Here is a 144,179-nt window from a genome sequence, read left to right as displayed (position 1 = left end):
TCACTCTAGGAAGCCTGCTTTTTAATGTCTATCATGCTTAGCTTGGTGCTTTAAAAGAAGTATCTCTCTTTATTTTTTCATTCTTTGGAGGCCTGAGGTAAATTAAGCAGCGTTTATTAAACACCTTCCCGCTCTGCAACTCTCTGTTGTGACTGCATCCATTACAATTTTGTATGCTTTTACTCAAAGCAGGTTTAATAACGGGAAAACGTCCAAATTCTTCTGTTCTCTCTGCTAAGGTAGGTTTTTACTATTGGTGAAATCTGAACTATGTAGTCTTTTTATGACTCTGTCCCTATTGGCATGAGCCATCTCCAGGTGGAAATCAGGGTAACAATTCACCCTGTGCAGCGGGATGCCTCCATATCGGAATACTTTAGTTCTGCTGGCCACGGTAGAATTATAAAGACAGGACATGCTTGGGCTCCAGGACTAACCCACGGCTCTCACGCCTCAAGGGAAAGAGAGGAAGGACTCAAATCCCGGAAGCTGAGTGGCTTGAAAATTCATTGGACGCCAGGCGTGTCAATCCTCACCTTTCAGCAAATGAGCTTAGAGCTCACAATGGGGAAGAGGACCTTTGTTGACCCTTCTAAGCCCCGCCTCCCGTCACACACCAACACAGACTGTTCCCACTCCCCACCCCCGCCGCCATCTTCTCTGCTGCCGCCACCATTTCCCAGCAGGCCTTGCTGCCAACAGGTTTCCGCAGCCATAGTTAGCCTGGTGGCCGCCATCTTTGTTACCGTTATGAAACCGCCAGATCAGTTTTCCCAAGTTGAGGCAGAGTGCTGCGTCTCTCCCACCATGTCTGACATAGAGAAGGGAAGCCCAGACCTTGGTGGCCAGAACAGAGCCCGTGGTGGGGTGGGCCAGGACCCCAGATCCACCGAGTCTGCGGAGTTGGGGGCAGAAGTCGCAAGGGCCGCATACCCTGGGGACTTCCAGGCAATAGTGCAAGCTCATGTGGAAGAAGAGGTTTGGCTGGACATCCCCGAAGTCATCATCGAGAACTGGGATGTACAGCAGGTAGAAGAGGAGTGGGTGCCAGGAGAGGAGGAGGCAGTTGGGGAGGAGGAGGACGAGCAGGAGGAGGGAGAGGCAGAGGAAGTGGGTGAGGAGGACGAAGAAGAGGAGCAGGAAGAAAGCGACGAGCAAGAGCGTGAGAATCATGTGGACAAAGAGGAAGAGGAGGATGGTAAGGAGGCCGCAGAAGTTGTCTTGGGCTTCTGTGAGCTCCCCATGGCGCGCTCGTGGTCCCTGTTCTGGGCTCTGGTCCATTCCCTTCTACACCGCATCCATGAGAAGGACCACATCCTGGTCCCGCCCCACGCTGACTCCGTGGTGGTCAGGCCGCAATCTCAGGAGCCCGAGGACCAGGGAGAGGGTGGCACATCCCGGGAGCCCAGGTCTGGGACGGCAAGTACCTGGCAGAGGGTGCATCCGCCTGGGAGCTGGAGGAACCCGCAGACAGGGCTGCATCCCAGAAGGCAGAGGAACCGGTGGAGGTCAAGGCCTGGGAGGGTGAAGTGCTGGCTGACACTGCCATGTCCTGGGGGAGGCTGGGGCTGTGCACCCTAGGAAACTGAGGTGGTGGATGGAGGCCACATCTTCAGGCTCTCGGAGCCTCCGTGGGCGCAGCTGGCTCACTTGCAGGCCACTCTTAGCGCTTGCCTCAGGTGATTAAGCTACAGGTCCATTTTTTTCGAAACGCTTCTGGCTGAAGCATTCCCAATTCTGTAGAGACCTGTACAGTCTTGAGAAAAAGTACGATTTTTACGAAGCCCTGTTCAATAAGAGATCTGAGATCATCAGTGCAATTCATGAGCCCACAGAAGGTGAATGTCACTGGGAAGCAGGTGCTCAGGAGGGAGCTGGGAGGAAGTGGACAGTGAGCCTGAAGGAAAAGGGCAAACAAATGGTATACCTCGCTTTTGCTTGATGGCTTTTAAAAAGGTGAAGATTCTTGGTAAGATGATCCAAGAAAAGGATGAAATGGCCCTGGCGCCCTTTGCAGGGGTTGAGGAGCTAATGAGCTTCACCACAGAATTTGTCTTTAAATCAAACAAATCTTTCCCAGTGAAGTTCTGACAAAAACACACCAGATGCTGTCAGAACCAGATGAGCCTGCTCCCTCCTTCTCCCAAGGGCCAGAATCAGCAGCAGGGGGTGTGAGATGTACTGGAAGAGGGGAAAAACGTCACCGTAAAAACTCTCAAGCAGCAGAAATGGGAGGGCCACGGAAGTGTTGTTTCAACCAGGAGGAAGATGCCCAGCTGTTCTTGTTATTTTATTTTACTGTTTAAATTTATATTTTGTGGAGGTAACTGGTTGATACCATTGTGTGTGCATCATGCTATTTCGACTTCTGCATAGACTACTTCATGCCAAAGATGTGGAGGGGGACATTTGTATGGTGGCAGATGGAAGCTAGACTTGTTTTTAACGTATTTCTATTCTCCAGATTCTCCTGAGGCGGGAGTTCTGGATGTCCATACTGATTTTAAATTGGAATATTTTTTCCACCCGCTTGTGATCCCAGAGTCCGTATCATTCTTCGCTAAAGAAGTGGCTGAATATAAGTATGGCAACTCTGAGGAGGAGGCCCAGGAAGCGGGAGGTGAGGAAGAGGATGAACGTGAAGAACCAGAAGAAGGACTCGAAATGGACATGGACTGCGCAGAGGGCAGCCCCGGAGAATCCAGGTATTAACGTGTAGCCTGGAACAGTAACTAATCGTTCCTGACGTATGCCTGTTACTGACAACTTTATGTTTGGAAGTTTTTCTGCAAAGTAAATAGGAAAAACGTTTTGAAATTCAGTTTTGAAGGAACAGTTTTATGTTAATCATATCCTTGTATACTAGGAAATCTAGAGGCAGTATGTCCTGAAATGTACTTCATTCTTAGCCACCAGTCCTTTGTCCTGTAGCTATAAGACTACTAGAGCCGTAAATTTATCAGACCTGGGACATTTAGAGACCAGTGTTTTTTGAGAGGATGGTCTCCAGAAGCAGCAGCTAAGGTGGCCAGGCCACGCACTGGCTGTGCCTTCATCCCCTGGCCACAGAAATGTAGTCCCTTGTAATAACGATGCCTTTGAGAAGGTGACACCTTTCCAAGTAGTAAGACCGCATTTCAAGATTAATTCACAAATAGTAGTTCAATTTAGATTTTTGTGTTTCATGTGACATTCACAAGAAAAGAAAATTAGTCATAGTAAACTATTGTTTATCAATGAATTGATAATTAAGTCTTATATTTCCTCTGTCCATCCTTCTCTCTCTCCTCTCCCTCTGCTCCCTCTCTCTTCCTGAATGTTCACAGCTGTGGATATCTAATAACAGCCTCGCCACATTTTATAGATATGGAAACGGAAGGTCTGGGAGTATAAGGGATTTATGATTTGTGTAAAGAGCCCAGACTTTTGAAGTGGAAAGACTTATTTAAATCACAGAGTGGCCTCTCAAGAAAAAAATCACACATTTATAGTGGTGGGCAAGAGGGAGACGAGGTTGATGTGGTCAAATGATTGAGGCATGTGGGCCATGATATCCAAGGGTCTGGGTTACAAGAAAAAAACATTTTGTTTTCTGCTTGTTGAGACAACAGATGTACATAGGGTTGACTCATATTTAAAAAGTCACTGTTGCGTGTTAATGGTGTACAAATTGTTAATTGCCTCTTATTCCATCCTACAGTCCGAAGGCGTAGAAAGAAACGGATGGTGAAAGAAAAAAATGAATTTGTTCCTCATGGATATTCTAGTTTGCAGCAGCCCAAAGCATGAGTTTTGTTTCATACTTCATCACCCAACAATGATGTTAACTGACATCTCATTGATATAGATGGATGGCAACGTTCGTTCACGTTAAAAATAAAAGTTTGTTTGAAATGAATAAGCTGCGGGTTTCTTTTTTACATAAATAACACGGAGTCAAATCTATCTTTGTGTCTTTTCTGTTTGTTTTGGCCCACCTTAGTGTGATTGAAAGGAATCTCTTTAAGTTATTGCGTAAGCCTGTTTTAATTCTTTTATTGCAGCCTCAATAAATGAAAATATAAAGTTATAATCACTTCCTGTAACGATATAGATGGTGGGCTGGCCTCTGGTGCGTTTTATTGAATGCAGACGATGGATGACCTAGCTTGCCAGGAGACCAGATGGTGCTGTTGGGCTGCTTTAGACCAGCAGCATCACTAACACCTGGGAACTTGTTAGCAAGGCAAGTTCTCGGACCCCACTCCCGACCTACTGAATTGGAAATGCTGAAGGTCGGCCGCTAGCCATCAGGGTTTTGCAGGGACTCCAGTTCTTCTGAAACACGCTAAAGTTTGAGCACCACTGGTTTAGGTCAATGGGGGAAAACGTTGAACTTCACTACAGTGGGACCAGCCTTAATTCACTGACTTGATACTGTTGCAGGTAAACTAAACAGGATGGTAAGATGTGGACTGAGGAAGAGACTAGAATTCTCGGGGGCCTGACACACAAAGACGTCCTCGAGGGATGTGTTCGTTTCCTGGGGCTGCCATGACAAATTACCACAAACCAGGTGGCTTAAAACAACAGAAATTTATTCTCTCACAGTTCTGGAGGCCAGAAGTCTGAAATCACGGTGACAGCAGGGGTGATTCTTTCTGGAGACCCTGCGGGACAGTCTATTCCAGGGCCTCTCTCCTAGTTTCTGGTGGTTTCTCTCAATCCTTGGCTGTAAACAAGCAAGGGCTCGCTGCCTGATGAACCCCGTAAGCCAAACACGAGACATCGGTCTTTGTAGAAGGGAAAAAGCTTTATTGTGAGGTTGACCAGCAAGGAGACAGGAGTCCAAGCTCAAATCTGTCTCCCTAACTGGCTGTTGGTTAGGGGTTTTCTAGAACAAAGGAGCAGGAGAGGGAAGGTTGGGGGCAGTCCTAGGCATTTTGTGCAAGCACAGAAGATTTTCACGTTTTGTCATACATCCCACGTTCAAAAGATTGTGTCCTTGAGATGATGTGTGGGGGAATGCTCAGTCCCCCAGGTCATCCTCCTGTCACTTGTGCAGTCTCAATTTGAGTCTTGGTGGCCATCTTGTGGTCTCACTGGCTCAAACACGTTGGAACTTGCTCAAGGATGAAGAACAGATCTTCTTAAAAACAACTCATGGCCCAAGATTAGATCCGCAGTAAATATCATATGGGAAGTAGGTTATGAAAGCAGTCTCCAGGGGACCACTGTCAAAAATCTAGCTGAGACCCCATTTTATTTTTGGCTCAGTTTTGGACCTGGTTACAAGGCAAGTGAGGTTAGGAAAGTTGTCCAAGGCTATTCAGCTAGTGCAGGTAAGAGCCAGACTGCAAAGCCAGGATGTCTGGCCCTAAAGTCCATCCACTTGTGTGCTACAGAGAGCTGCTCCTCCTAATGGGACTTCAATTTTAAAAGACTCACTTTGATTGCTGTGATTGAGTTGGGTATTCAGGCATCACTGAAGTCCATTGCCATCACCTTCCCCCCCAGTGCTTCAACAGATCACTGTCAGGTCAAGCACCAGATGAAGTCTGTGGCTTGTGTTCAGGGGCCATAGTCATAATGTTTGCTCAGCAACAACTGGAGACTAGGGAGCTCCAAGGGCCTGTCTTCCACAGAAACACCAAGGAAATGAGCAAAAACTGTCAGAATCAACTATGTCAGAACTCTGGAATACATTCAAAGGATTACAGTAACCGAGTGAATGCTGAATGCAGAAAATGGGGAAAAATACAGTTGGAGAGCTTTGTGGCATCTTAATTTAGCCTTGCCCCACTCCCCTCCCTGGTGTGATGGCAGTGGTAAAGGCAGCAGCCTGTATTCGCCACATGGGTACCTGGTTCTACAAGGAGTAGACTCGAACTTGTTTCCCAGGAATTGTGTTTTGATCTGTCTGGGGGTTCCCTGAAGGACAGATGCAAGGTACTAGCCTTTGTTTTGCATAACTCAAAATTCTCTCAGAGCAGAAAAATGGCTCAGTAGGGGGTGCTCCTGGAAAAAGGGCAAATGAACAAGTTATGGGTAGCTGGAGCAAAGGATTACAGCTTGAGTAAATAATAAACACATCAGAAGCCTGGGAAGAAAAGCTGGGGAGAGTTACTTGGGGGAACAAGGGCTTTGAAAAGCTCTCACATGTAATGGGGAATCTAAACAGCCACATGCATGCCCAGGGCACGAGGGGTGTTCAGACAAGTCTTGAGAAGGCCCTCAGCTTTCACTTCTGGCTGATTTTAGGCTCAGTGCAAGCAGAAAGTGAAGGCCAAGGTACAGTTATAAATGCATTGGCTAAGCACTGAGAAAGTGCTCCAACACAGAACCAATCTGCAAAGACCAGAAGGGTATTTTTTTCTGATTATTTTTTATGGACTCCAGGAATTTAAGGTAATTTTGGCTAAATCGCTAGCTGACCACAAGCTAAAGTAACAGAGACTTTAGAGACTACACATGACAAAGTCTTTAAAAAATTAGTTTCGAAAGGTCGTGAAACAAGCAAGCACTACAACATACAGCAAGCAACAATGAGAAATCCTAAGAAGGAGAAACATCTAATTTCCCGAGTTACTACATTATTATATTCGAAATGTCCAGTTTTCATTAAAAAAGAAATAGGAGGCATGCAAAGAAATAAGAAAGTATGGCTCATCCACAGGAATAAATGATATTTACAGTGACTGTCCCTCAGACATAAACACATGAAAAGATGCTCAACATCATTAGTCACTGGGGAAATGCAATCAAAAGCACAATGAGATACCACTTCACACACTATCGATTGGCTATAATAAAAAAGACAGCTTAGAACGTGTATTGCCAGGGGTACGGAGATACTGAAAGTCTCAGACATTGCTGGTGGGAATGTACATAAGTACAGCCACCGTGGAAAAAAAGTTTCACTAAAAGTTAAACATCTAGATTCCATATGACTCAGTAATTACACTGCTAGTTACATACTCAAAAGAACTAAAAACAGGTATTCAATCAAATAATTATAACTGAATCTTCTTGGCAGCACTATTCACAACAGGTAGAAACAACCTAAACATTCAACAATGGATGAATGAATACACAAAATTTAGTATATCCAGACAGTGGAATATTGTCAGCCAAAAAAAGGATTGAGTACTGATACATGCACCAATGTGGATGGACCTAGAAAACATGATGATAAGCAAAAGAAGGTAGACACAAAAGGCTGCGTATTGTATGTGTCCACTGATGTGAAATATCCAGAATAGGCAATTCCATAGAGACAGAAAGTAGATTAGTGGCTGCTAAGGACTGGGAGAAGGGGGTCACTGCTTAACGGCTGTGAGATCACCTTTGGGAGTGATGAAAATGTTTTGGAACTAGACAGAGGGGATGATTTCACAGCATTGTGAATGTACAAAATGCCACTGAATTATACACTTTAGAGTGGTTATCTTCAGAATACATGAATTTCCCCTCAATAGTTTTCTTTAAATGCTCACCATTAACAACTGGAATCACACTCTGATAGAGTTCTCACAAGATATGGATTCTCAGGCATGAGACTAAATGAAGTAACTGGATGATGAAGTCTGGCTCGTGTCTCCACCTCACACTCACCCTTGGCCATAAATTCACTGACAGCAGCACCAACTCCCCTCCCCTACTTCACACCCTTTGCCAGGGGGAGTATTTGAATGTGTGCAGGTTACATTCGTAGATTTAACTCGTCTATCTAACCCTTGCTGACTTACCTGCTCCTCCCTCCCTTTCCTCTCTTGCTAGATAAGACTGTCTGCTGACCAAGGCTCATCACAATTGACTGCTTCTTTCCCCCGTTATCTCTATTACAGACCTTGCAAACCCCTTTGCTCTCAGAAACTTGCTTGCCCCTTCTGTTATTAGTTTATACCTGGCCTTGACCGGCTGCACACCAAAAACTGGACTTTTCCAGGTGCTTCCTATTTCCTTAATCTCCTAAACTTGGTCCTTCCTGTTTGTACCCATTCCTTAGTGTGTCACTCTCTCCTTGGAATCCTCTCCCCAATACACAGTTGTGAAAATAAGATGCAATATGCAAAGGACCATTGCGAGACACGTTCATGGTTTACAGAGGATTACTTTCATAGTGAACATCCACAGAACCACTCAGTGGGAACCTGAGCTTTCTCTTTTGATGATTAGTTCCATTGTTAGGATGCAATAGATTCTTAGGGATAAGGTTAGGACTGAATCAGCAGGTGCTCAGTGAATGCTTGTGCATCGAAGTGAGTCAATAAAATGGTGTTTAATTCTGTATGTTACCTCTGTTTCCAAGCATTTTGGACCTTGGCTACGTAAGTGCAGGTGGGTGGGTGCCTGGAGGAGGGGATGATAGTAACCTGCTCTGCTGCATTAAGCCCAAGCTAGTACTATAAGAAGGAACACTTAGTTAACAGCCTAGGTGAATCTCAGGGCAGAGATGGCTTCTTCCTGTCAGCATTTTTCCCAGTCCCGAGCACAGTGTTTGGCACATTGTAAATGTGTGTTGCTTTTTTTTAAATGAAAGAATAATGTATAGCCAGAAAAATAAGGCTTTATTCCTGGCAATATGGTTAACAAAGAGGTGCTGTGGAAATAGCATTGAACATGAAATCAGAGTCCCTAGGTTCTAATCCTGATCTGCAGCCTCCATGAGCGACTTTGTGCAAGTCCTTTCCCCCTTCTGATCCTCACATGTATCTGGAAAACAATGGTGTGGTGGTGGAGAGGACGATGGACAAGGTGATTTCTAAGGGCATTCTTAGTGCCCTGACATTTCAGGACAAGTGACCACGTCTTGATAAATGGTGAATTGATCAAGCATAGGGAGTTAGGATATGGCTGTGCAGCATGCCATCATGGGATCCAAGTTTCAGCCTCTGTCAGAGAATGTGAAAGAGACAAGAGGCCTCAGAACCTGCAGACTCAGAAGGAAAGGCAGTGGCCCTCGTCATTGTTAAAACCTTGTCTTTGCCATGCTGGGCAGTGGCACCGATGAAGCTAGAAGTCAATATAACATTACTCTGATGCAGAGCTTGGGCTGAAAAGAGAGAATTGCCAGACCTGAAGAAATGGAGGTAAAATCAAGTGAAGTCAAGAGTTGCCTCAGTGCATAGAACCCTAGGAAGTTGGAATTGGAAGGGCCCTAAGCATCCATCTAATTCAACCTCTTCATTGAAGTGACAGTGAAACAGGCCCCAAAGGGGAAGGAAACAGGACAGATGTCATACACACAATACATGGCAGTGTCAGAACTAGAGCCAGGGCTGCTAATTTCAAGTCCAGTGCCATGGTTTGTCTTCACATTAGAAGCTCATATCTCGCTGTCTCTGGCTTCCTCTTTATCTCTGTCTCCATCTCTCTCTCTCTCCATTCCTCCCTCCTCATTTTCCTATAGCATGTGAAAGCAAAGTCCGTGAATGACTTAGAATTGGAAGAGAAGTTATGACCTGGACAGCTCTTACAAAGGAAAGGAGCACATAATTTTGCCTGCATTTTCACAGAATGATCAGACTCCAGGTTAAGAACCTGTGTCACGCAAGATGTCACAGAATTTTAAAAACTCAGGACAGGGGGCCGGCCCGGTGGCGCAGCGGTTAAGTGCGTATGTTCTGCTTCGGCAGCCCGGGTTCACCAGTTTGGACCCTGGGTGCGGACATCGCACCGCTTGGCAAGCCATGCTGTGGTAGGCGTCCCACATATAAAGTAGGGGAAGATGGGCACAGATGTTAGCTCAGGGCCAGTCTTCCGCAGCAAAAAGAGAAAGATTGGCAGTGGGTGTTAGCTCAGGGCTGATCTTCCTTAAAAAAAAATTTAAAAAAATATAAAACTAAAAACTCAGGATAGGAAAGAACTCTGTCATTGAGTCCACTGTTACTGAGCATCTGACAAGTCTGCTATTTGATTATTTTCCTTATTAGAAGGTTTTTCTGATATTCCAATCACATGGGGATTGTATTGCTTTTGGCCAAAAGCCATTGTAATACTCAGAGTGGAGTAGATATGATGTCAGCTTTAAAATAAATTGGGAATATTAAAATAGATCAAATGAGAGGACATTACTAAGAGGAAGTGTGAGTCATATTTTAAGATTGTGTTCATAAAAGGCGTCATCCAATTCACGCGTCTCTGGTCTTTTTACACGCAACCTTTAAACCACTTTTCACTTGGATTTCTGATTCCGTCATTACAAAATAAAAGACTCTGCAGATTATGCTTGCATCCAATCTGAGTGGTAATTAATTCTTTTTCTGGTCTTCTACTCCCAGAAACTTCTATAATAATTCTAGATTCTTGGGGACTGAGGAAAATTTCTTAAATTTGGAAGGACCTCCCCCAGAGGCAGAACTGCTGGGTTGGGAGCATCCATCTGTGAAGCTTGGCAGTGGATTCATGGACGTTAACCTGAGGTGGGAAAGGTAAGAGAGAGTGAAGGTGGATACAAATTCGTAAGTTTGTGTTCCAAGTAGCCCAGCCTGTTGAATCCTATTTTTTAAATATGCATATTTTTTAAAAACCAACTGTTTTTTAAAAATAGTTTCATCGAGATATAATTGACATACTATTAACTGCACATATTGGTGTGCAATTTCATTCAAGTTTTGACATATGCACACATCTGCAAAACCTTCACCACATTTAAAACGGTCAACATATCTATCACCCCCCCAAAGGTTCCTCATTCCCTTTTGTAATCCTCTCTTCCTACCCCTCCCAACACCCCAAATTCCCAGAAAACTATTCATCTGCTTTCTGTCACTGTAGATTAGCTTGCATTTTATAGAATTTTGTATAAATGGAAACATGTAGCATGTATTCTTGTCGGTCTGGCTTCCTTCACTCAGCATAATTATTTTGAGACTCATCCATGCTGTACATGTCTTAATAATTCATTTTTATTGCTGAGTAGTAATCCCTTGTATTGATGTGTCACAACTTGTTTATTTGTTCACCTGTTGAAGGACATTTAGTTTGTTTCCGGTTTGGGGCTATTACAAATAAAGTTACTATGAACATTTGTTACAAGTCTTTGAATGGCCATATGCTTTCGTTACTCGAGTAAATACTTAGGGGTGGGATGACTGGCTCACATGGTAGATGTATGTTAAACTTTTAAAGAAACAGTCTAAGTAGTTTACAAAGTGGTCATCGTACTGGTTTAAATTCCCAACAGCAGTGTATGACTGTTCCAGTCGCTCCATCCTTGTCAATACTTGCTATAGTCGGTCTTTTGAATTTTAGTCATTCCAGTAAGTGGGGTAGTGGCATCTCATTGTGGTTCTAATTTGCATTTCCATAACAACTAACAATGTTCGGCATCTTTTCACATGCCTATTTGTCACTGACGTATCTTCTTTGGTGAAGTGTCTATTCAAATCTTTTCTTTTGTTTTTGGCTTTGTTTTTTTTTTTTTTTTCAGATATACATGGTAATTTATCTAGAATTCTGTGTAGATTGCATCATGTTCACCACCCAAAGACTAACTACAATCCATCACTGCACACGTGCCTAATCATGCCATTTGCTCTCCTCCCTCTCCATTTCCCCTCTGGTAACCACCAATCCAATCTCTGTTGCTGTTTGTTTGTTCGTCATTGTTTTTATCTTCTACTTATGATCCATGTTGTCACAAATGGCCGGGTAGTATTCCATTTCTTATGGCTGGGTAGTATTCCATTGTGTATACATACCACATCTTCTTTATCCATTCATCCCTTAATGGGCACCTAGGTTGCTTGCAAGTCTTGGCTATTGTGAATAATAGTGAGATGAAAATAGGGGTGCATGTATTTTTATGCATTTATGTTTTCAACTTCTTTGGATAAATATCCAGCAGTGGAATAGCTGGATCATATGGTAGTTCTATTCTTAATTTTCTGAGGAAACCCCATACTGTTTTCCATAGTGGCTACACCAGTTTGCGCTCCCACCAGCAGTGTACGAGGGTTCCCTTCTCTCCATGTCCTCTCCAACACTTGTTTCCTGTCTTGTTAATGAGAGCCTTTCTGATGGGAGTGAGGTAATATCTCACTGTAGTTTGGATTTGAATTTCCCTGATAGTTAGTGATGTTGAACATGGTTTCATGTGCCAGTTGGCCATCTGTATCTCTTCTTTGGAGAAATCTCTGTTCAGATCTTTTGCCAATTTTTTGACTGGGTTGCTGGGTTTTTGTTGTTGAAACGTATGAGTTCTTTCTATATTTTGGATATTAACCCCTCAGCTGATATATGGTTTGCAAATATCTTCTCCCAGTTGTTAGGTTGTCATTTCGTTTTGTTGATAGTTTCCTTTGATGTGCCAAAGCTTTTTAGTTTGACATAGTCCCATTTGTTTATTTTTAATATTGTTTCCGTTGCCTGGTCAGACATAGTATTTGAAAAAATGCTGCTAAGACTGATGTCAAAGAGCATACTGCCCATGTTTTCTTCCAGAAGTTTCAGGTCTTACATTCAAACTTTAATCCATGTTGAGTTGATTTTTGTGCATGATGTAAGATAATGGTCTATTTTCATCCTTTTGCATGTGGCTGTCCAGTTTTCCCAACACCATTTATTGAAAAGACTCTCCTTTCTACATTGTACACTGTTGGCTCCCTTGCCGAAAATTAGCTGTCCGTAGATGTGTGGGTTTATTTCTGGGCTCTCAAGTCTGTTGCATTGATCTGTGTGTCTGTTTTTGTGCCAGTATCATGCTGTTTCGTTTACTATAGGTTTGTAGTATGTTTTGAAATCAGGGAGTGTGATACCTCCAGCTTTGTTCTTTTTCCTCAGGATTCCTTTGGCTATTCAGAGGTTTTTATTGTTCCATATAAATTTTAAGATTCTTTGTTCTATTTCTGTAAAAAATGTTGTTGGAACTTTGATGGGGATTGCATTGAATCTACAGATTGCTTTAGGAAGTATGGACATTCTAACTATGTTAATTCTTCCAATCCAAGAGCACAGAATATCTTTCCATTTCTTTGTGTCTTCTTTAATTTCTTTCAACAACGTTTTATAGCTTTTGGTGTACAGATCTTTCACCTCTTTAGTTAAGTTTATTCCTAGGTATTTTATTCCTTTTGTTGCAATGGTAAAAAGGATTGCATTCTTAGTTTCTCTTTCTACTACTCTGTTGTTAGTGTATAGAAACGTAACAGATTTATGTATGTTGATTTTGTATCCTGCAACTTTGCCATATTCATTTATTCTTTCTAAAAGTTTTTTGGTGGATTCTTCAGGGTTTTCAATATGTAAAGTCATGTCATCTGCAAATAGTGGCAGTTTGACCTCTTTGTTTCCAATTTGGATCCCTTTTATTTCTTTTTCTTGCCTGATTGCTCTGGCTAGGACTTCCAATACTATGATAAATAAGAGTGGTGAAAGTGGGAACCCTTGTCTGGTCCTTGTTCTTGGAGGGATAGCTTTCAGGTTTTCTCCATTGAGAATGATGTTGGCAGTGAGTTTGTCATATATGGCGTTAATTATGTTGAGGTACTTTCCTTCTATACCCATTTTATTCATTTTTTATCATAAATGGGTGCTGTATCTTGTCAAATGCTTTCGCTGCATCTATTGAGAAGATCATGTGATTTTTATTCTCCATTTTGTTAATGTGGTGTATCACGTTGATTGATTTGTGGATGTTGAACCATCCCTGCATCCCTGGTATAAATCCCAGGTGATCATGGCGTAGGATCTTTTCAATGTATTGTTGTATTCGATTTGCTAGTATTTTGTTGAGGATTTTTGCATCGATGTTCATCAGTGATATTGGCCTGTAATTTTCTTTTTTTGTGTTGTCCTTGTCTGGTTTTGGTATCAGGATAACATTGGCTTCGTAGAATGAGTTAGGAAGCCTCCCCTCCTCTTCAATTTTTTGGAAGAGTTTGAAAAAGTGATGTGGATTAAGGCTGCCCCAGGTAGAGAAGCCCAAGGTGACCTGGCCTACATGCCGAACTATATGACCTGCTGGCTTTTTATGGTATGAATTAGGGCTGACCCAGGGAGAGAAGCCCAGGGCATCCTCATCTACATGCCGATCTATATGACCAGATTCGTATCTAAAGTTATATGACCGCACAATAACCAGACCCCATCTGCAGTGAAATCATTTAATGACTTTTTACATCATCTTCTCTTTTTCCAGTAAAAATAAGTCACGTACCCATGCCTTATAAATGCAGCCCTAACCCTCCACTCAGGGCAGCAGCAGGAGCTCTGACTGCCCATGGGTCCTGTCCCCATGCAGCAGCTCTTTACTGCCCATGGGTCCCGTCCCCATGCTATTCTGTACTATTCTCTAAATAAAAGAGCACCACTGCCAGACCTTGAGAGTCCAAGAAATCTTTCTTTTGACTCCTCCGCTGACCGACCCTGCATCAAAAAGGATATGGATTAAGTCCTCTTTGAATGTTTGGTAGAATTCACCAGGGAAGTCATCTGGTCCTGGACTTTTATTTTTTGGGAGGTTTTTGATTGCTGTTTTGATCTCCTTACGGGTGATAGGTCTATTCAAATTTTCTACTTCTTCTTCGTCCAGTTTTGGAAGGTTGTATGTTTCTAAGAATTTATCCATTTCTTCTAGATTATCCAATTTGTTGGAGTATAGCTTTTCATAGTATTCTCTTATCTTTTGTATTTCTGAGGTGTCCATTGTAATCTCTCCTCTTTCATTTCTGATTTTATTTATTTGAGCCTTCTCTCTTTTTTTCTTGGTGAGTCCAGCTAAGGGTTTCTCAATTTTGTTTATCTTTTCAAAGAACCAGCTCTTGGTTTCATTAATTTTTTCTATTGTTATTTTAGTCTCTATTTCATTTATTTCTGCTCTGATTTTTATTATTTCCTTCCTTCTGCTGATTTTGGGCTTTGTTGTTCTACTTTTTCCAGCACCTTTAGATTTGCTTTTAGCTTGTCTATTTGGGATTTTTCTTCTTTGCTGAGGTAAGCCTGAATTGATATAAACTTCCCTCTTAGAGCTGATTTTGCTGCATCCCACAGGTTTTGGCATATCGTATTCTCATTTTCATTTGTCTCCAGGAATTTTTTGATTTCTTCATTGACCCAACCATTGTTCAGTAGCATTTTGTTTAATCTCCACATTTTTGTGCCTTTTCTGGATTTCTTCCTGTAGTTGATTTGTATTTTCATACCTTTGCGGTCAGAAAAGATGCATGGTATAATTTTGATGTTCTTAAATTTATTGAGACTTGTTTTGTGTCCTAATATGTGCTCAATCCTGGAGAATGTTCCAGGGGCATTTGAAAAGAATGTGTATTCTGTGGTTTTGGGATGGAATGTTCTGTATATATCTACTAAGTCCATCTGGTCTAATGTGTCCTTTAAGGCCAGTGTTTCTTTATTGATCTTCTGTTTGGATGATCTATCCATTGGTGTAAGTGGAGTGTTCAAGTCCCCTACTATTATTGTGTTACTGTCTATTTCTCCTCTTATGTCTGTTAATAATTGCTTTATATATTTAGGTGCTCCTATGTTGGGTGCCTAGATATTTACAAGTGTTATATTTTCTTGTTGGATTGTTCCCTTTATCATTATGTAGTGCTCGTCTTGTGTCTTGTTACAGTTTTTGTTTTAAAGTCTATTTTGTCTGATATAAATATTGCTACCCCCACTTTCTTTTCTTTGCCATTTGCATGGAATATCTTTTTCCATCCTTTCACTTTCAGTTTGTGAGTGTCTTTAGGTCTAAAGTGTGTCTCTTGTATGCAGCATATACATGGGTCTGGTTTTTTTTATCCAATTGGCCACCCTTTGGCATTTGATTGGAGCACTTAGTCCATTGATGTTTAAAGTAGCTATTGATAAATATGTATTTATTGCCACCTTGCTACTTTTTTTTCTGGGTGTTTTAGTAGTTCTTCTCTGTTCCTGTCTTTTTCTCTTGCTCTCTTCCCTTGTGGTTTGATGGCTATCTTTAGTAATATATTTGATTTCTTTTGTCTTAGTTTTTTTGCTTGCTTGTTATATGTTTATGACTTGTGATTACCATGAGGATCCTATCTAATATTCTGTGTATATAACAGTCTATATCGAGTTGATAGACTCTTTAGCTTGACCTCTTTCTAAAAGCTCTACTTTTTCACTCCCCTCCTCCCACATTTGATATTTTTAAAATCCTATATAGTCTCTTGTTTAGTGTATGTCCATCCATTATCCTCTGATCATTGAAATAGGTGACTTTAGTACTTTTGTCTTTTAACCTTCATATCATCTTCACAGGTAGTTAATCTGCTAGCTTTACTATATCTTACCTCTACAAATGATTTTATTGCCTGTTTTTTTGTCGTTGTTGTTTTGTTTTTTTGATAACAATTTTTTTTAATCTCTATTTGTGGTCATTCCTTTCCCACTTAAATAAGTCCCTTCAGCATTTCTTGTAGAACTGGTTTCTTGGTGATAAACTCCTTTAATTTTTGCTTGTCTGGGAAGCTCTTTATCTCTCCTTCCAATCTGAATGACAGCCTTGATGGATAGAGTATTCTTGCCTGTAGGTTTTTCCCTTTTAGTACTTTAAATATGTCATGCCATTCTCTTTGCACCTGTAGGGTCTCGGCTGAGAAGACCACTGATGGCGTGATGGGCTTCCCTTTATATGTCACTTGTGGCCTTTCTCTTTCTGCTCTTGTGATTCCCTCTTTATCCTTAATTTTGGACATTTTAATTATAATATATCTTGGTGTGGGCCTCTTTGCACTTATCTCGTTTGGAGCTCTCTGTGCTTCCTGAACTTGGATGTCTGTTTCCTTCCTCAGGTGAGGAAATATTTCCATTATTTCTTCAAGTAAATTTTCTGCCCCTTTGTCTCTCTCTTCTCCTTCTGGGACACCTATAATCCGAATGTTAGCATGCTTGATATTGTCCCAGAGTTCCCTTAGATTCTTCGCATTCTGTCTAATTCTTTTTTCTTTTTTCTGTTCTGCTTGGGTGATTTCCTCTAGTTTTTCATCTACCTCGCTGATCTGTTCTTCTGTATCCACTACTCTGCTATTGAGTCCCTCTAGTGAGTTTTTCATTTCCAGTATTATATTCTTCATTTCTGATTGATTTTTTAAATATCTTCCAGTTCTTTGCTGATGTGCTCACTGTGTTCATCCAGTCTTCTCCACATATCTGTGAGCATCCTCATGATATTTTGTTTGAACTCTTTGTCGAGTAGGTCGCTTGTTTCTGTTTCATTTAGTGCTTTTTCTGGGGTTTTGTCCTGTTCCCTTGCTTGGAAAGTATTCCTTTGTCTCCTCGTTATGCCTCTTTCTCTGTGCTTATTTCTGTGTATTAGGTGAGTCGGCTATGTCTCCTGAACTTGGAGAAGTGGCCTTATGTATGAGATGCCTTATGAAGCCCAGCAGTGTGTTTCCCTCTCGTCACCAGTCCAGAAGAACCAGGAGTGACCACTTTGTGGGCTACTTGTGTCCTTCTGCTGTGTCAGGGTTGCTCCCACTGCAGTTACCCAGGGAATCTGATCTTTCCTTCCCTGGTCAGCTGTTTGTAAATCCAGTTTGGGGAGCCTCAGCACCCTTGGCTACAAAGTCTATCAGCACAGTCCTATTGCAGTTTTCCTCTTAATTGGGTTGGTACCCAGTGTAGCTGGTTGCTAGGTTCAGGGGCTTACAGTTGCTATAGGCCTCAGGCCTACAAGGCTGTTGTCAGTTCTCTGAGGAGTGCAGTTGAGTAGGACTGGCCCTAGGCACCAAGCACTCAATTGTTTCAGGCTTTGGAAGGTGGTGCTGATCCTTTATATGGCAATTGGTGAAGCATGGGTCTTCTGCTGCTGATAAGCCTCACCCCTCACTGGACCACACACACCGTTAACACAGTCCCGGTCCGTGCACACTTCTCAACCCCCTGGAGCGCACCCTCACGCCCGCACTGCAGAGGCGCCCACCCCTCCACCAATGCCTCCCACAGTTCACCTGGCCCTCACACAGACCCCGCCCCACAGAGGCAGACACCCTTGCCTGCCTGTAGAGGATCAAGGCAACCAGTCAATGCAGGCTGAAAAGTAGCCTGAGGGCTTGCTGCTAGGTGGGGCCAGTCCCTAGGGCGGGTTGCCTGCCCTGGCTGAACTGGATTAAATCTGTGCTCTAGTGGGCGTGGCAGACCCCTGGGCTAACAGGCTAAGAGATGAACCTCAATGGCACCCACAGGGGTCTGTGTCAGCACATCTGGACCAGTTCAGAACAGTGGCCCCCACCAATGTCTCAGACTCCGGAGAGGTCCCTCCTCTTACCAAGATGCCCCCAGAACCCACCAGGTGAGTCTCGTTTCACCAAAAGACAGTCAGCCTTCTCTCTGGTGATTTTAGGTTGCTGCAATGAGTGGGTTTGCACATGGGCCCTTCAAGACCCGAGACCTTTCGGCTTTTGCCAATAGTTTTTCTGGGGGTATCCTCGCTGCAGTTAATAGCCAGCAAAGCCAGACAGTATGACCCCCGTCTCAGTTGGGCTGCGTCTGAAGGATGCTTATAGCAGTATCAGCCTCTGCTCCAGACCTCACTCCTCCAGGGAGGGCTGCGTACCTTAGGGTGGCTCCCGCTTGGCCAGCTGGGAAGCTCCGCTGCTCCCAAAGGTGGCCTTTTCCTCTCCAGCAGGAATTTCTGCCTCTTCCACCTTAGTCAAGACTGTCCCTTGTTGTGGGGGTTCTTTTTATCCAGTTTTCAGTTTTCTCTCCAGGGTAATTTATCCAAAAATAGTTGTAACCTGGTTGTGGTTACGGGAGGAGATGAGTTCAGAGTCTGCTTATGCCGCCATCTTGACGAGATCTCGTATAATAGTTTTCTTATTGCTATTCGTGGTCTTCTCTTTCCCACTTAAATAAGTCCCTTCAGCATTTCTGGTAGAACTAGTTTCTTGGTGATGAACTCCTTTAATTTTTGCTTGTCTGGGAAACTCTTTATCTGTCCTTCCTTTCTGAATGATAACCTTGCTGGGTAGAGCATCCTTGGTAGTAGGTTTTTTCCTTTCAGCACTTTAAATATATCACGCCACTCTCTTCTAGCCTGTGAGGTTTCTGCTGAGAAGTCAGCTGTCACCAGTTCCAAATGTTCCAGGAGTGACCCCTGTGTGGGCTACATGTGTCCTTCTGTTGAAACAGGGTTGTTTTTTCTGTAGGTTCCCAGAGAAGCTAGGCTCTCCCCCTGGCTGGCTGATTGTAATTCTCAGCTGTGTGTGGCTGCTGTGGACCCTTCAGTCACTTTATCAGGTGTGGGGAGACCCAGAACAGTAGGCTGCAAGGTCTAATAGCACTTTCCTGTTGCAGTTTTTCTGTTAAGTGAGTAGGCCCCCAGCATGACTGGTTGCTCAACTCCAGGGCTTACAATTGCTGTAGGCCTCTGGCCTGCAAGGCTGTTATCAGCTCTCTCAGGATTGCAACTGAGTGTAGCTGGCCCCAGGCACAGGAGCGCTCAATTGTTTCAGGCTTTGGAAGGTGGGGCAGATCCCCTATGTGGCTGCTGGAGAAGAGCAAGTCTTCTTCAGCTGACATGTCCCACCACCCACAGAGCCACACCCATTGTCAATACAGTCCTGCCCCATGCACATGTCCCAGTCTCCTGAAGTGGCCCAGTCGCCCCACTGCAGAGGCCCCACACACTCCAACAATACCCCACACACTCCACCTACTCCCCTCGTGCATGCCCTGCCCCGCAGAGGTGAACCCACTTGCCCAGTTGCAGAGGATCCAGGCACCCAGCCTATGCAGACCCACACGTTGTCCAAGGACTTGCTGTTGGGGAGGGGCCAGTCCCTAGGGTGGGCTGCCTGCCCTGACTGAGTTGGATTAAATTGATTCTCTAGTGGGTGAAGCAGAGCCTGCGTTAACAGGCCAGGGGAAGAACTCCAATGAAGCCTGCGAACGTCTGTGTCAGCACACATGCACTAGGTCACAATAATGACTACCACCAACGTTTCAGTCCCTGTAGAGGTCTGATCTCTCACTGAGATGCACGCAGAGCCTATCAAGTGAGTCTCTTTTCACCATAGGCCTGTGCTCCTTTCTTTCTGGAGATTTTATGTTGCTTTTGAAAATGGGTAAATTTGTGCATGGGGCATTTAAGAGCTGGCCTTTTCCCCCTTATGTCTGATAGCTTTTCTGGGGATATTCTCCATCGTTGTTAGTAGCCAGAAAAGCTAGATATTATGAGACTCGTCTCGGTTGTGCTGAGTCCAATGGATGTTTATATTGGTAACACTCCCCTGCTCAGGTCCCCCACTACTCCAGGGAAGGCTGCTTACCTCAGGATTGCTCCCAGTTAGCTATGAAGTGCTGCAGCTTGGCAATGTGGCTATTTTTCTCTCCAGAACGGAATTTCTGCCTCTTCCACCTCAGTCAGGACTGTCACTTGTTGCAGGAATTCTTTTTATCCAATTTTCAGTTCTCTCTCAGGGGTAATTGTTCCCAGAGTAGTTGTAAATTGGTTATGTCCATGGGAGGAGGTGAGTGCAGAGTCTGCCTACACCACTACCTTGACACCTCTCACCACCTCCAGTTTTTATGGCTTCCCAAATATCTTTCTGCCCTTCTACAGTCAGAATTGAGCTTCTAAATCTGACGACTGCCATCTAAATTATTTACTCTTTATTTTCCTACGTCTTCTGAAAGGGAGATGCACTCTATATGAATGGGAGGACCTACAAACACTGCCTCAGAGGAAGCAGCTTATATTACAGTGTAGTTAGTAAGAGCATGAGTTCTGGAGCCAGATCTCCTGGGTTTGAACCCCAGCTCAACTTCAGATGGTATGAATTAAGGGGAGTTATTTAATCTCTGCTTCTTTGGTTTCTCATGTGTAAAATGTGGATAATAATTGTGTGTCCTATGTATGGTAGGTGAAGGATTAAATGAGAAAAATTATGTAAGGATCTTAACACAGTACCTGGAAAACAACAAGTGCTCAATAATTATTAGGTATCATTAGTATTATTAGCCCAGTATACAGAGAGTTCATCCCAACTTTTTATACATTCAATCGAAAGAGCTGACCAAATTCTTCTATGCTAGGCTAAGAGTCAGTCAGGTTATGAAGAAAGTCCATGCAAACTACCATACCCCGAATTAGAAGAGCTTAGCACTAGCATCAGTTGTGTTAAGCAGGGAAAGTTGGCTTAGGAATTGTTTCCCCGAAAGTGCTTTTGCTCCAAATGTGTACCACAGAGGCTGGTAACTCTGAAACCAAGTAAGTAGAAGCAAAGCCTCTCAGAGGCCTCACAAATTGCCTTCCAAGGAACCACATCATTATGAAGATTTGGCTCCAAGCAGTCCTAGAGCCCAAAGGCTCTGGCATGGGATAGATGGTTAGCATGAAAGCCATACTTTCACAGGGATGGAAATTCTATGTCAATGTGGGTTTGAACACTTGACCTGAGAGGAGAGAATCTATATCGGCCTTGAGTGTTCCTGAGTGTCCGGCCCATTCAGTAGATGTCAAGTTGATAAAACAGACATCGTTTTGTGGCCCAGGTGTTTCTTTGTGGCTATGGGAGAGCTTGTTTGGAGGTCTTCACCTCTGGATCTGCCATCCTCCCAATATTTGGAGAACTTCTTCCAGATATTTTCTAAACCTTGCATTTTCCATGGTTCTTAAGACGCTTGGATACTGTCACTATTTGGAGCAGAGTCTTACTCAGCATGCATTACTCCCACTACCAAATGACTCATCTAGGTCTTCATCTCAAAGATTTCATAAGGAGCATGCCACTCACCTGACAGCTCGGGGTCTTATATATGTTGTTCATGTCACTCAGTGACTAAGGGTCAAGTGTTTGTGAAATAAGGTGAATGACAGGAATAGGTTCAGCATAAAAGAGCCAAGACATTTCTGCCACTAAGCTCACTGGATCATTGTGACAGCCAGAGAGATGTATTGTGTGGATCTCCCCTCAAGCAAAAACTTGCCATTTAGCTGCAAAGAGTGAAGTGAATTGACAGCCTCCAGCAATTAGCACTTTCAGGATCCACCTCAGCTTTTGAGCCCAAACCACATTCTTCCTGGCCAGTCCACAGACAGTGACTACCAAAGGCCTGGCCGTTTCAGCCCAACACAGAGTTTATCTAAATGGAGATGTTTGCTTCATAGCTCCCCTTTGGATTGGCTGCGACTCTGTCAGATGTGCATCGAGATCTAAAGCTTTCCCTGCCCAGTTCTGCTTCCCTCCTTTTATTTTTCACAGATGCCCCCTTAGAAACTTCTTGTATTCCTACATCTCTAGCCCAGTGTCTGCTTCCTGGAGGAACCAAATGACACAATTACTAGTTGTTAGGTAAGTACGTTTCAGAGGAATTTGATACATTTGTTGCCTTTACCCTCAGGCTCATCACGGCCCTCCCAGCAAAAAAAAATATATATGCATACATCACCAGCCAAAGTGCTTGTACAAAGAAAAACAATGAAAAATTGTGGTCTTCCATACTGATCACAGCACTCAGCCAATTTGCTGCTACAAATGGGTAAGTACTTCCACTCATTCCAGAATTATTCAAACATTTTTGATAGGCCAGGAGGGTCACAAAGTAAAAATCTCCAGAAAGCCTATAATCAAGTCTTGGGAAATAAAGGCAACATGGAAGATAGCAATTTCTTGAGAGAGGGACTGTTTGCACACAATGCCATGCTGTTTGTGCCACGTAATCCCCCAACCTCTTCCCAAAAGAATCCCAAAGGATTTCACAAACTAGCTCATCATTGTCTGTCAGGACACCTACTTGGTCTTTTCCATTGCATTAGGTGAATGTGACTAGCTAGCAGCTGAAAACCCGACTACGAAATCTCTAGAATGGCCAGTTGGATACAAAACCAAAAGAATTAAAATTGAAATTGTCTCAGAAAAGTAGAAACTTTGAGTCAGATTATCTTGTCTAATGAGTTGCAGAATAATGTCCTCAATTACAAATGGGACTCTCCCACACATATGAAGAATCCAGAAATTCTTGCCCTCTTTTTTTTTTCCATAATGTTCTTTGTAAATAAATCCTTCCTTGTCTTATTCAAAAAAATTCCCAGTTCAGAAAATAAAGGCGAGGGACTTCTAATTCTAAGGGACCCCATCTCTGGCCAGTAAAAGGTGGTCTTCACCTCATTCCAGAAATTCTTGTTACAAGAAAAGATGTTGAGACCTTAATCTATGCATTTTCCTCTTCTGTGCTTCATTGAATTTTACCCAAGACCCTCTCCAACCCCAGCCCAAATGCTAAACATGAGTTACCCATGGCTTCAGGGCAAGTTGTCAGAAGGTAACTAGAGAACAAAAGGGCCAAAATCTTGGCTCTTGAATTTTTCAAAGGCTATAAGCTCAGGGGTAAGACAGAGAAAATTTGGAAGCATTTGTAACCCAGTTCTCTTTTCTTCTCCTATCCAGATTCCACTCTCTGGGGAGGAAAGTGGTGGAGTCAGACGGGAGAAAACATCAAGTTTCACTGAAGAAAACCAAATCAGTGGCCTGAGCCACAAAGACATGTTTCAAGGAGCCTATTGCTCACTGATTAAGTGTCCGGCAGGAACAATACCTGCCTACATCCATTCAGCAACCCAGGCACCTCCCAAACTCCTGGACACCTGGGCAAGGTCAGATGATAAAAACTGTCTTGAGATCTCCTGTGGAATCGAGACTCTGGTGAAATACCCAATGGTACAAGATTCACTCTTGATCTCAAGTAGTCATGGCTGTAGAGACAAATACCATCGGTTGATCCATTGGAATTGTTATGTCAGGGTTAGGAACCCTGAAATAGTCGTGCTCTATCCATTCCTAGCAAAGAATCCTAGTGGAACAGCATGAAATCATCTGATACAGACTGCTCTGGCCATTAAAGCTGGGTTTTAAAAATGGCTACACCTGCTCAAATGCTTGCTATTTGTGGATAACTTCCAAATACCTAGCCTCCATTTGCTAATTTTACGTGACTCCATTTATTAGTCAGGGTTCAAGCAGGAAGCATATGGCTCTCTCAAACTGATAATTGAGGAGGGTTTAATAAGTGGACTCTTTACTGCGGTATGGGCAGGGCTGGAGGAAACAGACAAGGTTGCCTGGGACTATTAACTGCTGGAGCCCTTACTTTCCCTAGGCCTGAAGGAATAAGAGGGGGGTGCACTTACCAGAACCTAAAGGGAGGTGGTAGCCATATGGAGAGGGCTGCCTGACAGGAGTTGTGACCTTCAATACAGGGGCACAACAAATCCCTGGCAAGCTAGCAGGAAAGGAGCCAGGGAAACAAGTGCTCTGTCCTCACTCTCCTCCAGCCTCTCCTTCTGATCTCCTGGAGGTGCCTCCCATGGGCTAAAACCAGCTTGGAACCTTAAGGTAAGGGAGCCCATTGAAGCAGTCCATGCAGGTCAGATCAGGGTGGAGAAGTGGGAAGGGTGGGCATGTGGGTGGGAGGCAATGGAAAACATTCAGCACAGACAACTTGATAGGAGTGAAATCCACGTAAGAACTTCCTGGAAAGCCTTGTTCCCTTTGAGAATTTGATAAAACCCTTGAACAATCAAAAGAACAACAAAAAGCACAAATAAATACAAATATTTGACATTTGCATGACTTTTCAGGGGGGTTTAAGCCCCTGCGGATTCTCCATAGTGAACCCAGAAGTTCCGTGGATCTCAAGGCAAGAACCCTCTGCTCTGGAGAGAGGTATGTAGGAATGCATGCCCTCCTGTGAGTGTTTTTATTTCCTGAGCTGTTTTCCCCTACTATATTTCCAGCAACTTAGACACCCAGGAGTAAAGCTGACACCTTTGGCCAACTGTAAGTGAGTCAACCAGACTCATTCTTGTCTCAGATCTGCTGAATCTGAGCTATAGTGTGAAATCTGAGTGGCAGAGCTCTGCAGGAGAAGCAGACAGAAAACGGGAGGTTGGTCATGTGATCCTGGGTTGCCCAGCAGCACTGGCTGGAAAGCTCTCCTACCTGAGCCTCTCAGCCGAGAGAATTGGTTTCAAAAGTGAGTGAAAGAGATGGGGGTGCGGAAGCAGAGAAAGAGAGAGGGATAGAGAGAGACAGAGTGAAATGCAGAGCCAGGCAGACACAGGCAGGCAAAGGAGAGAGCTTAGTAAACAAAGACATAAAAGAAATGAGAGAGAATGAGAGCAAGTTTAGGGGAAAAGGGAAATGGAGTGAGGTTCAGGGAGTGGACTGTGCGGTCAACGCAGCTGAAGGAGAGAGAAAAGTGAGAGGAGCAAAGGCCGAAAAGAGAAATGTCCAAAAGAAGTGGTGAGGGGTTGATGGAGCAGGAGCAATTCCTCTTGCCCACGTCCCCTCACTGACGGCAGCTGCGTTACCTTTTCTTGACAATAAAAGTTACCCAGTCTCTTCTTCTGATTAATTTTTTCTCTCATAAGTCAAATGCTCAGTTGCAGCAGCAGCACCAGGAATTATTTGCTAAGCACTACTGGGACCACAGCATTACTCGGGCCGGTAAAGATCCTTTTATAGTAACCACAATGAGGACTCGTCCCCTGGGCACAGCTCTTTACAGCTTACCAAGTGCTTTCACCACTGTCATCTCATGGGGCCCTTCCTACAGCTCTGTCAGGCCATGCAGGGATTGTCATTACTTCAACTGGGCACATGGAGAAACCGAGGCCCTGAGAGGAGGAAGAGTTGCCCAGTGTCCTGCATTTGGTGAGGCTGGAGCCAGGACTCAGGACTTGTGTCCTGACTCCAAGTTCCAGGGCTGGGGCTGGGATGTGGCTCCGCTTGGACTTTCCAGGTAGGCACTAAGTGTGGTGGACCTGACAGGGCGCCATTTGCTCTCTACCACGTGCTACGAAGGAAACTGAAGAGCCATTGTACAGTCTCAAGCCTGTAGAGGGCTGATTCTTTCATCTTCTTTCCCTCTAATGTGCAAACGTGTCGCTCTGTGCCCCCAAGAACAGAGCTTAACTGGCCTGAATGCGCAGCCGCCAGCCTCCTCCAACCCCTTGAGAATTCCCTGGGCACCCATCCTCTCAGGAAAACTTGCCTCTCTCATTTTCAGAACGACCACTAACGGTTGCGAAAGACCTCTTGGGCTCGGGGAGGGCTGTTTAGGAGACAGGAGTAGTTTGTGACTAGAGCCAGAGTGGCTGAAAGATCACGCAGATCAGAAGAGTTGGTAATTGTGTGCCGTGGAGCAGCTGAGTAGTTCTCATCCTCTCCCGTGACTCTCCAGTGTGTGAGGACTGGGATGGGACACAAACAAGCTTGAGTCCTCTGGTTAGCTTCTCTCCTGCAAGTCTCCCTCTTGTCTGATCTACCCTGTACCTGCTGACAGATTAAATTTCCAAAAATGTCACTCACCTGCTCAGCAACCTTCCATCCTTTCTCCATTCATTATGGCATTAGTTTCATTACCTGGCATTCAAAAGTCGCTTTAGAGAGCCCCAGACTTCCTTTTCAGTTTGCTGTCTGCCCATCCCTACAGCCCAAGTGCCTGAAAAGCTAGGTGACTTGTTGATTCTCAAGCATAGCGCATGGCTCACATCCACGCCCTTGCTCAGCCCATGCCATGTGCCTGGAATCTCTTCCCCTTTCCAGTCAGACAGTATTGTGTCTCCACAGAGCGCTTGGCTTTGTATTGTGGCAAATTGGCTAAACTAAGCCATGTTTCACAGAATTCCCTTTTCTATGGTTTAGGGTGGGCCAAAAGAGAGATTCTTGTGGGAGATTTGCAGGGCAGAAGGGAAGCAGCGGCCATGTTTTTAGCTCACAAACGTTGTCACTTAGCTGCTGTCTCATCTTGTCGGTGTAAGGCAGTAGTTAGGCTTGCAACTGTTCTATCTTCTCTTGGATGCTATTTCAGCGTCTTTGACTTCTGGACTTGGTTGTGTGTTTAGTTCAATAACCGAGGGCCCCCAACTTCTCCAGGATACCCATAGCATCAAAGTCAGAGGCAACGAGAACAGACATGGTTTCAGTTCCTCCTTGTGGGCTCAAGCACGTGTCTGTGGGTTCCATCTTGTTCTGGCTCTCCCAGACCTTGCATTCACCTTCTCTTCCCTGCTGCCCACTTGTGGGCTTTAAGATACAAGATCAGCTGCAAAAATAACAGCCCTTCAGAGACTGTTTAGCTAGTCTCTGACTAACGCAATTGTCTAATTGCATTATTTGCAATTGACTAATTTGCAATTGTCAAATCCCTGTGACAATCCATGTACAAAAAATCTTTTTGTGGTCCTTCTTCTCTGATTGAGTTTGAATATGAGCTGTTGGAGGGCAGATACAATGCCTCTGACAAATTTTGAAAAACTTTACAGCCTACAACAAGCTTTCACATTCATCATTTCATCAAATTCTCACAACCGGGGCCACCCTATATACAGTGATGCATTGACCAGCATGTTTCACTATCCTGGCATTCAAGTTTTGATGGGACTGCCATCCCCCCAAGAGTTGAGCAATACGGCAGTCATAGTCACTGCAGCCATTTGCAGTGGACTACACAAAGATTGTTATCGTCATTGTTTTGGTGAGATATTATGAGGGGAGGGGAGAGGATAGATTACTTCAACTGAATGATGAAGTATCCTGCCTGGTGTCATGCAATGACTAGGAGGCAGAACCTGACTGCACATCTAATGCAGTGTACCCCGTTATTTTTCAAACAAAGGATCCAACCCTTTATTCTCTAGCTATCAGGATGAAGCATGGGTGATGCCCCTTCTTCTCCTATTTTCTCATCTATGATTTCCTTTTGCCTTCAAAGTCAGCTCTGAGTGGGTGACAATAATGTCTGCCTTCCTTTGGGAACAAAGGGAACACCCATTCCACAATGAACTGGCATTTGTCCCTTCCATGGCAAGAACATGCTGAGAATGACATGGTGAAAGCCACCATAACCAAGGAAATGTCTAGACGATGGGACATGATTCAGTCAAGGGTTTATCAGAGCCCTTTTCTGAAAGAGATCTAAGGTCCTTGAGAGAGAGTTATTGCTCCACTGCAGTTGCTAAAATTGTTCCATGTAAGTCTTGTCTATAGAGAGTGACCTCATCCATAGCAGGAGAAAATAAGGCCTAAGAGCCAAGCAGCACTGAAAAATGGAAGAAGAGAGAGGAAAAGTGAGGTAATGTCCTTTGAACCACTGGATATTTCCCTGTACATTACTGTACATTACCCTTTCAGTTTAAGTCAGCTTGGGAGGTGTTTCTGTCACTTCTCACTAAAAATCCCTGACCATTAGACAGATGGGTACTAAAAACTAAGAAGTTTGAGTTAAAAGCCCCAAAATATTGCTAAGTGAAGTGTTTGAAGTCTGCAGACCAAGTTCTACCTTCGGTTCGGTGAGTTTTGCCGGTCACTACTCTTCTCTGGGTCTAAGTTTTCCCATCAGTATAAAGCAAACAGTTTACCAAATGATTTCTAAGGGTCCTTTCAGCTCTAACATTCAGAGCAACCAAATTCGTGGTTCTTTCTGGAATTCTTAACCTCTGGAACAACAAAGAGCTTTGAGTTGGGGGTAGGAGATAAGGACTCTTGCCTCACCTCTGCCTTTGTTTACCTGGGGGATCTTGGCCAAGAAGGGTCCTCCCCCTGGGTCCCGCTTCCCCTCCTGTGTCCCTGTGCGGGAGTTAGACTTGCTGCTCTGAAGGTTTATTGTGGCTCTAACACATCAGGCTTCTCTGAGCCTCGGAGACCTCATCTCTGAATCAGGTCAGGGACATGTCTTGCTTTTATTGGATGTTTGCGGGTTTTTTTTTTCTATTTTCATATGTGTGAAATATGTTCTCAGTGAGTCCTTCAACCTTGAAAACTTTGTGCTTCTTCTGCGGGAAGGACTGTCTTCCCCCTTCTGCCTCGGCCAGGAAAGGTTAAAATGTTTCAATATTTTCCTTGGTTATGGCTCAGTCTTTTGAAAGGATTTGATCAATAAAATTCTTTGATTCCACTCCCTGGAGGAGACCACTGGGAAAACAAAAGGCGGGGGGAGAGTGGGTGCCGGAGTTGGAAACAGCTTTCTGTACCAGTTAGGGATAATCTAATGATACCAAATTTAGAGAGGAAGCATCACTTTTACTCTAAGCCCCCTATTTTTAGATGCTTATGACTTCAAAGAGCACAAACAAGCACAAGTTGTGGAAGTCTAACGGGACCGGATTCTCAGTCAGTGGAGTTTCGCCAAATGTGCCGTTAGCAAGTCCTGTGAGTCGCATCACGTGGTGGGATCAGTTTTGAGGTCCGAAACATATTTCTAAAAAGTCTAAGAAGTGGATTATGCATGTTTATTCAGGAGATAAGGAATCATTCATTTCCTTACCAAATCTCTGAAGAAAAGGAGCTTAGAACTATTCTAGGAGCTGCACCCATGGCCAAGCGGTCAAGTTCATTTGCTCCGCCTCGGGGACCCAGGGATTTGCCGGCTCGGATTCCCGGTGGTGTTATGGCGCCACTCATCAGGCCACACAGCACAACCAGAGGGACCTACAACCAGAATATGCAACTATGTAGTGGGGGGTTTTGGGGAGAAGAAGAAGAAGGGAAAAGAATATTGGCAACAGATGTTAGCTCAAGTGCCAATCTTTAAAAAAAAAAAAAGTGTTCTAAGAGGCATCTAAAAATGGGCTCTTTGCTCTCACTCATCCAATTTGTTACTTACTCTGGTGCCCCCCTCCCCATTATTCCTGCCCTGTTTTAGATCCCACCACTTCCTTAAAAATTACCAACTATTTCACGTATACAGAAGATAACACAGCAAATATGTAAGGTATATGTCATAATCACATCAAAACCTGTATTCCCATCACCAAGCTTGAGATGGAGAACATGGTCAATGCCTTTGAAGCCCACCCTGATTTCTCCCCTTGTTCCTTCCCAGAGGTAACCCCTATCCTGAATTTTGTTAATAATTTACTTGTTTTCTTTATATGTTCACTGCACAGGTATGTTCTGTTACATAATGTTATTTTTTCACCCAGTTTTAGACTTTATATGAATGTAACTGTACTATGTATATTACTCGTTTGCTTTCCTTCGTCCCCAATTTTGTGTTTGTGAGATTTATCCATGTTGATGTGTGCAGCTGTGGTAATCAGTTTTCATTGCTGTATAGTTATCCATCACATGAAAATCCCACAATGTATCTCTTTTCTTGTTGATGGACGCGTGGGTTGTCTCCAGTTTTATGCTTTTGCAAATTGTGGTGCTATGAACCTGCTCATGCATAGCCCCTGATGCTCGTGAACAAGAATTTCTCTAAGGCAGTGGTTCTCAACAGAGGGTGATCCCCCTACCCCCAGGGACATTTGGGAATGTCTGGAAACATTTTTGGTTTGCATAACTGGGGGTGTGCTACTGTCATCTAGTAGGTGGAGGCCAGGGATGCTGCTAAACATCCTACAATGCGCAGGACAGCCTAGAATTATCGGTTCCAAAGCGTCAACAGTGCTGAGGTTGAGAAGCCCTGATCCAGAGCATATGCCTAGACGTGACATTTCTGGGCCATAGGGCCTGCCCGAGTTCAACTTGACTAGGTAATGTCAACTATCTTCCAAAGTGGTTGCACCAGTTTATACTCCCAGGAGCAGGGGATCAGATTTCTACTTGTTCTACATTCTCACCAACTCTCAGTATTACTACTTTCATTACTTCTTGCCTGAATTTTGCCCTAGTCTCCTAACTTTCTCCAACCTCCATCTCTTTCCCCACAGATTCCTTCCTCATATTATTGCCAAGTTAACCTTCTGGAAACCCAAGTCTGATCGTGCCAAATTTGAGGAAGGAAACTTTTGACAACTCCACTGCACGCAAAATAAACCTGGCATTCAAGACCCACACAGAAAGGTCCACTAGCTGTGCATACCTAGGAATACCAACCTATTAGGTGGTCTTCAAATAAGCCCTGCCCTTTCTCTGCTCTCTGTGCCCTCTGCATTGTTGAAGACTTACCCTTTCTTATAGTCGTTTTCTCACACCTTTATTCGTCCATTAATTCAGTCAGTCATTAATTATTTACTTTACTGAGCACCTACTATGTGCCAGGCACCACTTTAAATGTCAGAGATATGGCTGTAAGAGGGACATCTGCGACCACTCTCTGACTGCTCCTCTCACAACCTCTCTCACCATGAAATCCTCTGAGCTTACAAGCCACCTTCCATACCTGGTTCCAGGAATCTAGCTCCTGAAACCTAATGTTTTCCAGCCCCCAACCCTGGTCCTCGTCCATCAGGTCTTGTGCTTCCATCCAGGCCCATGCTATGGGTATCCAAAGGGGCTGGAGGAGAAAAGGGCCCTGGGAACAAGAGAGATGGGCTCTTTCCTGCCTGTCCTGTCAGGGTTGGCCTTGGCTGGCTGGTGTCCAGGCAGGCTCCCCATTGGGTCTTCTCTGAGTGCTCTGCCTTCCTCCTGTTCTTGTCCTGCCCTGCCTGTCCTTGATGGCAGTCAGGCAGACGTGAAGGAGGCTATTGTGAGAGAGCAGGACAGGAGCGATCTACTCCACATGCCATGGCCTTAGTCTTAGCTGCCCAGTGGGACATAGGGCTCTAGCAAGGAGCAACAAGCCCGAGATGGGTCCAAATGAGAGCAGAAGGCAGGAAGAGGTTTCCCATTGCTCTGTCTCTTTGAGATGCTCCCTTGCACCTTAGCAGCAAAGGAACTGCTGCCTTTAACTTTCTGTTTTGGGGGAGAGCGTGAAAAGCCATTTGGAAAGTAGGCCCTCTGGAACGGTTGTCAACTTCTGCCATATTCTTTCCCTACTGTGTGTCCTGGGTCCGTGTACAAGAAGAGGACGAGAAGGGGTGACCACATTTCTTTAAAACCCCTTTTCCTGACACTCGAGCTATCTATACTGTCTTACGAGTCTCCTTGCAGGGACACTAGGGCTAACAACGTTGCCTTTCAGTGAGGCTGGGCTTTGGGACGCTTTCGTGTGAGGCTGAGGAAAGTCAATGACATCGATGCTACTCTGTCTATGCATTATTCAGTGCTGTAGCCCAAGTCACAGGGGAGTTGACTTGCTTAGGTACCGAACTGGACAGGTCTCCTTAAAATCGGTCATGTCAAAATATCTCAATGGGCCATATTTCCAAGAGTTATTTTTATGTTAAATTCAAGTCTTTTTCTTGATCTCTGAAGACTCATTGATGATTCCGGGCTTCATCTGGCGTGTTGTCTTGCCAAGCTACGTCTACATGGCAGGTCTCTAGGCAGTGTTTGCAGCAAACTAGGTGACTCACGGCTAATCTGAGGTACAAATAAGAGGCTTTTACACTGCATTGAGGTCGGTCTTGTGCTAGACAAATTCTCTAAATCCTGGAAAACAATTTTATTATTTTTCCTGAGGCATCATTAGGGCCAGATTGAAGTCCAAGAGAGTTAAGGAACCTGTTTATTTCTTCACTGAACCAATAAAAATTTATTAAGAAGACTCTGACTGTATACCTGGCACTGGTCTTGTAACTAGGGATGCAAAGAGAACGACATGGTCTCTGACCTCAAAGTTGCTCAAAGTCTAGTGCCAGCAAAAATGTCTAGTGGCTAGCTCAAAGTCTGTTGCCTAGCAGAGCAATGACCAAAATTCAGTTGAATAAGTGCCATGACAGTGCACAGTAAGCACACAGGAGGATGAGGTCAGCTGAGTTTTGAAAGAATGGGAGTTACTTAGGGAGTGAAACAATGGCGTGGAAGAGGGACCTCCAGGCAGAAGGAACAGCATGTCAGAGAAAGTCATAGAGGTGTGAAAGAGTAGTTTGGGCTATGCCAACGTTTCAGTGTGACTGCAGCAAAGGATTTTGTGAGATGGAGTGGTGGGAGGCGAGTGCAAAGAGGCAGGCAGGGGCCTCAGTTGCCAGAGAGAGTAGTTTAGACTTCATCCTCGAGACTAGAAGAAGCCTTCAAAGGGCTCTAATATGGAAAATGATTTGTGTTTAGAAATGTCCCTCTGGAAGCACTGTGAAGACGGGGTTGGGGTGGGGGAGGAATGGAGTGCCGACTGTAGCAGTGATTTACGTGAGAGATGCTGAAGGCCTAAACTAAGGTACTGGTAGAAAGCACATTGAGAAGTGCGTAGAATTGAAAGTCTACAATTCCTTGGATATGGGCCATGACAGGATGTGGGGATGCAGGAGGTGTTGAAAGCCTAGGGGAGTAAGTGGTAGTGGATGTAGGGACAACTTAGTAAGCCTGAGTGTGCACAGGAAAAGAAGGAAAAGAGGAGAATGTCCCCAAGCCAAATCAATGGTGAGAGAAGGGAGAGAGCGAAGAGGGAGAGGACAGATGGTTAGAAAACAGAGAGGCCAAGGGATAGTAAGTCTCAAGGAGATAAAAGAACACGTGTAGAGGGAGTAGACGAATGAGACAGCAGCGTGGCTAGGAGGTTGTGGCCCAAGACTGGGAGATTTTAATTTTAGATGTCAGAGGTAGAGTAGTTCAGGGTGAAGAATAAGTTGAGAGCGTATCTGTGGGACAGTGTGGCTAATATGGTGTAGAGAAATTCACTGGAAATGAGAGTGTCAAATTGTTGAGTGGTTGATATGCATGTTGGAGTCATTTGGAGGATGGTAGGATGGGGCAGAGGGCAGTGGATGGCTATGGTCAGTGGATGATAAAATGAAGGAGTTATAGAAGGTGACATAGCAGAATGGCATAAACCTCCAAAGCACAGAGATTGTTTACAGGGATAACGAGGAATGGTCTAGAAGCAACATAAGAGTGAGGAAGATCCGTATGTCTTGCGGCCCTAAGATACACGGTGTATAAGAGAACAGAATCTCCACTGGAAGGGACTTCAGGGTAAGCTCCATCCTCAGTGAATACCCAGGTTGCAGTTAAGGCCTGAAGAGGAAGGGAACAATCAGAGTAGATGTTGGAATGGAGATGTTTCTGGGTTCCCTATTCCGTCCCATTGATGCATTTGTCTATCTGTGTGCTAGAACTTCACTGTCATAATTACCTTAGCCTTAGAATGAGGCTTAGCATTTGGTAGTGTAAATCCTCCACCACCTTCTTCCTTAGGAGTATCTTGACTATTTTTGGTCCTTTGATTTTCCATACACATTTCAGCACGAGATTGACAAATCCCACAAAGAAGAACCTGTTGGAATCTGATTGCAACTGCACTGAGTTATCATTAAACTGGAGGAGTGTGACATTTACAATTTTGAGTCCTTCAGTCTATGAATATAGCGTGTCCTGATTTATTTCAGTCCTGTTTCATGACTCCCAATACAGTTCTATCATTTTCTTTGTGGAGGTCTTGCATGTGTTATATTGGATTTACGTTTAGCTACTTCACGTTTTTAATACCACATTCAACTTTAGTTTTAATTTCATTTTCTAATTATTTTCTTTTCTTCCCTGCTTGATTGAGGGATAGTTGACAAATAAAAATGGTATACATTTCAGGTGTACAGCATGATATTTGGATGTACATATACACGGTGAAATGATTACCACAAATCAAGCAAATTAACATAGCCGTCACCTCACATAATTACCATTTTTTAATGATGAGGACACTTAAGATCTATTCCTCTTAGCAAATTCCAGTACATAATACAGGATTATTATTAAGTATAGTCACCATGCTCTACATCAGATCTCCAGAACTTATTCGTCCTTCCTAACTTCTTGAGTCAATGTTGCTGTCCTTTTTCCAACTTCTTGGGAAGAATACTTAGTTCATTAATTTTCAGGGTTTCTACTTTTTCCTCTGATTCCTACTTTAACTGCCTCCCACAAATTGTGTTATTTGGTATTTTCGTTGATTTTCGGTTCAGATGGTTTTCAAATTTGGATACGATTGCTTCTTTTATCTATGAGCTCTTTTAAGTTGACTATTTTCAAATATGTAGGAACTTTTCTAGTTGGCATTTTATTATTGATATCTGGCTTAATTCCACTGTGGTCCAAGAACATGATACATGTGGTTTTAATCCTTCGCAATTTCTTGAGATTTTCTTTCTGGACATGATACAGTCAATGTTTATACACATATGTGCTTGGAAAAAACTGTAGCTTCCCGTTGCTTGGTAGCTAGAGATGTAGACGTAGATATGGATATGAAAACACCGAGGTCTATGTCTGTATTAGATCGTTTGTTAATCATTATATCAAATCTCCCATCTACTTACTGACTGTTTTTCTGTTTGTTCTATCAGTTCCTGAGAGATGTATATTATCCAACTGATTGTTTATTTCTCCTCCTCGTTATGTCAATTCTTGGTCTTGTGATTTTAGACTATGTTTTTAGTTGACAACAAGTTTTAAGACTGTAGAAAGTGATAGATACACCAACAATTATAGCTGGAGATTTTAACCAACCTCTCTCAGAAACTGAAGGTTCAATCCAACAAAAATAAGCAGCAATTTCAAAGGCCTGAGCATGATAATAAATTTGAGTTGTCAGATAACATAAAACTCTATGCCCAACAAACAGAGAATATAAATTCTTTTGAGCACATGGACTATTTACAGAAATAGACTATTACTTAGGAAAATGCAAGCCTCAATAAACTCCAAAAGATCAGTATCATAGAAACAAGGCTCTCTGATCTTAGTAATGCTTATGCAGAAATTAATAGCACAAAGATAGCTTTAAAACATCCAAATGTTTAGAAACAGAATAGCGTATTACTCACTAAGCCTTGGGTTGAAGGACACCAAGACATATTTAAAATTGAATAAAGGGCATATTCAGCATCCCTCAGAGTTTAAAAATATACTTACTCGATACCCTACAATGCCACCACTCGGCCCTTAGCCTAGAGAACCCCACGCACGTGAACACGAGCAGACATGGCCAAGAAGGCGCAGAGCTGCATTGCTTGTAAGAGTCCCAAACTGGACACAACCCAAATTCCAAAACTACTTGAATGGATATGTGAAGTGATATATCCGTAAATGGGATATCATACAGAAAGAAAATGAACAAATGTGGCTACACACAAGTTGGGTGAATCTTATGAGCATAACATCAAGCCAAAAAGAAAAATGAACAGACACACTAGAATATATATTATAAGAGGCCATTTTTATAAAGTTCAAAGACAGGCATGCATAAATAGACGATAAAAGTATACAAAATAACTGGAGGTGTAAGGCAAAAGCATGAGGGCCTTTTACGGGGCTGGTCGTGTTTTATTTGTCTCAGGTAGTGGTTACGTGAATACCCACATTGTAATTATTCCTTCTGCAGTATAGCTATGTTTTATGCAATTTCTGTAGGTGTGCGCTATTTCACAAAAATAGCTTAAATATTACTCAGTACTGTCACAATCCCACAGTTGAACCCCTTTATCATGTTGATTTTGGGGACAAATATGTGCCTCGAGTCATTAGAGGCAGCTCTGGGTATGTATGTGTATTTTGGTAGAGATGGGAGTATTTGAGTGGGGTAAAGCATGTCACATACCATATTAAAATTTGTTTGATGAGAAGATGGTCTAATGGGGTTTCCTTCATTTGCAATTGACCCTACCTTTCTAAAAACCACACACAATGTAAGAAAGTCTGCTTTCATTCGTGACAGCAGATCCATTCTGGAATTTTTTCACTTGCCAAGTTATCTGTGGCTGATATTAGTGGCTCTCAACTCTTAGCATACATAAAATGTATGTCAAAGGAAGACTGTTAAATGGCAGAATCTTTGGAGCCACCTCTAGTACAAGATGCGATAGGTGGAAAAAGTCTTCATGGTGAACAAGTGCCCCTAGACACTCTAAGCAGGTGATCCAGGGACGCAGGAAACCAACATTGCAGTGCCTAGTACTTCCTTCGCTTCCGCCTCATGAATAAAAATGTCTGGTCAATTCGGTCACGAGCGAGGGTTGACTTCTGCCCCAGTTCCAAAGCGCTTCATGGTCTCCTATTCACTGATGCCATGGTTTCTGATTCTCTGTCCTTCTGGTCTTTTCCCTCTCCAGAGCGTCCACTCTATCTGATGCCTACAGGTTGGACTTCTCCTAGTCAGCTCCTTGACCCTCACTGTAGAGTATTTCGTCTCTCTTCCCTCTTTGTAGGTAGGGTTTGTGTCTTTCCCTTTCTTACTCCCATCCCAGAATGCGTAGTGCTGGGCTGAAAACATAGCAGAGGCTTACAAAGCGCAGTTTTGCTCCCTCAAAGGAGCTGAACTTCAACACCCTCTTTTATTAGTCGCCAGATCCCCAGACCGGACCGAGCACATGCTTTTATAGAAGGAAATCTCAAATAGCCTGCAGAGCCAGTCATGAGCCAGCCTTCTAACTGGGTGCCAACGATGTCATGACACCCACTGCAGACACACTTCTGGCTGTTCTTCACATGCCTTGCATATTTCTTTCTCACAGTTGCAAGAATATTCTTCAGAAATTACCACCGTTCTTCGGTAATTCAATGTTTCAGTCTTTGCTTTCTAAAACTCCATAAACATCTCAGCAGTACTCAAAAATGCCCAGTCTCTTCTATTTCTTCACCCTCCTCCTGAGTTCCTAGGTATTTTTTTCAACTGGGATGGGTCACTGCTCTTCCCATGGGTCCACTGAAAAAAGTAAGACACGGTCTTTATCCTTGTGGAACTTATATTCTAGTGAAGAGAGACAGATGATGGACAAAAACATTAAAAATTAAAGAGGATGATCTCAGAGAGCGATGTGTGCTCTGCCGAAAGGAAGCATAGAAAGCAAACAGAAAGAGTGAAGTTGGGCAACTTTAGCTTAGAGAGGGATGCCTGGAATGAAGTAAAAAGTTGAGGCTTCCACCTATCCGGAGGAAGAATATTCCAGATAGAGGGAACAGGAAACACGGAGCCCTGAGGCAGGAGTGTTCTTGGTGTGTTTGAGGAACAGCAAGAAGCAAGGAGAGCTTCAGCCAAGTGGTCCAGGGTAGAGTGGAAGGAAATTACGAGATTGGTCTTTTTTTATAAGTAGAATGGGAAGCCACTGGAGGGTTTCAAGCAAGGAGGTTACAGGATCTTGCTTTCATTTTTAAACTATTTCCTTTGCCTTCTGTGTAGAGAGTAGAACGCAGAGCTCTGTTACAGGTAGCCAAAAGCACTTTCATGCATTTAAGCAGAAGGGGGAATTTGGTGATTACAAAGGTGTTAAAAGAGCCTGAAGAAGAGACTGTAGGTTGTGTTTCCAGAACTACTTTCCTGAGTAATACCACAGAACTCGTACAATCAGGAGCGTGGAGAGCGAGGAAGCTGTTGCCCTAACAGCTGGCCCAGGACTACTCAGCCTCTGCTCAGATCATCACAAGCTTCAGCTTCAAGACCACACTGCCTCACTCTCCATCTACATAAGCAAAGTAGGTGTCCCATGCTTTGCCTTTCAATACCCACAAAACTAGGAACTGTCCCCTGGGGCCTCTATTATTGCTGACGCAGAAGAAGCAAACGCTTCCAAGACCGTGCTCACTAGCAGAAATCAGAAACCACAGAAGCAGCAGCAGCACAGGCTACACCTCACCTCCCCTTCCAAATCTCAGGCAGGTTTACCTGCTTGGCGGAGGCTAAGTCATCTGTGTAATCCAGGCCAGAAGGGCAGAGTTCTGGAAATGTAGACGAGCTTTCCAACCTCTCCCAAGCCTTACTTGCTGTGATTGGGGTTGGAAGGGAGTCAAGTGAGCTAATCAATGTTACTTGCTGTAGGATACGGAACTGGAAGAGAGTAAGCCAGTTAGGAGGTTATTGAGTAGTCCACCTGAGAGATGATGGTGGCTTGGACAGAATGAAAAAAGCAAAGGTGTTGAAACGTGGTTGGATTTACATTTTACATTTAAATTTATGTTTTACTCAATAAAATATATATATATATATATATGAAGATTAATACTTCCTTTCACCCCTGCCCCAGACAGTGAAGCTTGGTTTAGGAGCTCCTCTTACGTGTGTCAGAGTATCACACTGTATTGGAATCTCTTGTTTCATTATCTATACTTCTACTGAACGATCATTTCCTCAGGGGCAGGATGTGTGTCTGGCTGTGCATGGCACAGTATCTGGCACGTGGTGCTCTGTCAAGAAATATGGTTATCGCGACGAATGAAGGAATAGTGGATCACTTGAGTTCGCCAGCTCAGTGGCCTGGTGAATTTCTCTTGCTGAGACGCTCTTATGACTCCTCGCTTATTGCCAGTGTTGCCGGCTGGGGCCACATCTCCCAGCACGCATTGTGAAACCCTTTGGGCAGTCAGAGACTGGACTCCAATGCCAAGTGAAGGGCATGGGATTGGATTGAGCCTTAGTCAGGCCCACACACATTATGTTCAACTAAATTTCCCCCTTACCCTCCGTGGGAATGATTGCCCTAAGCACACATCCCTTATTACAGCAAATCAGAAACAGGCAGAAATCCTACATTTTGTCCTGTGCTCCCTTGTGAACCAGCCTGTGTCCACATGAATAGCAGCTACGAACCTGTGCACAGAAAGGTGGAAATGCTGAAGTGGCTGCTGTAGACACCACCTGAGAGTGCGGCTGAAAAGTAAGTGGGGAAAACTGGGTAGTTCACTGTGGACTGAGCACTTTGAACAAAATTATATTTGAAACATTTAAGTTCTGTGATGACAATAAAACGCCAAGTCCAATCATTAGAAAGTGTAAGGTAAGAGGACAAGATGGTTCCATGTAACTCGGGTGTTTGACACCCCTGCCAGCTAAGCCAGAAATTGTGCTTCAGGTCTCCCCAAGAAAAATTACGATGAGCAGTCAGCTGCTTTGCAAATTCCCACTTCTAAATTAAGAGGGTAAAGTAGTAGTTCAGAAATGAATTTAGTGTGATTTATGGAGCTTCGCACTTTGTATATTCCTTGGAGTTTTCAACTCTTCTTGGAGCCTGCGTAGGACAGGGCTCTTTCTCATCTCCTGGATTCCAGGAGCTTCAGGCTGTGGCAGACACATTTGGGACACATCCCAGGCACTACTAGCTCCCCCTGGACTGCATTCTCCAGCTCTTCTGTGTGCCTGCCCCTGCCCCCAGCCAGAGTCACACAGCTCATCTCAGGAACGATGGAAAAGGCCAGCCTGCTCCAGTGACCCACATTTTTCCTTCCAGCCTGCTCCAGTGACCCACAGTTTTCCTTCTGGCTTGTCCTATTGACTGACCAGAAAATGGCCACCTAACTCCAGAAGAAGGTCTTCCATTTTTTTTAGCACTGACCGTGTGCTCAGCAATAGTTTTAGGTGCTTTCCATGAATTAACTCATGTTACCCTATCTGGAAGTTCTATTGTCATCTCACTCTAGAGATGAGGAAACTGAGATACAGAGAATTTAGGCAACTTGCTTAAGAACACACAGATAGTGAGTGGCAGAGCTGGGGTTCAAACCCGTGCAGTCTAGCTTCAGAGTCTGAGCTCTGACTTGTACTCGATCATCTCCCCTCCTGCTGGAAACTGGGAAGAATAATACCTACCTACCAGGGCTGTAGTGAGGATTAAACTATTATCATTAGTCCTCTGCAGGAGGGTGGTCATTTTCTGACCAGTGGGCTGGGGTAGAGAGTACTTTTTGCAAATTAAGTTCCAGACACAATCCTCATGCTGAAACAGGCACTTCCGCTTATTTCTTACTAAGTCCAAAGTGAAGCTCTGCATAAGCAGACTGCCATAATAAAGCATTTCGGTGGAAAGAAGCTCTCGTAGCAAGTTGGCCTACAATAAAACACAAGGAGGGTCAATCTGACTTCATTTCCATAGCTGACTCCTAAACAGGATCTGCAGGTCCACAGCGAAGCTTTTCCACACCTAACAGCTTTTGGAACAGGTTTGCGCACTTGCATATGTGTGCATCCTGTTCCGAATGCCCTTTGCTCTACATGAGTCATGTCGGCATTAACAAACATAGCCTTGGTGGCTGTTTATCTACTAAGGCACATTGACCCTTCATGCCCCGCCAGCTCAATATACTCCCTGCAGGAGAAAGAAAGTCTGGGGGAACCAATCCGCCGTTAAATGAGGAATGTTCTCATAAACAACATCAGGAACATGGAAGCTGTGAGAAGAGCTGTGGTGGGTTCTTCTCATCTTGTTTTAGGGAAATTGATGCTTCCCAAGTAAATGTTGCACTCACCTCTGTTGTCTATGTTAGCCCACTGTGTACATTCAAGGGATTAAATGGCAATATGCCCACATCCTGAAGAACAAACTAGAGAATGGCTCATGTCTTTAAAATTCCATGATGCCCAAGAACAAAACAGTGGCTTAAGTTAGTCAGGTTCACAAGCTAAGAAATAAATCAAATAAATCGTTCAAGCAACCTTCCCCTTTGGGCTTGACATTTCTAAAAAGGGAAAAGGTGCACCAGAAGAGCAATTGGGGCTCCTTCCTGATTAGGAGCACCCAGGCAACATTTGGTGGAACTGATCAATTGTAGCCTGGTTTTTTTCCCCACTCAGACTTCTACAAGGTCAATAGGTACCTAAAATGACTACTGTAATATGTCTTTTAAGATGTCAGGTGTTGAAATTACTTTTCAGTATAACCCGCACAACCCTTGATTAGGTTTATTTGTTTATTTGTTAAATGTAGTAGGGACTCAGGGGAGAAATCATGGTGGGTAAAAAGAGCTTGTTTTGAAAATGAGAAGGAATGTGGAGAGAACACAGCTACGGATGCCAGAAGTGAAGCTTACAGACTTTCAAGGGAAATAAGACCGGCACACACAGGACTCTAAATAGAAGGTACTGTGTGATCAGGGCACAAAGAGAGCCACACAGTGCACACACAGTTAGAGTCCTTACAGCTGGCTTTGGGGAGAAGGGTATATGGTATGGGCTTTACAAAAAAGGGTGGGATTTTGGCAGAAGAAGGAAAACTGGATAGCTGCAAGAGAGAGTTGCGCAGGGAAAGGCCAGATGCCCCATTAGGCTGGAGCCAAGTGTGCATGAGTGGGAGGGCAGAGAGGAGCAAGCTACAAGGGTAGGTTGGAGTCAGTAAATGGCTTGGAGGCTGAAAGGATTAAAGAGGGGTGAACACCAGGGGTGGAAAACCAATGAAAAGGCTATTGCAAAAGCCTAAGTGAGGGATGAAGGCGTGCACTGGGGCCAGCAGCAGCGGCATGAAGAGGGTGCAGTGGGGAGAAGCATCGTGGCCATAGCTTTGGAGGACAAAGCTGACAAAGATATTGTGAGCCACACACAAAGGCCTAGATAATCAGGAAACACTCTTTCTCACTTTACCAACACCTACAGACTTCTCCCCAAATGGGAGTCAGTTATGATAAAACCACAAAAAAGTAAATGAGAGATTAGTATGGGATGCCCCAGTTGACTGAGTCAAGGGGTAAAATGAACACACAATCACTTCGGGGGCTTATTTGATTATTGGAATGGCATGCAGTCCTGAGGCAAAATGCCAGATGGCAGCAGCAGACAGCGCAGCTGGCAGTGCGGTCTCAAATCCGAGACAGTACTGCGCTACCCCTCACCCCACACATAGACACACAGTCCCTTGGATGGTATTCACCCTCACCCTAAGAGCCCAATTGTCTCAGAAAGACCTCATTTGGGCGTGAAGCCTCCACTATTAGCAGGGTGGTCTCAGTAACATCTTTTGTGTCTGCATTTCTATTGCTTGGGATTCTCAGAAGTCTAAAATAAAAGATTGGAACGACTTCATCATACAGCTGGCAAAACCATTAGACGCCTCTGCATAAAGTTCCCACTAAGTAGTCAGGTAGTCTGTCCCTGAACATCTCCGATGACAGGGACCTCATTCCATTTGGGGCCTGTGCTGAATATTGTTTCTCACTATCCATCCTTCCCTAACAATTATTGTGTCACCACTCTGTTCTGCTGTGTACCCACTCGGTATCTTTGCTTACTTGATCTCATTTAACCCTCACAACACCTAATTGACAGAGGAAAATGAGGATCCAAGAAAGTGACTTATCCAGGGTCACACAGCTGCTGAGTGGTGCAGCTGGGATTTGAACTCTTAAGTCTATCTGGCTCTGATGTTCCGTCCATTAGAACTTAGTCTAAGCCAAAATCTGTCTGTCTGTAAATCCCGCCCACCACCAGAGTTATAACATCCCTTCCCGGAAAGAGGGCGGCCTCTTTAAGGTACCGTTGGAGACACAAACCATCTGGATCTCTTTCACCATGAAAACACTTGAGAAATGCTGACAAGGCAATCAAAGTAAAAGGCGAAGAAGGCCACATCGCCAAGCCTTTGGAAAAAGTGCCTGCCCTTACCCTCTCTTGGCTTACATGGTGCTCAGCCTTCTGCTCTCTCAGTGCTCACCAATGAGCCTTCTAATCAACAAATCTGATGGCCTCCTCCATGTCTTTGACTTCTATGACCTCCAACCTCTGGAAGTTCTCTCTTAGTGTCCGGAAGACTTCATAACAGCTGGGCTGGGTCTTAAAGGAAAAGTAGCAATGTGCTGTACAGAGAAGGGGGATACTGTATATTCAAATTCCCGTTCAACATAATCATTGATGTGCCTAATAGGCAATGCAAACGTCAAACGTTAGAAACCAAATTTTTCTTATGTTACATCATATACAAAGTTAACTCAAAATGGATCAGAGACCCACCCTAAGAGCTCAAACTATAAACCTCTTAGAGTAAATCATAAGGAAAAGCTTCATGACATTGGATTTGGCAATGAATTCTTGGACGTGACACCAAAGGAGCTGACAACAAAAGCAAAAATGCTTGGATTAGACTACATGAAAATTAAAAACCCTTGGGCGTTAAAGGACGCTATCAAGAGACTGAAAAGGCAACACACAGCGGAGGAACCTCAATGGCGCCCACCGGGGTCTGTGTCAGCACGCCTGGACCAGGTCAGAGCAATGTCTCAGTCTCCAGGGAGGTCCCCCCTCTCCCCGGGATGCCACCAGAGCCCACCAGATCAGGCCCGTGCATCTTCTGTATGTAGGAGATGGAATGAAGTTTTTCATATCCCTGACCTTTGGAGAAAGTTTGAATTTGAACTGAACCAATCAACAACTTTGTCTTTTCAAGCCACTCCTCGTGATCTCATTCAGCAGATCTTTAAAAGGCATGTTGCCTGTCTCCAGTATGTCAGCTTTAAGGTTGATAGCAGTACTGAATCAGCAGAGGCTGCCTGTGATATACTTTCTCAGCTGGGAAATGGTTCTCCACACCTTGGGCTTGATTTCTAGGGCCAATCCAAGTTTTATGAACGTGTCAAAGTCTCATTTTGTGTCAGCACTTACACTTGCTTGTGTCAACTCAAAATCATTATCATCAATCAAACTTGAAGACCCACCCATGGATGACCCTTCACTGAAGGTTCTGGTGGCCAATAATAGTGATACTCTAACACTCCTAAAAATGAGCAGCTGTCCTTATGTTTCATCTGATGGAATCCTTTGAAATCTAACTTGTCTGATATTAGTATAGCGACACCTGCTTTCTTTTGTTCATTATTAGCTTGGAGTATTGTTCTCCATCCCTTCACTCTGAGTCTGTGTTTGTTCATCTGATGGAATCCTTTGTGTAGCTGATCATTGTCAAGGCCTTAGAGAACTGGCATTGAATTATTACATTCCAAGTGATGAACTTCTCCTGGCCCTTTCAAGTGAGACTCATGTTAACCTTGAACATCTTCGAATTGATGTTGTGAGTGAAAATCCTGGACAAATTAAATTTCATTCCATTAAAAAACAAAGTTGAGATGCACTTATTAAACACTCCCCTGGAGTTAATGTTGTCATATACTTCTTTTTAAACGAAGAGGAATTTGAGACATTCTTCACAGAAGAATCCCCTGTCACTCATCTTTATTTCGGTCGGTCAGTAAGCAAAGCGGTCCTAGGACGGATAGGTCCTAACTGCCCACGCCTAGTTGAGTTAGTGGTGTGTGCAAACGGTCTTCAGACTCTTGACAATGAGCTGATCTGTATTGCTCAACACTAAAAACTGAACAGCCTTGGGCCTCAGTGCATGTGAAGTTCGCTGCAGTGCCGTGGTTGAGTTTGTAAGGCTGGGTGGGAGGAGGCTCGCGCAGCTCTCTGTGATGGAGCAGGTTCTGACCCGGATGGGGATTACGGCCTGGATAAAATTCACGCTGAAGCCTCCAAATACCTGGGAAGAACGTGGTTCCCGGATGTCATGCCTAGCTGGTAATTGTCTACCAAAGATTCTCAACTTTTTTTTTTAAGTCAGTAAGATTAGGTTCTTTCTGTCTATGCAGACATAAATTGTAAGATGTATTGCTGAAATGTTTTCAGTAAAATATTTTATCATTTGCAAATTGTCTTAATGTACTGCAGCAGAAACATTTGAAAAAATAGGAGAAATTTGAAAAGCCAGAAATTTCCATAAATCGGGTGCAGACGCTATATTGTGAATTAGTTCATATGCTAAAGGCTACAGATGGTTTCTAGATAAGCTCCTCAGCCTTCCTTGAAGGCATGTTTTAGCTGGCTAAATAAATTTATAATATTAAGCTTTCTATCCTTTAAATTATGCATTGACAACTTTACATTGTTTTAATTGTTTTTGTTTCATTTTGATATTAATATACTTTACAAAATATTTAGTATTAAAAACAGAGTAAAATCAAAATATAGATATAAGGTTGGCTAATTTTACTTCCTTTTTAGCACTATATAAGATGATATTGTGATTCAATAAACAACTTGTAATTTCCAAAAAAGAAAAAGGCAACACACAGAATGGAAGAAAATATATGCAAATCATCAGTGTAGCACACCCAGGTGGTGTCGCAGAATTGCTCGCATGTGGGGATCCCCTCCCCCTGCACACACATACACAAATCTGGTGTCAGAAGTGTTGTGAGTGTGAAAGTAGAGTTCTGCATGAGAGTAAAGGATACACGGGAGGAAAACTGGGATAATTCGAATACAGGTGGTGTCAGGGAATTGGGACTTGCCACATCAGCCTTGACTCATAAAATCACATGGTTTGGGAAGAGAAAGGATGAAAAGGTGGGACATGAACCTTTGATTCCGGCATGGCAACGTGGTCACCCATGATGTGGACCAGCAGCTGTGCCACACTCAGTTACTAAAGGTAAACGTCACCAATGGAATTTGGAGGCGGATCCAAATCACAGGCAGTTGGTTCACTGGATGCATAGGGAAATGCAAATTAAGAAGAGAAAGGCAAAATATTCAGTCTCTTTGTTATTGTTATCTGTCATAGCTAACATAAAATTAAAAGAAAGTACTAGGTATGATTTCGATGCTAGACTAAGCTCAGAATCCAGTCACTGGCCTCAAAGCCACCCCGCAAAACAAAAATTATGCCGGGACAATGGAAAGTACCTCTAAGACCTCTGGTCACCAAGAAGGTAGTCAACATGGGTGGAGCACAAAACCAAAAAACTATTGAAACCAGAAGGTACAGTGGGAAGGAACTGTTTCATTTTATAGATGGATATTGTCAGGTTCCTGAGGAACCTTTACTAAAATGGAATACGAGAGTGGCTTCACATGCAAGCCATGTGGGACTGGCCTTATGATGACCCGGATATTCACCCGCTGAATATGCCCATTACTCAGGTCATGGTAAATATTATGGTTAAGGGGACCACTTTCATGTGGGCACCCCATATAACCATGCAGCTGCAAAAGTGAGGGACAGTTCAGGAAGCCTTATTGAATTTGCTGTCTCAGTTTCCCTTCATGGGCTTTACAACTGCCAAGAAAAATATTAGGTTGATTAACAACAGAATGGGGAAAGGCAGAGGAGACAATCAAGAGACTGGTTTTAGCTGGGTGAAAATCTCTAAACGGTTATTAAAGGCTAGTGTGAATCAAGCAAATATTGATAGGAGTGAAACAGAGAGGAAACAGAAAGGCAAGAGTCACAGGACTTGTCCCAGGAGAGTGGAAATCTTTAGATGAATTTGAAGAACTGGGAGGAATAAAATGGACATCAATGAGGTCAGAACCAAGGTATTCATACAGCACTACCAAAGGTTGGAAAGGCAAAAGGGTCCCCCTGCTGGTCCACCAAGATTAAAGGGCTCCAGACAAGTCAACTAGGTGTATCCCAATTTGGAAAAAGTTTGAAAGCCTGAAGGCAGAGATTACAAGGAGAAACCTGACCAACAATCGCTTGTGCTTGTGGCAATGGTTAGGCAGATTAAACAAGTTGAAGACTGACAAAAGGGCCAGAGTCCCTTGGCTTGCCTCCTCACTGGGGACCCAAAGCCTTTTGCACAAGGGTGAGTAAGATGGTCAGTGGGTGGAAAAGAGAAGTCTCCAGGAGTCCTTGATGATCAGGATTATTTTAGGCTGGTTACTGTTAAAAACTGCAGATGAGAAGGAGGCTCTGAGGAGTGGAATTTGCTTGCCCTTTGATTAGAGACATTTGCATTTGTGAAGGAAGTCTCCATCTGCGGGGGCTGTCTCCCTCTCTGCACCAGGAGGAAGGGGGGATGAGCTTATCTCTAGAAACTCTTAATGGAGACGGCAAGGACTTAAGTCTTGTTTCTTGTGCTTGTCTGGTGACCTCATGTAGCTGACTCCCCCCACCACCAACATCCTCCTTTGTCTTTAGCTGAAGATAATATTTAAGGTGGTGGCTTCTGCCATGTACTGAATCCGGTTTGATTCTTATCTAAAAGTTTTGGACCACCCAATAACCAGACCCTACCGGCACTGCTACCATTTTAACAACTCTTTTTACATATTCTTTCCTTTGTCTTGTAAAGAGATAACTCACATACCTATGCCTTAAATTTAGCCCTACCCTCAAATCATGTTTTCTGCAACTGATCCTCCTGCCAGTGGGTCCTGTCCCCACGCAGCAACTATTACTGCCCATGGGTCCTGTCCCCATGCAGCAGCTCCTCCTGCCTATGGGTCCTGTCCCCATTCCAGCAGCAGCAGCAGCAGCAGTGGCAGCTCCTCTTGCCCATGGGTCCTGGCCCCGTGCAGCAGCAGCTCTGACTGCCCATGGGTCCTGGCCCCGTGCAGCAGCAGCTCTGACTGCCCATGGGTCCTGGCCCCGTGCAGCAGCAGCTCTGACTGCCCATGGGTCCTGGCCCCGTGCAGCAGCAGCTCTGACTGCCCATGGGTCCTGGCCCCATGCTATTCTCTAAATAAAGGAGCACTACTGCCAGACGGTGAGAGTCCAAGAAATCTTTCTTTCGACTCCTTGGCTCACCAACCCTGCATCACTTGATATAGTTGCCTCACGCACTGTGGTACCAAAACCCATTGGCGAAGCCCTGACATGGGCTCCAATTAGACTGAGAGAACATAAAAATGTAAGAGTCAACCAGGCTATGAAAGTTGAAATGTTTAAAGAGGCTTTATATACAGAAACCGTGTCTTGTTTGCTTGGATGTCTTATAGGAATGGATATTATGTCTGGCTGGGGAACACTTCCCCTACCTAGTATTGTGAAACCAAAACCTGTTGATGACGGCCTAAAGGAGGCTACAGTCGGGAATGTAAGGATTAATGGAAGTCAGGTAAAAGTTTGTAAGAGAAATGGTATGTTTGAAGAGGCTTTATGTGAAGTGGCTGCATCTCTTTTACCTGACCTTATTGTGAGGCTGGACATTGTATCTGACTGGGGAACGTTTCTCCCACCTAGTATTGTAAAACAGAAGGCATATGAAGCTGCCCTGCAAGCAATGCTCATTGGACAGAATGCAACGGGACTCAGTGAGATTGTCAGAGCCCACAGAGTGTGGAGGAGAGGCTGGAGTGCCGGTAAGGAAAAAATCTCTCTAACATATGGCACCACAGGCCGTGCCCTGCCCAACTCCAGGGGCTGCCATTGACCGTTTGTACAAGACCCCAGATTCTCATCGCCTGGGAACCAGAGCAGGGGCAGGGGGTGACTAGAGGCCTGCCACCAGCAGCCCCACTGAAGGGCAGAGCAGCTCGTGGCAGCTAGGACTCCAGTGTAGAAGTCGAGGTCTATTCATTGGTGCCCTAAAACCTCCTCCCTCAGTAGAGTCTCTGCTCCCTGTGTTGGTCCGCCTCTGTCACACTGAGCTTCTGAAGAATGTTCCGTTGATAAATGTCAGCCTGGCTTGCCTGAATTCAGGGAAACAATTACCTAAAGAGAAAGGCGCATTCCACAACTAGACCATGAAAGCTGAGGCCCCCTGGTGGCTTGAAGTGGTAGTGACAACAGCCCTTCCAGATGGGAGTTAGAGAAACCTGATCAAGGCCCAATGAGGAAGGTGAAGTCCCAGAGCCAGGAAGCTGGGACAGACAAGGATTCTTTTCTCTCAGGGTTGTTCTATTAAAAATAGGCCTTATGAACACCTCCATATTATTCCTATTCATCTCAAGGAAACTGAGATTCAGAGGCTGTGACACTAGACCTTCAGATTTGTAGTTCAATGCCCTTTTTAGTACACTATGCTACAGGTCACTGGGAGAAAAACCTCAGAGTAGTGGCGTGACATCAGCATCATGGTGAACTGAGCCGTTACCTCTGTCTCTCCCTTCTAAGTAAGGACCAGTCAGACACCCGGTGACCAAAAAAGGACTCCCCCCACAGCTCATCAGAATGCCTCAGTAATCCATGCATCTATACATCTGAACGTGGGTAGACTGGACCTCCAGGAGGCATTGGGATAGGGGAGCAGCCTCCTCCCTCTCCCCCAGTGGTGGTGATCCAAAATGTGGATCCTCACACTGTTGGGCATGCCAGTGACCACAGGCTACAAGGGCAAACATCGAACACCTGGCTTATCCCCTGCATCTCCTCAGCACTGGTGGGTGGCACACACATCCTGAGGCTCCAGGACACAGAGCCGAGCTGGCAACCTGACATCCTCCACTCCCCTGGCAGTGGCGCTGGTCTCTTCAGCAGTAGAGACAGCAAACAAGATGCAGATTTCACTGTCAGGACCAGGGTGCCCTGACCTGAGGTCTCCAAAAAGCACAGCAGCAGGCACCAGTGACCAGAGATAGCAGGGCCAGCAACAACACTTGAAGTTTAGCCCCTACTCCTCCCCCAGGAGTGGCAGGTGGCTCCTGTGGCCTGAGGCTGCAGGAACCACGGCAGGACCTGACACACCACCCACAGTGGTGGCAACACCAACAATGGCTCTGTCAGAAGCAGGAGCTGCATACTAGAACCCGAGCCACCAACAGCAACAGTGACACCTGTGAACCCAGCTATCCTAGGAGCGGTGCTGCCGGGACTCCTGGATAATCCAGGCACAGCAGCAGAGCTGGCACATGGGGTTGTGGCACTTGAGGCCGTGAAGAGGCCGTGGAGGGCAAGTGGGGGAACACGACACCCAGGCAACGCTAGAAGCAGCAGAAGTACTCAAAGCCTGGTGACCTTGGTGGCAACACCTAAGACTGCAGTGACATCAAGAGCAACAAGACACCAGCAACCTCAGAGGCGCAAGGGGCACAAGGAGGGTACCGATGATGCCTCTAGCAGAGACAGTGGAGGTTGGAAACTTCAGGCCCCCAAATACAACCAGAAGCAGCTCAGAACCAAAGTAACCAAGGTTGTACCCAAATAAGAACGGTGCTTACTACCACCAATGTGCAAGCAGAGGATCAATTCCTCAGACACCATGAAGAGTTACAGTAACACAGCAGAACAGAAGGAGAATGATAGCTTTCCAGAAACCCACCTCAAAGTCACAGAAGATAACAATCTGACTGACAGAGAATTCAAAAGAGCTGTGATAAAAAACTCAATGAGATACAAGAAAACTCACAAAGACAGTTCCAAGAGCATAGGAATAAAATTAGCGGACACAGGGAATACTTCACCAAAGAGATTGAAGCTCTAGAGAAAAAACAAACAAAAGTTCTGGATATGAAGAACACAAGGAATGAGATAAAAATGATGTCGAATGCATAAAAATAGAGAGGTCCTTATGACGGAGAGGATCAGTGAACTCAAAACTAGAAACGTAGAAATGGTCCAGGTGGAAGCAGAGAGAGAACTAAGATTTTGAAAAAATGAAACAATTCTTCAAGAAATATCTCACTCAATTAGGAAAAGTAACATAAGGATTATAGGTTTGGCTGAAGGAGAAGAGAGGGAGAAAGGAGCAGAGAGTTTACTCAAAGAAATAGTAGCTGAGAATTTCCCAAACCTGGGGAAGTAACTGGATATACAAGGACATGAAGCTAACACAACTCCGAAGTACATCAAGGCAAAAAGAGCTTTTCCAAGGCACATAATATTAAAACTGTCAAAAGTCAATGACAAAGAAAAAATTTGAGAGGCAGCAAGTGAGAAGAAAATAACCTCCAGAGGAACCCTCATCAGGCTTTCAGTGGATTTCTCAGCAGAAACCTTACAGGCTAGGAGGGAGTGGAATGACTGATTCAAAATACTGAAAGACAAAAACTATTGCCCAAGAATACTCTATACAGCAAGATTATCCTTCAGGTATGCCAGAGAAATAAAAGCTTCCACAGACAAACATAACCTGAGGGAGCTCACTGCCACTAGACCCGCCTTACAAGAAATGATGAAGTGATCCTTCCTACCTGAGACGAAAAGGCAAAGCTTAACAAATCTTTGAGCAAGGAGTTAAATAGACAGACAAAATCAGAAGACTGCAGCTCTGTATCAGAATAAGGTAGCAAACAAGTCTAAAACAAAGGATAAAGGGAAAGAAAGCATGAAAAATAACCATAACCACTTCAATTTGGTCACAAAATCACAACACAAAAAAGAAAAATTTGTGACCATGACAACATAGAAGGAGAAGAGGTAAGGGATGGAACCTGCATAGGCTAATGGACGTAAGAGGCTATCCGAAATTGGACTATCTCATCTATGAGATCTTTGCTATAAGCTTCATTGTAACTACAAAACGAAAAATCAGAGTAGAGTCCCAAATCATAAATAAAGTGAAAACCGGGAAAACCACCCAAGGGAAATGAAAGAAATACAAAGGAAAGAAACAATGGAAATATAAAGTAACTGGAAAACAAAAGATAAAATGGCAACATTCAGCTCTCATATTTCAATAATCCTTCTAAATGTAAATGGATTGAATTCACCAATCAAAAGAAACAGAGGGGCTGTCTGGATTAAAAACAAGACCCAACAATATGATGCCTTCGGGAAACATAGCTCTAAAGACAAACATAAGCTCAGAGTGAAGGGATGGAATAAGATACTCCAAGCAAATGGCAAACGAAAGAAAGCTGGTGTAGCCATACTCACCTCAGACAAAGCAGACTTCAAGCAAAGAAAGATCCTGAGAGACAAAGATGGCTATTATATAAGGAAAAAAGGGAAATTCCACCAAGAAGACGTAACACTTATGAATATATATGCACCTAACACAGGAGCACCAAAATATATAAATCAAACCTTAACAGACCTAAAAGGAGAAATTGACAGCAACACAATAGTAGGAGGGAATCTGAACACCACACTTATGTCAACAGAAAGAGAATTCAGACAGAAAGTCAACAAGGAAACATTGGCCTTAAATAAAACACTAGACGAGATGGGCTTCCCAGATGTTTATAGAACATTCCATCTAAGAACAGCAGAATACATCTTCTTCTCAAGTGCATATGGAACCTTCTCAAACTTAGACAATATGTTGGCAAACAAAGAAGCAAGCCTCAATAAATTTAAAAACGTTGAAATATTATCAAGCATCTTTTCAACCTACAGTGCTATGAAACTAGAAATCAACTACCATAAAAGCTGGGAAAGTATCAAATATGTGGAGAGTAAACAACGTGCCACTGAATAACTGTTGGATCGGCGGAGAAATCAAAAGATACCTAGAGACAAATGTAATCAAAAACACAACATACCAAAACATATGGGATCCAGCAAAAGCAGTACTAAGAGGGAAATTTATAGCAATAGAGGCCTACCTCAACAAACAAGAGAAATCGCAAATAAATAAGCCTACCCTATACCTAAAAGAACTATAAAAAGAAGAACAAACAAAGCCTGGATTCAGAAGAAGGAAGGAAATAATAAAAAGCAGAGTAGAAATAAATGAAACAGAGACTAGAAAAACAATAGAAAGGATCCATGAAACTAAGAACTGGTTCTTTGAGAAGATAAACAAAATTGACAAACCCCTGCCCAGACTCACAAAAAAGAAAAGAGAGAAGTCTCAACTAAATAAAAATAGAAATTAAGGAGGAGAAATTACAACAGATACCACAGAAATTCAAAGGATTATAAGAGAATACTATGAACAGCTATATGCCAAGAAACTGGATAACCTGGAGGAAATAGATAAAGTCTTAGAATGATACAACCTCCCAATACATAAGCAAGAAGAAAAAGAGAATCTGAATAGACGAATCACAAGCAAAGAGATTGAAATAGTAGTCAAAAACCTCCCCAAAAAGCAAAAGTCCAGAAGCAGATGACTTCTCTTGTGATTTCTACCAAACATTCAAAGAAGATTATTTCCTATCCCTCTCAAACTCTTCTGAGAAATTCAAGAGGACAGGATGCTTCCTAAATCATTTTATGAGGCCAACATTACCCTGATACCAAAACCAGACAAGGACAACAGAAAAACGGAAAATTATAGGCCAATATTGCTGATGAACATAGATGCAAAAGTCCTCAACCAAATGTTAGCAAATCAAATACAACAATACTTTAAAGGATCATACACCACCTTCAAGTGGGATTTATTCCAGGATGTCGGGGACGGTTCAACATTCACAAATCAATCAGTGTGATATACATCATGAACAAAGCGAATAATAAAAATGACATGATCATCTCAATAGATGTAGAGGAAGCATTTGACAATATCCAACATGCATTGATGATAAAATTTCTAAACAAAATGGGTATAGAAGGAAAGTACCTCAACATAACGAAGGCCATACGTGAAAAACCCACAGCGAACATCACACTCAACAGAGAAAATCTGAAAGCCATTTTCCGAGAACAGAAACAAGACAAGGATGACCACTCTTGCCACTCATATTCAACATAGTACTGGAAGTTTTGACAGAGCAATTAGGGAAGAAAAAGAAATAAAAGGAAACCAAATTGGAAAAGAAAAAGGGAGACTCTCACTATTTGCAGATGACATGATTCCGTATATAGAAAACCCTAAAGAATTCACAAAAAAAGTCTTAGAAATAATCAACAACTATGGCAAAGTTGTAGGCTACAAAACCAACTTACCAAAATCAGTTGCATTTCTACACTCTGATCACGAACTAACAGAAAGAGCACTCAAGAATACAATCCCGTTTCCAACAAAAACAAATAGAATAAAATCTCTAGGAATAAATTTAACCAAGGAGGTAAAAGACTGATATAATGAAAACAATAAGACATTATTGAAAGAAATCAATGATGACATAAAGAACTGGAAAGATAGTCCATGCACATGGGTTGGAAGAAAAAACACGGTTAAAGTGTCCATACTATCTAAAGTAATCGACAGGGTCTGTGCAATCCCAAGAAGAATCCCAATGACATGCTCCATGGAAATAGAACAAAGAATCCTAAAATTTATATGAGGCAAGAAAATTCCCAGAAAGAAATCCCAAGAGAGCAAAGCTGGAGGCATCACCATTCCTGACCTCAAAATATACTACAAAGCTACAGGAATCAAAACATCATGGTACTGGTACAAACACAGAGGCACACATCAGTGGAGCAGAATGGAAAGTCCAAAAATAGAACCACCCATCTGCGAATAGCTAATCTTTGATAATGGAGCTAAGTACATACAATGCAGAAAGGAAAGTCTCTCGAATAAATGGGGTTGGGACAACTGGACAGCAACAGGCAAAACAATGAGACTAGACCATTCTCTTTTGCCATACACAAAAATTAACTCAAAATGGATTAATGACTTGAAGGTAAGATGTGAAGCCATAAAACTCCAGGAAGGAAACATAGGCAGTCCACTCTTGGACGTTCGTCTTAGAAGGATCATTTGGAATACCATGTCCACTCGGGCAAGGGAAACAAAAGAAAAAATAAACTAAGGGGACTTCATCAAACTAAAGAGCTTCTGCAAGGCCAAGGAAACCATGAACAAAACAAAAAGACTACCCACCAACTGGGAGAACATATTTGCACCTCATCTACCCGACAAGGAGTTAATTTCCAAAATATTTAAAGAACTCACACAACTCAACAACCAAAAAACAACCCGCTCAATAAATGGGCAGAGGATCTGAGCAAACATTTTTCCAAAGAAGATATACAGATGGCCAACAGGCACATGAAAAGATGTTCAGCTTCACTAATCATTAGGGAAATGCAAATCAAAACTACACTGAGATATCACCTCACGCCCACCAGAATGGCTATAATTCCCAAGACAAGAAACAAGTGTTGGAGATGGTGTGGCGAAAAGGGAACCTTCATACGCTGCTGGTGGGAACTCAAACAGGTGCAGCCACTATGCAAAACAGCATGGAGATTCTCTTAAATAAATTAAAAATAGAAATTCCATATGATCCAGCTATTCCACGACTGGCTATTTATCCAAAGAATATGAAATCAACAATTCAAAAAGATTTATGCGCCCACATGTTCATTGCAGCATTATACACAATAGCCTAGATGTGGAAGCAACCCAAGTGCCCATCAATAGTGGAATGGATAAAGAAAATGTGGTGCATATATACAGTGGAATACTACTCAGCCATAAACAAGAGGAAATCTTGCCGTTTGTGACAAGGTGGATGGGTCTTGAGGGTTTATGCTAACCGAAATAAGTCAGACAGAGAAAGACAAATAGCTATGATTTCTCTCATAGGTGGATGATAAACAAACAAGCACATAGATAAGGAGAACAGATTAGTGGTTACCAGAAGAAAAGGGGTTGGGGGAGGGCAAAAGGGGGAAAGGGGCACCTATGTATGGTGATGGACAATATGTAGACGATCAGTGGTGAACACGATGTAATCTATACAGAAACTGAAATAGAACAACGTACACCTGAAAAATAAACAAAGTTAAAAGCCAATATGACCTCCAAAATAAAATAACCTTTAAAAAGTCCTAGAGTTCATGGAGCATTTTCCCTGCTCCTGCCCTTCCCTGGTAAGAGAGGAAGATATTGCTAGAAGATGCTACGGGTGTTAAAAGACAGGTTTCAGCAGGCTTTGGGGAGAGAGCCGTGACCTACACAAATTGTGAGAGTCCAGCAAAAGCGAAGAGAAGCCCTGTAAAACCAGAATGAAAAATGCAGAAATCTCTCCCTTTGTGACACTTGGTTAGAATTGTTGGTGACAGACTGCAGAGCACAAATGCTTTCTGATTGGCTTGGGGTTGGCAAGATAAGAAGGCTTTCCTGCTCTCCCAAGAACTTTTCTTGAGAAATAGTTTTCTGTGGGGGGTTGGACAGGTCCTTATGGCTACATAAGAATGTTTGATCCTCAACCTATCAATGAATGCAGGATTTTGAGCAAAACACTTGAAATTCTTCTTAGAAGACTTTATAGACAGTTGTTTTCAGGTCAGATTGGTGTCAGGAAGTGTCAGAGGTTGAGGGGACCACGGAATCTCTGCTACAACTTTCTACCTGGAGCAGGGTTTCCCCTAGTACGTTTCTGACAAGGAGCGGAATGAACAGCTCTAGCAACAAGTCAAGAGCTCACTCCCTCAAAAGATAGCCCATTGCGTGTTTAGTTCTATGACATATAAACCCGTGCGGGAATTGTATGCCAGCCAAGCATAGACAGCCCGGTGAGTAAATGTACATGGTCGAGCCTGAAGCTTGTAATAAGGCACTCTGGGAACCAAACATTGTTCACTGTATGTCTGTTTCCTTAGACACAGAGTGAAAGTTGAGCGGGGGAGATGAGTAGAAAGGAGAATTTCTACGAAGATTCACTTTTATTCTGCTTTCCTTTAGAAAGTCAGATAAAAGCACATTTCTCTATTCTTAGAGCTCAGCTGCCTTTCATTCGTGTATTAGTCAGGGATCTTCAGAGAAACAGAATCAATAGAAGATCAATCTATCATCTATCTATCTATCTATCTATCTATCTATCTATCTATCTATCATCTGTCTATCTATCTATCATCTGTCTATCTATCTATCATCTGTCTATCTGTCATAGGGATTGGCTCTCATGATTTTGGGTGCTGAGAAGTCCCATGATCTGCTGTCTAAAACCTGGAGGACTGGGAAAGCCAGTGGTGTAATTCAATCGGAGACAAAAGACCTGAGAATCAGGGGGCTGATGGTGTGAGTCTGAGTCTCAGGCTGAAAGCTGGAGAACCAGGAACACCAGTGTCTGAAGGTGGGAGAAGGTGGATGATTCAGCTGAAGCAGAGAGAGAGAGAATTCACCCTTCCTCCACATTTTGTTCTGTTCAGGCTCTCAATGGATTGGATGGATGATGCCCCCCTGCATTGGTGAGGGCGATCTTCTTTACCCAGTCTGTTGATTCAAATGCTAATATTTTCCAGAGACACCCTCACAGACACACCCAGAAATAATGTCCTACCAGCTACCTGGGTACCCCTTAGCCCAGTCGTGTTGACACATAAAATTAACCATCGCACTTCCTGTGGAGAATATTCACCCCTTTCATAGCCCATGAGGTGAGGGACACATACTTACAGGATGATGGTCTTCCATGTGTGACAAGGACAATTTGGAACAGCTCCTAGGTGTTGGGTTGCCCTAACAAATAGATTTGTTAACAACTGTATTCTATTGCTTAGGAATGAGACGAACAACCTCCTTATAAAATAGTCTTTCATGGTAAGTTGGAGAAAACGGCATTCTACAAGCCAGAGTCTAGAGGCCCATCCACTTGTCTCAATCTACTCTGCTCCCACCCAAAGTCAACACTTCCCTTCTCGAACCTGGACTGTTAACATAGCCTTCTTTCTCTCTGGTTTTCTGCACTTTCACCACGATATGTGTAAGAGTGGGTTTCTTTTTATTTATCCTGCCTAGAATTCACTGGGCTTTCAGAATCTGGGGATTACAACTTTCATCTGTTCTGGAAAATTTGGGGCTGTCATCTTCTTCCCCATTTCTCCCCTGTCCTTCTGGGATTTAAATTAAACATAAATGAGACCGTCTCACTCTGCTCATTGTGTCTCTTATCCTATCTTTTCCTTTTTTTCATATAATTAGCTTCTCCAGGCAGAATTCTAAATGATTTCCTCTGATCTATCTTCCAACTCAGTAACTCTCTCCTAAATTTATTTTTCCTCATTGCACTTATGATCATCTAATGGTTGTGTTTAGCCTTCTGTCAAACACATCCAGTAAACTCTCAGTTGTTACATTTTTAGTCCTAGATGTCCTATTTGATTAGTTTTCAAACTGGCTATGTCACTTTTTATGATTTTCTGTTCCCTGAAAGTATTTTTAAGCTTATCTTTTATTTTTTGAACTGTAGTAAACCATAGTGATTACAGTCTGTGTCTCAATTCTGATATCTGAAATCTTTGTGGATTTGTTTTCATTGTCTCTTTTTCCTCTGGTTGTCCCTTTCCATGTATTCTTTCCCTGTGTGCCTACTTGTCTTTGACGATGTGCTGATATATACTTGAAAAAGTATTTGCAACACTAATTTCAGGCCCAGGAAGACAGAACCTGCCTGCGGAGAGTATTTTCACTTGCTTCTGACAAATGCCTGGGGACACTACCTGTCCAAGGCCACTTTAATCCAAGGTCAGGGCTTGAAGGTCCTTACATCATCCCGGTGATGGCTATCTAGTCTGCCAGTGCGGGCAAGGGCTTGCTGCTTCTGCTTCACCATTATCCGGAAGAGGGAGCCACTTAGTTTCAGCTTAGAGTGGCTGGGGAGCTTGTCAGATCTACCCATTTCGGACGTGGGCTCCAACTTTTTTCCCCTTTGCCCATGAGGCCACCCAAACCACAGCTCAGTTTCACCACTCTTTCTTCTGGATTCAGCAAACGCCCTCAGGCCAAAGTGGCTTTAAGTGCAAGGCTTTCCCATCTGGGTTCTTGTCTTCTGGATTTTAGTCTCATCGTTCCTTAGCTCTTAGTGAAGATCATTCCTTTCTATATTTCATCCAGTATGTCTTAGTTTTCCTCACTGGGATGCTTTGTCTAAATGACTTAGCCTGTCGTTGCCAGAAGCAGAGGTGTGCAGCACTCTCCGACCTGCTCTCCTTGGCCCCCGTCTCTCTTCCTTGCAGTCCTTCCTTCACAAAGTAACTGAAAGTTCCTTCCTGATTGCGTCATTCCTCGGCACAAATCCTCCAAAAGCATGCTGTTGAACGGAAGATAGAAATGAAACTCCCTCGTTAGGACCATCCGACCTAAATCTCTCCATCTTGCTTCACTCATTCACCGGTCAGGTATTCACTGTGGGCTGAGTGTGTGGCCCTCACTAGGCCAGGTGCCACCTATTCTTTGGCCTCTTCCCTCTTCACCTCCTTGTTACCTCCCAATTCACCTTACACTCCAGCCAAACTGGAATCCTCACTGTCATGTGGCAGAGCTGGGTCGGAACACAGATGGGCTAACTCCCAGGTCAGTGCACTTTCCTCTATACCATGACCCCGTATTCAGGTTGAAGTCCATTCCCTCTGGATAGTGATGCATTTTCTAGTAAATTAACTAGACAAAAGCTCAACAAGTACAGATTAGACTGACTTTTTCATATTTCTTGTTGCCCCTTGGCTATTTGTCCCGTGAGTCTAGGATGTAAGCTCTGGAGGCGAATTCATTACGGCAGTCAAGGTTTTAGCAATCTCCATAGTCACAAGGATGGCTAGGAAAAAGACTTCAGACTTGCTTTCCCTGACCAACGTGGGACCCACGGTCTGTGGAACTTGATTCCAGGTGCTGGGAATGACCTGCTGCCAAGCAAATCTACTGCCACCTGCTGGTGGTTGCCTGAAATACCAGTCAAAGCCGACTTGAGGGGAAAAAACACAGGATTCTGGAAGTAGGCCAACCTGGAAAGAGGATTCTAGTTTTGGCCTCTGCCACTATGTAACCTTGGACCAATCCATCTTCCTTCTCTAGGCTTCGGTCTCCCCACTCGTACGATTCGGATGCTTGCACAAAATGATCTGAAATGGCCTTTTCAGTTTTGACAAGCAAGGGTTGTCTCTACAAGGATGCCTGCGTGACCAGGGACAAGGAGAGACCTCTACTAAGAGCAGTAGGGGTGGGCTCCACTCACCCACTCGTGTAGGTGTTGGTTAGCAATGTATGGACCCTCCCACGTTTTTTCCTTTCTAATCTTGCACCCATGTCGGAAGAAAGCATTTACTGCAAAAGTAGGAAAACAGAGGGGGGAAACGAGAGGAGAAAAAAGCTGTGAGGGTGCTCTGACGGTTAAGAGAAGGCAGGGGAGTATGGGACACGTTTTTCAGAAGTGTCACTCTAAAATGGTAAAAAAAAAAAAAAAAAAAGTTGGGGGCAGATTAAGGTGGAGTAAAGAGTTAAACCTTGAGCTGTGCAAAACAGCCACTCAGGGAGTTCCACGCATCTGAAGCTTTGCAATATGCTGGGCCCCCGCATTCCACCAAATGCTGGAGAAAACGGGAGGGGGAGGACGTTTCTCCTTGAATATTCTAGTTAACCAAGAGGGAACTGGAAATCCAGTTTGAGTCCACCACCGTTAAATGGCTTGCTCTGGCAGGTCCAGTGCTGGTGAACACGACCGAGTTCTGTTTGTTGATTGCCCATCTGGCTTATGTGCTCTGAAGAGGCCGCTTTCTGAACCCGCTTCATCACAGACCTGAGATGGGAAGGACGGAGGGTAGGGAGGGGAGGCGGGGAGGCATTTCCTCATTCTCTGAGCTCCTTCTGTCCCACGGGGCGATGTTGAGGGTAGTGAGAATAGACGCCCTCTAGTCAAAGTGCCAGGCTTTTCCACATGATTGGGCCCGAATGATGGAGCATTAAAGTGGCCTGTTCTCCAGGGGCCGAGTCCCTTGAAGATGCGATACTTTGAACTTTGCCATCTTTCCCCCTTCTATGGTGTCAGCCAAGAACCCTCACTTCAACTTGGCATCCCCTAGCTCTTGGGCGCCGGGACTCCTGGAGCCTAATTTCTGTCCTGATGAAGGGTCACTCCTGCTGCGGCCAGAGCCCCGAGAACAATTGGCTATTGGCTGTCCGACTCCACCCCACGGAGAGGCGAGGCACTCGGGTTCATCGAAGGCTCAAGGCTCTGGGAATGACCAGCAGCCGAGTATCTCCTGATGCCACAAAGGTGTGCAGCCCTTTCAGAGCGGAGATTCGGCCCGGGCGCTCAAATCACTGCACTCCCGTCCACAGGGAGCAAACTCTTGGGCATGCGCTGTTCCAAGAGAAAAATCGCATTTTGCCTTTTTGCAGACGGGAGGCGCAGGGTGGGGTACCCCAAGCCGCCGACCCCCGGCCCAGCCCTCCAGCAGCCAGGGAGCCGGAGCTGGCCTGGGAATGACTAGAGACCCGACAGACCAGAGGGCTGGGTGGTGCGCAGTCTGCGGGACGAGGCAGGACCGCGCGTCTTTTTGTGCGTCTCCTGCCACCGGCCGGATTGGCTAGGCTCCCGCCGCCACCGGGTTGGGCGGAGCCAGTCGCGCGCCCGGCTCAGCGCCCATCCAGGGGCGGCCGGAAGCGCCTGCGGACCAAGCGTGCTTGGAAGCGGCTGGGTTCCTCCTGCGGGCGCTGCGTGGAGTGGAGCTGCTGGGCCGCTTGCTCTTCTCGCCGCTCCCGGGCTCCGGGCTCCTGACCGATCCCCGCCCTCTCCGCTCCCCTTGTCGTCGATGCCCTCCCCTTAGAGGCGACTCTTTGCCAAAGAGCTGGCGCCCCCTCCCTAGCTCCCTCTGGACTCTCGCTACCTGGCTCACTCCTTCCTCCGCCTTCTCCCTGGTCCGCGGCCACCTCCCCTGTTCTCCGTCCGTCGGAACTACGGTATCAGGCCATGCTGTGAGCCGCTGTGTGCCTGCTACTCGTCAGGACCTGGCTCTTGGAGCTCAGCGACCCCAATCCCGCCTCGAAATTCCACTTCAACCTCCAAGGGCACCTGTTCCGATGTTCCTGACGTCGTTCTGGATCTCTTTATTGGTAAGCGGGGTGGCCAGACTGCCATGAGCGGCGGGGAGGGTGGGGGCGAGTGGGCGACGTCTTGGAAGTAGTCAGCTGGAGGAGACGTGGACCTGGGCTTCTAAGCCCCTGCCCACGTGCCCTGCCTACCGGCTGGCTCCTACAAAGATTGGTGGTGGGAATGGGGGCGACCAGTTGAGATGGAGCCCATATGTTACTGTGGTGCCTGATAGCGTCCCGTGTGTGCTCAAATTGCTGGGGTTGGGGATGCCACCACCCCAGGGTCCACGCAGCCATCCCCAGGGACTAAGGTCCCAAGCAGTTCTCAGCCACGAGCCCTGGCCCCTGTGTTTGTGTGTGTTGGTGGAGGGGGTGTCATAGGGTGAGGGCTGAAATTAATATTTTGTCCTGCCTTGACATCTGGTAAAATCGGGAGGGCCTTGAGCGGCCTAATGGCAAGTTCCTGGCCCAGTCTGCTGCCGCAGATAGAGTCCCCTAGGCAAACAAGCCTCCCTATCACGTTGACCAGATGTATTCCTGCTTGTAATCCCTGAGTAGTGGTTCTCCATCAGCCAGCAGAGGTATTCAGACAAACCAATCGCATCCTCCCTCAGGAACCAGGAGAACCTCACCCTCTTAATACTACAAAGCCTGCCTCCCACAGACCCTTCTGGTTCCCTCTGTTCCACAATGCAACCCCCACGTGTCCTGTGTGGCATGCGACGTCCTCCTCTCCTGGGCTGTGAGCGTATGTGACTAGTAAACTGCTGCTCATCTTCTCCGTCCAGTGTTGGGTTGCTGTGCTCAGCCATCCCTATAACTCTAGGGCGGGACTCCCTCCCTCACGAGCGGGGTGAAGAGCAGGTGATTAAAACAATCGCCGTCACACACGGTGGCCCAACTGCTCCTTGGCTAACTGGTTCCCCGATACAGTGGAGGCTGCCTGGGACAGGGCCGCCAATTGCTAGTGGGCTTGTGCTTTGGCCTGGCTGACACTGTGTTGTCTCTGTAGGGTGTTGTCATCTCTTCCTACCCTAAAACGCTCTGGTCCCCAAGACAAGAGTTGTGGTTAATTGATGGCTTCCCAGTGTGATGTGCCGCCGAGTGTGGCCCGTGTGTGGCAGGTAGTCTCAGAAGTTCCTGCTGGTTAAAGTGGTGAAACACAGCACCCTAACCAGTCAGCGCTTGAGTCGTTCTTTCTGGGGGTTGGGCTAGTGACTTGTCATGCAGTGACCAGTGCCTCTCACCTGGTAACCACGACTGGTTTCTTGGGGCAGCCATATGGAGATTCTGGTTGTGCACCCCTGGGATGGCCCAGAGATGACCCTTTATTCGGTTTACTGAAAGGAAGGAGACTACTCCCACAGGCAGAATTAAGCATGGCACCCTGGTTGCCTTAATAGTCAGTGTTGTTTGGGTCAGGGTGGTGACTTTGCACCTCTCCTGTGCTGCTGCTACCCTTGCTGCTGTCCTGCACATTCTGCTGACACCCAAAGTTATTGAAGTGCACATCCATGGTGGCCTGTGGCCCAGGAGCTGATAGGAAAAGGGGATGAAGCGTTTGGTATTGAACTGCTCTCCCAATGTGAAACCCCTTTCCGGTGCGCCTTGGCTTTGGTTATCACTGCTTCTTACCAGCACGCCAAAGGGCTAATCTTGTGATCATGAGGCTTAATGCCCCTACCCAGACCATAGACAAAATGACCCTACTGGATATGAATGCCCACCGTAGAGGAGGAGGCAGCTGCCCAAGAGATGTTCAGAGGCCCAGTGGCCCCTTTCCCCATAACCACGTAGGAGGGCTGGACCACTCATGATGGGGTGGAGACAAAGCCCAAAGCTGTGAGTTTGCACAGCTAGAAATCTAAAATATTCTGAAGGAACGTGTACAGACAGAAAAGACCAAAAAAAAAAAAGAAAAAGAAATCCTATGTGGTGGTGGACATGGCAGGGCCGTAGCAGAAGATGGTTTCAGTCCGTTGGCTTCTGGGCTGGGGGCCCAGCGATCTTCTGCGAAGCTACTTTGCTGCTTATGTCTCTGTTACAACCAAAATCTGATCATCGTAGTTACAGGGCAAAACACCCATGGCACCCCTGTGACAATGATGACATTAATCCAAACCCAACTTAAGCCCAGAGTCTTTAAACCCTCTAAAGCAGCCATCGCCATAGGGGAGGCCCCTAACCCTAATGATATTGATTTGAGGCTCTCTGGAGGAGGAAATGTATAAATATGAACAGAGCTAGAGAGGACCCTCCTACCCGACAAAGTATATCCAGTGACAAACAAGCAAAGTGAATCCAAGAGAGAGAAAGAAAGCCACAAGCTTGAATATAAGGGGAGGAAACAATTTAAATTGAAGCAAAAGGCCACAGTTTAATCCAATTGGAAATCCAGAATGTACTAAAAGAATTTATACCCTGATGAGAACTCTGTGCTCGGCAGAGGGGTATTTTCTCACTGTGTCCTGACCTGGTCTTTCCTTTGTACAGCTGTGGAGAGAGAGAGCTCTCTGGTGTCTCTTCCTCTCCTAATAAGGACACCAGTCCTATTGGATTAGGGCCCTACCCTTATGACCTCATTTAACCTTGATTACCTCCTTCAAGGCCGTATTTCCACTACAGTCACACAGAGGGCTAGGGCCTCAACATATGAATTTTGGCGGGACACAATTCAGTCCATTACGCCTTGGTTTATATTTTGAGTCTCTGTGAGGCAATTGACTGGCAGGGTTCTTTACCTCAAAGGAAGCAACACTTAGGCAGTGGCCCCAGAGTTTATAGACATATACAGCTGGGGCCATTTGTGGGCCAGGGCGTTCAGTGCTAAGATGACTGCCTGAAGTTTGGCCAATTTGCTGACCCTTTGGTCCAGCCCTTTATCCTGGACATCCTGGTTAAGGGGTGGAACGCAGTAATATGTGTGATGGTGACAATACAGTCTGTAGTGTACAGACTCCCGGCGTTGTTCACTCAAGTGGATTCCAAGGCGCTCCCCAGGTGGCCAAGAGGTCCGGGAGAGGGGTGGCCTCTTCCTCCACCATGGCATCTGGCAGGGGACTAAGGACAAGTGAGGCCATGCCCCCCTGCGAGGGAGATAAGCTAGAGGGCTCATATTGGGCTCCATCCTGTCTCAAGGAGGCCCCAGTCACCATGCTGTGGTTGTGGGGTGCTGGTTCCATGACCCAAGGCATACTGGGCATCTGGGTACAGACGTCACAGGCTCAGGGGCTGTGAGAGCCTCTCTCTTTGAGGATAGCCCAGTATGTGGCCGGCACTTGGCACTCTAGTGGTGTGTAGGACATGGCCGAGGAGGGCAGTTTCTTGCATCAGAAGCCCATGGGCAACTTCCAGCCATCCTGGGTGGTCCAAAGACTCTAGGGGACATGAGAGGAGGTTACTAAAGCCTCTAAGACAAAGGACATTCTGGAGACACTAAGGAGAGTGGCCACTGATGTAGATTTGGACAGATTCGAGAGTCTTCTGGGAGAGGGTTTTATCCTTTTGTTGTGTAAATTCCTTTAGTAACTTCTGGATTTCCAATTGGATTAAATTGTAAATTGAAACAGAAACACACATAAAACAAGTTTATGTGTTGATGGGTTGATGAAAATGTTGTTGTGACCAGAGGCTCCCAGGAACCTAGCCCTGTATTTCCCCTAGGAGCAGTGGTTTAGCAGTCGCTAATTCAGTGCTCGTGGTGACTTTATAGAACATGAGTACCACAAATCACAAGGATCGACTGTATATGTGTTTAGTCTGCTAGGGCTGCCATCACAAAATACCACAGACTGGGTGGCTTCAATGACAGACATTTATTTTCTCAAAGTTCTAAAGGCAAGAAGTTCAAGATGAAGAGGCCAGCAGATGCTGTGAGTGAATGTGACTAATATCCGGCTGTCACCTCATCTGTGCAGTGTGAGGTGGTTTGTGTTTGGCCATCCTCATAACCCTCGGGCAAGAATCCCTTCCTCACCAACAGGTGAATAGGAGGTGATCAGAACAGGCGTCCAGGGTGATGGGCAAGACACAAAGCACAGACATGAGAGACAGCTGTTTGAAGCCAGGTGTTAGGCCATTCCCAGTGTGTGTGTGTGGAGGTGTTGGGGGACCCTTTTTGATGCCACCAATAGAAATTGTCGACTCAGCTTCATTGGACCCCAGACAGTACAATGTATGGCTGTGTATTCCTGTGGCCTGGGGCGGGTGTACTTTTGTTCTCACTCATGCAAAACATTTGAAGATACAGGTTTTATTTCTATGTTTGATTTTAAATTTGTTTGCACCTGTAAATATCTGAAGAGATGTTAAGCAGTCAGCCACATGCCTGCAGATCACACAGCAGTATGTATGTGCAGTGGCCACAGATCCCGAGCACCGGACCCTGGGTAACGTGTGGTTGGAAACAGGTGGGAATGCGTTGCTTTAGTTGAGGGATCATTCATGCATACACTGTGGCATACTGCAAAATGAAATTTTTCTGATAAAGGTTATCTGGAGTAAGTTTTTAAATGGCCAACCAGAAATGAACATGGACGCGTCCAGGGGCAAAAAAAGGGTGGTTGGACCAGGTTCCAGGCAGACAGCTCTGCAGTGTCCACAGCCCCATGTATCAGACTGTGCTAGTGAACACACACACACCACATACACACACGCGCACACATGCAGGGACCGAGGCTCCTTGGTCAGTGTGTGTCAGATCCTAAGGGTCACAGTGATGCCCAGGGCCTGTTCTCATTCGCAAGCCGCTTTTAGGGGAAACGGCCCTGCTGGAGGTCTCAGGTGTCTTGGGTGAGAGCATCAGAGGCCTTTAGAAAGGCCAGCCTTCTACTATGCTGGGCACTTACATGTACTCACCCAAGGTTCCTCCAGGCTGGAAGCACATGATTAGTGAGAGAAATGCCAGCTCCCAGAAGGAGTGCCTTTGAGAAGACAGCCCTGAGGCCCAAGAATCTGAAATGGCTTTGTGGGGTGAGCGTCCAAAGGTTCTCCCTGTGTGTCATATGCCATCTGCCCGGCGTTAAAAACGGAGGTGTACAAGAGCAAGGTTGACATGGATGTGACAACAAAATGCCCATTCCCAGCCCAGGTGGGGGAAATGTGACTTTGAGTTGGAGGACGGAGCATGGTTAGCTCAGCTCAGGAGGGCACTGAGGGTGGGAAATTCCTTTTCCTGGGGCACTCAGGGACCCCTGGAAGGACCCCCACTGACGTGGAGAGCTGTGTCCATGCTGATTGCGAAGTGGGGCTCTTTAGGGGTTGAAGTAATGCCTTTTTCTGAGGGCTGTCACCTGCCTGCTGCTTCCCCCGTCCACTGCCCAGAATGCCTGCCTCCACCCCCTCATCCTGCCTGGTACCACCGACCGACCCAGTCTTTGTGCCTCTTGATCGAAGCTGGGGAGGGGGAAGGAGGAGTCTGCCCGTCTGCTGTGCTTCTGGCTGACACGCTGTGGGGCAAGAGGGGGCGGGGGAGACAGTGTGTCCACATATGACTATACATGTCTGCACGTGTGCAGGGGAAGAGAAGGCCCTGAAAACTTGACAGGTGGGGTAGTCTCTGCTGTTTGTTCTCGGAGAAACCATGTGGCATGTACCGACGACCAGTGCCTTCTCTGTTTTAGCAAAAACTGTGCGAATGAAACTGTGGTGCGGAAGGTCTTGGACAGGGTGCTCATGGGCTGTGATGTCCACCTGAGTCCAATATTTGGCAGTAAGCCGCTTCCAGACATTTGCTGTCTTTGCTGAGTAGAACTGAGACACGGCAAGCCAGCCCCACCAAGGAAGCTTACGAGAGGTGCACCCCCAGGCTCGACACCTGCCTGTCCAGCTCCCACCTTCCTGGCCTGCAGAGACCTGCACCGGGGCACTCCAGGGCTCCCGAGCCCCGGCCTTTCGCTCTGACCCTAGAATTTCTGCCGCCACCCTGGCTTCATACGCAAGAGGCCTTCTGCTCTCTCCACGCTCCCTTGTGAAGGTACCACACCTGAAGCGCGCTCCCTGGTGTGGCTGGAGGAGCACTACGCACAGAACTGGGAGTGCAGGCCCAGGGCACGGTGCTTCTCAAGGTAGCATTTTCTGCTCCGTCTGTCGTGCTGTCTGGGGAGGGCCCTTGAGCACACGTTCTTGGCACCCTGGGCGCTCTCCGGATTCAGTTGGTTCAAAACTGAGCACGTGCTTGCCCCTCATCCCCCAAGCCTTCGCCTCCAGCCACGTTTTATTGGCTCCGCCTCCAGAAACATCCCCACTCTGTTCCTATCTCTCCATTGCTCATCAGCACCCAGATCTGGCCTTGGGCATCTTGCTACTGAATTCCTGCAACAGCTTCCCAACCTCTGGTCTCCCCGATGCCACCGTTGGTCCCTCCAGCCCATTCAACACACTGCAGTCAGCGTGATCTTTATAAATCAAGGCTGATTACCTCAGCAACTTTGGTGGCTTTATTTAACTGTCAAACAAAATCCAAACTCTTTGGTCTAACGCTCAAATCTGTAGAGATGAGAAATAGAAAGGAAACTGGAGTAAGAACGACCAGGGAGCCAATGAGTCCGTTGCTTTCTCTATTTCCTCGTTGCCTTCCCCTCGGAAAGGGCAACTAGCCTGGGCCACGCAGCTTTCAGGGACCTGACAGCTACTGCTATGCCGCAGAATAGGAATGGTGTTCTCTGGCCCAGGAGACACCCAGGAAACCTCAACCAATGACAGACAAAAGAAAGGGTACATTGTAATAGAGGTTCTACAGGAGGTTGAACTAGATACCAACTCTCAAGGGCCAATGAGTGCTAATAGTTCACATTTGTGCAAGTGAATGCAGGTCTTCTGAATAGCCAGTGCCTCCACCCTAAAGACCACACAGCTGTGAGGATTTGGCCCTTGGGGTAGACCAGGTGGGGGCACTATGTTTGGCCTGGGAGCCACCTTGAAAACCAAGGCCATTGCCCTCGGCCCTGAGCTTTGGAGGTGGGCCACTTGACTGTTGCTTTCACTTGGCTCCCTTGCTCCCTCCAGAGTGTGAGGGGATAAGGTGTAGGGCACAGGTTCCAAGGTGAGTGTGTACCCGGGGACTGGGAAGCGGGGGTGGAGAGGGCAGAAGGCAAGCTCTTTCGATAACCTTACCCTCCAGGGACATCAGTGCCTCTTCCATCTGGGTCCCCTGGGCAGGAGACCAAGACTCATGAGGGAGAGAGGGCTGGTGTCTGGGAACTCAGGTGTTCAAGCACAGCCAGCTCCCCCTTGCAGGATACCAACATTTGGATCAATTGGGCCAAACACCAGTAGGTATCGAGGGAGTAGCTACCTCATTTCCTCCTTTCCTTTTTCTCGTGGATCTCAGCCAAGGCTAACCAACACTCATTTAAGCACACAAAGCACATTCTCTCACCGTTTTAAGCAAGATAGCCATCTCAGCAGGTATCCGGGGCCAGGGGGAGGGGGCAGGGGCAAAGGCCAAGCTCTGGGGGCTGTGAGGTGTGGATAGTCCACATTATCTCAGAGGCACTTTGCCCCGTCTCTCAAGCAGACTCTGATCTCTTTACACCTGATGCCTAAGGTGCAAGGGGGTGGGTTACATTAAGCTTTTTGGGCGTGCAGACCTGGGGCATACGAGAGAAGGTGGGTCCCTGGATTGATTTGGCCAAACAGTAGATGGAGGGAGCAGTGCAAGAACAACTCCGGACCTTCTTCAGACAGAAGACGGCCCAGCAGTCAGGGGCTCTCAGTCTGGGGCTGTCCAGTGTGGATGTGGGGAGGGGGGCGCCAGTAGATGGGCAGCAGGGATGGGGGAAGCAGAGAACAAAGCCGAACACTGCGGCACGCGGTGACTGTCCTAGGAGGCAGCCTCCCTGCCTGGTCAGCAAGTGTGGCCCGCTCTAGAGAGGAAGCTCAGCCCAGGAGAGCAGGAGAAGAGGAAGGTGAGCACCTGCCAGTGGCCTGTAACACACTGAGGCAAGGTTGAAGGTGCTGGGGGTTGTTCTGCTCAGAGAAAAGAGGACCTGGGTAGAGGTTTACAACGTGCTTCTGGAAGAGGGTGAGACTCCAGGAATCAGGAGCGAGCGTACTAGATTACATTTTTGAGTTGCATTTAACCAAAGGAGGAAAGATGTAGCAGGAGAATGAGACCTGACACTGGAGAGAGACGAGGAGAGAAGCCGGGACAGAGAGGAACAGGGACGAGGGCAACAAAGAACAGTGAAGACAGGAAGGAAAGCGCTGCCCAGAGATAAGTCGTAGCTGACGTATCAGCAGAACTTCAAATGTGTTCGAACCATCGCCTGCTCCACAGGCAGGTTGAGCCCAAAGCCATCCCCAGGTCTGTCAGGTCACCCACGGCAAGCAGGATCCAGGCAGTGGCACCTACCCCATGAGAGTCACCTGCCCCCACACCTATTCCTCTTTGCGAGCAGGGCCTCGGGGAGATGGGCCAAGGGCTTCAGAGTTCAGGGACCCCGTGGATCTCCCTGAGAGGCCTCCCACCAGACTCAGAATCAAGTCTCTCTGTGTCTGAGCCGGAGTAGAGTTTCAGGGCTTTACTCGTCCTTCCTCCTCCCCCACAAGTGCACAAGCAGAGGCCTAGTGACTTGTGTCCTGTTCAGGTTCAAAGGGGAGCTTTATTATTTCTGTGGGAAGGAAGGGGCAGTGAGAAGAGGAGGAGAGGGAGGAGGCAGCGACACCTAGCAAAGCTGCTGCCCCCTGGGTAAGAGAACCGGGAGCCACAGTGTTGCGAAAAGCAGCTCCCTGAGGCTTCACCCAGCCCAGCACCTGGCATGCCATAGGTACCCCATATCGTGGAGTGAAGGAATGGATGAGACATTTTTATCATTCTTTCTTTCAGCACTGGACCTGTGATAGATACTAGGGAGGGAGAGATGTTGGAGCAGTGAGGTTTCAAAGAGGGCGGGAGGGAAGTGGTTACCCCGACCACTTTTCTGGCCTTCCTGAGCTCATCAGGGAGGACGCTGATGGGAACTGGGGCTGCGGCCATCCCTCCAAAGAGGGGATCTAGGCACCTTATCTGGAGGCTTCTTGTCTTGGTTCTGGCTATGGTAACAAACACCGTAGACTGGGTGGCAACGACAGACATTTATTTCCTATATTTCTGGTGGCTGGGAAGTCCACAGTCAAGGCGCCGGCCAATTCATTTCCTGGTAAGAGCTCTCTTCCTGACTTGCAGACAGCTGCCTTCTTGCTGTGTGCTCCAATGCTGAAGAGAGAGTTCTGGCTTCTCTTCCCCTTCCTATAAGGGCTCTATTCCCCTCATCGGCAGCCCACCCTCATGACCTCATCCAAGCCTAATTACCTCCCAAAGGCCCCACCTCCAATACCACCACATTGGAGGTTAGGCCTTCAGCATATGGATTTGGGGGACACAATCATGCAGTCTGTAAGACTTCTCTTTCAATTACCCCTTTAGAAAGGTGGGGATATTTTAGCTAGGTTTTCATACTGATCACCGCTAGCACGTAAGGTGGCTCCTCTGGGCAGGTAGAGTAGGAAAAGTTTCCCTTCCTCCAGGCTGCAGCTCTGTGCAAGGGCACATGGCTTGGTGAGGGGAATGAGGACTGCATCTCAGTTCCCACTTGCTCTGTCAGCTGGGGGCCCTTGGACAGGGCTCTGTGCTGGCCCTTTGGGGTCCCGGGATTCCACCAAAAGGGATGGGATTGCCTGAGTGGCACTGAATGGCCTAGAGTGAGAGTATGACCCTGGGATTAGTGGGAGGTCCTGGCTGCCAGGCCCCCCTGGGGTTTGTTAACTGCCTAACACAGCTTCCATTCTCTAAATGCTTGTGAGGGGCCTGAGAGGCTGTAATAAAGAACTGTTTACAGAAACCCCTGTCAGTACATAGCACTTGGCTGGGACTTGTTCACAATAGCCCCAGATGCTGGAGTCTTGGCTGTGCCCTAACACAGAGGCCCATTTACTTCCCAGTTGTCATTCAGTCACTTACGCCCAATGGCACTTTGCTGTCAGAAGCAGTGGGCTTGGAGTAACACATTTCCCTCACTGCAGCTCAGCTTCTGGGCAGTCAGCCTGCAGTGAAGCCAGCGGGCTGAATCACGAGGGTCGCGCCTGTTTCCATAGCAGCGGTGTGATGTAATACACAGAGGATAATGTGGCCTTGCTGTAGAGCTGGTTATCGGCTGCTCTGAGCCAATGAGGAATAAAAATTGATTTCTGCCCAGTGCCGCACAGTTTACTGTCTACTTTTAAATCCGTGATCATATTTGAATCCTGCCAGTGGAAATGGGGGCCTGGACGAAAGCCCCAGGAAGAAGAAACCCACTCCAGCACTTGCTTATGCATTCAGTTGCACTTGCACATTAAAGTGATAACACACACAAGCATTCTCCTACATTCACTCACACAAACACACTCACATGCTGACACATTCACTCGTGAACACACTTGCATGTCGTCTTACATTCTCACATTAGCATACTCACACACGTACATCCTCACACATTTCTCACCCACAACCATGCTGGTCCATTCACACACAGACTCATACACTCACATTCACTCACACATGGACAGACTCGTATATTCACTGAAACAGTTGTGCTCACACACGTATACACTCAGAAATCACAGATGAATAAGCCCACACGTGAAAAAGTTCACGTATTCACACAAGTGAACATACTCACGTGTGCATGCACAGTAACTTGGTCACACACAAGCACATGCTGCCACGCTCACACAATGGCGTACACTCACAAACACAGTCACTTGCACACAAACGTGCTCACATACAGTCGTATGCTCACACATTCACTCACACACAAGAACATGTTGATCCATTTTCTCACACACAAAGACACTCACATAAAAGCACATATGTATTCTGACTTGCACATGAACATAATCGCACAAACAGACTCATAATCACTCTCACACATACTCATACATCTGATCACACATGTGAGCACATTCCCACATTCACTCACACACGAGCATGCTCACATTGATGTGCTCATATGTACAGACATGCTCACACGTTTACTCACACACATAGATACACTCACATACAGTCACAGTATACTCTCCCCGATTTGTTCCAACCAAGACACCGTTTTCACTGACAAGAACATGTTCATATATTAATGCATACACTAATCTGGTCACATATTCACTCACATACCTCAGCATGCACATTAACACACATTTTAATACACTGGCATATATAGTTACATGTTCACTCACCTCTGCACCCACGTTGACACATTTGCTTAGTGAAGACATCCACGTTATAACACGATCATACACTCAAAAACCTCACAGATTTGTTCACACAAAGGGAAATGTTTACATACATTCACACACATTCACCCCCACACACAAACCCGCTCAGACATTCATGGACACACTCAGACATTAACATGCTCACACAAACATATTAATACCTTTCTCTCAGATGAACTTGCTCAAAAATTCACTTGCACATGAGCTCACCTTTATGCAAAAACAGGAGCATGCTCACATGCACTCACATAATCACTCATACATGAAGAGGTTCACACACATGAACAGGTTTACACTTTCACAGAGATATGCTCATAAACACACACACACACGAACCCATGCCCACACCCCAATGCACATATGAACGTGATCACGCATTCCTGTGCATACAGGATCATATTCCCTCGCACAATCACACACAAACTCACATGCACTCACACATTCACTTCCATGAACACACCTGGACACACCCACCCTATCACTGCCACACAAATGAACACACATTGAGTCACTCACAAACATGCTTACATTCACTCACACAAATTCCCATGCCCCCCACACAAACATTTCTATATTCGATAATTCACTCACACACATGCTCCTATCGTCCCTCAAAGTTGCATTTTAATAATATGCCCACATATCAACATCCTCATGGATTTACTCAGACGTAAACATCTTTGCACATGCACTCAAACACAGATACGCAAAAACACAAATAGAAAGCCCACATTCACTCACACCCACATATCCACACACACAGATGTGATATACATTCATTCAAACACATGAACGTGCTCACATGTATACACTCACACAAATACTTGCACACAGACATGAACATGTTCACTTATACACACAATGAACCTGCTCACAAACTCACATGCACACTCATTAGCACATGGACAGATCAAAATCCACACACAGGCGTTGTCATGTACACATACACTCATGCATTCCCTCCCTGAGATATGTCCACACATTAACAGGCCCACACAAATGAACATGGTTACAAGTTCACTCACAGATGAACATGCTAACATTTATGCACATACTTACAAAGTCACTCATAAACACAGGCACACAGAAAGACAAACTCACTGTAACACTCTCACACATAAGCAGGGTCAGTTCACTCTACACAGGCGTGCTTACACACATATGTGGATGCACAGACATCTACACAGTTCCACCATCACTCACATGAACATGCTCACAGATTTACTCTCCTCCATAGACACACTCGCACTGACACATACCCATACTCATTCGTTCATTCACACACAGTTATGTACTCCAGGTAACATGCTTAGGCATTCAGTCACACACCCAGTTACGCTTCATGCACAGTATGTCGCTCACACGTTTACTCGCATGCATGGGAATACTCACCCTGAAGATGCTCACACACTCACATGCACACACATTCAATCACACACACAAACATGGTCACAAATTCCTTCACACACAATCATTTGGACACACACATTAACATGCTCACATATACAAAAATGGTCACTCTTCACTCACATTCACAAGCATATTCATCACATGAACATACACAGATTCACTGAAACACAAGAAATGCTCATATACACACACACATACTCAAAACTTCACTAACATTAAAATGTATTTACTGGCTCACACGAATGTGCTCACAAATTTCCTGACATTCATAGCCACACTCATAAACAATCACACTCACAGCTTCACTTACAGAAAAATTCTTCCACCGTTGACTCACACATGGACCTGCTTACAGATTCACTCACATATGGACACTCATATATGCTCACAGGCATACACCTACATTCACTTACTCGTGCTTATTAACCTGCTCTCAAACAGCAGCATGCTCACACACTCACTTGAAGACAAATTTGCTGCGACTCATCACAAAGCTCACACGTTGACTCACACACTTACACTCACAGAAACTCACACACACATTCTCAAATATTCCTCCCCAAAATACACTCACAAATTAACAAGCTCACATGAGTGAATGCAGTTACACATTCACTCTCTCGTGCAAACATATACATGCATTCAATCTTGCTCACACATTCGCTCACACACACACTCATATCTGCTTACAGTTATATACTCATACATTTCCTCACTTTCACATGTTAACACACTCACAAACAGCATCATACTGACATATTCTCGCAAATGATTATGCACACACTCACCATGAAGCTCACACATTTACTCACACACATAAACATGTTCACATGTACTCACAGGCTCATGCTTGCCCATTAACTCACAGAAATATACTCACACTTTAACCTGCTCAAATAAACAAACACACTTACGCATTCACTCACACATCGATTTGCTCACATTCATGCACATGCTCACAGATTCACTCATAGTTGCGAATAGTCACATTCGCTTAAAACACACAAACTTATACTTGAATGGGCTCCCATGTTCACTCTCCCACTTATACGTGCACATGGTCACATTCACTTGCACATAAATGCTCACACTCCTGCACTCACAAAAACTTGCTCACACATTCACTCCATTGAACATGCTCACAAATTCACTCACACAGTCACATTCACATATGCTTGTATGCACAGAACTCACGTTCACTTACACATGCACATTAACACACCCACAAATAGGAATGTGCTCACTCATTTATTGACAGACAAACATCCTCACACTCACCAAGAAGCTCACATATTCACTCACATGCATACATGCTCATACAAGTTCACTCATTCAAATATACTTTTAAAATATTGCACAAATGAATGTACAGATTCACTCACACACACAAACATGCTAATATCCATGCACATGGTCACCTGTTCACTCATACTCATGGGCATGCACAAACCTTTACCTAGTCACATAAATATACTCTTATTAACACACTCATCCGTGAACAGGCTCACACACTCACTCTCCAATATGGACGTTGTTATGAAAGGACCCAAAGATGACCTCTGTTTGTTGGCCCTGTGTTGATTACTTCTACACAGCAGGCTGGAACCCATTAGCTCAAAAGCCCACCAGCACCAAAGTCAAACGCTTACACATTAACTTGTTTTAAATATATCCCCAATAAGCAGATTATTGGCCATTTAGAGCTTGCCTGCTATGGGTTCCATGCAAACCTGTGCTCACATCCACTAGCCATAGATCAGAGAAACCCTGTGTCTGTAAGAGACCCCAGGCCACCGCTGTTCTTCAGCACTCTCTGAGCCAGAGACTCCTCATCGTGCTGCCCGGTGGCATCGCCTAGACACGTAAGTCCCCACGCCGATCCTGTTCTTCCCAGGGAATTCCCTTGCCTTCCCCTCCTTCTGAGTGGTGGCTGCCACGCAGTAGCCTCGGGAAGGTCTCTTGTTGTAGGAGATTTTCCCTGCATGCAAACCTGATAATCTTTCCCCAAATAAAGGTCATTGGGTGCTACTACCACCTTGTGGTCCTGTCTTTTCCCTTGATCTGCCCCAACATCCCTCCCGCTTGCTGCCCATGGTAAGGGGAGGATTTTGGCAATGGGAGGATTTTGGTGATGATCACGAAATGGATTTAGGGTCCACTTATAGTCAGGAGGACAATCAATTGGCTAACTGCTCCTGGACAGCCCGAAGTGGTCGGGACTCAAAATTTGACACGCCACCACGTCAGTTTACCATGGCTTTTTTCTGTGCTGCATTACACTCTCTCTGTTCTTTAGGGTCTCCCCCTGTGCCTCATTAACCTGACCAAGCAGTAGCACCAGCATTTGAGGCAGCCCGTGCCATTGCAACTGGCTTTCAGGGCTGGAGGCACTGAGCTCCCTGAGGAAGGTCAGCCCACTCACCTGAGTCCCTCACTAGGCAGGCATGACACATCGGGCCTGGATAGAAAAAGGGGAGGAGTGTATGCCTCTGGACCAAAAGTGGGCTACCTCTGTATGACTCCACTCATAGGTGGAAGTTAACATACAGACAAAGAGAACTGATCGGTGGTTACCAGGGGAAAGGGGGGGTGGGGGGAGGGCACAAAGGGTGAAGGGGTGTACCTACAACATGACTAACAATAGTGTACAACTGAAATTTCACAAGGTTGTAAACTATCTCTGTGGGTACAGGCATTCTCATCACTGCTTGAGCTTTGGCCATTATTACAGTAACTTGACCCACCTTATCTTTGTTGATTAAATATTGCCACTTAGTCCCTATCACCCTGGGATCATAATATCAATAATGAATTCTGGAAGCCCAACTCAATGTCAACATTGTGGCCGCCATTTCCGTTGAAAGGAGATTATCCATCACAGAGTACTTGCTGGAGAATATCAACACATCCCGCCATGCCTGGTTTGAAGCTTCTGTGCTCGTGAATTTTTTTCTTCATGTCATAGTAAAGGCAACATGAAGCACTAATGTACTAGAGTGTAATGAGGGCCTTCTTTCCCTATCATATGTTACAACACATTACACAGATACAAACAAGTATGAAATGTTTGGTACCAGAATAAGTATGTAGCAAGAAGCAGCATTAGTATGAAGAAAGGATGAGTAAACTTGTTAAAGAAGTCCAAGGAAGGAGGTGAGGGAATTTGTACTTGAGGATATCTTTGGGAAGAATGGTCCAGGAAGAGGAACGAGCCAGTGAAAAGGCCCCTGGGCTGGAGTAGGTGTGGAACATTTGAGGAACATCAAGGAGCGCAGATTGACAAGAGGTGAGTGAGCAAGAGGGAGGGTAGTATGAGAGGAAGTCAAAGAGCTGATGAGGAGGCCAAGTTGTATAGGGCCTTACAAGGCCATTGGAAGAATTTTGGCTTTTACTTTGAGAAAAAAGATGCGAAACCATTGCAGGGTTTTAAGTGAAGAAGTGACACAACAGTAGTAGCAAACACACAAATAGACTTTATCTGTGTCAGACTCTGTTGAAAACATTATAGGTGTTAATGCGTTTAATCCTTACCACCTTCCCCTAGCAGGTAGGTGCCATTACCATCTCCACTGTTCACATGAGTGAACTGAGGCTGTAACCAAACAAGGCTCACTGCCCCATGCACCCTGTAAACCAAACACAAGATAGTGGTTTTTGTAGAAGCAAAAAGGCTTTATTGTGAGGTCAGCCAGCAGGAAGACAGGAGTCCAAGCTCAAACCTGTCTCCCCAGCCGGCTGTTGAGTGGGGATTTTCTAGAGCAAAGGAGCAGGAGAGGGAAGGTTGGGGACAGTCCGAGGCATTTTGTGCAAGCACAGAAGATTTTCACGTTCTGTCATACATGCCATGTTCAAAGATGGTGTCTTTAACATGATGGGCAGGGGAGTTCTCAGTCCCCCAGGGCATCCTCCAATCACCTATGCAGTCGCAGTTTGAGTCTCAGTGGACATCTTGTGGTTTCACTGGCTCAAACCAGGTGGAAATTGCTCAAGGAGGAAAAATGGAATTTCTGAAAAACAACTCATGGCCCAAGATTAGTTCCTGAGTAAATATCATATGGGAAGTAGCTTATGAAAGCAGGCTCTATGGGACCATTCATGAAAATCTGCCTGGGGCCCCATTTTATTTCAGGCTTGGTTTTGGGCCTGGTTACCAGGCAAGGGAGGTCAGGAAAGTTGTCCAAGGCTACTTAGCTAAGGCATGGAAGAGCCAGACTGCAAAACTATGCAGTCTGGCCCCAATGTCCATCCACTAAGCTGCTACAGAGTTGCTTCTGCAAATGGGACTTCAGATTTAAAAGGCTCACTTTGATTGCTGCCATTAAGTAGGGTGTTCAGGCATCAGTGAAGTCCATTGCCATCAGCTTGCCCCCAGTGCTTCAAAAGATCACTGTGTCAGGTCAAGCACCAGATGAAGTCTGTGGCTTGTGTTCAGGGGCCATAGCCATAATGTTTGCCAAAGTACTCATCTTTGCTCAGCAAAAATGGGAGACTAAGGAGCTCCAAGGGCCTGTCTTCCACAAAAATACCAAGAAAATGACCAGAAACTGTCAGAATCAACTATGTCATTACTCTGGAATATAGCCAAAGAATTACACTAACCAAGTGAATGCTGATCAGAGAAAGGGTACAAATATGGTTTGAGAGTTTTGTGGCATTTTAATTTAGCCTTGCCCCACTCCCCTCCCCAGTGTGATGGCAGTCATAAAGATGGCAATCTGTATTCCCTGCATGGGTACCTGGTTTCAGAAGCTGTAGAGTGGAACTTGTTCCCCAGGAATTGTGTTTGTCTTTTTTGATCTGTCTGGGGGTTCCCTGAAGGACCAAGGTACTAGCCTTTGTTTTGCCTAACTCAAAACTCTCTCGGGCAGAAAAATGGCTCAGCATGGGGTGCTCCTGGAAAGATGGCAAATTAACAAGTTATTGGTACCTGGGGCAAAAGATTACTGTTTGAGTAAATAATAAACACATCAGAAGCCTGGGAAGAAAAGCTGGGGAGAGTTACTTGGGGGAACAAGGGCTTTGAAAAGCCCTCACATGTAATGGGGAATCTAAACACCCACATGCATGCCCAGGGCACGAGGGGTGTTCAGATAAGTCTTAACAAGGCCCTCAGCTTTCACTTCTGGCTGATTTTAGGCTCAGCACAAGCATAAAGTGAAGGCCAAGGTAGGGTGATAAATGCATTGGCTAAGCACTGAGAAAGTGCTCCAACACAGAGCCAATCTGCAAAGACAAGAAGGGTATTTTTTTTCTATCATTTTTTATGGACTCCAGGAATTTAAGGAAATTTTGGCCAAACCACTGGCTGACCACAAGCTAAAGGAACAGAGACTTTAGAGACTACACATGACAAACTCTTTAAAAAATTAGCTTAAAAACGTCATGAAACAAGCAAGTACTACAACATACAGCAAGCAACAATGAGAAATCCTAAGGAGAAATATCCGATTTCCAGAGTTACTAAATTATCATATTCAAAATGTCCAGTTTTCATTAAAAAAAGGAATAGGCATGCAAAGAAACAAGAAAGTGTGGCTCATCCACAGGAAAAAATGGTATTAACAGTGAATGTCCCTCAGACTAAAAACATGAAAAGATGGTCAATCTCGTTAGTCACTGGGGAAATGCAATCAAAAGCACAATGAGATACCACGTCACACACAATAGGTTGGCTATAATAAAAAAGACAGCCAAGAACATATATTGCCAGGGATATGGACATACTGAAACCTTCATACATTGCTGGTGGGAATGCAAAGTGGTGCAGCCACCTTGGAAAATTGTTTCACTAAAAGTTAAACATCTAGATTCATATGACTCAGTAATTACAGTACTAGTTACATACTCAAGAAACTAAAAACAGGCATTGAATCAAATAGTTATGCATGAATGTTTATAGAAGCACAATTCACAGTAGCCAAAAGGGAGAAACAACCCAAACATCCAATAATGGATGAAGAAATAGACAGAACCCGGTATGTCTGTTACCAGACCAAAGTGAGTCTGCTCCTTGGTGAGTTGAAATCAAATCCTTCACCAGAAGTAGTTGTCACGCAATCAAATTTTATTTGCAGCAGGCAGCAAACAAAAGGAGACCACAGGGAATAATTTCACAAAACTGTGGCTCCCCAAGCAAGGGAAGTTGTTGCCTTTTACTTGGGGTCGGAATGAATATTCAAAAATGGAAGTTTCATCATCACATATAGAGGTGTGTACAAGCTTGCACATGCACAGTTTGACAACATGGCTTCACATACATTGCATGTTATGCTAATAAGGCTTTAGCTCCTCCTGGGGTGGTGATCTTAACATTATAATTAGGTAAATGTTACTTTTATACCTTCTCCACCATCTGTGAGGACGTCACTCCTGTGTTTGCGGTCCAGACTGGTTCAGGGCAGTGCAGGGAGATTGGTGTTTAGATTTTCTTCCCAAAACATAGCTGAACCAAAGATGTTAGAGAATGGAACACCTGCACTCTTCAACAAGATAGGAGAAGTAAGTCAGACAAAACAAGCGAAATAGGTTAGAGTTATGGCTGGTGACATATCCATATAATGGAATATTGTCAACCATAAAAAGGAATGAGTACTAATACCTGCCACAATATGGATGAATCTAGAAACCATTATGCTAAGCAAAAGAAGCTAGACACAAAAGGCTGCATATTGTATGCTTCCATTGATGTGAATTATCCAGAATAGGCAAATCCATAGAGACAGAAAGCACATTAGTGACTGGTGGGGACTGGGACAAGATGGTCAATGTTTACTGGCTATGGGGTCACCTTTGAAAGTGATGAAAATGTTTTGGAACTAGACACAGGAGATGATTGCACAACATTGTGAATGTACAAAATGCCACTGAATTGTACACTTTAAAGTGGTTAACTTTAGGTTTTGTGAATTTCACATCAATAATTTTTTTTTTACATACTCTTTTAATCATTGGAATCACTTGGATAGACTTCTGACAAGATAGAGGCTCTCAGGCATGACACTAAACAAAGTAACATTTGGATCATGACTCCAGCTCACACTCACCCTTGGCCATAAATTCACTGACAGCAGCATCAATCCCCTCCTCCTCCCCTACTTCACTCCCTTTGCCAGGGGGAGTATTTGAATGTGTGCAGGTTACATTCCTAGATTTAACTCTTCTTTCCAACCTTTGCTGACTTGCCTCCTCCTCCTCCCCTTTTCTCTCTTGCTAGATAACTGTTTGCTGACCAAGGCTCATCACAATTGACTGCTTCTTCCCATCTTTACTTCTATCACAGAACTTGCTATCCCCCTTGCTCTCAGAAACTTGCTTGCCCCTTCTGTTATTAATTTATACCTGGCCTTGACCTTCTGCACACCAAAAACTGTGGACTTTTCCAGGTGTTTCCTATTTCCTTAATCTCCTAAACTTGGTCCTTCCTGTTTGTACCCATTCTGTAGTGTGTCACTCTCTTCTTGGAATCTTCTCTCCAATACACAGTTTTGAAAATAAGATGCAATATGCAAAGGACCATTGCGAGACACGTTCATGGTTTACAGAGGATTACTTTCATAGTGAACATCCACAGAACCACTCAGTGGGAACCTGAGCTTTCTCTTTTGATGATTAGTTCCATTGTTAGGATGCAATAGATTCTTGGGATAAGGTTAGGATTGAATCAGCAGGTACTCAATGAATGCTTGTGCATCGAAGTGAAACAATGAAATGGTGTTTAATGCAATGTTTTGCCTCTGTTTCCAAGCATTTTGGACCTTGGTTAGGTAAGTGCAGGTGAGTGGGTACCTGGAGGCAGGGATAATGGTGACCTGCTCTGTTGCATTAAGCCCAAGCCAGTACTATAAGAAGGAACCCTTAGCTAACAGCCTAGGTGAACCTCGGGGCAGGGATGGCTTGTTCTTGTCAGCACTTTTCATTCTCTTTTCTCCTAGCCCACCCCAAATCCAGGATGACTTCATCTAGAGATCCCTAATTTAACTACATCAGCAAAGACCCGACTTCCAAACAAGGTCACATTTACTGGTACCAGGAGTTTGGACTTGGGCATAAATTTCGGGAGAACGCAATTCAACCCACTACAAGTACACAGTGGGCTTCACCTGTATTTCTAATTTTGTATTTCTTAAAGTTGGATGGTAGGTACTTGGATGTAATATTGGATTCTTCATACCATGGTGTAGGTCTGAAATATTTCCTGATAAAAAAAATAAGTAACAAAAAATTAAAATGAGAAAATGGGCCTAATAAATGGAAGCTATTTAGGGAAAAAAAATGAAGTTGTAGTTGACCAGAATACAGGATCAGAGGAGAAAGGATAGGGGTTTGAGTATAGAACACCTCCTTTCTGCATTTAGGTAAGGCTGCCTAGGTGTTCTCTAGGTCTCATTAATGCCTCCTTCGTTCATATTCTATCTAAGCACATCGCATATCCTAATGTATTTTGACATTATTTACATATGTGTCTACCTCCCCCACCCCCTAGGATGTGAGCTTCTAAATGACTGGGATCTTAAAGGGTTTTATTTAGCTCTCTCCTGTTTATGTTACCACAACACCCTACTCTCGGTGCCAACATCTGTTTTAGTTTTCTATTGCTGCATGACAAATGCTTTGTCCCATAGGTCGTCTCCCTGAAATGAGGCAGGGCGCTACGCTAGCACACGAACACTGGGAGGCAGGAATCACTGGGATGCACTTGGAGGTTGGCTATCACAGTGCCTATGCTGAACCAGTTGTTGATCATAGTACTGCTCTGAGACCCACGCTGGAGGGACTTGTCATGAGCCCCACATTTTAGAGGCTCCACTCTCAACCTCTTCCAGCCTCACCTCTCTGCAAATGGCTAAGGGCCCAGTGTGTGGGAGCATGGAGATGTGCACACTCAGAACCCACACTGCCTACCCCAAACCATGTTCCATGTATCTGGGGCCCTGAATTTGCTGCCAGGGTAGCCCCAGGCCCCAAGGTAAGCCTACATGCTCCTCTTCATTGGATCTGCTTCTGAGGGTTGAGTAGCACTGCCAATACTATACCTCCAGGACTGGGAGGCGACAAAGTGGTGGTTGCTGTATGAGGGAACAGGGGCCAAGTGGGCTTCGATATCCTTGTATATGCATGTGAGGTCTCCTGAGGTGAGGAATGGAGCTCAGAGTGAGCAGAGAATGCGAGGAGGCTGGATACGGGGCCCTGGAATGTGAACCAGTGGCCTGGGGTGGGGTCATCCCACTCTCCATATTTTCAAAGTAGGAATAAACCTGTTTTTTAATGGAGAAGGAGGTCTGGATGCCAGGAGACACATTGTGACAGTGTTGCAGCTCTTTTTGTGACTTCTTTGGTCTTTGCTCTACGAAAAACTACAATTACAAAAAGAGAAACCATTCTCTAACAAATCTCAGTCTGTTTGTAACAGGGAAGAGAAATCAAATAGGATATTGACAGTTCAGATCTGAGAATTGTCAGAGCAGGAAAATGTTCTTAAGAAAGATTGTGCTGGGGCCAGCCCAGTGGCACAGCACTTCAGTTCACACGTTCCACTTCGGCGGCCCAAGGTTTGCCAGTTCCGATCCCGGGTGTGGACCTGAGCACCACTTGTCAAGCCATGCTGTGGTAGGCGTCCCACATAAAAAGTAGAGGAAGATGGGCACGGATGTTAGCTCAGGGCCAGTCTTCCTCGGGAAAGAGAGGAGGATTGGTGGCAGATGTTAGCTCAGGGCTAATCTTCGTAAAAAAAAAGGATTGTGCTGATCCTAAATGGGCTCCATAGGGGTGCCTCCACAAGCTGATGGCTGGTAACCTCTAGGAGGCCATGTGCACCAGGGAGAAGGGGTCCTGAGTAAGAGGACTTGTGCACGCAATACATGCGGAGAAAGTGAGATGAGTGGCACAGAGGGTGGTTGCGGTCAGCGCTGGGGAGAGGGGCAGGAAGGCTGGTGGTTTTTCTTCAGCCTTGCCCAGGGACGAGGTCCATAGGTCCTATAAAAAGATGGGCTCCAGGATCCAGCTGCAGAGGCCACTTCCAAAGCCAGGGGCAGCGCTGTTTCTGTGCTTTGGTAACAAATGGCGACAGGGAGTGAGGAAGGGGAAGGGGTGATAGGCCAAACATTCAAACTGGACCCCCTGTAACATTTGTAACATTTAAAGGTTTTGGGGCGAAGTTCAATTGGGGGCCTACATGCCATGTATAAAAATGTTTGAAAGGTTTAAATCAACTAATAAACTGTTGAATAAAATATCTCATCTCTAATAACATGAAAAGTTCACCTTCTTAACAACCTGAGAGACTAGGTTCAGATTTAGAATACTGAATGTATTTTAGTAATATATTTTTCTTATTTAGTTTATCGAGAAAATTTAAAAACACACATCTCTCAGTAACAGGTATAAGTCTGGAATGGTTGGTTGGGTGAGGTTCAAGACATACTTTTGGATTCCTGGAGTCCAGGACTGCGCTCTGCTGGGCCTGGTGGAGAAGGAGGTCGCAGGTCCTGGCCAAGTCAAGGGCAGGAGACTATATAAGAGTGTGAATTCCAGAAAGTTGGGATTATGGGAATCAGCCCTTGGTCTGGCTTCCATCCTTAGACTCCTCAAAGTTCTGTTGCAGTGATGTGACGAGAGCGGACCTACCACCTTCAGGCCCCTGGTCCACATCCCAGGCCATAGAGCTCAGACTGCCCCCCTTCTCCATGCACCCTGACGCTCCTCCCTCACCATGAGAGGCTCCACGTGCAAATATGTGGAGAATGTGGCTCCTTGTCCCTTGTTCCCTGCATACAGCCATCACCATTTGGTTCCCTCTCAGTCCTGGGAGTATAACACTGACAGTGCCACTCAACCCGACGAAGCACAGACTCAGTGAAGAGGAGCATGTGGGCCTCTTGGGGCTTGGGACGTGCGGCCCCCTGGGAAGCAAATTCAGGGCTCCAGGTACCTGGAGTATGGTTAGGAGCCGGGGCATGGACTCTGAGTGCGCACAAAGAAAGGCATATGGACAAAGACCCGTGGGTGTCTGTTGTCTAAGGTGAACCTCATAAGATTCTTAAGACCGCATAAGGGCCTTTAATATAACATGTATTAACCATTAACTATAGTTAACAGATTAAGTACAGTAATTCAGAAATGTGCACACACGTACACACACACACATACACGCACACACATAAACACCGCGAGCATGGCATGAACCAAACCCAACCAGGGGCCTTTCAAGTGACACTCCAGGGATGAATTCCTACTTGGACGAATCTTTCATTAAACTACTGTGACAAAAGTCCTTGTGCCTTTTTTTCGTTCTCATCATAAGAAATACTGGGGGCCACTACAAGATAGTACATTTGTAAAGGTCAACACTGGTGACAGAAAAGGGTTGTGGCTACATTACACCAGCTTCATTTCAACGGACCTTTATCAGGCCCCTCCTGAGAAGAAAACACAGCGCTAGGTGCTTTAGGAGAGACAAACAACTAAAGCCCTTTAAGGTCCCAACCATTCGGCAGCTCGCACTCTAGGGAGCGGGGGAGCTACACACATAAATAAGTAACGTTAATGTACTCTAGGGTCTGAGATGTGCTACCCAAGAAAATAGAAAAAAGCATTGCTGCTAACTAGCAAGCACTCCCGCAGCCTCAACTAAATGCGGGAACTAGGCCTTCTACACTCAAATCCCTGGTCTTCTCTTTCTCTGGTCTGGTACAACTTCACTCCTTTTTTCCTTAAACAAGCTGCAGCTATTACGCTCCTTTTCTCCTTTTCCTCCTTTATTTTTTATTAGGAAATATTTCAGACCTACACCAAGGTACGGAGAATACTACGTCCATCCACTCCATCACTCCACTTAAGAAACATAAGATTACGAATAAACTTGAAACCCACTGGGTACCCCTCCCCAGCTGGATTCTCCCTCGCTACACGAGATCTAACCAATGCCCTAAATAAGGACTTTATCATTCTCACACGGAGCTTTCTGCACGCTGCATATGTATGCATCACTTATGTATGCCTCGTACTACAAACATATGTATCTACAGTCACTCTAATGATTCTGCATGTTTTTAAACTTCATATATGCATGGAATCATAATGCTTTCATCCTTCTGGAGCTAGCATTTTCCCTTATCCACTTGTCACTTCCACCACCCAATTTTTGCCCCTTGTTCTAAGTTGAATTGTGTCCCTCCAAAAAGAGGCACTGAAGTCCTAGTCCCTGGAACCTGTAAACGTGACCTCATCTGGAAACAGGGCATTTGTAGGTGTATTCCAGTAAGATAAAGTCATACTGGATCAGGGTGGGCCCCTAATCTGATATGACTAGAGTCCTTAAAAGAGAAGAAATGTAGAAACAGACACACAGAGGAAAACACTACATGAAGATGAAGAAAGAGATTGGGGTCACACATTTACAAGCCAAGGGACGCCAAGGATTGACAGCAACCACCAGAAACTAGGAGAGAGGCCCTGGAATAGACTGTCCCACAGGGTCTCCAGAAAGAACCACTCCTGCTGTCACCTTGATTTCAGACTTCCGGCCTCCAGAACTGTGAGAGAATAAATTTCTGTTGTTTTAAGCCACTGAGTTTGTGGTAATTTGTTATGGCAGCCCCAGGAAACGAACACATCCCTCCAGGAGGTCTTTGTGTGTCAGGCCCCCGAGAATTCTAGTCTCTTCCTCAGTCCACATCTTACCATCCTGTTTAGTTTACCTGCAACAGTATCAAGTCAGTGAATTAAGGCTGGTCCTACTGCAGTGAAGTTCAACGTTTTCTCCCATTGACCTAAACCAGTGGTGCTCAAACTTTAGCGTGTTTCAGAAGAACTGGAGTCCCTGCAAAACCCTGATGGCTAGCGGCCGACCTTCAGCATTTCCAATTCAGTAGGTCGGGAGTGGGGTCCGAGAACTTGCCTTGCTAACAAGTTCCCAGGTGTTAGTGATGCTGCTGGTCCACAGCAGCCCAACAGCACCATCTGGTCTCCCGGCAAGCTAGGTCATCCATCGTTTGCATTCAATAAAACGCACCAGAGGCCAGCCCACCATCTATATCATTACAGGAAGTGATTATAACTTTATATTTTCATTTATTGAGGCTGCAATAAAAGAATTAAAACAGGCTTACGCAATAACTTAAAGAGATTCCTTTCAATCACACTAAGGTGGGCCAAACCAAACAGAAAAGACACAAAGATAGATTTGAATCTGTGGTATTTATGTAAAAAAGAAACCTGCAGCTTATTCATTTCAAACAAGCTTTTATTTTTAACGTGAACGAATGTTGTCATCTATATCCCTCAGATGTCAGGTAAAATCATTGTTGGGTGATGAACTATGAAACAAAACTCGTGTTTTGAGCCCCTGCAAACTAGAATATCCATGAGGAACAAATTCATTTTTTTCTTTCACCATCCGTTTCTTTCTACGCCTTCGGACTGTAGGATGGAATAAGAGGCAATTAACAATTTGTACACCATTAACACGCAACAGTGACTTTTTAAATATGAGTCAACCCTATGTACATCTGTTCTCAACAAGCAGAAAACAAAATGTTTTCTTCTTGTAACCCAGACCCTTGGATATCATGGCCCACATGCCTCAATCATTTGACCACATCAACCTCGTCTCCCTCTTGCCCACCACTATAAATGTGTGATTTTTTTCTTGAGAGGCCACTCTGTGATTTAAATAAGTCTTTCCACTTCAAAAGTCTGGGCTCTTTACACAAATCATAAATCCCTTATACTCCCAGACCTTCCGTTTCCATATCTATAAAATGTGGCGAGGCTGTTATTAGATATCCACAGCTGTGAACATTCAGGAAGAGAGAGGGAGCAGAGGGAGAGGAGAGAGAGAAGGATGGACAGAGGAAATATAAGACTTAATTATCAATTCATTGATAAACAATAGTTTACTATGACTAATTTTCTTTTCTTGTGAATGTCACATGAAACACAAAAATCTAAATTGAACTACTATTTGTGAATTAATCATGAAATGTGGTCTTACTACTCGGAAAGGAGTCACCTTCTCAAAGGCATCATTATTACAAGAGACTACATTTCTGTGGCCAAGGGATGAAGGCACAGCCAGTGCGTGGCCTGGCCACCTTAGCTGCTGCTTCTGGAGACCATCCTCTCAAAAAACACTGGTCTCTAAATGTCCCAGGTCTGATAAATTTACGGCTCTAGTAGTCTTATAGCTACAGGACAAAGGACTGGTGGCTAAGAATGAAGTACATTTCAGAGCATACTGCCTCTAGATTTCCTAGTATACAAGGATATGATTAACATAAAACTGTTCTTTCAAAACTGAATTTCAAAAGGTTTTTCCTATTTACTTTGCAGAAAAACTTCCAAACATAAAGTTGTCAGTAACAGGCATACGTCAGGAACGATTAGTTACTGTTCCAGGCTACACGTTAATACCTGGATTCTCCGGGGCTGCCCTCTGCGCAGTCCATGTCCATTTCGAGTCCTTCTTCTGGTTCTTCACGTTCATCCTCTTCCTCACCTCCCGCTTCCTGGGCCTCCTCCTCAGAGTTGCCATACTTATATTCAGCCACTTCTTTAGCGAAGAATGATACGGACTCTGGGATCACAAGCGGGTGGAAAAAATATTCCAATTTAAAATCAGTATGGACATCCAGATCTCCCGCCTCAGGAGAATCTGGAGAATAGAAATACGTTAAAAACAAGTCTAGCTTCCATCTGCCACCATACAAATGTCCCCCTACACATCTTTTGCATGAAGTAGTCTATGCAGAAGTCGAAATAGCATGATGCACACACAATGGTATCAACCAGTTACCTCAACAAAATATAAATTTAAACAGTAAAATAAAATAACAAGAACAGCTGGGCATGTTCCTCCTGGTTGAAACAACACTTCCGTGGCCCTCCCATTTCTGCTGCGTGAGTTTTTACAGTGACGTTTTTCCCCTCTTCCAGTACATCTCACCCCCCCTGCTGCTGATTCTGGCCCTTGGGAGAAGGAGGGAGCAGGCTCATCTGGTTCTGACAGCATCTGGTGTGTTTTTGTCAGAACTTCACTGGGAAAGATTTGTTTGATTTAAAGACAAATTCTGTGGTGAAGCTCATTAGCTCCTCAACCCCTGCAAAGGGCACCAGGGCCATTTCATCCTTTTCTTGGATCATCTTACCAAGAATCTTCACCTTTTTAAAAGCCATCAAGCAAAAGCGAGGTATACCATTTGTTTGCCCTTTTCCTTCAGGCTCACTGTCCACTTCCTCCCAGCTCCCTCCTGAGCACCTGCTTCCCAGTGACATTCACCTTCTGTGGGCTCATGAATTGCACTGATGATCTCAGATCTCTTATTGAACAGGGCTTCGTAAAAATCGTACTTTTTCTCAAGACTGTACAGGTCTCTACAGAATTGGGTACATTCAGCCAGAAGCGTTTCGAAAAAAATGGACCTGTAGCTTAATCACCTGAGGCAAGCGCTAAGAGTGGCCTGCAAGTGAGCCAGCTGCACCCACGGAGGCTCCGAGAGCCTGAAGATGTGGCCTCCATCCACCACCTCAGTTTCCTAGGGTGCACAGCCCCAGCCTCCCCCAGGACATGGCAGTGTCAGCCAGCACTTCACCCTCCCAGGCCTTGACCTCCACCGGTTCCTCTGCCTTCTGGGATGCAGCCCTGTCTGCGGGTTCCTCCAGCTCCCAGGCGGATGCACCCTCTGCCAGGTACTTGCCGTCCCAGACCTGGGCTCCCGGGATGTGCCACCCTCTCCCTGGTCCTCGGGCTCCTGAGATTGCGGCCTGACCACCACGGAGTCACCGTGGGGCGGGACCAGGATGTCGTCCTTCTCATGGATGCGGTGTAGAAGGGAATGGACCAGAGCCCAGAACAGGGACCACGAGCGCGCCATGGGGAGCTCACAGAAGCCCAAGACAACTTCTGCGGCCTCCTTACCATCCTCCTCTTCCTCTTTGTCCACATGATTCTCATGCTCTTGCTCATCGCTTTCTTCCTGCTCCTCTTCTTCGTCCTCCTCACCCCCCTCCTCTGCCTCTCCCTCCTCCTGCTCGTCCTCCTCCTCCCCAACTGCCTCCTCCTCTCCTGGCACCCCCTCCTCTTCTACCTGCCGTAGATCCCAGTTCTCGATGATGACTTCGGGAATCTCCAGCCAAACCTGTTCCTCCACATGGGCTCGCACTATTGCCTGGAAGTCCCTAGGGTATGCGACTCTGGCCCCCGACTCCGCAGGCTTGTTGGATCCGGGGTCCTGGCCCACCCCACCACGGCCTCTGTTCTGGCCACCGAGGGCTGGGCTTCCCTTCTCTACGGCAGACATGGCGGGAGAGACGCACCACTCCGCCTCAACTGGGGAAAAGCGATTTGGCGGCTTGATAACGGTGGCAAAGATGGCAGCCACCAAGCTAACTATGGCTGCCGAAGCCTGGTGGCAGCAAGGCCTTCTGGGAAGCGGTGGGGACGGCAGGCGGAGAAACACTCTATGACGGTGTGACGGGAGGCGGGGCTTACGAGGGTCAACAAAGGTCCACTTCCCCATTGTGAGCTCTCAGCTCATTTGCTGAAAGGCGAGGATTGACATGCCCGGCGTCCAATGAATTTTCAAGTCCATCAGTTTCTAGAGTTTGGGTCCTTCCTCCGTTTACCTTGAGGCCTTAAGGTCGTGAGTTGCCCTTGGGGCCCACGCATGTCCTGTCCTTTTAATTCTACCGTGGCCAGCAGAACTACAGTATTCCAATATGGAGGCATCCTGCTGCACAGGGTGAATTGCTACCCTGATTTCCAACTGGAGATGGCTCATGCCAATAGAGACAGAATCACAAAAAGGTTACATAGTTCAGATTTCAGCAATAGTAAAAACCTACCATAAGAGAGAGAAAAGAATCTGGATATTTTACCACTATTGAAGCTACTTTGAAAAACAACATGCAGAGTTGAAATGGATGCAGTCACAACAGAGAGTTGAAGAAGTGTTAAAAACAGGAGCCGGAACGCTGCTGAATTCACCTCAAGCCTCCAAAGGATGAATAAAGAAACAGAGATCCTTCTTTTAAAAGACCAAGCTAAGCTTCATAGACATTAAAAAGCAGGCTTCCTAGAGTGATTTCCGAGTCAACAGCCCAAGACTTTTTGTTGCATTCAGCCCCACTCAGCCAAGATCTCAATGTAAACAATTCTGAAAATTTTAAAGAAATCAACAGCTATTTTATACTGATTCCATCTACCACTGTTACTGGGCAAGAAGCACCAAAAGAATTCCTGATGAATCCTCTGCGTTCAGACATACTTCTCCCTATCCCCATAATGTAGCAACAACTCACATCTGTGCGTGGTAGTCAGGGTCAACTTGCCCCACTACTGTATAAACTCCTTTCTTTGTCTGCTGATCCACTGCCACGAGGAGATATATGGACAATAGCATGTTCATGTGAATGCGTGGATATGCCTCTGGTTCGTTATTGTAAGCTAGTTAACATGTGAGTATATTTGCGAGTGTAAGTGCATGTGAATGTATTTTCTTTTATCAATGTTTGAGCTTTATGGTGGATGTAAGCATGTTTGTGTGCAAGTATCTATGTGAGCACGTTCCTGATTATGAAAATGTCAACATTATATTAGTTTCAATGTATGAATGGATAAAGAAAATGTGGTATATATACACAGTGGATTATTATTCAGCCATAAAAAAGGAGGAAACTCTGCCACTTGCAACAACATGGATGGACCTTGCCGGCATTATGCTATGTGAAATAAGTCAGACAGAGAAAGACAAACACTGTATGATCTCATTTACATGTGGAATCTAAACAAACAAACAAAACCCTGAACTCATACATATGAAGAACAGATTGGTGGTTGCCGGGCGGGGGGTGGGGAGGAGTGGTGGGACTGAGGGGTAGGGCGGTGAAATGGGTGAAAGGGGTCAAAAGGCACAAACTTCCAGTTATAAAATAAATAAGTCCTGGGGATGGAATGTACAGCATGGCGACCGCAGTTATTAATACTGTGTTGCATATGTGAAAGTTGCTAAGACAAACATTTTCTTAGGTCTGCTCTCAATAAGACCTTGTAAAAGGCTTTTCCTTACCTTCCGGGTAAGCTGCCTGAAAGGCCCAGATTCTTTGTCTTATCAGCATAATTTCCTGTGCTTCATGTTGATTTATCATGTCTTTCATTATGTAAGAGAACTGAGTCTTCTCACTTCTAAAAGAGATAAGGTTGTTTTCAACCATGTTACCTCTAACATTTACTTTTGAAATCTTTTATTGTCACTCTGGTTAAATGGGTAGCCAAACAGTTTCTTAGTGACCCATAATCCTATTAAGCCAAGCGTTCAAACCTATTGACATTTTTAACAACTCCTGGTATTTTGCCTTCCCCAAATCAAACCCTTAATGAAATCTTCTTGATCTCAAAGTGACTTTGGGATTTCCCAGAGGGCTCCTGGAAAATCACAAAGAGTTTACTCTTTCCCCCTGTAAAGTGAGAGATGTTAAAAATAATTAGGTTTGTCTGATAGGTTGAGTTGCATGGGAAGCATTGTCAGAGAAGAAGAAATGCTTAACTACCTCTAGTTTACATTTGTACGGGTAAAATATTATTAAAATAAATATTTTAGAAATTGTATTAAGTTCCTACAAATGTCAATGCCCTTGCTGTCCATGATATATCCTGGTGCTGCTTTGCCTGATATTAGACACCATCAGCATGATGTCATCCATCATAATTCCAGTTATTATTTTAAAATGTTGTATGCCACAGAAACATCCAAATGTCCTTGTCAATTGCATTATTTTTATAAGGAACTTTCATCACATCTTTTACCATGGCTGTTCTAAGTCTTTTGTCATCCATAGATGGTTGTTTTACTTTGATCTTCCCTGAAAACTCTTGCAGTCAGCTACAGGCCAGAGTACTTGTCTTCCACAAAATGGGACTGTCTTGAAGTCCTATAGAAAGGACCGTACCAGGTACTCTGGGCACAGAACCCCTAATGGCATTTGCTGAAATAACTCTGAGACCATACCGCTGGACTGAGTCCGGATTTCCAGAACTCTATTGGAGAAGCCAATGTGTTCATGAGATGGCTAACCCAACGTCAAACAGAACAAGAACTACACAGGGCTGCGTGAACTGATTAACGAGGATTATGTCTTTTGTTCGGACTGCTGCTTATGTTTTAAGGTTCTATTTTCTGGATATGAAGAACCTCTTTCTCTTCTAACTTCTGCTACCTGAAATTCATAACAGTTTAGTAGATTATACTTTTGTAAACAGAAATGAAATATTGATCTTTTTGCCCCTGCCTGATCACTCCAGAACTTGAATATTCCTATTAAATATTCTTATTTTCATGGGAATATAACATAGGTCCAATAAGAATCTGTCCTCTTTGTAACAGAACATATTTTTAAATATTGATTAGATAACCAAAGCTTTGATTGGAATACCATATTTGAGAATGATGCATATAATCAGATATGACCAGACGGTTTTAAGGGACACTTTATGAAGCCAAGGCTTACAAAGTTCTCTTGGAGAAACGGGCCTGGTACCTGGCTTACAGGTTTGTCAGCCTTACAGGTGAGTAGGAGAGGTCACCTGCTGGCAAACCTAGGAAACAGGATATTTTGGGGACTTCAAGAAGAGAGTAATTCACCCAAGTCTACAGGTATTGCAGGTAAATTCTGGTGGTGAGTTCTTGGCTTGGCTCCCCAGAACTGAGAGGTTTTTAAAAGTCCAATCTGAGATTCCTTATGGAAAGTGCCAGCAAAGCCAACTACAAAAAGGCCTATGTGGTCAATTACCATTCTTGCTGCCCTTATGGAAATAATCAGACCAAATCTAAGGAGACCAAACATTTCATAAACAAGAATCCTCTTTGATTATCTTTGATCAAAAAGGAGGTGACTACTGAGAGAAATTCTATATTTAAATAGAAAATACACCCTTGTGAGGTATCAGATCCTTGTCCTGTTTATTGTCTTTGAGCTGTTTTGCACTTCTCTGTAAACTACATGTTTTGTTACCTACCCATAATTGGACTAGATCCTGCTATCTCACATATTTCATCAGTCCTTACCAAATTCTCAGTTCTTCCAATTTCCTTCAACATCTGGCTGTGACTCCTCAAACTTATGTTTCCAATTTTTCTCCAACCCTTCTGACTTGACGTCACTGAGAACTCAAAGCTGACTGCCCAGATCCTTACTGCAACCCTAGGTTGTCTTGTAACTGGCTTTCCTCGTAGGATCTAAAGAAGCCCTGTGAGCCGAGGCTAGACAACATGATGTAAACTTCACAGGTCCCATCACTTCGGCAGAGCATGCATGGACAACCTTCGTCCCTGGAACTGCTGCTGTACGGGCCACTCAGGAAATTCACCAAACTCCCACATCTTCCATGCTCTACTCCAGGAAATAATCACGATTCTGGATGACCTTACCAAAACCTTTCTGATGTCTACACCACCACCAAAAACATCCACTGCAAACTAGGAAATCCATCAGATCGTCACTGCCATCTTTACTCCGCCATCTCAACACGCTTCAAGCGCAACATCTCGAAATTTTCTCAACTGGCTGTCCTTCTGGACTCAGAAACTCGGTTTAAATAGTCCACTCCAAACATCAATCTTTCCTATTCTTTTCATAGAAATCCCCCTCATTAAATGCCTGATTGCCCATACCATCTAGCAAATATCCTCTACTACTAAGTCTCAACAGATGGTTTAGCTGGTCCTTAATGAACAAGAGGTGACTGAATAAGAAATAGACTTATACTGTTCAGAGGAAAGAAGAATGTCTCTTCTTTCCTTGAACAAGAGGGGGGACTGACAAGAACTCTCTCCCTGACCAAACTTTAGGCTGTTCTGAGCCCTCTTCTTGACTGGGCCTCAAGCTTGACCCTGTCTTCCGCCTGTCAGGCCCAGTTTTAGCAAAACTCCTTCTAAGCCAGTTTAGCAAGAGTCCCCTCAGCCTTCACATCTAACCAAGATTTTCATCCTTCCCTTTGATATCTAATCAAGTTCCAACCCCCTTCCCAGCCTCCTTTGATACCTGTGTTAGTCAGCGTTCTCCAGAGAAAAAGAACGAATAAGACATCTATAGATCTATAGATATCTTATTTATCAATCTCTATAGATCGATATCTGTATCTATCTATATTATAGATATCTATATTAATCTATATAATATATCTAGATGTAGATATATAGATAACTCTATGTAAGATATCTAGATATCTATAATTACATGTATATGTCTTTATATATCTATCATATTGGTTCTGTTTCTCTGTTAGATATAGATATGAGGAGTTTTCTTATAGCAAGTGGCTCATGCAATTATGGAGGCCGGGAAGTCCCATGATCTGCTGTCTGCACGCTGGAGAACCAGGAAAGCCAGTGGTAGAATCCAGTATGAGTCTGAATACTTGAGAACAAGGGGAGTAAGTCCTAGTTTGAGTCCAAAAGCCCAAGAATCAGGCGGCCGATGGAGTAAGTCTCAGTCCAAGTCCAAAGGCCTAAGAACTAGAAGTACCGACGTCTAAGAGCAGGAGAAGATGGATGTCCCAGCTCATTGCAAAGAGCAAATTCGTCCTGCGTTTGCCTTTTTGTTCTATTCAGGCCCTCAGTGGGTTGGATGATGCCCACTTGCATTGGTGAGGGCAATTTTCTTTCCTCAATCTACCAGTTCAATTGCTCATCTCTTCTGGAATCACCTTCACAGACACATCAAGAAATGTTTTACTAGCTATCTGGGCATCCCTTAGTCCAATCAAGTTGACACATAAAATTAACCAACGTAATACCTAACCAAGTTCCTCTTAGTAATTTTCCCTTCACTCACTCCCTCACCCTCCCTGTTGGCCATGAATGCTCACCTGTCTCTGCTGTATTTGGAGTTGAGTTTATTTTCTTTCCCCTATCACAACAGTCTCTGTCCCCTATTGCAACAGCCTTGAATAAAGCTTTCTTGGCCTATTAAACTCCACACCGTGCAACTTTTTTATTGACATGGGTGTTAGCACATTCATGTGAGCGAGAGAATGTATCAGGTTTCTTGCTGTGAGCTAGTTAGTGTGTGCACATATTAATGTGAGACAATGTGAGCAGGGCACTTTAAGTGCTTGAGTGTATTTTCTTCCATGAATGAATGTTTGCCTTTATGGTGGCTGTGAGCATGTTTGTGTACAAGCGTCTATGTGAGCATGTTCCTGATTTTAAGAATGTGCATGTGTAAGTGAAAGTGTGAGTGAGATCATCTGGAAGCATCTGAGTGTATATATTTGAGTCCCTGTGTGAGTGAACATGTGAGTATGGTCATGAGACTGAGTGAATATTTTAGTACGTGTAGGTGACCCAGTGCATGGGTGAACATACGTGTGTTTTTGAATGTGAGTGAATTCATGGGCATATTTGATTGTGTTAAGGGACTGAGTGAATGTGCAAGGATGTGAATGTCTGTGAGCATATCTCTGTGCGACACTGCATGTGTGAGCATGTTGGTGGGTGAGCGTGTTTCCTGAGGTGTAAATTTGTGGACTCTGAATATGTAAGTGTGTTCTGTATGAATAAATCTGTAAGCATGTGAATGCATGTTAGCATATCTGTGAGCAGTGAGGGGGTAAATGTGCTTTTTGGGTGATCTTGTTTATGTGTGAATATATTTGAATAAGGTAATTTGTGTGCATGTGTGTGGGAATGAATGTAATGGTTTTCAAGTAAATGAATGAAATTGTGTGCTTCTCGGTGTGAGCATGTTTGGGTACAATTTCCCACATATGCATGTTACTGTTTGTGACAGTGACATTTTACATGGGTAAGTGAATGTGTGAGTGTGCATATATCAATAAAATGAGTGAAATGAGTGTTTGGAGTGTGAATGAATTTATAAACACATTTGTGCATTTAAGTGAATGTGTGATTATGATGACCTGAGCGAGGTAGGGGCTATGTTGTGTGAATTGTGAGCCATCAAGGGCGAATGTACGTCAGTATGTGTATATGTGTGAGTAAATCTGTCAGTGGCTGTGTCTGGGTGAGTGATTTGTAAGCATGTTAATGTGAGTGAGGGAATGAGCATGTGCATATGTGTGAATTTGCCCATTTGTGAGAGTAAATATATGAACTTGTACATTGGCGAGTATGTTAGGATTTCAATATTAGAGAATTGCTACAGATGTCTGTGTGTCCAAGTGTATCCTTGAATTTGTGGCCATGTGCTCAGGTGTTAGCATCTTTGTGTGAGTGAGTGAATGTTTATCAGGTTCGTTGCCATGAGCTAGTTAACAGGTGAGCATATTTGTGTGAGTGAAATATGAACAAATATATGAATGGAAGTGCGCAGGAGTGTATTTTCTTCCGTGGGTGAATATTTGAGCTTGATGGAGGATGTGAGCATGTTCATACGTGAGTGTCTATGTGAACATGTTCCTGACATTAGAGAGTGTTGAGGTACACGTGCAAGTGAGTGTGTGAGTGGGAGCATCCGAATGTATATATTTGCGTCCCTGTGTGAGTGAATCTACAGTCATGGTCGTGTGACTGAGTGAATGTTTCAGCATGTTTGTGTACAGGAGTGAATGTGCTGGTAGGTAAATGTGAATGTCTGTGTGTCTGTGAATGGGAGTGAATTAGTGGGCAAGCCTGAGTGTTTTGTGAGTGAGTGATTGTGTGAGTGTATGTATGTGAGCACATCTGTCTGGACAATGCCTGTGTGAGCCTGTTCATGGGTTAGAGTGTTCTCTTGGATGCAAATCTGTGTGCTTAAGGTGAAAACTGATGTATGCTCATCTGTAGAAAGAAATCTCTAAGCATGTGAATCACGTTCAGCATATTTGTGTATAGTGGATGGGCAAGTATGTCTTCTTGGGATCTTATTAATATGTGACCATATGGGAATAAGGTAATTCGTGCCCACATGTGTGAGTAAATGTAACGGTGTTTATACAAATGAGTGAACTGGTGTGCTTCGAAGTCAGCGTGAGCACGTATGTGCGTGATTATATATACAATATGTATATATCATAAGAGTGAATATGTGAACATGTACATCTGAGAGTGTGTTACTAGGACAATACTGGAGAGTTGATGTAAATGCTTGTTCACGTTCAAGTGCATCCTTGAATCTGTGACCATGTGCATGGATGTTAGCATGTTTGTGTGAGTAAGTGAATATGTATCAGGTTCCCTGTTTGAGCTAGTTAACGTAGTGTGAGCATATCTGTGTGAGTGAAACATGAGCATGTACATGCAAGGACACATGAGTGTATTTTCTTTTGTGAGTAAACGTTTGGCATCTGAGGTGGATGTGAGCATGTCTGTGTGCATACGGCCATGTGAGCATCTTCTGGCTTTTGATTATGTGAATGACACGTGTGGTGAAGGTGTGAGTGGGAGCCTTTGAGCATCTATATTGGTACCCCAGTGTGAGAGAATTCGTGGGCATGGTTGTGACTTGGATGGAGTGAATGTTTGAGCATGTTTGTGTGAAGGACTGAATGCGTCAGTGTGTGCATGTGAAGGCATATGTGTTTTTGAATGTGAGTGAATTTTTGAGCTTGAGTGTGTGAATATTTGAGCGTGTTCTGGAGTGAGGGAATGCGTGAGTGTCAGCATGTCTGAGTGCCACAGTGTATGTGTAGGACTGTTCACGGACAAGACTGATTTCTCAGGTGTAAATTTGCATGCTTAAAGTGAACATTTATGGGCACTCACCTGTAGACATGAATCTATAAGCATGTGAATGCATGTTACCATATATCTGAGTAGCCAGTAAGTTTGTTTTCCAAGTGATCTTGTTAATGTGTGAATATATTTGAATAAAGTAATTTTGTGAGCATGTGTGTGAGGGAATGTAAGTGTCGTTATGTAATGTAATTGAGTGAATTTGTGAGCTTCTTGGTGACTGTGACCATATTTGTGTACAAGTGAATATAGGAATAAGTTACTGTTTGGGACAATGATAATTTGCATGGGTAAGTGAATGTGTGTGAATAACTGCTATGCATGTATCTGAAGTGGGCGTTAACTTATCACCTTCATGTGTGTGAATGAATATGTAATTAAGCTCATGAGAGTGAGTGAGGTGCAAAAAATTTTTCATTCGTGACTGTTTGACCATTTGGCTGGGAATGGATGTTAGCACGTGTATGCATGTGGGTAAATTTGTCAGTATATGCATTTGCATAGTGAATTGTCAGCGAGTTAATGTGAGTGAGTGAAAGTGTAAGCGTGTGCATATATATGAGCATTTATGTTCTTTAGAGTGAATATGGGAACCTGTACGTGTGTGAGTATGCTGACATAAATGTCTGTGTGTTCAAGTGTATGTTTCAATTTGTGACCTTGTACATGGAGGTTAGCACATTTGTGTGCATTAATGAATGGGCATCAGTTTATCACCGCTACTTAGTTAATGGGTTGAGTGCATTTCTGTGCGAGAAAAATGAACATGAGTGTGAGTACACATGAGGGTATTTTCTTCTGTGAGTAAAAATTTGAGCTTCATGGTAGATGTGAGCACGTTCTTGTGCGAGCATCCATGTGAACATGTTCCTGATTTTCACAATGTTACTGTGCATGTGTAAGTGAATGCGTCAGTGGGAGCATTTGAGTATATATATTTGAGTCCTTGTGTGAATGAATTTGTGGGCATGATCATGTGATTGAGTGAATGGTCAGCATTTAAAATATTTAAGTAAATATTTTTGTTTGTGTAAAAGAGTGAATGGTCAGTGTGAGCGTTTGAATGTGTACGTGTCTATGAATATGTCTATGAAGCGATTTTGTGGGCATATTTCAATGCATAAATGCGTAAACCTCGTTGTTTGAGTGAGTGAATGTGTAAGTTTGTGTATATACGTATGTGTCTGGGCAAGTGTATGTGTGAACCAGCTCGTGGTGTTTCACTGTGAGCAAAATTTTGTGTTTAAGTGAATATTTCTGTGTGCTCGTTGTATGTATGGATGTGAGCATGTGTAGACAGGTGACCATGTTTGTGTGTCATGAGAGTGTAAGGGGTTTCTTTCACTATCTTGTTTATGGGTAAGTATATTTGAGTAAGGTAATGTATGAGTATGTGTGCAAGGGAATGGAAGTGTTTTATGTGGTGTGGAAATTTGTGACTAGTTGGGGGCTATAAGCATGTTTGTGTGCAAGTGAAGCTGTAAGTGTGTTTCTGTTGGAGACAATGATAATTTGCATTTGTAAGTGAATGTGTGATTGTGGGCCTAGAGACCTAATATGCGTAGTATATGGATGAATTTTTCATCATATTCGTGTGGGTGAATGTGTGATAATACTCCTGTGAGTCACTGAATTGCGGGCCTGTTTGTGTGAGAGAATGTGTGTATGTGAGTGTGTATGTATGTGAGTATGTCTACAGGTGTGAGTAATTTGTCGATATATTTATAGGAGTGACTAAATTATATTCATGTTAATGTAGGTCAGTCAATGTGTGACCCTGGGCATATATGTGAGCCTAGACATTTTTGAAGGTGAATATGTGAACTTGTACGTGCATTAGAGTGTGCTAGGGGTAGAATACTTGAGTGGTGAAGTAAATGTTTGAGTTCATGTGTATGCATTAACTTGTGAGCATACGCATGGATGATGGCATGTTCATGTGAGCACATGAATGTGTATTATAGTCACTTTGTGAGCGTATTAATGTTTGTGCATACCGTGTGGGTGAAATGTGAGCCTGTGACTGAATGCATGTGAATTTATTTATGTACTAATGAATGTTTGAACTTTGCGGTGAGCATAAGCACTTTAGTGTGCAAGGGTATATGTGAGCGTGTTCCCAACTGTGAGCATGTTAATGCATGTGCAAAGAGATTGGGTAAATGGGAGTATTAGAGTGTACATATCTGTGTGCCCCTGTGAGAGAATCTGTAATCATGGTCATGTGATTGAGTGAATGTGTCAATTTATTTTTGTGAAGCAGTGTTTATACGAGCATCTCTGAGTGTGCATGTCAGTGAAATTATGAGCATGACATACAAGGCTGAATATGACAGTGGATGGCGGTTCATCTCCCCTAGAACCCACAAGCAGCAGGGGTGATAGAATGCAAACATGAAATATTAAAGCAGCAGATTAAATTTCTAACAGGTAAAAACACCTTGGCTGAGTGGACTAAACTACTGTCCCAGGCATTAATACATTTGAAGCATCAACCAATAGGGCGATTGCCCATTATGCCAGACTAGGGACCCTTACCGCAACACGCCCAATACCATAAAGGTATGGAAGTCACAGGAGACAGCCATTGCTCCAACTCTCACTGTGATTCAAAACCCCATCACACCTGGGGAAGGCATGATCCACTGGAATTTGTAATGGGATGTCCCACCAGGAGGGGTGAGTTACTTAGCACCACTGGGTAAGGGGGAACTACTCAGTCTCCACCGGGAGCCCACTGTCCTGCTGTAAGCTGCACCTATGGAAACACACCATACCTGGAATGGAACATGCACTATTGAAAGAGGGGAAAAAGTGGGAGTCCTAGTCTGGCATATCCCACCCCTAGTCCATCTTCTCATACCTGACAGTGCTGCCTCCCCTGGCTAATGTGCATGGTATGCACAACCAGGTCAAGTTCCTAATGCTGCAGCCCCATTAACATCTAAGGATCAGGCCACAAGTGTAATTCTTATGGAACAAGAAGACCTTCCCATACAAGTTCCTCCTGAATAGCTGTCTTTTCAAACTTGGATTTCTTCTCCTCCAGTGTCCAGTCACAGGATGCGCCCGATGGAAATACCTTTCTACAGTGGGCCCACTCACGTGCCTGGCAAAGGAGTCAATCCAACAGTTGGGTATGGGGACAGCTGTCCCTCTAGCTCATTAGGACAGTCTTAGACATTATTACTGTGCCATTATCCAAACAGAATATTATTTGTTCATTCCTGATGACTCTGTCAATGTATCATCTTTACTAAATCACATGAGGACACAAGTCAATGCCTTGAGTGATCTTACCCCCAGCCTACGGGACTTAATAAGTGGTTCGCATCATGGGGCTCTTGGTGGGAAAAACCATTACTTATGGAGAACCATTATCTTAATCTGTCTTTTCTCTTGCCTATGCTTCTATTACAGCTCTGGCATCTGCCTTCAATGCAGCCTGATCGCCATCTTCATGCCAATAAATCCCCTTGCTAACCGCTCAGGGAACACTGCAGAAGAGAGGGGCGAATAAGATTGTAAGAGCTAGTCATGGAGGACGGAATACAGGAGGAAGTCATCGAGAGGATGTGACTGCTGGTTGACCCCTGCGCTGGACCCAGGCAATTGGAGCCTCCTTCCCCCGCTTGCCCTGTCCTTGGAATGGACCTTCTGCTCACCATTGTCACACTAGGAGCCGTTGCAAGGATGCAGTCCTGAGAAATGAATGTGCTGCTGAGACCATCGGGACTGGATACATGACTGAACCTCATTAAGACCTCTATATAAACTGTTAAGATTCTAGTGGGCGGGAGTGGAGTTCTACTCGTCTTGTGGCTGCCCAAGACAAGCCTTGTATGTATGTTCCCCTGCTTATTAAAATTGCCACCTACCTATCTGGAGTGGCCTGCCTTTTTCTTTGGGCCCTCCTTGCCCTTGGTGTACGGGGGCCAGTTTCAAGCTTCACCCAGGGAACTTCTCAGATTGTGAACCAACAGGCTGAGTGTGTGTAGGTGTGTGAGTAAAATTTTTATCATGTTTGTGTGAGCCAATGAGTGAGCTTTTTATGTGAGTGAGTGAAAGTTTCAGCATGTGTATGTATGTGAGCATAAATGTGACAGTGTATGTGTGAGCCTGTTCATAGTTCAGAGTATTCCATTGTGTGTAATTTTGTGTTTCAGTGAATATTTGTGTGCTCATTGTATGATGAATTTTTGAGCAAGAACACATATGTTAGTATGTTTGTATATAGTGAGTACATAAGTGTTTTCTGGTGTTATCTTAACATACGACCATATTTGTGTAAAGGCATGTATGAGTATATGGGTGTCAGTGAATGTAAGTGTATTTATGTGTTTGAGTGAATCTGTGTGCTTCCTGGTGAGTGTGACTATGTTCGTGTGCAAGTGAATACATGAGCACATTCCTCTTTATGTCAGTGATAATTTGCATGTGTAAGTGAATCTGTGATTGTGCGTATATAAGTCACGATTGTGTTTAGTGTGTGAGTGAATTTTTGCTCGTGTATGTTTCTGAGTGAATGTGTGAGAATGATCATGTGAATGAGTGAGCTATGAGTGTGTTTGTGTGAGTGAGTGCATATATGTGAGCAGGAATATTTGACAGAATAAATAAATGAAACTGAACACATGAGAATAGGTTAGTGTAATGATATTTGAGTGTTGAAGTGTGTGTTTGTATGTATTAAAGTGTATGCCTGAACATCCGGTCACACGAATGGATGTTAGCACGTTTATGTGTTTGAGTGAATATGTATCAGGTTCATTACTGTAAACTCATTAATGTGTGAGTATACTTGCATGAGTGAAATGTGAGCATCTGAATGTAAGTTCATGTGAGTGTATTTTCTTCTGTGAGTGAATGTTTGTACTTTTTGGTGGATGTGATCATGTTTGTGTGTGATTACATGAGCATGATCCTGAATATGTGAGTGTTAATATGTACGTGCAAGTGAATGTGTGACTGGGAGCCTGTGAGCTTATACATTTATGTGCCTGTGTGATTGAATTTGTGGGTATGCTCATGTGACTGAGGGAATGCATGTTTGAGCATGGCTCTATGGAGTGAATTTATTAAAGTGTGTGTGAGGGTGTATCTGGTACGTCTATGTATCGGAGTACATTTGTGAGCATGATCATGTGAGTGAGTGAATGTGTGAGCACGTCTGTGTGAGCAAGCGAGTGTGAATATATACGAGTGTGTCTATATGTATGAGTAATTTGTATGTGAGTAAATTTTAAACATGTTACCATGAGTGGGAGAATATGTGAGCATGTGCATATATGTGAGCGTGTACATTTGTGAGAGTGAATTTGTGAACTTTTGAATGTCTTAGAGTCTATTATGTAACAATATTTGAATGTTGAAGTACATGTTTAGGTGTGTTCAAGTATATGGAATTTGTGAGCATGTGCATAAGCATTAGCAAGTTTGCGTTGGTAAGTGAAAAACTATCATATTTGTTTTTGTGAGCTTGCTAATATGAGTGTATTCCATGTTAAATGTGAGTATATGCGTGAATCTTTGTGTGTGAGTGAATGAACTCATGATGAGTGTGAGCATGTTTGTGTGAGAGTGAACAGAAAAGTATATTTCCATTTGTGAGTGTGTTAATGTGCCTGTGTAAGTGAATGGGTGAGTGTGAGCACATAGTGTCTATGACTGTATTTCTGTACTCAGGACTTTGTGAGAATGCACACGTTGAGTTAGTGAATGTGTGAGCAAGTCCCTGTTTTTGAGTGTGCTAATGTGTGTAACTGAAGAAGTGTGTTCATGAGAGAAATATGAGTGTGTCTCATGTATGAAGGAACCTGTGAACACGTTCATGTGAATGAGTGGATATGTGTGCTGGTGATAGCATATGTGAGTGTGTGTCTAAATCTGTGCAAGAATTCAGCATGTTTGTGTTAGTGAATGTGTGAAAATCCACGCATATCAGCATAAATCTGTGTTTTAGTAAATTTGTGAGCACATTCATGGCTAACAGCAGGTATGCGTGTGTGAGTGAACACAAGGATATTTGTCTATGTATATATGGGAGTAGGACTGGACATGTGACTGATATAAATGATTATAGGTAAGTGTATCTATAAAGGTGTATTATTTTATAAACATGTTTGTGTGTGATTTAACATGCTAGCATGTGAGTGTGTGATCACATTAAGAGTAAGATGCCTATGTGTGTGATTGGATGTATGAGCATGTCCCTGTTTCTGACTGGGTTTTTATGCATGTGGGAGAGAAAGTGTGAGTGAGTGAATATGAGCATATATGAGTATGTCTTGTGTGTGAATGAATTTGTGGGTATGTTCATGTGAGTGTGTCTATGTGTGTTAGTAAATCTGTCAGCATGTTGTGAGTGAATGTGGGTTCATCTTTAAGCTTGTTAATATGTGAGTGTGTTTATGTGAATGAGTATGTGAGTGTTTGTAAGTATGAGCATGTTCATGTGCAAGTGAACACGTGAGCATGCTCTTTTTGTGATCATGTTATTTTGTGTAAGTTAAAGTGTGAGTATGTACATGTAAGTGTAAATGAGTCTGCTGTGGGAGTGATTTCGTGAGCATGTTCGTGTGAGTGAATAAATGTTATCATGCTCATGTGAGTGAGTGACTTCTGAGCATGTTTGTGGGAGTGAGAGAATGCATGAGACTGCACACGTGTATGTGAGTAGACTGCGTGAGTTAATTTGTCACTATGTTCTTTTGAGTGAGTGAATTGTGAGCATGTTATTGAAAGTGACTGTGTGAGTATGTGCGTGCATATCACCAATTTCTGTGTTTGAGTGAATTCACGTGTATTTGTGTGCTTGAGCATACATACATATGTGAGTCAACAATAGCCAGGTTTTACATCTTGCATATTGAAATACAAAATTTGTATATTTTGTATGTTGATATGCATCTGTGACTGGGTGTGTGAATATGTGCAAGTGATTATATGTGAGAGTGTCTATGTGTGTGAGTGAATTTTAAAGCATGTCTGTGTTTGTAAGTGACTATGTGAGTGTGAGTGAGCATAAATACAAGTATGTACATGCACATGCACATGAGTAAATGTATCAAAGTGTTTATACATGTGAGTAAATATTGAATAACTTTGTGTTTATGAGCATATTTGGGCAATTGAGTGAATGTGTGAGCACTTCATGTGTGTAATCAACTTGATTTAGGTTATTTGAGTGAGTGAATGAGTGAGTGTGTGTGTGTATAAGCATATCCACCAGTGTGAGTAAACCTCTGAGCATGACCACGTCACTGAATAAATCTGTGTGTGCATGTATGCAAGCACGTACAAGTGTGAGACTGATGTGTGTACCTGTTCATGGGCACGTGTGCTGGTTTGAGTATATCTGTTTAAGTAAATGTTTACACCTGTTCAAGTGTATGAGTAAATTTGTGAATGTGTACATGGATGTTAGCATGTTCATATGTGTGAGTTAATGTGCAAGCACTATTGCTTGCGTGAGGTTGTTAGTAAATTAGTGTAAGTGAACATGTGAGCATGTACTTATGAGCATACATGTGCTTCTCTGTGTGTCTGAACGAGTGAGCTTCATGATGAGTGTGAAAATGTTTATTTTCAAGTGAATGTGTGAGCATGTGTTTGGAAGTGTGTTCATTTGTGAGTGAACGTGTAAGCATGTCCCCAATGGTGTTTATGTGTTTGTTTAGGTGCACATGTGAGGGAATGTGCATGTACATGTGACATACAGGAATGTGTCTGGTGCATGAGTGATATTGTAAACATGTTAATGTGAGTGAGTGAATGTGTGAGCCAGTTTGTGTGAGGGAATAAATGTGTGAACACATCATTGTATGTGAGTGTCACTGAGTGTACATGTGTGTAAGTATGTTCATGCCCGTGAGTGAATATATGAGCATTACTTTGTTTGTGAGAGTGTTAATGTGTGAGTATATTTGACTAAATGAGTGAATTTGTGTGCAAGTGAACATGTGAGTGTGTAAGATGTGAGGACAATCCTTTCTGTGAATGAATGTGTGTGAGTGAATGTTCATATGTGGGGATTGGTTCTCTGGTGAGTTAATGTGGGAGTATATTTACGGATGTGAGTAAGACTGGACAAGTGATCGAGTTTGTATATGTGAGTGTGTTGAGCATCAGCATGTGAGTGTATGTCAGTACATGTGAGTGTGTCTATGTGTGTGAGTAAATCTGTGTGATGCTAAGAGTGAATAAATGTACAAATGTCCTTATTTGAGAGTGTGAATATGTGGGTGAATGTGTGAAAGATTGAGTGTGTTTGTGTGTGAGTAAATGTGTAAAGACTCATTTATGACTGAATGAGTGATTGTGTGTGAGTAGCATGCTAATGTGAGAGTATATTTGTGTCTGAGTATTTTCCTGTTTCTTAATGGGTTAATGTGTCTACAAAAGTGAAAATGTGAGTGTGCGCAATGTAAGTAAGCAAATACAAGTGTGTTATTGTGTAAGTGAATTTGTGAGCAAGCTCATGTGATTGGGCACATGTGTGAGCATGTGGGTTTGTGAGTGTTAATGAGTGTGTTGCATGTGAATAAAATGGAGCATGTTCATGAGCCAGTGAAAGTGAGAGCATGTGCATATATGTGAACCTGTGCTTGTCTGACTTCTGGAGGGTTTTAGTGTCTGAGCGAATAGTGAGCATGTCTGTATATATGTGAGCATGTTCATGGATGTGTGAGTGTGTGAAAACGATTTTATGTGATAGTGGCTATGTGTGTGAATAAATTTGTGAACATGCTTGAGTGTGTAAGTGTGAGAGCATATTAACATCAAGTAAGCTATTGTGTAAGTGAAGGTGTCAGTGAGTTGATGTATGTGAATGAATGTATGTGACCTTGTGTATGTGATCATATTCACGCATGCAAGGGAATTCATGAGCATTGTCATGTATGTGAGCATGTTATGTCTAGCATATTTGAGTGTTTGAGTGAATATGTGAATGGGTGTTTGTAAGTGTATGTGAGGGTGTCTACAAGTGCTAGAAAATCTGTGAGTGAGCGTTGTGAGCATGTGCATGTGAGTGTGACTCTGGAAGCATGTTTGATTGTGTGACCTTGTTAACATGTGATTATATTTAAATGAGTGAATGTGTGAGTGCATATGAATTTATCTGAGCGTATCCATATGCATGGGCAAAGGTGTGAGCTTTGTGGTGAGTGTGAGCATGTCTTACGGTAAGTGAATATGTGAGTGTGCCCGTTTGTGAGCGTGTTGATGTGTGCCAGTGAGTGAATATGTGAGTGTTTTACAAGTGAGCCTACGTGAGATTACATGCGTGAGTGAATCTGTGGGCGTCTTCACTGTAGTGAGTGAATATGTGTGCAAATTTGTGTAAGTGAATGAATGTGCAAGCATATTTGTGTGATTATGTGAATATGTGTGCATGTGAGTGTCTATGTGTGAGAGTAAATTTGTGAGAATGCTCGTGCAAGTGAACATGTGTTTGTTAATGTGAGTCAGTTTGTGTGTGTGAATATGTGCATTTTGTGAGGGTGTTTGTGTGACTGAGTGAATTTGTGAGCATCTTTCTGTGTGCCAGCATATATGTGTGTTAACGACTAGTGAGTATTTTAATATATGAGGGCATGTTATCGTGCAAGTCCTACTGGAGATATGATTATGTGCAAATTATTTGAGGGTGCCTATGTGTGTGAGTAAACTTGGAAGCATGTTTGTGCATGTGAGTGAAGGTGTGAGCATGTGAGTGTGTGACCATGTTAAAATTAAATGTGCTCCTATTGGCGAGTGAATGAGTGTGCTGCTGTATGTGAGAGAAAGCGTGGGTGACTTTGTGCACAGGAACATATTTGGCAATGAGTGATTGAGCACTGTCATTTATGTGAACAGGCAAGTTTGAGTATATGTGGCTCTGTGAATTTGTGAGCATGTGTCTGAGTAAATACGTGTGTCTAGGAGTATAAGATGTTGGCATGAGTCAGTGAATGTTTGAGCATCTCCTTGTGTGTGAATAAATATGCATGCCAATTCATATGAGAGTTCACCAATGTGAGTATATTTGTTTGATTAATGCTTGTGTGTTCATGTTTATGAGTGGATTCATGATCGTGTGCATGGATATTAGCATGTTTGTGTGTAGAGGTTAATATATAAGTAGGGTCATCTGTGTGAGCTTGTCAATGTGTGAGTATATTTGTGTGAGGAATATATGAAACTGAGCATGTAGTGTATGTGAGTGAACATGTGAGTGTGTTAATGTGTATAGCAAGTGAACATGTGAATGTGTACATGTGAGCATATACAAGGGTGTGTGAATGGATGAGTTTGTTTGCGTGTGATTGATTATATGACCATGTTCATGTGTGAGAGTAAATGTGAACATAATTGTGGGTGTGAAAGTGTGAGCATGTTTTGTGAGTGAGTGGGGGTGAGAAAGCATGTATGTGAACATGTCTGTGGCATTGGGGAATTGTGGCTAGCATGGTTTGTGGGGGCAAGTACTTGGAGGGTTCAGTTGCTAAGTAAAAAATCTGGATTTGGGGCCAAACCCACATATAAGAAATATTTTCCAGGGCCAGACAAGGGGAAGTCATCTGATTCCCTTACAGGGCCACCAGGCTCCCCCTGCTATCTTTGGTTCCTCTGAAGGTGACTTTGTGTGGCTTAGTGCAATTCCAGGTGGTGTTCATGGAAGCTTATGATGTTATCATCAAACAAGCTGGCATCCTCTCCACCTTGCATTCACCACCTGGGTCCACTAAACTGGTTATGGACTCAGCCCACTAGTGCCCACCAACTTGCATGAGATTAGCCTCCAGATATTGTTGTTGGATATCGATGGTTAGGGGAACCGGCTTATTGTGGTAAACGAGGTCTATAGGGGAGCTTTGCTGGGGAGAGGTATATGCTATGTGTACTAAAATCCGGTTGGTGGAAGTAAGCCCAGACTGTGGCTGAACTTGACGTCTCATGTATTTGTGTCACTAATGCAAGATGCAGGTTTCGTTTGGTGGGCAACTGTATGCTCCTTCTTGTTCAGATTGCTGTGACTGTTGCCTGAGTTTCCCACCAACTGGCAATAACAAATAGCTTTGGTGTGTTCCCATGGGCACAGGATAAGCTCAACAGGTGCTCTCGGCAGTTGGGAAAAAGCTGTTAATTTACTGATGCACCAAATTAGATCCTGAACAATGGAGCACTCACACACAGGATCCTCACAGGTGGGCCAAGTTCTTTCAAAAACAGACATCAATTGTATCGCACACTTGGCCCACTTCTGTCCCTGTTTACAACAACGTTGCTGTGTTTCAGAGGGGATGACCTGTTCCATCGCTTCCATTCTAGGGGAAATTTTACTTGGGCAGCCAATTGGACAGCTGTAATGGCCTCAGAAGTGGCCTCTTGGGAGGTGGTCCTGTGACTACACCAATAGATTTCTCCCCAGGTTAGCTTTGCTCCTGGGCTTCTCACAATTATTCTCCTGTAAGGTGTGGTGTGGATATTTTTAAAGGATCCCGCAGAGGAGTAACACTGGGTGGCAGTTGCCCTCCAGTTTCTCCCAAGTCCTTACTCATGCTGGTCTTGGTCGGCCCAGCACATTTGGTAATAGCTGTAAACAAGTAGCTGTCAATTTGGATGGAGAACCTCCCATGTAGAGAGGGGTTAGATTTCTCCATGGGATCAAAGAATTGCTTCTCATAAGAATTTTCTTTGCTGCAACACCAAAAGCTACGATTATTTACTGTAGGCAGTCAGCTTGCAATTCTTGAAGAGCCTGCTCTCACTGAGTGTGATGTAAGTCTCGAGGTCGGCATTGTGAAGTTAGGTTAGGAAAGAAGTCCCCAGCTGGTTGCAGCCCCTGACATTTGAGGCATGCCTTGTCCCAGGTAATACTATGTTGTGTACATTCCCTCCCTTGTATATACTGACTAGCAGCAGCCAGGGAGGAAATCCATGGTAGTAAGGTGCCCTCGGCCACCTGCTTTGTGCAATTTTGTTCCTGCCTCAATAAATGGGGCTTATACTGGAGAGGGAGAAAAAGATCACTATAATGAATACGACAAGAGATCAATAGTTGTAAAGGCACACATTTTTGGCAGAGTTTACACACGTCATTATCCCAGGGATTAGTAAGAGCTATAATTTTACCTCTGTAATTCTACGGAGTTTCTTGGTATTAGCTCTGGATTACAGTGTTTCTAATCCAATTGCACCCATCACAAGCATCCTGGTTGTAATACTGGGGGCGTAGAATCTCTGGGCATTCCTTAAATGAGCTTCGATAGGTAGTGCCCATTGCTCTACTTGTTTGATGGCACCAGTTAGTAAGAGTGGGTCTCATCTGATTTGAAGTGAAAGCCCGGAGGGTTTAGAAGGCAGCTCTGAGCCACAAGCAGTATCTAAGAGACTGGCTTAGCCAGAATAGGTGCTGTCAGCAGCAGTAGGTAGAGACAGGAGAAGGAGAGCTAGCCTCAGTGTTGGTGTCTACGGTCATGGTCGTATGACTGAGCAACCTGAAGAGCCAACAGCCTGGTTCCTATTGTCCCCAGTCGGACCTATGTTGTGTGTCTCCCTGTGGTGCAGATGTGGCATGTTGTTTCCACACAGACCTTATCAACAGCAGTGTGTAGATTACCAGGGCTAGGGTGAACCGCCAAGAGATATACAATCAACGCTGGCAAGAGGAAGAACTTCTCAGGTAAGGAAGGGGCACAGTAAAAGGGTAGGGCTTAATGTTGGAGGTCATCTGTGGACAGCAAGTAGGGGACGCGATTTTGCCCTGGGTATTGCTCAAACGGTGTTACCTGGTCTGGGAGAGGTTTCATTCCACCTCCTGGGATCCACAGTGCCTGTGGTGGAGCAAAGGACATGGGCAGCAGACGAGGGCACCTCGCTCTCCAGAGACTGGGGGTGGCGGTTTGCTTGGCTTCTGCTGGATGATGAGTGAACATAGGCTGAAGATGGTTGGAGAGTCATTGGCCCAAGTCAGGTCCTCATCAGGATCAAGAAGAAAGTGGCTAAGCTCTGGGTTTTCTACGAGGGGAAAAGGAAAGGCGAAAGTACCAGATGAATGTTCCCTTTCTGTGGATGGCAATGCCAGGGCTCCCGTGTCTGGGAGAACTGGTAACTGGGTTGTGTCTGGTGTGAGGGGTGTGTACACCAGCAGAGACAGAAATGCCTCTGTTGGTGGTCTCATCATTTGTTGGGAATTTAAATATGGTGTAGGCATGCCACAGGGGCATGAATTTAATATAATCAGGACTAGGAGCAGTAGTTTTGACCACTTGAAGGACCATTGCCCTCCAAGTTCTCTCAATTGGCCTTGATTTAAAAGTCCAAGATGTCTTTCTATAACACCTGCTGCTGTAGGACAACAGGGTAGGTGAGAAACCCAAACAATGTTACTTCTAATGCCCACTGCTGTGTTTGCTTTCCAGTGAAGTGGGACCTTGATCTGACTGCATAACTTGTGACAGTCCCAAAGGCTGTAAAAGCTGTTTTGGTAACCCCTCAATGAGCTAGCAGAGGTTGCTGCCTTGCATGGGTAAACCAATAGAAGGCCTGCACAGAAGGTCTGGGGATTTTGGCAAATTAACTTCAGTGGAAAAGTATGTGGCTATTTTCTCAGGGAGTTGTGACAATCCAGTAGGGCTGGGTTTAGCTCAATCCAGTGGATACCATTTCCATCTTAATAAAGAAGCCTCTGTGGCTGACCCAAATTTATGGGAAGGTTTGTCTATTACCCGGGGCATAACAGGAATCTCAGCGCGGAAGGTAACTGGCTCTGCCCCAGTAAAAGCTTCAGTTTCAATAAGGGCTCAGTACGCCTCCAGATGTTGCCTCTCTAGTGACAAATACCTTCGGGCGGAGTCTGGGAGTCACTTACACCAAAAGCCCATCAGCAAGGCATTTACCTGTCCATTTCTTCCAGAGGCTCCTGGAAGTGAATTTTAGGGTGGCCAAAACTTCTAACGGTAAGTCCTGCTCTCAAAGCACTGCTGGGAGAGCTGAAGTGAAAGCCTCCTTTAATTTATCTAATGCCTGCTGTTGATCAGGTCCCCGCTGAAAAGTGGAAGACTTACGGGTGACTCAATAGATGGGGGCCAGCAAATGTCTGAGGTGAGGAATGTGTTGGCACCAGAATGCCATCAGTCCTACCAAATGTGAAGCCTCCTTGCCCAGTGTGGGCGATACGAGCACTAAGAACTTGTCTTTTACCAGATTGGTAAAAGTTCACCCTTCTCAGTTTCAAACATGGTCCAGAAACTTAACAGACGAGGAGGGGCCTTATACCTTATGGGGGGCAACTGTCCACCCCTCTCAGTGTGATGTTCACTCACAGTTGTGACGGCCTGGGAGACCGAGTCTTGGACAGGTCCAGTGAGGACGTTGTCATCGACACAAGCCACAGCCGAATTTCGGGGGGGTGGCGGAGAAGCCAGGGCAGGCATCTAGGTCCTGTCTGCAAGTCCCATGGGGAATCCCAGGGCTATTGATACACCCTATAGGCAGCTTGCGGAGGGCGTCCTGTTGATCCTGAAAGGTGAAGGCAAATTGTGGTTGATTCTCCTATGAAATTTTGAATGACTAGAACGTGTTAGCCCAGCCTATGATGCTGAACTCTTTGCCAATGTCATTTTGAATGTCATTCATTAAGGTGACAATTTCTGGTAGAGGTTCTCTAACACAGGGAACAGCCTTGTACTCACTACAGTCTATTGATGGCCTCCACTCATTACTAGTGGCTTTAAGCACAGGCCATACTGGGGAAATGAAAGGTGGGAATCAGTATCCTTTCCTTAACCAAGGCAGCTATGACAAGCCATAATCCTTCAGCCTTCGCCTTAGCCAGTGGTGTGCCATGTAGACCTCTTGCACAGGTAGAGCCAGGTTCACCAGTTCCCACTTGGCCAGTGCCCACCAGTAGCATCAAAGCCTTTTTAGGCTTGTTTCAGGAGGTTACCTGCTGACTGAGGATGTCCATCCCAATAATGGGAAAAGAGACGGTCGCAGGAAGAACAACCAGGAGAGAAGCATCTTTTAGCACAACTGGGCCAATGTTAATAGTTAAGGAGATAACTACCCCTTTAATTAATCCTCCCAGGCCTGCCCTCTCCTGGGAGGAGTCCCTTTAAAGTAGGAGTGCTTCCCGGGATTAAAGATATTTGGGCACCTGTGTCCATCAGAGGCAGCCAGGCTTGTTAATATTTTGAAGCCCAAACTACAGTCAATGTGGTAAAGGGTGACGGTCTGCCAGAAGGGGCCTGCCTTGAGACCACTGGCTCCCAATGCGGGGGTGGGTCCTTGCCACAGGAAGAGATCAGGGACAGGCATGAAGGGCCCGGATTGTAATCTAACTCTAGTAACTATCATAATTGCTCCATGGATTTACCACATATTAACTATCTTGGGACTCCTCTTGTCCCTTAGGGTCCAATACAACCTCTCTTGTTCATCTCGGGGTTCACACTTAAGAGGGGGCCTGGCTGGAAGTGGTTTGTTGGGCCTAGGAAGGGGGCAGTCTCCCTGTTGACTCTAATTTCAATTTAGGCCAGGTAGAGTTTTGTTTGTAGAATTAACAGGCAGCACTTGACTCTGAGTTTGTCTTTCCTGAATTTCTGCTAAATCCAGGGCAGTAAAGTCTTCTCGAATTGTCTTAGCATTAACCATCACTGCCTGTAAGAGGACTTATACAGGAGCCTCTGTGAGAAACCACTGGCTGGACTCGGGACTCAATTCAGCCTCCTTGGACTTGCCCAGTCACCATGCTGCATGCCATCTATTGCCCCTTCCGATATCCTCTGCTGATGGAGGCTAACATTTTCCTTTGAGAGTTTGCCCAGGGTCACTATGAGGCCTAACGTAGGGTGGGCTGCATTCTAGGCAAGGAAAATCGACATCAAGAAGGTATGGATTTTTATTTCTTGGAATGCCACCCACCCTCTGCAGGCCTCATAGTGACCCTGAGCAAACAAAGAAAAACATTATATAATGGAGTCCAAAGCCTCCTCTGGGGTCATTCCCACCTTCTGCACCAATTGCGTGGGGATCTTTGAGTAGGGACACCATTTTTCCATGCCATGTGACGGCAGCCAATTGTTTAATTTCAGCCCATGCTACGTAGAGCTCACTTCTCACTGGATAAGTTCTATACAGGCAGACATTGCTGTTTTCGTTTGGTTCTTGGTCTAGATCCTTAAGGACAGACTGGGTATCAGGGTAAGGGAGAGAATGCATTTCCTCCTCCAACTGAGGATGACCTCAGCTCCTTGCCCCCCGCCTTTTTGTCTTTTCTGTCGTCATTATTTTGTGCATGGTTACCTGAAAACCAGAATGTAAAGGATCATCATCGTTATTGTAATGGTATTGTGCTGTCTTTTCTTCTAGAGGGCACCAGTCCTCTTCCCCAGAGTCCTCAAATCCATCTCAACTTCCAGGGGAATTAAAGCTCCAAACTCCTCTCCAGGTGGTGATCAGGCAGAAAGCACCTGTGAGCAGAGCCCAGCATGCATCTCATGGTTTGGAGCACTCATGTGGCAGGACGACTGCCTCCTTCGGAGTCCTGAGAGGGGCAGGAATATAAACTTTCTTGCATTCAGTCCCTTGAAGTAATGCTTTAGCTGGCTCACCCCAGGGACTGGGGTTTCCATATGCTTTAGGGGGGGGGACTAGAATGATGCCACTGCAATAGCAGATCCAAATGAGACAGCAGCAGATGTGGGCTACCTGCTTAAATGGGTGTCTTAAGAGAACTATTTAGAGACATCGGCAACATGGCAGAGTGAGCTGCTCCCTTTATCTCTCCCCCTTCAAACTACAACCAAGTGGACATTCATTGATTAATGCACACAGGATATTCACACAGCACAACATCATGCCTGGTGACCCGCACAGCTGTACATCTGAAGGTAGAGCCACTACCCCCAGGGAGCTTGTGGAGATGCGTGAGCTCTCTCTTGCCCCCCGGGAGCCCTGTGTCTGTGTGCAACTGTTCTCCTGGCTGGAGTGTGATACTACCACTGTGGCTCTGAGGGTGGGAGCACACCTTGGCATGAGTACAGGAACAGATCATGGCAACTCTGAGCTCCCATGTGATTACTTTCCCATGTGGTGGGGGAGCCCAGCGTGCTTCCGCAGTCCCAGGGAGTGGCCCAGGCTTGGACCCAGTGGGGAGGCCCTGCCCACCAAGCACAACAGATGAGGTGACATAGGAAGAGGGAGCAGTGGATCTGCCTACCAGGGTGAATGGCTTCCTGGCTGCCGAGAAGGCCTATAGTACCACTGTGGCCCCCAATGGGGGAGCATGTCTTGGTGGGACTGTGGAAGCAGGCGTCAGCAGCCCTGAACCCTTGTGTGATCACTTTCTCATTTGGTGGGGGACCCCACAATGCCACTGAAGTCCCAAGGAGTGGCCCAGGCTTGCATAGGCACAGCTGCCAGGGATCACGTCGGGCTCAAAATACACATCTCCTGCCCACCCCCCACCAGTGATGGCAGGTGGAATCTGCGACCAGATATTATCACTATGCAAAGGCACAAATCCATCCCATCAAAGAGTATGAAGAGGTATGTTAATACTGCAAACCAGAAGGAAAAAGACAAACACCCAGAAATCAATCCTAAAGACACAGAAATTTACAATCTAAAAGACAGGGAATTCAATATAGCTATCATAAAAAAACTCAAAAGGTTCAAGGAAACTCAGAACGACAGTTCAATGAAATCAGGAATAAAGTGAATGAACACAGGGAATTCTTCACAAAAGAGACTGAAACTATACGGAAGAACCAATCAGAAACTTTGCAGATGAAAAACAATGAATGAGATAAAGAAAAATCTGGAATCCTTAAATAACAGACTTGATATGGTGGAGGACAGAATTGGCAATTTAGAGGACAGTAATATAGAAACGCTTCAGCTGGAGGTAGAGAGAGATCTAAGACTGAAAGGGAATGAAGAAATTCTCCAAGAAATACCTGACTCAATTAGGAAATGCAACAGAAGGACTATAGGAATTCCAGAGGAAGTAGAGAGGGAGAAAGGAGTAGAGAGATTGTTCAAAGAAATAATAGCTGAGAACTTCCCAAACTGGGGGAAGGAGCTGGAAATGCAAGTAAAGAAGATAATAGAACTCTTAATTACATCAATGTAAAAGGACCCTCTCCAAGGCATATATTAGTAAAACTGGCAAAAGCCAATGACAAGGAAAATATATAAAGGGCAGCAAGGCAGAAGACAATAACCTACAAAGGAACCCCATCAGGCTTTCAGCAGATTTCTCAGCTGAAACCTTACAGGCCAGTAGAGAGTGGAATGATATATTCAAAATTCTGAAAGATGAAAACCTTCAGCCAAGACTACTCTAGCCAGGAAAAATATTCTTCAGATATGATGGAGAAATAAAAGCTTTCCCACACAAACAAAAGCTGAGGGAGTTCATCGCCAAAAGATCCCCACACTCCTGCAAGAAATGGTCAAGGCCCTCATACCTGAAAAAAAAAGAAAGAGTTTTAAAACCCATGAGCAAGAAGATAAATAGGCAGACAAAATCAGAAAATTGCAGCTCTCTATCAGAGCAGATAAGCAAACACTTATGACATTAAAGAGAAAGGGAAGGAAAACATTAAAAATAATTATAATCACTTCATTCTAACCACAAAATCACAACACAAATGGAATAAGTTGTGACAAGAACAACTTAGATGGGGAAGAGGAAAGGGATGGAACATGCTTAGAGTAAGGAAAGAAGAGGCTATCAGAAAATGGGCTATCTCATCTATGAGAACGTTTTTACAAACCTCATGGTAACCACTCAACAGAAAATCAGAACAGACACACAAATGATAAATAAAGGGAAAACTGAGAAAACTCTCATAGAGAGCTACCAAACTGAATTGGGATTCTGAAATACATGGGATGAGAAACAAGGGAAATACAGAATAACCACAAAACAAGTGATAAAATGGCGACATTAAGCCCTCATATATCAATAATCATTCTAAATGCAAAGGGATTGAATTCTCCAATCAAAAGACAGAGAGTGGCGGGATGGATGAAAAAACAAGACCCTCCAACATGCTGCCTCCAGGAAATACATTTCGGCTGTAACCACAAACACATGCTTAGAGTAACGGGATGGAAGACAATACTCTAAGCTAACAGCAAACAAAAGAAAGCAGGTGTTGCCATGCTTATATCACACAAAGTAGAGTTCAACATAAAAGACAATGAGAGACAAAGAGGGGAACTATATAATGATAAACAAGACACTCCACCAACAGGACATAACATTTATAAATACATATGCACCTAACACAGGAGCACCCAAGTACATAAAAGAACTATTCACTGAGCTAAAAGGAAATATTAACACCAAAACAATAAAAGTAGGGGACCCTAACACCCTACTTACCCCAATGGATAGATCATCCAGACAGAAATCCAGCAAGGAAATAGCACAACTAAATGAAAAACTAGACCAGATCCACTTAATAGATATAATACACAACACTCCACCCAAACACAGCAGAATACTCATTCTTCTCAAGTGCACATGGAACATTCTCAAAGATAGACCATATGTTAGGAAACAAGGAAAGCCTCAGTAAGTTTAAGAAGATTGAAATCACATCAAGCATCTTTTCTGACAATAATGCTATGAAACTAGAAATCAAGTACAAGAAAAAAACTGGGATAGTAATAAATGTGGAGACTGAACAATATGCTACTGAACAACCAATGGATCCTTGAAGACATTAGAGGGGAAATGAAAAAACATGTGGAGACAAATGAAAATGAAAATACACCACACCAACTCAGATGTGACACAGCAAAAGTGGCCCTAAGAGGGAAATTCATAGAAATACACACCCACCATAACAAACAAGAAAAATCTCAAATAAGCAGTCGTTAACTACACCTAACAGAACTAGAAAAACAAGAACAAACAAACCCCAAAGTCAGCAGAAGGAGGGAAATAATAAAACTTAGAGCAGAAATAGATGAAATTGAAACCAAACAAACAATAGAAAGGATCAATGAAACTAAGAGCTGCTGCTTTGAGAAGACAAACAAAATTGAAAAACCCTTAGCCAGACTCACTAAGAAAAAAGAGAGAGAAAGCTCAAATAAACAAAATTAGAAATGAAAAAGGAGAAATTACAGTGGATACCACAGAAACACAAAGGATTTCAAGAGAATACTATGAAAAACTATATGCCAACAAATTAGACAAGCTAGAAGAAAGGGATAAGTTCTTAGACTCATACCACCTCAAAAAACAGAATCAAGAAGAAATAGAGAATCTGAATAGACCACTCATGAGAAAAGAGATCGAAACAATAATCCAAAACCGCCCCAAAAAATAAAAGCCCAGGATCAGATGGCTTCCCTGGAGAATTCTACCAAACATTCAAAGAAGATTTAATATCTATCCTTCTCAAAATATTCCAAAAAATTCAAGAAGACTGAACACTTCCCAACACATTTTATGAGGCCAAATCACCCTGATCCCAAAGCCAGACAAGGACAACACAAACAAGGAGAATTAAGGCCAATATCACTGATGAACATAGATGCAAAAATCCTCAACAAAATATTGGCAAACCAAATACAGCAATACATTAAAAGGATGATACACACTGACAAGTGGGATTTATAGCAGGGAGGCAGGGATGGTTCAACATCCGCAATTCAATCAATGTGTTACACAACGTGAACAAAATAAGGAATAAAAACCACATGACCATCTCAATAGATGCAGAGAAAGCATTTGACAAGATCCAACAGTCATTTATGATAAAAACTCTCAATAAGATGGGCCTAGAAGGAAAGTACCTCAACATAATAAAGGCCATGTATGACATACCCACAGCCAACATTATACTCAACAGGGAAAAACTGAAAGTCATCCCTCTGAGAACAGGAACAAGACAAGGATGCCCACTCTCACCACTCTTATTCAACATAATACTGGAGGTTTGGGCCACAGCAATTAGGGAATAAAAAGAGATAAAAGGTATCAAAATTGGCAATGAAGAAGTGAAGCTCTCACTGTTTGCAGATGACATGATTTTATATATGGAAAACCCTAAAGAATCCATCGGAAAACTATTAGAAATAATCAACAACTACTCAAAGTTGCAGGGTAGAATATCGACTTACAAAAATCAGCTGCATTTCTACACTCTAGTAATGACACAACAGAAAGAGAAGTCAAGAATACAGTCCCATTTAGAATCACAACTAAAGGAATAAAATCTCTAGGAATAAATTTAACTAAGGAGGTGAAAGACCTATACAATGAAAACCATAAGACATTATTGAAAGAAATCGATGATGACATAAAGAAATGGAAAGAGATTCCATGCACATGGATTGGAAGAATAAACACAGTTAAAATGTCCATACTACCCAAAGCAATCTACAGATTCAATGCAATCCCAATCAGAAGCTCAATGACATTCTCCAGAGAAATAGAACAAAGAATTCTCAGGGCCAGCCAGTTGGCATAGCGGTTAAGTTCACACACTCTGCTTTTGCGGCCCAGGGTTTGTGGGTTTGGATCCCAGGTGCAAACCTACTCACTGCTCATCAAGCCATGCTGTGGCAGCATCCCACGTATAAAACAGAAGAAGATTGGCACAGATGTAGCTCAGGAACAATTTCTCTCAAGCAAAAAGAGGAAGATTGGCAACAGACGTTACTTCAGGGCCAATCTTCCTCACCAAAAAAAAAAGAGAGAGAGAAATAAATAGAACAAAGAATCCTAAAATTCATATGGGGCAACAAAAGACCCCCAATAGCTAAAGCAATCCTGAGAAAAAAGAACAAAGCTGGATACATCACCATCCCTGACTTCAAAATATACTACAAAGCTATATGAATCAAAACAGCATGGTACTGGTACAAACACAGACACACAGATCAATGGAACAGAATTGAAAGCCCAGAAATAAAACCACACATCTACACACAGCTAATCTTCAAGAAAGGAGCTAAGAACGTACAGTGGAGAAAGGAAAGTCTCTTCAATAAATGGTGTTGGGAAAACTGGACGGTCACATGCAAAAGAACGAATCTTTCACCATACAGAAAAATTAACTCAAAATGGATTAAACACTTGAAGGTAAGATGTGAAACCGTAAAACTCCTAGAAATAAATATAGGAAGTACACTCTTTGACATTGGTCTTAGAAGGATCTTGTAGAATACCATGTTTACTCGGGCAAGGGAAACAAAAGAAAAAATAAACTAATGGGATTCATCAGACCAAAGAAGTTCTGGAAGGCCAAGGAAACCATGAGCAAAATGAAAAGACAACCCACCAACTGGGAGAAAATATTTGCAAACCATGTATCTGACAAGGGGTTAATATCCAAAATATATAAAGAACTCATACAACTCAACAACAAAGAAACAAACAACCTGGTCAAAACATGGGCAGAGGGTATGAACAGACATTTCTCCAAAGAAGATATACAGATGGCCAATAGGCACATGAAAAGATGTTCAACATCACTAATCGTCAGGGAAATGCAAATCAAAACTACAGTGAGATATCACCTTACACCGGTCAGAATGGCTATAATTACCAAGACAAAAAATAACAAATGTTGGAGAAGATGTGGAGAAAAGGCAACCCTCCTACACTGCTGGTGGGAATGCAAACCGGTGCAGCCACTATAGAAAAGAGGATGGAGATTTCTCAAAAAATGAAAAATAAAAGTACCATCCGACTCAGTTATCCCACTAATGGGTATTTATCCAAAGAATTTGAAATTAACATCTCAAACCAACTCACTCACCCCTATGCTCATTGCAGCATTATTCACAATAGCCAAGAGGTGGAAGCAACCCAAGTGCCCATCGACCAATGAATGAATAAAGAAGACGTGGTTTACATACACAATGGAATACTACTCAGCCATAAAAAACCCAAAATTGTCCCATTTGCAACAACATGGATGGGCCTTGAGGGTATTATGTTAAACGAAATAAGCCAGACAGAGAAAGACAAATACTGTATGATTTCACTCATAGGTGGAAGATAAAAGACATGAACAAAGAGATCAGATTAGCGGTGACCAGAGGAGAAGGGGGTTGGGGGGTGAGCATAAGTGCTAAAGGGACACATATATATGGTGACTGACAAATAATAAAGTACAACGGAAATTTCACAAAGTTATATACTATTATGACCTCCATAAAATTTTTTAAAAAGGGTGTCTTAAGAGATCAGCTATGGCCTAATGTCTCTGACTTATTGACTCATTTACCTCCCATAGTGGTCCCCAGGGACAAGGATGTCCTATCATCTCAGAATACCCCAAATCCCCAGCCCAGCTGCAGTGAGTTCCTCCTCCTATAGCTCGTGATGGGGTCAGAGGTAGCCCACTTTTTTTTTATTAAGATTATGATAGTTTACAACCTTGTGAAATTTCAGTTGTACACTACTGTTAGTCATGTTGTAGGTACACCCCTTCACCCTTTGTGCCCTCCCCCCAACCCCCCTTTCCCCTGGTAACCACCGATCAGTTCTCTTTGTCTGTATGTTAACTTCCACCTATGAGTGGAGTCATACAGAGGTAGCCCACTTTTGGTCCAGAGGCATACACTCCTCCCCTTTTTCTATCCAGGCCCGATGTGTCATGCCTGCCTAGTGAGGGACTCAGGTGAGTGGGCTGACCTTCCTCAGGGAGCTCAGTGCCTCCAGCCCTGAAAGCCAGTTGCAATGGCACGGGCTGCCTCAAATGCTGGTGCTACTGCTTGGTCAGGTGAATGAGGCACAGGGGGAGACCCTAAAAAACAGAGAGAGTGTAATGCAGCACAGAAAAAAGCCACGGTAAACTGACGTGGTGGCGTGTCAAATTTTGAGTCCCGACCACTTCGGGCTGTCCAGGAGCAGTTAGCCAATTGATTGTCCTCCTGACTATAAGTGGACCCTAAATCCATTTCGTGATCATCACCAAAATCCTCCTCTTGCCTCATTACCACGGGCAGCGAGCGGGAGGGATGCGGGGGCAGATCAAGGGAAAAGACAGGACCACAAGGTGGTAGTAGCACCCAATGACCTTTATTTGGGGAAAGATTATCAGGTTTGCATGCAGGGAAAATCTCCTACAACAAGAGACCTTCCCGAGGCTACTGCGTGGCAGCCACCACTCAGAAGGAGGGGAAGGCAAGGGAATTCCCAGGGAAGAACAGGATCGGCGTGGGGACTTACGTGTCTAGGCGATGCCACCGGGCAGCACGATGAGGAGTCTCTGGCTCAGAGAGTGCTGAAGAACAGCGGTGGCCTGGGGTCTCTTACAGACACAGGGTTTCTCTGATCTATGGCTAGTGGATGTGAGCACAGGTTTGCATGGAACCCATAGCAGGCAAGCTCTAAATGGCCAATAATCTGCTTATTGGGGATATATTTAAAACAAGTTAATGTGTAAGCGTTTGACTTTGGTGCTGGTGGGCTTTTGAGCTAATGGGTTCCAGCCTGCTGTGTAGAAGTAATCAACACAGGGCCAACAAACAGAGGTCATCTTTGGGTCCTTTCATAACAACGTCCATATTGGAGAGTGAGTGTGTGAGCCTGTTCACGGATGAGTGTGTTAATAAGAGTATATTTATGTGACTAGGTAAAGGTTTGTGCATGCCCATGAGTATGAGTGAACAGGTGACCATGTGCATGGATATTAGCATGTTTGTGTGTGTGAGTGAATCTGTACATTCATTTGTGCAATATTTTAAAAGTATATTTGAATGAGTGAACTTGTATGAGCATGTATGCATGTGAGTGAATATGTGAGCTTCTTGGTGAGTGTGAGGATGTTTGTCTGTCAATAAATGAGTGAGCACATTCCTATTTGTGGGTGTGTTAATGTGCATGTGTAAGTGAACGTGAGTTCTGTGCATACAAGCATATGTGAATGTGACTGTGTGAGTGAATTTGTGAGCATGTTCAATGGAGTGAATGTGTGAGCAAGTTTTTGTGAGTGCAGGAGTGTGAGCATTTATGTGCAAGTGAATGTGACCATGTGCACGTATAAGTGGGAGAGTGAACATGGGAGCCCATTCAAGTATAAGTTTGTGTGTTTTAAGCGAATGTGACTGTTCGCAACTATGAGTGAATCTGTGAGCATGTGCATGAATGTGAGCAAATCAATGTGTGAGTGAATGCGTAAGTGTGTTTGTTTATTTGAGCAGGTTAAAGTGTGAGTATATTTCTGTGAGTTAATGGGCAAGCATGAGCCTGTGAGTACATGTGAACATGTTTATGTGTGTGAGTAAATGTGTGAGCTTCATGGTGAGTGTGTGCATAATCATTTGCGAGAATGTCAGTATGATGCTGTTTGTGAGTGTGTTAACATGTGAAAGTGAGGAAATGTATGAGTATATAACTGTAAGCAGATATGAGTGTGTGTGTGAGCGAATGTGTGAGCAAGATTGAATGCATGTATATGTTTGCACGAGAGAGTGAATGTGTAACTGCATTCACTCATGTGAGCTTGTTAATTTGTGAGTGTATTTTGGGGAGGAATATTTGAGAATGTGTGTGTGAGTTTCTGTGAGTGTAAGTGTGTGAGTCAACGTGTGAGCTTTGTGATGAGTCGCAGCAAATTTGTCTTCAAGTGAGTGTGTGAGCATGCTGCTGTTTGAGAGCAGGTTAATAAGCACGAGTAAGTGAATGTAGGTGTATGCCTGTGAGCAGATATGAGTGTCCATATGTGAGTGAATCTGTAAGCAGGTCCATGTGTGAGTCAAAGGTGGCAGAATTTTTCTGTAAGTGAAGCTGTGAGTGTGATTGTTTATGAGTGTGGCTATGAATGTCAGGAAATTTGTGAGCACATTCGTGTGAGCCAGTAAATACATTTTAATGTTAGTGAAGTTTTGAGTATGTGTGTGTGTATATGAGCATTTCTTGTGTTTCAGTGAATCTGTGTATGTTCATGTGATGAATATGCTTGTGAATGTGAGTGAAGAGTGACCATTTTTGTATATGTGAGCATGTTAATGTGTGTGTCCAAATGATTGTGTGTGAAGGAATTTGTGACCATGTTTGTGTGTGTGATTGAATGTGTGTGCATGTGAGTGTGTGAGCATCTTCAGGGTGAGTATTCCCATGCATGCGAGTAAACATGTGAGCGACATACTGTGCATGAAGCGTAACTGGGTGTGTGACTGAATGCCTAAGCATGTTACCTGGAGTACATAACTGTGTGTGAGTGAACGAATGAGTATGGGTATGTGTCAGTGCGAGTGTGTCTATGGAGGAGAGTAAATCTGTGAGCATGTTCATGTGAGTGATGGTGGAACTGTGTAGATGTCTGTGCATCCACATATGTGTGTAAGCACGCCTGTGTAGAGTGAACTGACCCTGCTTATGTGTGAGAGTGTTACAGTGAGTTTGTCTTTCTGTGTGCCTGTGTTTATGAGTGACTTTGTAAGTATGTGCATAAATGTTAGCATGTTCATCTGTGAGTGAACTTGTAACCATGTTCATTTGTGTGGGCCTGTTAATGTGTGGACATATCTCAGGGAGGGAATGCATGAGTGTATGTGTACATGACAACGCCTGTGTGTGGATTTTGATCTGTCCATGTGCTAATGAGTGTGCATGTGAGTTTGTGAGCAGGTTCATTGTGTGTATAAGTGAACATGTTCATGTCTGTGTGCAAGTATTTGTGTGAGTGTATACATGTGAGCACGTTCATGTGTTTGAATGAATGTATATCACATCTGTGTGTGTGGATATGTGGGTGTGAGTGAATGTGGGCTTTCTATTTGTGTTTTTGCGTATTTGTGTTTGAGTGCATGTGCAAAGATGTTTACGTCTGAGTAAATCCATGAGGATGTTGATATGTGGGCATATTATTAAAATGCAACTTTGAGGGACGATAGGAGCATGTGTGTGAGTGAATTATCGAATATAGAAATGTTTGAGTGGGGGGCATGGGAATTTGTGTGAGTGAATGTAAGCATGTTTGTGAGTGACTCAATGTGTGTTCATTTGTGTGGCAGTGATAGGGTGGGTGTGTCCAGGTGTGTTCATGGAAGTGAATGTGTGAGTGCATGTGAGTTTGTGTGTGATTGTGCGAGGGAATATGATCCTGTATGCACAGGAATGCATGATCACATTGATATGTGCATTGGGGCGTGGGCATGGGTTCGTGTGTGTGTGTGTGTTTATGAGCATATCTCTGTGAAAGTGTAAACCTGTTCATGTGTGTGAACCTGTTCATGTATGAGTGATTATGTGAGTGCATGTGAGCATGCTCCTGTTTTTGCATAAAGGTGAGCTCATGTGCAAGTGAATTTTTGAGCAAGTTCATCTGAGAGAAAGGTATTAATATGTTTGTGTGAGCATGTTAATGTCTGAGTGTGTCCATGAATGTCTGAGCGGGTTTGTGTGTGGGGGTGAATGTGTGTGAATGTATGTAAACATTTCCCTTTGTGTGAACAAATCTGTGAGGTTTTTGAGTGTATGATCGTGTTATAACGTGGATGTCTTCACTAAGCAAATGTGTCAACGTGGGTGCAGAGGTGAGTGAACATGTAACTATATATGCCAGTGTATTAAAATGTGTGTTAATGTGCATGCTGAGGTATCTGAGTGAATATGTGACCGGATTAGTGTATGCATTAATATATGAACATGTTCTTGTCAGTGAAAACAGTGTCTTAGTTGGCACCAATCGGGGAGAGTATCCTGTGACTGTATGTGAGTGTATCTATGTGTGTGAGTACATGTGTGAGCATGTCTGTACATATGAGCACATCAATGTGAGCATGCTCGTGTGTGAGTGAATGTGGGAATGTGCTCACATGTGTGATCGGATGTATGAGTATGTGTGAGAGTGATTATGAGTCTGTGCGATTATGTTCATGTGCAAGTCAGAATACATATGTGCTTTTATGTGAGTGTCTTTGTGTGTGAGAAAATGGATCAACATGTTCTTGTGTGTGAGTGAATGTGTGAGCATACGACTGTATGTGAGCACGTTTGTGTGTAAGTGACTGTGTGTTTGTGAGTGTACACCATTGTGTGAGCGTGGCAGCATGTGCTTGTGTGTGACCAAGTTACTGTGCATGCACACGTGAGTATGTTCACTTGTGTGAATACGTGAACTTTTTCACGTGTGGGCTTATTCATCTGTGATTTCTGAGTGTATACGTGTGTGAGCACAACTGTTTCAGTGAATATACGAGTCTGTCCATGTGTGAGTGAATGTGAGTGTATGAGTCTGTGTGTGAATGGACCAGCATGGTTGTGGGTGAGAAATGTGTGAGGATGTACGTGTGTGAGTATGCTAATGTGAGAATGTAAGACGACATGCAAGTGTGTTCACGAGTGAATGTGTCAGCATGTGAGTGTGTTTGTGTGAGTGAATGTAGGAGAATGCTTGTGTGTCTTATCATTTTAATGTGCAAGTGCAACTGAATGCATAAGCAAGTGCTGGAGTGGGTTTCTTCTTCCTGGGGCTTTCGTCCAGGCCCCCATTTCCACTGGCGGGATTCAAATATGATCACGGATTTAAAAGTAGACAGTAAACTGTGCGGCACTGGGCAGAAATCAATTTTTATTCTCCATTGGCTCAGAGCAGCCGATAACCAGCTCTACAGCAAGGCCACATTATCCTCTGTGTATTACATCACACCGCTGCTATGGAAACAGGTGCAACCCTCGTGATTCAGCCCGCTGGCTTCACTGCAGGCTGACTGCCCAGAAGCTGAGCTGCAGTGAGGGAAATGTGTTACTCCAAGCCCACTGCTTCTGACAGCAAAGTGCCATTGGGCGTAAGTGACTGAATGACAACTGGGAAGTAAATGGGCCTCTGTGTTAGGGCACAGCCTAGACTCCAGCATTTGGGGCTATTGTGAACAAGTCCCAGCCAACTGCTATGTACTGACAGGGGTTTCTGTAAACAGTTCTTTATTACAGCCTCTCAGGCCCCTCACAAGCCTTTAGAGAATGGAAGCTGTGTTAGGCAGTTAACAAACCCCAGGGGGGCCTGGCAGCCAGGACCTCCCACTAATCCCAGGGTCATACTCTCACTCTAGGCCATTCAGTGCCACTCAGGCAATCCCATCCCTTTTGGTGGAATCCTGGGACCCCAAAGGGCCAGCACAGAGCCCTGTCCAAGGGCCCCCAGCTGACAGAGCAAGTGGGAACTGAGATGCAGTCCTCATTCCCCTCACCAAGCCATGTGCCCTTGCACGGAGTTGCAGCCTGGAGGAAGGGAAACTTTTTCTACTCTACCTGCCCAGAGGAGCCACCTTACGTGCTAGCGGTGATCAGTATGAAAACCTAGCTAAAATATCCCCACCTTTCTAAAGGGGTAGTTGAAAGAGAAGTCTTACAGACTGCATGATTGTGTCCCCCAAATCCATACGCTGAAGGCCTAACCTCCAATGTGGTGGTATTGGAGGTGGGGCCTTTGGGAGGTAATTAGGCTTGGATGAGGTCATGAGGGTGGGCTGCCAATGAGGGGAATAGAGCCCTTATAGGAAGGGGAAGAGAAGCCAGAACTCTCTCTTCAGCATTGGAGCACACAGCAAGAAGGCAGCTGTCTGCAAGTCAGGAAGAGAGCTCTCACCAGGAAATGAATTGGCCGGCACCTTGACTGTGGACTTCCCAGCAACCAGAAATATAGGAAATAAATGTCTGTCGTCGCCACCCAGTCTACGGTATTTGTTACCGTAGCCAGAACCAAGACAAGAAGCCTCTAGATAAGGTGCGTAGATCCCCTCTTTGGAGGGATGGCCGCAGCCCCAGTTCCCATCAGTGTCCTCCCTGATGAGCTCAGGAAGGCCAGAAAAGTGGTCGGGGTAACCACTTCCCTCCCTCCCTCTTTGAAACCTCACTGCTCCAACATCTCTCCCTCCCTAGTATCTATCACAGGTCCAGTGCTGAAAGAAAGAATGATAAAAATGTCTCATCCATTCCTTCACTCCACGATATGGGGTACCTATGGCATGCCAGGTGCTGGGCTGGGTGAAGCCTCAGGGAGCTGCTTTTCACAACACTGTGGCTCCCGGTTCTCTTACCCAGGGGGCAGCAGCTTTGCTAGGTGTCGCTGCCTCCTCCCTCTCCTCCTCTTCTCACTGCCCCTTCCTTCCCACAGAAATAATAAAGCTCCCCTTTGAACCTGAACAGGACACAAGTCACTAGGCCGCTGCTTGTGCACTTGTGGGGGAGGAGGAAGGACGAGTAAAGCCCTGAAACTCTACTCCGGCTCAGACACAGAGAGACTTGATTCTGAGTCTGGTGGGAGGCCTCTCAGGGAGATCCACGGGGTCCCTGAACTCTGAAGCCCTTGGCCCATCTCCCCGAGGCCCTGCTCGCAAAGAGGAATAGGTGTGGGGGCAGGTGACTCTCATGGGGTAGGTGCCACTGCCTGGATCCTGCTTGCCGTGGGTGACCTGACAGACCTGGGGATGGCTTTGGGCTCAACCTGCCTGTGGAGCAGGCGATGGTTCAAACGCATTTGAAGTGCTGCTGATACGTCAGCTACGACTTATCTCTGGGCAGCGCTTTCCTTCCTGTCTTCACTGTTCTTTGTTGCCCTCGTCCCTGTTCCTCTCTGTCCCGGCTTCTCTCCTCGTCTCTCTCCAGTGTCAGGTCTCATTCTCCTGCTACATCTTTCCTCCTTTGGTTAAATGCAACTCAAAAATGTAATCTAGTACGCTCGCTCCTGATTCCTGGAGTCTCACCCTCTTCCAGAAGCACGTTGTAAACCTCTACCCAGGTCCTCTTTTCTCTGAGCAGAACAACCCCCAGCACCTTCAACCTTGCCTCAGTGTGTTACAGGCCACTGGCAGGTGCTCACCTTCCTCTTCTCCTGCTCTCCTGGGCTGAGCTTCCTCTCTAGAGCGGGCCACACTTGCTGACCAGGCAGGGAGGCTGCCTCCTAGGACAGTCACCTCGTGCCGCAGTGTTCGGCTTTGTTCTCTGCTTCCCCCATCCCTGCTGCCCATCTACTGGCGCCCCCCTCCCCACATCCACACTGGACAGCCCCAGACTGAGAGCCCCTGACTGCTGGGCCGTCTTCTGTCTGAAGAAGGTCCGGAGTTGTTCTTGCACTGCTCCCTCCATCTACTGTTTGGCCAAATCAATCCAGGGACCCACCTTCTCTCGTATGCCCCAGGTCTGCACGCCCAAAAAGCTTAATGTAACCCACCCCCTTGCACCTTAGGCATCAGGTGTAAAGAGATCAGAGTCTGCTTGAGAGACGGGGCAAAGTGCCTCTGAGATAATGTGGACTATCCACACCTCACAGCCCCCAGAGCTTGGCCTTTGCCCCTGCCCCCTCCCCCTGGCCCCGGATACCTGCTGAGATGGCTATCTTGCTTAAAACGGTGAGAGAATGTGCTTTGTGTGCTTAAATGAGTGTTGGTTAGCCTTGGCTGAGATCCACGAGAAAAAGGAAAGGAGGAAATGAGGTAGCTACTCCCTCGATACCTACTGGTGTTTGGCCCAATTGATCCAAATGTTGGTATCCTGCAAGGGGGAGCTGGCTGTGCTTGAACACCTGAGTTCCCAGACACCAGCCCTCTCTCCCTCATGAGTCTTGGTCTCCTGCCCAGGGGACCCAGATGGAAGAGGCACTGATGTCCCTGGAGGGTAAGGTTATCGAAAGAGCTTGCCTTCTGCCCTCTCCACCCCCGCTTCCCAGTCCCCGGGTACACACTCACCTTGGAACCTGTGCCCTACACCTTATCCCCTCACACTCTGGAGGGAGCAAGGGAGCCAAGTGAAAGCAACAGTCAAGTGGCCCACCTCCAAAGCTCAGGGCCCAGGGCAATGGCCTTGGTTTTCAAGGTGGCTCCCAGGCCAAACACAGTGCCCCGACCTGGTCTACCCCAAGGGCCAAATCCTCACAGCTGTGTGGTCTTTAGGGTGGAGGCACTGGCTATTCAGAAGACCTGCATTCACTTGCGCAAATGTGAACTATTAGCACTCATTGGCCCTTGAGAGTTGGTATCTAGTTCAACCTCCTGTAGAACCTCTATTACAATGTACCCTTTCTTTTGTCTGTCATTGGTTGAGGTTTCCTGGGTGTCTCCTGGGCCAGAGAACACCATTCCTATTCTGCGGCATAGCAGTAGCTGTCAGGTCCCTGAAAGCTGCGTGGCCCAGGCTAGTTGCCCTTTCCGAGGGGAAGGCAACGAGGAAATAGAGAAAGCAACGGACTCATTGGCTCCCTGGTCGTTCTTACTCCAGTTTCCTTTCTATTTCTCATCTCTACAGATTTGAGCGTTAGACCAAAGAGTTTGGATTTTGTTTGACAGTTAAATAAAGCCACCAAAGTTGCTGAGGTAATCAGCCTTGATTTATAAAGATCACGCTGACTGCAGTGTGTTGAATGGGCTGGAGGGACCAACGGTGGCATCGGGGAGACCAGAGGTTGGGAAGCTGTTGCAGGAATTCAGTAGCAAGATGCCCAAGGCCAGATCTGGGTGCTGATGAGCAATGGAGAGATAGGAACAGAGTGGGGATGTTTCTGGAGGCGGAGCCAATAAAACGTGGCTGGAGGCGAAGGCTTGGGGGATGAGGGGCAAGCACGTGCTCAGTTTTGAACCAACTGAATCCGGAGAGCGCCCAGGGTGCCAAGAACGTGTGCTCAAGGGCCCTCCCCAGACAGCACGACAGACGGAGCAGAAAATGCTACCTTGAGAAGCACCGTGCCCTGGGCCTGCACTCCCAGTTCTGTGCGTAGTGCTCCTCCAGCCACACCAGGGAGCGCGCTTCAGGTGTGGTACCTTCACAAGGGAGCGTGGAGAGAGCAGAAGGCCTCTTGCGTATGAAGCCAGGGTGGCGGCAGAAATTCTAGGGTCAGAGCGAAAGGCCGGGGCTCGGGAGCCCTGGAGTGCCCCGGTGCAGGTCTCTGCAGGCCAGGAAGGTGGGAGCTGGACAGGCAGGTGTCGAGCCTGGGGGTGCACCTCTCGTAAGCTTCCTTGGTGGGGCTGGCTTGCCGTGTCTCAGTTCTACTCAGCAAAGACAGCAAATGTCTGGAAGCGGCTTACTGCCAAATATTGGACTCAGGTGGACATCACAGCCCATGAGCACCCTGTCCAAGACCTTCCGCACCACAGTTTCATTCGCACAGTTTTTGCTAAAACAGAGAAGGCACTGGTCGTCGGTACATGCCACATGGTTTCTCCGAGAACAAACAGCAGAGACTACCCCACCTGTCAAGTTTTCAGGGCCTTCTCTTCCCCTGCACACGTGCAGACATGTATAGTCATATGTGGACACACTGTCTCCCCCGCCCCCTCTTGCCCCACAGCGTGTCAGCCAGAAGCACAGCAGACGGGCAGACTCCTCCTTCCCCCTCCCCAGCTTCGATCAAGAGGCACAAAGACTGGGTCGGTCGGTGGTACCAGGCAGGATGAGGGGGTGGAGGCAGGCATTCTGGGCAGTGGACGGGGGAAGCAGCAGGCAGGTGACAGCCCTCAGAAAAAGGCATTACTTCAACCCCTAAAGAGCCCCACTTCGCAATCAGCATGGACACAGCTCTCCACGTCAGTGGGGGTCCTTCCAGGGGTCCCTGAGTGCCCCAGGAAAAGGAATTTCCCACCCTCAGTGCCCTCCTGAGCTGAGCTAACCATGCTCCGTCCTCCAACTCAAAGTCACATTTCCCCCACCTGGGCTGGGAATGGGCATTTTGTTGTCACATCCATGTCAACCTTGCTCTTGTACACCTCCGTTTTTAACGCCGGGCAGATGGCATATGACACACAGGGAGAACCTTTGGACGCTCACCCCACAAAGCCATTTCAGATTCTTGGGCCTCAGGGCTGTCTTCTCAAAGGCACTCCTTCTGGGAGCTGGCATTTCTCTCACTAATCATGTGCTTCCAGCCTGGAGGAACCTTGGGTGAGTACATGTAAGTGCCCAGCATAGTAGAAGGCTGGCCTTTCTAAAGGCCTCTGATGCTCTCACCCAAGACACCTGAGACCTCCAGCAGGGCCGTTTCCCCTAAAAGCGGCTTGCGAATGAGAACAGGCCCTGGGCATCACTGTGACCCTTAGGATCTGACACACACTGACCAAGGAGCCTCGGTCCCTGCATGTGTGCGCGTGTGTGTATGTGGTGTGTGTGTGTTCACTAGCACAGTCTGATACATGGGGCTGTGGACACTGCAGAGCTGTCTGCCTGGAACCTGGTCCAACCACCCTTTTTTTCCCCCTGGACGCGTCCATGTTCATTTCTGGTTGGCCATTTAAAAACTTACTCCAGATAACCTTTATCAGAAAATTTCATTTTGCAGTATGCCACAGTGTATGCATGAATGATCCCTCAACTAAAGCAACGCATTCCCACCTGTTTCCAACCACACGTTACCCAGGGTCCGGTGCTCGGGATCTGTGGCCACTGCACATACATACTGCTGTGTGATCTGCAGGCATGTGGCTGACTGCTTAACATCTCTTCAGATATTTACAGGTGCAAACAAATTTAAAATCAAACATAGAAATAAAACCTGTATCTTCAAATGTTTTGCATGAGTGAGAACAAAAGTACACCCGCCCCAGGCCACAGGAATACACAGCCATACATTGTACTGTCTGGGGTCCAATGAAGCTGAGTCGACAATTTCTATTGGTGGCATCAAAAAGGGTCCCCCAACACCTCCACACACACACACTGGGAATGGCCTAACACCTGGCTTCAAACAGCTGTCTCTCATGTCTGTGCTTTGTGTCTTGCCCATCACCCTGGACCCCTGTTCTGATCACCTCCTATTCGCCCGTTGGTGAGGAAGGGATTCTTGCCCGAGGGTTATGAGGATGGCCAAACACAAACCACCTCACACTGCACAGATGAGGTGACAGCCGGATATTAGTCACATTCACTCACAGCATCTGCTGGCCTCTTCATCTTGAACTTCTTGCCTTTAGAACTTTGAGAAAATAAATGTCTGTCGTTGAAGCCACCCAGTCTGTGGTATTTTGTGATGGCAGCCCTAGCAGACTAAACACATATACAGTCGATCCTTGTGATTTGTGGTACTCATGTTCTATAAAGTCACCACGAGCACTGAATTAGCGACTGCTAAACCACTGCTCCTAGGGGAAATACAGGGCTGGGTTCCTGGGAGCCTCTGGTCACAACAACATTTTCATCAACCCATCAACACATAAACTTGTTTTATGTGTGTTTCTGTTTCAATTTACAATTTAATCCAATTGGAAATCCAGAAGTTACTAAAGGAATTTACACAACAAAAGGATAAAACCCTCTCCCAGAAGACTCTCGAATCTGTCCAAATCTACATCAGTGGGCACTCTCCTTAGTGTCTCCAGAATGTCCTTTGTCTTAGAGGCTTTAGTAACCTCCTCTCATGTCCCCTAGAGTCTTTGGACCACCCAGGATGGCTGGAAGTTGCCCATGGGCTTCTGATGCAAGAAACTGCCCTCCTCGGCCGTGTACTACACACCACTAGAGTGCCAAGTGCCAGCCACATACTGGGCTATCCTCAAAGAGAGAGGCTCTCACAGCCCCTGAGCCTGTGACGTCTGTACCCAGATGCCCAGTATGCCTTGGGTCACGGAACCAGCACCCCACAACCACAGCATGGTGACTGGGGCCTCCTTGAGACAGGATGGAGCCCAATATGAGCCCTCTAGCTTATCTCCCTCGCAGGGGGGCATGGCCTCACTTGTCCTTAGTCCCCTGCCAGATGCCATGGTGGAGGAAGAGGCCACCCCTCTCCCGGACCTCTTGGCCACCTGGGGAGCGCCTTGGAATCCACTTGAGTGAACAACGCCGGGAGTCTGTACACTACAGACCGTATTGTCACCATCACACATATTACTGCGTTCCACCCCTTAACCAGGATGTCCAGGATAAAGGGCTGGACCAAAGGGTCAGCAAATTGGCCAAACTTCAGGCAGTCATCTTAGCACTGAACGCCCTGGCCCACAAATGGCCCCAGCTGTATATGTCTATAAACTCTGGGGCCACTGCCTAAGTGTTGCTTCCTTTGAGGTAAAGAACTCTGCCAGTCAATTGCCTCACAGAGACTCAAAATATAAACCAAGGCGTAATGGACTGAATTGTGTCCCGCCAAAATTCATATGTTGAGGCCCTAGCCCTCTGTGTGACTGTAGTGGAAATACGGCCTTGAAGGAGGTAATCAAGGTTAAATGAGGTCATAAGGGTAGGGCCCTAATCCAATAGGACTGGTGTCCTTATTAGGAGAGGAAGAGACACCAGAGAGCTCTCTCTCTCCACAGCTGTACAAAGGAAAGACCAGGTCAGGACACAGTGAGAAAATACCCCTCTGCCGAGCACAGAGTTCTCATCAGGGTATAAATTCTTTTAGTACATTCTGGATTTCCAATTGGATTAAACTGTGGCCTTTTGCTTCAATTTAAATTGTTTCCTCCCCTTATATTCAAGCTTGTGGCTTTCTTTCTCTCTCTTGGATTCACTTTGCTTGTTTGTCACTGGATATACTTTGTCGGGTAGGAGGGTCCTCTCTAGCTCTGTTCATATTTATACATTTCCTCCTCCAGAGAGCCTCAAATCAATATCATTAGGGTTAGGGGCCTCCCCTATGGCGATGGCTGCTTTAGAGGGTTTAAAGACTCTGGGCTTAAGTTGGGTTTGGATTAATGTCATCATTGTCACAGGGGTGCCATGGGTGTTTTGCCCTGTAACTACGATGATCAGATTTTGGTTGTAACAGAGACATAAGCAGCAAAGTAGCTCCGCAGAAGATCGCTGGGCCCCCAGCCCAGAAGCCAATGGACTGAAACCATCTTCTGCTACGGCCCTGCCATGTCCACCACCACACAGGATTTCTTTTTTTTTTTTTTTTTGGTCTTTTCTGTCTGTACACGTTCCTTCAGAATATTTTAGATTTCTAGCTGTGCAAACTCACAGCTTTGGGCTTTGTCTCCACCCCATCATGAGTGGTCCAGCCCTCCTACGTGGTTATGGGGAAAGGGGCCACTGGGCCTCTGAACATCTCTTGGGCAGCTGCCTCCTCCTCTACGGTGGGCATTCATATCCAGTAGGGTCATTTTGTGTACGGTCTGGGTAGGGGCATTAAGCCTCATGATCACAAGATTAGCCCTTTGGCGTGCTGGTAAGAAGCAGTGATAACCAAAGCCAAGGCGCACCGGAAAGGGGTTTCACATTGGGAGAGCAGTTCAATACCAAACGCTTCATCCCCTTTTCCTATCAGCTCCTGGGCCACAGGCCACCATGGATGTGCACTTCAATAACTTTGGGTGTCAGCAGAGTGTGCAGGACAGCAGCAAGGGTAGCAGCAGCACAGGAGAGGTGCAAAGTCACCACCCTGACCCAAACAACACTGACTATTAAGGCAACCAGGGTGCCATGCTTAATTCTGCCTGTGGGAGTGGTCTCCTTCCTTTCAGTAAACCGAATAAAGGGTCATCTCTGGGCCATCCCAGGGGTGCACAACCAGAATCTCCATATGGCTGCCCCAAGAAACCAGTCGTGGTCACCAGGTGAGAGGCACTGGTCACTGCATGACAAGTCACTAGCCCAACCCCCAGAAAGAACGACTCAAGCGCTGACTGGTTAGGGTGCTGTGTTTCACCACTTTAACCAGCAGGAACTTCTGAGACTACCTGCCACACACGGGCCACACTCGGCGGCACATCACACTGGGAAGCCATCAATTAACTACAACTCTTGTCTTGGGGACCAGAGCGTTTTAGGGTAGGAAGAGATGACAACACCCTACAGAGACAACACAGTGTCAGCCAGGCCAAAGCACAAGCCCACTAGCAATTGGCGGCCCTGTCCCAGGCAGCCTCCACTGTATCGGGGAACCAGTTAGCCAAGGAGCAGTTGGGCCACCGTGTGTGACGGCGATTGTTTTAATCACCTGCTCTTCACCCCGCTCGTGAGGGAGGGAGTCCCGCCCTAGAGTTATAGGGATGGCTGAGCACAGCAACCCAACACTGGACGGAGAAGATGAGCAGCAGTTTACTAGTCACATACGCTCACAGCCCAGGAGAGGAGGACGTCGCATGCCACACAGGACACATGGGGGTTGCATTGTGGAACAGAGGGAACCAGAAGGGTCTGTAGGAGGCAGGCTTTGTAGTATTAAGAGGGTGAGGTTCTCCTGGTTCCTGAGGGACGATGCGATTGGTCTGTCTGAATACCTCTGCTGGCTGATGGAGAACCACTACTCAGGGATTACAAGCAGGAATACATCTGGTCAACGTGATAGGGAGGCTTGTTTGCCTAGGGGACTCCATCTGCGGGAGCAGACTGGGCCAGGAACTTGCCATTAGGCCGCTCGAGGCCCTCCCGATTTTACCAGATGTCAAGGCAGGACAAAATATTAATTTCAGCCCTCACCCTATGACACCCCCTCCACCAACACACACAAACACAGGGGCCAGGGCTCGTGGCTGAGAACTGCTTGGGACCTTAGACCCTGGGGATGGCTGCGTGGATCCTGGGGTGGTGGCATCCCCAACCCCAGCAATTTGAGCACACACGGGACGCTATCAGGCGCCACAGTAACATATGGGCTCCATCTCAACTGGTCGCCCCCATTCCCACCACCAATCTTTGTAGGAGCCAGCCGGTAGGCAGGGCACGTGGGCAGGGGCTTAGAAGCCCAGGTCCACGTCTCCTCCAGCTGACTACTTCCAAGACGTCGCCCACTCGCCCCCACCCTCCCCGCCGCTCATGGCAGTCTGGCCACCCCGCTTACCAATAAAGAGATCCAGAACGACGTCAGGAACATGGGAACAGGTGCCCTTGGAGGTTGAAGTGGAATTTCGAGGCGGGATTGGGGTCGCTGAGCTCCAAGAGCCAGGTCCTGACGAGTAGCAGGCACACAGCGGCTCACAGCATGGCCTGATACCGTAGTTCCGACGGACGGAGAACAGGGGAGGTGGCCGCGGACCAGGGAGAAGGCGGAGGAAGGAGTGAGCCAGGTAGCGAGAGTCCAGAGGGAGCTAGGGAGGGGGCGCCAGCTCTTTGGCAAAGAGTCGCCTCTAAGGGGAGGGCATCGACGACAAGGGGAGCGGAGAGGGCGGGGATCGGTCAGGAGCCCGGAGCCCGGGAGCGGCGAGAAGAGCAAGCGGCCCAGCAGCTCCACTCCACGCAGCGCCCGCAGGAGGAACCCAGCCGCTTCCAAGCACGCTTGGTCCGCAGGCGCTTCCGGCCGCCCCTGGATGGGCGCTGAGCCGGGCGCGCGACTGGCTCCGCCCAACCCGGTGGCGGCGGGAGCCTAGCCAATCCGGCCGGTGGCAGGAGACGCACAAAAAGACGCGCGGTCCTGCCTCGTCCCGCAGACTGCGCACCACCCAGCCCTCTGGTCTGTCGGGTCTCTAGTCATTCCCAGGCCAGCTCCGGCTCCCTGGCTGCTGGAGGGCTGGGCCGGGGGTCGGCGGCTTGGGGTACCCCACCCTGCGCCTCCCGTCTGCAAAAAGGCAAAATGCGATTTTTCTCTTGGAACAGCGCATGCCCAAGAGTTTGCTCCCTGTGGACGGGAGTGCAGTGATTTGAGCGCCCGGGCCGAATCTCCGCTCTGAAAGGGCTGCACACCTTTGTGGCATCAGGAGATACTCGGCTGCTGGTCATTCCCAGAGCCTTGAGCCTTCGATGAACCCGAGTGCCTCGCCTCTCCGTGGGGTGGAGTCGGACAGCCAATAGCCAATTGTTCTCGGGGCTCTGGCCGCAGCAGGAGTGACCCTTCATCAGGACAGAAATTAGGCTCCAGGAGTCCCGGCGCCCAACAGCTAGGGGATGCCAAGTTGAAGTGAGGGTTCTTGGCTGACACCATAGAAGGGGGAAAGATGGCAAAGTTCAAAGTATCGCATCTTCAAGGGACTGGGCCCCTGGAGAACAGGCCACTTTAATGCTCCATCATTCGGGCCCAATCATGTGGAAAAGCCTGGCACTTTGACTAGAGGGCGTCTATTCTCACTACCCTCAACATCGCCCCGTGGGACAGAAGGAGCTCAGGGAATGAGGAAATGCCTCCCCTCCCTACCCTCCGTCCTTCCCATCTCAGGTCTGTGATGAAGCGGGTTCAGAAAGAGGCCTCTTCAGAGCACATAAGCCAGATGGGCAATCAACAAACAGAACTCGGTCGTGTTCACCAGCACTGGACCTGCCAGAGCAAGCCATTTAACGGTGGTGGACTCAAACTGGATTTCCAGTTCCCTCTTGGTTAACTAGAATATTCAAGGAGAAACGTCCTCCCCCTCCCGTTTTCTCCAGCATTTGGTGGAATGCGGGGGCCCAGCATATTGCAAAGCTTCAGATGCGTGGAACTCCCTGAGTGGCTGTTTTGCACAGCTCAAGGTTTAACTCTTTACTCCACCTTAATCTGCCCCCAGCTTTTTTTTTTTTTTTTTTTTTTTTACCATTTTAGAGTGACACTTCTGAAAAACGTGTCCCATACTCCCCTGCCTTCTCTTAACCGGCAGAGCACCCTCACAGCTTTTTTCTCCTCTCGTTTCCCCCCTCTGTTTTCCTACTTTTGCAGTAAATGCTTTCTTCCGACATGGGTGCAAGATTAGAAAGGAAAAAACGTGGGAGGGTCCATACATTGCTAACCAACACCTACACGAGTGGGTGAGTGGAGCCCACCCCTACTGCTCTTAGTAGAGGTCTCTCCTTGTCCCTGGTCACGCAGGCATCCTTGTAGAGACAACCCTTGCTTGTCAAAACTGAAAAGGCCATTTCAGATCATTTTGTGCAAGCATCCGAATCGTACGAGTGGGGAGACCGAAGCCTAGAGAAGGAAGATGGATTGGTCCAAGGTTACATAGTGGCAGAGGCCAAAACTAGAATCCTCTTTCCAGGTTGGCCTACTTCCAGAATCCTGTGTTTTTTCCCCTCAAGTCGGCTTTGACTGGTATTTCAGGCAACCGCCAGCAGGTGGCAGTAGATTTGCTTGGCAGCAGGTCATTCCCAGCACCTGGAATCAAGTTCCACAGACCGTGGGTCCCACGTTGGTCAGGGAAAGCAAGTCTGAAGTCTTTTTCCTAGCCATCCTTGTGACTATGGAGATTGCTAAAACCTTGACTGCCGTAATGAATTCGCCTCCAGAGCTTACATCCTAGACTCACGGGACAAATAGCCAAGGGGCAACAAGAAATATGAAAAAGTCAGTCTAATCTGTACTTGTTGAGCTTTTGTCTAGTTAATTTACTAGAAAATGCATCACTATCCAGAGGGAATGGACTTCAACCTGAATACGGGGTCATGGTATAGAGGAAAGTGCCCTGACCTGGGAGTTAGCCCATCTGTGTTCCGACCCAGCTCTGCCACATGACAGTGAGGATTCCAGTTTGGCTGGAGTGTAAGGTGAATTGGGAGGTAACAAGGAGGTGAAGAGGGAAGAGGCCAAAGAATAGGTGGCACCTGGCCTAGTGAGGGCCACACACTCAGCCCACAGTGAATACCTGACCGGTGAATGAGTGAAGCAAGATGGAGAGATTTAGGTCGGATGGTCCTAACGAGGGAGTTTCATTTCTATCTTCCGTTCAACAGCATGCTTTTGGAGGATTTGTGCCGAGGAATGACACAATCAGGAAGGAACTTTCAATTACTTTGTGAAGGAAGGACTGCAAGGAAGAGAGACGGGGGCCAAGGAGAGCAGGTCGGAGAGTGCTGCACACCTCTGCTTCTGGCAACGACAGGCTAAGTCATTTAGACAAAGCATCCCAGTGAGGAAAACTAAGACATACTGGATGAAATATAGAAAGGAATGATCTTCACTAAGAGCTAAGGAACGATGAGACTAAAATCCAGAAGACAAGAACCCAGGTGGGAAAGCCTTGCACTTAAAGCCACTTTGGCCTGAGGGCGTTTGCTGAATCCAGAAGAAAGAGTGGTGAAACTGAGCTGTGGTTTGGGTGGCCTCATGGGCAAAGGGGAAAAAAGTTGGAGCCCACGTCCGAAATGGGTAGATCTGACAAGCTCCCCAGCCACTCTAAGCTGAAACTAAGTGGCTCCCTCTTCCGGATAATGGTGAAGCAGAAGCAGCAAGCCCTTGCCCGCACTGGCAGACTAGATAGCCATCACCGGGATGACGTAAGGACCTTCAAGCCCTGACCTTGGATTAAAGTGGCCTTGGACAGGTAGTGTCCCCAGGCATTTGTCAGAAGCAAGTGAAAATACTCTCCGCAGGCAGGTTCTGTCTTCCTGGGCCTGAAATTAGTGTTGCAAATACTTTTTCAAGTATATATCAGCACATCGTCAAAGACAAGTAGGCACACAGGGAAAGAATACATGGAAAGGGACAACCAGAGGAAAAAGAGACAATGAAAACAAATCCACAAAGATTTCAGATATCAGAATTGAGACACAGACTGCAATCACTATGGTTTACTACAGTTCAAAAAATAAAAGATAAGCTTAAAAATACTTTTAGGGAACAGAAAATCATAAAAAGTGACATAGCCAGTTTGAAAACTAATCAAATAGGACATCTAGGACTAAAAATGTAACAACTGAGAGTTTACTGGATGTGTTTGACAGAAGGCTGAACACAACCATTAGATGATCATAAGTGCAATGAGGAAAAATAAATTTAGGAGAGAGTTATTGAGTTGGAAGATAGATCAGAGGAAATCATTTAGAATTCTGCCTGGAGAAGCTAATTATATGAAAAAAAGGAAAAGATAGGATAAGAGACACAATGAGCAGAGTGAGACGGTCTCATTTATGTTTAATTTAAATCCCAGAAGGACAGGGGAGAAATGGGGAAGAAGATGACAGCCCCAAATTTTCCAGAACAGATGAAAGTTGTAATCCCCAGATTCTGAAAGCCCAGTGAATTCTAGGCAGGATAAATAAAAAGAAACCCACTCTTACACATATCGTGGTGAAAGTGCAGAAAACCAGAGAGAAAGAAGGCTATGTTAACAGTCCAGGTTCGAGAAGGGAAGTGTTGACTTTGGGCGGGAGCAGAGTAGATTGAGACAAGTGGATGGGCCTCTAGACTCTGGCTTGTAGAATGCCGTTTTCTCCAACTTACCATGAAAGACTATTTTATAAGGAGGTTGTTCGTCTCATTCCTAAGCAATAGAATACAGTTGTTAACAAATCTATTTGTTAGGGCAACCTAACACCTAGGAGCTGTTCCAAATTGTCCTTGTCACACATGGAAGACCATCATCCTGTAAGTATGTGTCCCTCACCTCATGGGCTATGAAAGGGGTGAATATTCTCCACAGGAAGTGCGATGGTTAATTTTATGTGTCAACACGACTGGGCTAAGGGGTACCCAGGTAGCTGGTAGGACATTATTTCTGGGTGTGTCTGTGAGGGTGTCTCTGGAAAATATTAGCATTTGAATCAACAGACTGGGTAAAGAAGATCGCCCTCACCAATGCAGGGGGGCATCATCCATCCAATCCATTGAGAGCCTGAACAGAACAAAATGTGGAGGAAGGGTGAATTCTCTCTCTCTGCTTCAGCTGAATCATCCACCTTCTCCCACCTTCAGACACTGGTGTTCCTGGTTCTCCAGCTTTCAGCCTGAGACTCAGACTCACACCATCAGCCCCCTGATTCTCAGGTCTTTTGTCTCCGATTGAATTACACCACTGGCTTTCCCAGTCCTCCAGGTTTTAGACAGCAGATCATGGGACTTCTCAGCACCCAAAATCATGATAGCCAATCCCTATGACAGATAGACAGATGATAGATAGATAGACAGATGATAGATAGATAGATAGATAGATAGATAGATAGACAGATGATAGATAGATAGACAGATGATAGATAGATAGACAGATGATAGATAGATAGATAGATAGATAGATAGATAGATAGATAGATGATAGATTGATCTTCTATTGATTCTGTTTCTCTGAAGATCCCTGACTAATACACGAATGAAAGGCAGCTGAGCTCTAAGAATAGAGAAATGTGCTTTTATCTGACTTTCTAAAGGAAAGCAGAATAAAAGTGAATCTTCGTAGAAATTCTCCTTTCTACTCATCTCCCCCGCTCAACTTTCACTCTGTGTCTAAGGAAACAGACATACAGTGAACAATGTTTGGTTCCCAGAGTGCCTTATTACAAGCTTCAGGCTCGACCATGTACATTTACTCACCGGGCTGTCTATGCTTGGCTGGCATACAATTCCCGCACGGGTTTATATGTCATAGAACTAAACACGCAATGGGCTATCTTTTGAGGGAGTGAGCTCTTGACTTGTTGCTAGAGCTGTTCATTCCGCTCCTTGTCAGAAACGTACTAGGGGAAACCCTGCTCCAGGTAGAAAGTTGTAGCAGAGATTCCGTGGTCCCCTCAACCTCTGACACTTCCTGACACCAATCTGACCTGAAAACAACTGTCTATAAAGTCTTCTAAGAAGAATTTCAAGTGTTTTGCTCAAAATCCTGCATTCATTGATAGGTTGAGGATCAAACATTCTTATGTAGCCATAAGGACCTGTCCAACCCCCCACAGAAAACTATTTCTCAAGAAAAGTTCTTGGGAGAGCAGGAAAGCCTTCTTATCTTGCCAACCCCAAGCCAATCAGAAAGCATTTGTGCTCTGCAGTCTGTCACCAACAATTCTAACCAAGTGTCACAAAGGGAGAGATTTCTGCATTTTTCATTCTGGTTTTACAGGGCTTCTCTTCGCTTTTGCTGGACTCTCACAATTTGTGTAGGTCACGGCTCTCTCCCCAAAGCCTGCTGAAACCTGTCTTTTAACACCCGTAGCATCTTCTAGCAATATCTTCCTCTCTTACCAGGGAAGGGCAGGAGCAGGGAAAATGCTCCATGAACTCTAGGACTTTTTAAAGGTTATTTTATTTTGGAGGTCATATTGGCTTTTAACTTTGTTTATTTTTCAGGTGTACGTTGTTCTATTTCAGTTTCTGTATAGATTACATCGTGTTCACCACTGATCGTCTACATATTGTCCATCACCATACATAGGTGCCCCTTTCCCCCTTTTGCCCTCCCCCAACCCCTTTTCTTCTGGTAACCACTAATCTGTTCTCCTTATCTATGTGCTTGTTTGTTTATCATCCACCTATGAGAGAAATCATAGCTATTTGTCTTTCTCTGTCTGACTTATTTCGGTTAGCATAAACCCTCAAGACCCATCCACCTTGTCACAAACGGCAAGATTTCCTCTTGTTTATGGCTGAGT

General features: G+C 45.0%; 2 protein-coding genes, 1 long non-coding RNA gene and 1 pseudogene across 4 annotated transcripts; 3 read left to right on the top strand and 1 right to left on the bottom strand.

Moving 5' to 3' along the window:
• Positions 1-564: 564 nt before the first annotated feature.
• On the top strand, positions 565-3,901 carry LOC138921787 (cyclic nucleotide-gated channel beta-1-like). The gene is made up of 3 exons (XM_070257145.1): positions 565-1,198; positions 2,543-2,705; positions 3,701-3,901. The coding sequence occupies exons 1-3, from the start codon at positions 565-567 to the stop codon at positions 3,711-3,713; spliced, it is 810 nt and encodes a 269-aa protein (XP_070113246.1). The 3' UTR covers positions 3,714-3,901.
• A 39,632-nt stretch (positions 3,902-43,533) lies between these two features.
• On the top strand, positions 43,534-44,977 carry LOC100061020 (F-box/LRR-repeat protein 21 pseudogene; annotated as a pseudogene).
• Positions 44,978-61,280: 16,303 nt separating this feature from the next.
• LOC138922009 (uncharacterized) lies at positions 61,281-102,966 on the top strand. Its single transcript, XR_011435098.1, has 2 exons — positions 61,281-61,796; positions 102,506-102,966. It is a non-coding gene; the product is annotated as an uncharacterized lncRNA (long non-coding RNA).
• On the bottom strand, positions 87,643-91,046 carry LOC102147914 (uncharacterized). 2 transcript variants are annotated; one of them, XM_005614388.4, is made up of 3 exons: positions 90,334-91,046; positions 88,830-88,992; positions 87,643-87,836 (listed from the first exon to the last, which is right to left on the bottom strand). In XM_005614388.4, exons 1-3 carry the CDS (start codon positions 90,932-90,934, stop codon positions 87,824-87,826), a joined length of 777 nt encoding a protein of 258 aa, XP_005614445.4. In that variant the 5' UTR covers positions 90,935-91,046; the 3' UTR covers positions 87,643-87,823. The 2 variants fall into 2 exon arrangements, with proteins under 2 accessions (XP_005614445.4, XP_070114786.1); XM_070258685.1 differs by having other exon boundaries at positions 90,503-91,039.
• Positions 102,967-144,179: the final 41,213 nt, after the last annotated feature.

This window comes from Equus caballus, chromosome X (assembly GCF_041296265.1).
Source record: "Equus caballus isolate H_3958 breed thoroughbred chromosome X, TB-T2T, whole genome shotgun sequence".
NCBI lineage: Eukaryota > Metazoa > Chordata > Mammalia > Perissodactyla > Equidae > Equus > Equus caballus.
The sequence above is the reverse complement of the archived record's forward strand: the minus strand, read 5'-3'. Positions and strand labels throughout refer to the sequence as shown.

Bases quoted from the DNA above. Each gene is read 5' to 3' on its own strand.
- LOC138921787 (XM_070257145.1), top strand. From the start codon at position 565: ATGGGGAAGAGGACCTTTGTTGACCCTTCTAAGCCCCGCCTCCCGTCA. The intron at 1,199-2,542 runs GTAAGGAGGCCG...TTGTGATCCCAG, and splicing joins CAAAGAGGAAGAGGAGGATG to AGTCCGTATCATTCTTCGCT.
- LOC102147914 (XM_005614388.4), bottom strand. From the start codon at position 90,934: ATGGGGAAGTGGACCTTTGTTGACCCTCGTAAGCCCCGCCTCCCGTCA. The intron at 88,993-90,333 runs GTAAGGAGGCCG...TTGTGATCCCAG, and splicing joins CAAAGAGGAAGAGGAGGATG to AGTCCGTATCATTCTTCGCT.